The following is a 144179-nucleotide window of genomic DNA, read 5'->3' as shown; positions in this document are numbered from 1 at the left end:
CAACCCAATTAATAAAACCTGAATAGACATTTTTCCAAAGAAGACATGCAGATGGCCAAATAACACATGAAAAGATACTCAACATTTCTAATCATCAGATAAATGCAAATCAAAACCACAATGAGATATCAACTCACACCTGTCAGAATGGCTATCTTCAAAAAGACCACAAATAACAAACTTTGACGAGGATGTGGAGAAAAGAGAACCCTAGTACACTGTTGGTAGGAATGTAAATTGATGTAGCCACTGTGGAAAACAGTATTTAGGTTTCTCAAAAAGCTAAAAATAGAACTACCATATGACCCAGCAATTTTACTCCTGAGTATATATTTGAAAAAAACAAAAACATTAATTCAAAAAGATACTTGCACCCAATGTTCAATGCAGCATTATTTACAATAGCCAAGATAAGGAAGCAACCTAAGTGTCCATCAATAGATGAATCAATACAGGAGATGTGGTATACATATGCAATGGAATACTACTCAGCCATAAATAGTATGAAATTCTGTCATTTGCTACAATGTAGATGGATCTAGAGAGTATTATGCTTTGTGAAATATGTCAGACAAAGACAAATACTCTATGTAATCACTTACATGTGGAATTTAGAAAATAAAACAAATAGATGCAAATAACAAAAAAGAAACAGACTTACAGATATAGAGAACAAACTAGTGGTTACCAGTGGGGAGAGAGAAGGGGAGAGGGCCAAGATATACTTCTCTGTATAAAATAAATAAGCAACAAGGATATATTGTACAGCACTGGAAAATATAGCCTTATTTTGTAATAACTTTAAATGGAGTATAACCTATAAAAATAGTTGGACCTTTAGTCTGTACTCCTGGAACTAATATAATATTGTAAATCAACTATACATCAATAGACAAGCAAACTAACAAAGAAACTAGTAACAGATTTTAGCAATGTAATTGGAACAAAGATTAGCTTTTAAAAATACATCTTCTCCTTATATATTAGCAATAACCAATAAGATTTATAACAGTTAATATGACAGAATTTTCTACCTGGTTTTTTATATTGTCTCCAAATAGAGAATATTTTGGTTCTTCCTTTCTAGCTTTTTAAATCTCTCATTTTTATTTTAAATTTCAGTGCTGGAATATTTCATGATATTGAATTAAATGGGACTAACTCTTGTTTGTTGTAATAAAATTTAAATTGTTAAAAAAAAAAAAAAAAACCCAAAAAAAAAAAAAAAAAAAAAAGCCTGAAATGCTGCTGGCTGGATTTCTGAAGTGTTTGTCTTGGTGGAATTTCTCTCTTCACAACAAGACATGATTTTTAGACCATTCACTTGATAATCAGCCCCTACTTGAGTGGCTCTGAGCTTTTTCTCTCCAAAGAGACAATATTCTTATTGGTGAAGTAGATTTAACAGTGATTCCGCCTAAAGGTTTCTGGAAATCTTTTTTTTTTGGTTGGTGGGGAGTATGGTTTTAGAAACTAACAGTTGAATAAAAGTCTGGTGATAGTTTAAATAGTAACTGTCTATCAGAGTTGTTTCTGCATTTTAGTTGCCCACATAACCTACAGTTTACCAAATTATCATTATTACTATTTATTATTGTTGGTGGAAATAGCAAAAGTTTTAGGCAGAAAACTAGGATTCAAGCTCTTCTTTCATCATTTATTGTTTATTGAGTCAGCTACTTATCTTTTCCTTGTCTTGACTCCATTTTTGAAAGGCATTGAAAACATCTCTTTCTGAACGATGTGAACTGGACCATGTCTTTCTGTTTGGTTTCTATTATTAGTTCATCATTTCCCAAGTTTTTTAATACCCTTTTTAAAACTGATGACTTCTCAAACTATGTCTCCAGCATTGATCTCCCTACAGAGATCCAACTCAGATTTCAAAATCCCTGCTGGAATCTCCATTTGAATGAAGACAAACACCTTGAATATACTTTCTCCAAGATACAACAGATCATCTTATCTGTCAAACTTGATCATTTCACTGTATTCTCAATTGCTATTCAATTAGCAATATTGTGTGTAAAATATTTTCTTAAATGATACTATACTTTTGAAATATTTTCTTTATCTTTCAATTAAGTAACGCTACCCCATGCTTATGGCAAAGCTATTTTTAAACTTTTTCTCATATATATTGTGAAAGTTTTTTCCTGAATATGCTTGGAGAATACTCTCTCAATCTTGATAACTTGCAGTTATGAAAGTCAGCCCTTTCTGTGATTAAATCAATGGGCCAGAAATGCAGGATATATTAATTGTGAACTGGATAATCTGGTTAATCATCCTAGACCAAGATTTCTCTCTAACAGTGTTCTCTGTGAAATGACGTCTGTCCCATATATAACAACAATCTACTTCATAAAATTATTCTCTTCTTTTCTCACTCTATTTGTTCTCCATGCATGATACTATCCACTCCTGCAACTTTATTTACTATGTGATTACCAAAGCCTCCCAAATGATTTCTCCAGCACAGATGACTCTGACCGCTAGACCAGCATGACCACATGCTGACTGGACACTTACACTCAGATATTCCATGGTTATCCAAGTTATCCATTGATTCTTCTACCCCATTTGCCCAGATGCTAAAACCAGAAGCTTTCTTGTCAACCTTGACTTCTTTGAATAATCCACTCCCTACATCAAACCAATCACCAAATTCTAGTCATCTTTTCTTTAACCAGTTCTGAATCAGGATACCTCTCTCCATCTCACTGGTGTTAAGTTAATTTAGGTTCCCATCTTTTCTCACGCAGAGTTTTGCAGTAACCATCTAACTGCTTTCCCTGCCTCTGGTCTGATTCACCTTCAATCCTGCCTCCAGGATTCAAGCAAAACAATTTTTCTAAAATCAAAATCTGATCAAGCTATTTCCCTGCTTGAAGTCCCCAATTTTTCACATGACTTATAAGAAGTTTCATATTGTATCTTCAGATTATCTTCAAAGCCACGTCTTTCAACACCCACCTAACACATTTTACTAGGTCCCAAAATATTTTGTGCTCCCTATCACCAATGGGGCTTTGCAAGGCTGTCTCCTCTACCTAGCACAGCTTTCCTAATCCCCCTCTTCCCATCCTTTATATTTTCTCACTTTCTTTCAATTCAATTTCTCTGACCAGTCTTTTTGACCCCCTCTCCCAAGACGTAATGTTTTCTCCCTCACGTGATCTAAGTACCCTTTACTCAGTCTGCATTTTAGTATGTATCACACTGTAGTATAACAAATTGTGATAACTGTAAACTTGAATTTCTCTTTTATCAAATTGTAGGAGGCTTGAGGAGGAGAGGATTGTATTGACATTTTGCTCATTTTGTAACCTCAGTGCTTAAGACTTTGTTTGGCACACAGTGCCCATTAATAATTTAGTAAATAAAGAAATTAATAAGGGTTACCTAAAACATTTGGAAAGTATAAAATATTATATGTAAATATTTCAAGCAGTGGTAATAAGGAGTACTTTTTAAAAAGAAATGAAATTATTATTTATTAGTTATTGCCACCCTTGCCTAATTTAAAATGAAACCCATGAAAGGACATGTTCTTTTGGAGTTTTCTACACTGAATTTCATGAACTTTTTCTCTTAAGAAATATTTGTAGATGTGAATTCCAACCAAAAATGAAGCATTAGCTCTTTTGTGTTCAAAATAAGAATTAAATATGCAAAGAAGTTCTGTCATAACTCCTAGGTCAGAACACAAAGATTCTGTTTATAAAATTATATTTAGTAATGGAATGATTAAATGAGAGGAGAGGGGTAATTTTTCCCTTTAAAAACTACTATTTTGTTTGTGTTCTCAGTTAAGGCTTAGCATTTTCATTCTCAGCTTTTCCTTTTCATGTGTTTTTATATTCTGTGTTGCTTACATTCCAATTAATTTCTCCCCAACAACATGTCAAATTATCTATTTTATCTTGAGTAGAATATACAAATAAAATATGGCCTTTTTATTCCCTAGTATATGAAGTGTTTGAAAGGCATCTAGAAGCTGTATAAAAGGATATATTCCATATAACCACTTCAGACCATTTTTCAGATTTACCATCAATAAGGAAGTGAATGAATATTCCCTTAAATAAGTGAAGTCATTCAGCATATAAATCTGATTTCTCAAATCCATGTATGAGCCTTAGAAAATAAAGCAGAACAAAAGAAAACAAACCAAACAAACAAAAGGAAAATCACAAAATGCTGTCCCTGTCCAGTCACCAGACAGGGAACCCTATTTATAGATATGATCTGTCCCAGAGAGCATCCACTCAACCTCTTGGTGCCCTACTTTAACATGATAGAAACAAAAAGAAACTAGTAGAAGAAAGGACAAAGTTCATGAAGCAGAATAGTTTTTAAATTTAATTTCTTCATGGAGGGAAGAGTAGTTATTACAACCAAAACATAGAAGCAGAGCACCATGCAAGAGAAACATCTGAGGAACAAGAACTCTTGGAAATTGAAAGCACAGAAGCAGAAATTTATTTAGAAGTTTGGAAGATAAATTTGAGGCGATATCATAAAATCAGAAAATATTTCAGAAAATAGAATGAAAAGGCAATGAGACGAAAAACATGAAGTCTTTAAAAATGGAGAATTGGAGCGGTGTGGACCAGATGGTGGAAAACCCCGAGCTCATCTCCTCCCACATGCACACCAAAATTACAACTATTTACAAAGTAACTATATGTGTGAATGACCCGAAGACTAGCAGAAAAGATTCTCTACAACTAAAGATATAGAGAAAGAACCACAACAAGAAAGGTAGGAGGGGCAGAGATGCAGTATAGTCAAGACCTATACCCCTGGGTAAATGACCCTTAAATAGGAGGATAATCACAATAGCAGAGGTTCTCCCACAGGAACGAGGGGTCCAAGCCACACATTGAGCTCCCCGGCCCAGGGGTCCTGCACCAAGAAGATGAACCTCTGAAAGTCTGGCTTTGAAGGCCACTTGGGCTTGCTTGTCGGAGTGCCAGAGGGCTGTAGGAAACAGAGACTCCAGCTTTAAACAGGTTCCAAGTACCAGAGCACAGAGAGTAATTTGAAAGGAGCCTGGATCAGGCACACTTGCTGATCTTGGAGAGCCTCTGGGAGAGGCAGGAGGCAACTGGGACTCCCCCTGGAGACGTAGACACTTGCAGCAGCCATTTTTGGGAGCTCATTTTGTCATGAGGACACGGGTCCTGACATGGGTCCATTTTGGAGTCTTCCCTCTAGCCTATTAATATTGGGAGGCTTGCAGCCCACCAGAAGGCTAGTACCAGCCCTAGGCCCTGCAACCAGCTACCTTGGGACCCAGCTTCACCCACAAGTTGTCAGGCACAAGCCCTGGGACCCCTGAAACACACAGCCAGCCACTCTAGGACTGGGTCCTATTCACCAGCTGGCCAGCAGCTACTGCATGAGGCACAGCCTGGCAGCCAACCAGACCAGGGGCCAGCCTCACCTACAAGGGCATACACAGTAGTCCATCCTGCCATAACAGAAAGGCCCACACAGCCTACATGGCGAGCAGCCCTAGAGCATAGAGCTCTGGAGACCAGAGTAGAGTGTGCTATTGAGCCACATAGGACGTCTCCTACATAAGGCCACTTCCCCAAGATTGGAAAATGTAACTGACCTACCTAATACATAGAAATAAACACAGAGTATTAGGTAAAATGAGGAGACAGAGGAATATGTTCCAAATGAAGGAACAAGACAAAACCTCAGAAAAAGAACTAAAGGAAGTGGAGATAAGCAATCTACCTGATAAAGAGTTCAAGTTAATGATCATAAAAATTCTCAACAAATTCAGGGGAAGAATGGATGAACACAGTGAGAATTTTGACAAAGAGCTGGAAAATATAAATAAGGACCAAACAGAGCTGAGGAATATAAGAACTGAAATTAAAAATACCCTAGAAGGAATCAACAGTAAATTAGATGATACAGAGGAACAGATTAGTGAACTGGAAGACAGAGTAGTGGAAATCATCCAAGCTGAACAGAAAAAAGAATAAAAAAAAAAAGGACAGTGTTTAAGAGACCTCAGGGACAACATCAAGCATATCAACTTTGCATTATAGAGGTCCCAGAAGGAGAAGAGAAAGAGAAAGGGGCAGAGAACTTATTTGAAGAAATAATAGATGAAAACTTCCCTAACCTGGAAAGGAAAGAGATGTGAAGGGAATTCCCAGCATAAAGGTGAATAATCCCAGGTAGCATAAGTGCATCACACTTTGAGAGCAGCCAGTGCACATAGAATCAGAACAGAAGGATCTAAAAGGGAATCTCTAAGGAAAATAAAAGAAGCTAAAATAATAAATTATCTAATGCATATGGGTATTGTTAGAGATCTATAATTCTTGCAAGAGTTTGGGGAAATAATTGTAATAGAATTTCAGTTAAGATTCAGAGAGAGAAAAACACCACTATGATGTGTGTTCAGGGATAATTACTGGAATTAAGCCATACATGGAATTAAGCCATTACTGGAATTAAGCCATACAGCCAGACAAGCTGGGAATGTGAAGTCTAGGAGGGGCATTAAAGAACTAGAGAATTAAGCTACTAACCAACCCTCCTAAAACCCTGGTACAGGTGGACAAGTTGGAGCTTGTAGGAAAATCTAAGAAGCCAAGTATGTCTAGCTATTGAAGTGGGTCCCCGAGAGGGGAGCTTGTGGACAGGTCTGTGGGAAGTTCTGTGTTGATACTGCATCTGATGGTGGACGTGCAATCAGTAAAGCCTGTAGTCTAGAAGAAGAACTGGACAGGAAGCAGAGGAAAGCAAGCCCAAACCATGTTTATCTGTCATTATTCTGTCCATGAAAGGATCTTTGAAAACCAGTGCTCAGAGCTTCACCTCTACCTCTAAGATCTTGCACGAGGTACTCTTTCAGATGACTCTAATCTGGAACCATGCAGAAAAATGAATTCCAGAAAACAGTTCCCAGAATCATCAAGTTAACAGAGCAATTCAATATAGGTTAAAAAAGCAAATAAGGAAAAACTATCCTAGGCAACTATTAACTCCAGAGGAAGAGACGTTTAGACAAGAAGCAAATATAATCAGAGCATTTCACTTGGCTCATCTCTGAATAATATTTACCCAATCATCATAAAATTATCTGACATATTGATTTAACCACAAATCATAGTTATATTGCATGCACAGGATGGAGGAGGATATTTGTATGGAGAATGAGGTAGAAAGTAAGATTTAAGGCTTCTAAATCCTTATATTCCATAATAAGAATTCTAAGTATAACAAGTAAAACTGAATTTTTAAAAAAAAAATCAAGGTATAGTAGTATTACATGTTATATAGACTTAAGCATATACATAAAAGGAAAAAGCTAAAAGAGTTGAAGTTGTTTTGGGGAGGTGATGGGGGTGGGATACGAGACTAGTTTTCATTTGTTTTCGTAAGGCTTAGAGAACCATTTGACTTTTTAAAGTTTGTACGGGTAATAATGTAATAAAAATGGAACATTTTACAAAAATAATTAGGGAGATAATGCTGTAATTATACATTTAAGCAGAGTTAAATCCATAACAAGATATTTCTATGAAAATTTTAAGATACAATCAGTGAAAAAGGGATCTCTACTCAAATAAGTGAAGAGGATATCACAAGAAAAGTAGGGATTAATAATGTTGTCATAGCTAATAAAACATTTCAGATTCTTTAGGTTAAAACCACCATATTTAGGTGTTATTAAACTTTTAGGAGAAACAAAAATTTCATCCAACCAATCAGTAAAATCCATGTAGAATCCCGTGGTTGGAGCCTTATTTACTTTGTATTGATAAAACAATAGCAGAGGGCCAGGCACCATCATAACTTAATTTAAAATATATTTTTATGGTTCTACTAGAGCTCATTATTGAAAATTAAACTATGAATTACTTAATTGCCTTAGAGCCATAGCTAACACGCAATTAGCTAATACATTGGTTTGTCCTGTTTGCAGTTTTGAGGATGACTTTTAACTAACACTGAATACATTATGTTTTAATTAAACTCAATTAAACACTTGGAGAATGCTTCTCATAGTGAGAATTTCAGATACGCCAAGTCTTGGGACTTCTGTCATTGAAATAACCACAGTTTTAGCCCAAATGTTAAGAAATTTGAGGCCAATATTTTTGAAATAAATCCTTCACCTAATCAAATAATTGTTCCAGGCTGAGTTGAGTTTAATATTTAGTATTCAAGAGAACTGTACTAAAGAATTAGAACATGCCTAAGAAGACAGTATTTCCGTTTAAGGGCACTTTAAAAATTCACTGAGCAGGAAGTTATTACCATAATATTCTGTAGCCTTTCCTAAACCAACTGATCTATAAACAATATGATAATTGAAGAACGGTTTCATATCATGACCTATGAATTTTGAGACAATATGAGCATTTTCAGGATTCTAGTCATTGGGTTAAGCAACATTCCTAGAAAGACATTAGAACATATTTTTTGCTTGAGATTCTTAAAGATTATATGTTATAAGGCTATGGACCCCTAAATTCCTTTAAGTTACATCCTTGTACCTTTTTACTAAGGGTGAAAGAGTAAGCTAATCTGTAGAAAGAGAGAGAAAGAAAGAGAGATGGAGAAGGAGGGGGAGAAGGAGAGGGGGAAGGAAAATACAACACACAGTTGTCCCTCAGTATCTGTGGGGGGTTGGTTCTAGGACCCCACCTCCATGGATACCAAAATCCCCAGATGCTCAAGTCCCTATTATAAAATGATGTAGTATTTGCATATAATCTACACACATCCTCCCATATACTTTAAATCATCTCTAGATTACTTATAATACTTAATACAATGTAAGTGCCATGTAAATAGTTGTAAATACAATGTAAATGCTATAAATATAAATAATACTTGTACGTGACAAATTCAAATTTGGCTTTTGGAACTTCCTGGAATTTTTTCCCCCAATATTTTCAGTCTGTGTTTGGGTGAGTCTGTGCATGTGGAACCTGCAGATCCAGAGGGCTAACTATACATTCAGAGAGAACTAGAGTATGTAAAGCAAATAGAGAAAGAAAGAAGAGCTGTGTGACTCTTGATGGATATCCAGTTTCTTGTTCTAGATTCTTAAGCAGCCAGTCTCTGTTTCCTGCCCTTGAATTCCACAGGTACCCACATATCTGTTCAATATATCCCACACCAGCAACACCCATGCTAGAGTGATCGACCATCTCAGTTTTCCTGGAACTGTCCCAGTTTTAGCACAGAAAGCCCTGTATCCTGGGAAACTCTTTACTCCCAGACAAATTGGGGCTCACAGTCATCCTAATCTGAGTATATTTTCTCTTAAGCTAATGTGATGTGAGTTTTGGGAACTGTCAACCAGGAAAGCCTTGATTAAGGCAGACACTTTAAGCCACATGCAACTGGTGAATGTCTATTGTACCCGAAACCTGGGTTATACATCTTACCTTCTGCTTTGTTCTGCCATTTAGAACTTAGGACATGGTGTAGCTGTGGGCAGGAGAGTTACCATAAGCAGAGATGGGTTAACTGTAGGTAAATAAAGCAGTTCAGATTGAGATGATCCATGTTGAAAGGAATTATTCTCAAAGAGTTAATCATTAGAGTATGTTGCAATTTTCAACCTCTTCTAAGTTACAACATTAGGTCACAGAGTTGTTTTAAGAGTGCAAATTTTATCAAGCAATGAACTGTACCGAAATAATGCTCTCTTTCCTTTCACCCACCTATAATAAAGTAAATGTTTTGCTCTTAATCTGTATATGTGCTTCATCGGGGATGTTGTGCTTTGTAAATTGGTTTTCTGCCCTCAGAATCACTTGACTATCAATATTTGCAGCTACTACAGTTTAATAACTGTATGATCTGCAGGAGAGGCCAATGAATGTGAGAGGTCAAGGCCATAAAGAAGCTGATGAGATGATTCCTTAAGAAATGACAGCAGCATCAGCCTAAGCAGCAGAGACAGACCACCCAGAGAGGCTGCCTCTCAGTGGTGGCTCCCCCAGCCACACCCAGTGTGAGAAAGAAATGCTGACAGCCTAGTTAAGAGGCACAACCCTCACCAATAAAAAGACTGTCATCAGCTTCACAGACGGTCTCAGAAAAGCCTCTTAGCCTGTAAAACACTTATCTTACCCCAGATATCCCTAGCTTTCTATACCTTTATTAGGGTCATAAGTAAATGAAGAACAGTGGGAGCCTGAAGCATATGATCTAATGTGGATATCTTGTGTCCATATAGCTCTTCTGTGAACATTTTATTTGACCTTCTCAAAAAACTATGAGGGAGGCAACGGAGTTACAATGATTCTATTTTGTTGTTAGAAATCAAGAAATCTCTGTTGTCGTGCTTGGCTGATTAATGCCACTGTGCTATTACTATTAGCTAACATTTTTAGAACGATTATGTTAGGCAGTGTGGGTTAAGCACTTTAAGTAGATTATCTCCTTTACCTTCACAGAACCACTTCAGAGTAGATGACACTGTTCCTAATTTAGAGATGAGAGGACTTGGGCCCAGAGGGGTTATAACTACTTGTCCAAGAAGAGTCAGAATCCAAGCCTGGAGTCTAAAATATATGCTCTTCATGTAGTCTTAACCCTATAAGAGAAATCAGTATTTTTGAATGCCTATTGCTTGAATTATTTTGCTTAAAAATTTTGGGGGGAGTGCCAATCTAACTAGTTTTAGACTGTTGTCCTATGAGTTTATGCTAATTATTTGAACACTTATCGAATGGATATTTATTGAGCACTTAATATATGCCAGGCACTATTATGAGTTTTGCGAAAGTATTAGTTTAAAAAGTCACATTTTCTATATTAATGTGGTTATGTTTGTTTTTCTACAATTTTTCTTAATTAGTTATGCAAGGATGCTGTTTTCATTATTACATGTGGTCTCCCATATGGAACAGTAGAAGAGTAGCAGGAATCCTGTGGCTTAAACCGCATTGAGAAGAGGTTTGGAGTTAAGAGGACTCCATTAAACATGCAAAAGGCAACAGGAGAAGGGACTTGTTAGACAGTAAAATGATTGGTGTTTGGGAGGAAAGTATCTCCCACTCCTCACACTTCTCTGTAGAAGAAACCTGCACTGGAGTAACTCGACCTCTCTCTGCCTCCCCACTCACCCTTTCCCACATTTTCTGAGTTTGGTAGAAGGGACTGGAAATACCCAGCTCAATCTCTTCTGCATTCGGTTTGGGGTCTTGTTACCTGCTGAGAGGGTGCCTTTGAGTCTGCTTTTTTTTCAAAATGTGCTCAGCAAGTGGAGCAGGTTTGCTCCTGGGTGGGGAAGTCTGCTGGTGCCCTGCATTGCCAGTGATTGGTGGATAAGCCTGCATATTCAGGAAGGAAGTGTCACAGCCCATTAGGCTTAACGCTGATACCCATTCTCTAGTGAGTTCTTATGATTAAAATGCAGTTATTTCAGTCTCTCATTCCTGCTTCTTTCTCTTAATTTTGTCAGAACTCAGGAAAGTAAAAGATGTCTTCTACTGACTTCTCTACCAACAATTGGTAGAGAAGAATCCATAAACCTGTATCTTCTCTGAATCTATCAACGATATTTCAGAATTGTCTGTCAATTTGCTAGCTTCCTCACTAGAGAGACAAATCTATTAATTTTTAGTACATGATATGGATATAACAAGCCCTTAAAAGGTGCCCAGTAAATGTTTTTTGACCTAAAATAAAAAAAGAATGAATGGGCTTCAGTTTTTCTCATTTGTAATATAAAGGGACTGGATTAATTTCTCAAGCTCCAACTAGGATCACCCTGAGATTCTATAAGTGATACACAGGGTTTAAAAAATGCAGGAAGAACTTCCACTTCAGTCAGAATAAAGTAACAGAAACTGAATTAACAGACCTACCTTTAGCAAACAAACAAAAACTGGTCAATATATATGAAAGAAAGATTTTCAGATATTGGACAATTGGTGGCAACTGTGAGCCCTAAGAAAAGAGAAACAGATACGGTGAGCCCTAAAATTGAATCAACTTATAGGCTGAAGGGTAATGATGTTATATTAGTAAGAGTTCCCTAGAGAAACAAAACCAACAAGATGTGTATGTATATAGTAAGAGATTTATTACAAGGAATTGGCTCATGCAATTATGGGAGGCTGGCAAGTCCAAAATCTGCAGTTTTGTGGCTGGTGGGCTAGAGATCCAGGAGGGCAATGTTCCAGTTTCAGTACAAAGGCTGGTGAGCTGGTGACTCAAGAGAGGTGATGGTGCAGATGAAATGCGAAGGCAGCCTGCTGGAGATTTCCCTCTTTCTTGCGAGGCCAGATTTTTTGTTTTATTCAGGCATTCAGCTGATTAGATGAGACCCACCCACATTACGGAGGGAATCTATTTTATTCAAAGTTCACTGATTAAATGTTAATCTTATCCCCAAACACCCTCCAAGCTTACATATAAAAATCAACCATCACAGATGGGGAACTTAAACAGATCCTGTTCAGCTAAGGAGATAGTAGAATCTGTGGAGACCAAAGCAGCTAAAATCTGTGGGGACAGAATACTGGAGAGGAGAGAGTTACACCGAGAAAGAGAGTTCTTGAAATGTGCTAGTGGGGCTTTTCTAGTCTTTTGCTGAATACTAATCTGAACTTGCATGCAAGTGCTTGATGGAAGGAAAAGTACTACTGGAAAAAAGTAGGCAGAACAATTCCCAAAGTTCACAGAGGGCTGGAAATACATTGCTCTCACCAGCCAGAGTGGAAAGATCTCAAAATATAGGAAACATCAAGTAGAATTCTCAGAAGTATACTGCCTTATGGGGTAAAATGAGTCCTAGACTAAAGGCTGGTTTGGATAACTCTAACAAAAAGCTGGAAAGAGTCTAACACCAAAAACTTAACTTAATGCCAGGGGGAAAGAAAACCACACAACACTTTTTAAGGATATAAAACAATGTCCAGCAACCAAAGCAAATGTCAGGTCTGGTATATATCAAGCATTACCAGGTGTGAAGAGAAATAAGAACATATGACCAATAACAAGGAGAAAAACCAATCAATAGAAACAGACTCAGAGATGATATGTGTATGATAGAATTTGTAGACAAGAACACTTAAACAACCATTGTAAATATATCTCATATGTTCAAGAAGGTAGAGGAAAACACGATCATGATGAGAAGAGAGCTGGTATATATACAAACAGACCCACGTGACTTAGGGCTAAGTGAAGAGTTCTTAAACTTGATACCAAAGGCATGTTTCAGAAAAGGGAAAATTGATAAGTTGGACCTTATCAAAATTTAAAACTTTTGCTCTTAAGAGGATGAAAAATCAGCTACAAACTAGGAGAAAATATTTTCAGACCACATAACTGACAAAGGACTTGTATCTATAATACATAAAGACCTCTCAAAACTTCACAGTAAGGAAACCAAACAATCCAATTAGAAAATGGGCAAAATACATGAAAATGTATTTCACTGAAGAGGATATACAGGTGGTGGATGTTCAACATCATTAGCCATTGGTAAAATGCAAAACTAAATCCACAATAAAATATCACTACATACCTATCAGAATGGCTAAAATTTTAAAAAGTATTGATAGTACCAAATGCTGACAAGGATGTGGAGAAACTGGATGACTAATACATTGTTGGTGGCTACATAAAAAATGGTACAGACACCCTGGAAAATACTTTGGTAACTTCTCTTAAAGCTAAACAGGCACTTACATGCTTCAGCAATGGCAGTCCCAGGCATTTAGCTCAGAGAAATGAGAACTTATGTTTACATATCAATGTGTATGTGAATGTTCAAAGCAGCTTTATTTGTAATAGTTGGACACTGGAAACAACCAAAATGTCCTCCAGTTAATGCATGGCTAAACAAACTGTGCTAGATCCACACCATTGGATATTATTCAGCAATGAAAAGGAACAAACTATTGATATACACAACTACTTGGATGGATCTCCAGGGATTATGCTGATTGGAAAAAAAAAACAAAACAGAGGAATTCCCTGGTGGTCCAGTGGTTGGGACTCTCACTTTCACTGCTGAGGGCCTGGGTTCGATCCCTGGTTGGGGAAATAAGATCCCACAAGCCATGTGGCCAAAATAAACCACACAAATCTCAGAAGTTGCATTTTTTATAATTCCATCTATATGGATACACTTTTTGAAATTACAAAATTATAGACTTGGCGAACAGATCAGTGGTTGCCAGGGATTAGGGAAGGGATAAGAAAGAAAGTCAGTGTGGCTATAAAAGGGTAGCAGAGGTGTCACTGGGATAGAACTTGCCTATGATGGCAGTTACATGAATCTACACATATGATACAACTGCATGGAACTAAATACACAAACACACACAGCTCTGTGTATGTAAAAGTGGTGAAATTTGAATAATATTGGTGGATTGTATTGACGTCAATTTCCCCATTGTGATATTGTATTATAGTTATACAAATTGCTACCACTGGGGAGACTAGGTGAAGGGTACACAGGATCTCTTTGTATTGTTTCTCACAATGGTATGTGAATCTACAAATACCTCAAGAAGAAGTTTAATTAAAAGACCCAAATAAAACTTTCAACAAATAAGTGTTGAGAGACTTCACTACTATAAAGAATGTTAAAGGACATTCCTCAGGAAGTAATATGATACTACATAGACACTTGGATCTAAGCATAAGAATTAGATCCAAATTTTGTGTCCAAAATTGTAAATATATGGGTAAACATAACATTTTGTTCTCATTTTTAATTTTTTATTAAAATAATATTTGAATGTTTAAAGCAAACATAATACCAATATATTGTAGAATTAACAGTATATGTAGAAATAAAAGGTATGCCAGCAATAGTACAAAGGCCAGGAGGTGGAAATAAAAGTACAGTATTGGGAGATTCTTATACTCTGCATGAAGGGGTCGTATTGATAATATTATTTAAAATTAGACTCTGATAAATTAAAGATGTATATTTTCAATCTGATTGCAACCACAAAGACCAATGAAATAATTAAAAAGATATAGCTAATAAACCAATAGAGAAGATAAAATGAAATCCTAAAAAAAATTAAATCCAGAAGAAAGCAAGGAATTAGGTAAAAGGAAACAAAGAGCAGATGAGGCAAAGAGAAAACAAACTAGACTGTGGATTTAAACCCAACATTATTAATAATTAAATAAGATATAAATTATTTAAACACTCCACTTAAAAGTAAATATTGTTAGATTGGATAAAAATAAAGAGCTAATTGTGTGCTGTCTCCAAGAAACACACTTTGAATAGAAAAACACAGAGATTAAACATGAAGGAAAAGAAAAGATATCTCAGGCAAAAACAAAACCAAAAAGATCTTGAATGATTATATCAATGAATGCAAAGAAGATTTCAGAAGAAGGTATATTATGAGAGATGAACAGGGACATTTCACAATCATAGGGGACAGATTTGTCATAAACACACACAAATCTTAAATACATATACTAATAATAATTTCAAAATACATGAAACAAAAACTGATAGAACTGAAAAGAGAAATAGACAAATCCACAATAGTAGTTGGAGATTTTTTTTTGTTTTAGAGGGAAGGATTTTTTTTATTTTTGGCTGTGTTGGGTCTTCGTTTCGTGCGAGGGCTTTCTCTAGTTGCGGCAAGCGGGGGCCACTCTTCATCGCGGTGCGCGGGCCTTTCACTATCGCGGCCTCTCTTGTTGGGCACAGGCTCCAGACATGCAGGCTCAGTAGTTGTGGCTCACGGGCCTAGTTGCTCCGCGGCATGTGGGATCTTCCCAGACCAGGGCTTGAACCCGTGTCCCCTGCATTGGCAGGGAGATTCTCAACCACTGCGCCACCAGGAAAGCCCCGTAGTTGGAGATTTTAACACTCTTCTCTCAGTAATTGATAGAACAAGCGGCCAGAAAATCACAATGTTAGAGAAGACTAGAAAAATAATTTCAAACAATAAAATTGACACAAAAGCTACAGAAGAAAACATTGTTTACAAATACATATGGACCATATTTGAGACCAAAAAACAAATCTTAATAAATTTAAGATGATTGGAATCATACAGACCACAATAGAAGTAAACTACAAATCAGTATTAGGGAGATATATGGAAAATTCCCAACTGAATTTTATTGATACAGCTAATGCCGTGCTTAGGGGGAAATATATACATTAAATGCTTACATTAGAAAAGAAGAAAAGTCTCAAATCAGTGATCTAAGGCTCCAATGTATTGAGCTAGAAAAAGACGAGAAAATTAAACCCAAAATCGACATAAAGGATGAAATAATGAAGATAAGATCAGAAATCAATAAAATTGAAAGCAGGTAAAACAATAAACTCATTGAAACCAATAGCTGGTTATTTGAAAAAGTTAAATAAAATTGATAAACCTGTAGCCAGACTGAAGAAAAAAAAAAAAGGGAGAGAGAGAGAAAGAAGATACCAATTACAAATATCAAGAATGAAAGACCCTAAGGACCTACAGATATTAAAAAGATAATAAGGAAATAATATGAACAGGGTTTCTCAACCTCAACACTATTGACATTTAGGGTCAGATGCTTTGCAACATTCCTGGCCTCTACTCACTAGATGCTAATATCCTTTATTCTCTTCCTGCTCCCTATTTGTGACAACCAAAAATGTCTCCAGACTTTACCAAATATCCCCTGGAGGACAAAATTGTTCCTGGTTGAGAACCACTAAACATTGCTATGGAAAATAGTAGTGTTAGGAGTAGAAGACCATTCTGAATTTCACAGATATCTGAAATTCACAGATATTTCCTTATTGTATGTGTAAAAAGTGATTTTAGCAGTAAGTGATAGGAAACATGACTGACAGGAGCTTAAACAGTTTACTTTTCTCAAATGACAAGATACCCAGAGGTGGATTATTTCAATATCAACAATGTCAGGGCTTGAAGATACCATCTCTGCTATTCTCTGATCTTTTTCTCATAGTCACAGGCATCATATCTGTGTTCAAAGCTGAAAGAAGGGGCTAGGAGCAAGACTGGCCTTATATGTTCCTTTTATCAAGAAAAGCAAAAGCTTTCCCATAAGCTCTCCCATACCAAGTGGACTTTCTCTGACCTCTCCTTGGGCAGACCTGGGTTATACAATCCTCCTTAGACTCAAAGGATGTTGGAAAGTCTAGTGTCTAACAAAGGGGAGCAGGATTCTTATGTTGTAGGCTGAATTGTGTCCCCTCAAATTCGTATGTTGAAACCCTAAACCTCAAGTACCTCAGAATGTGATGTATTTGGAGATATGGCGTTTAAAGTAATTAAGTTAAAATGAGGCCATTAGGGTGGGCCTTAATCCAATCTGACTGGTATCCCTATAAGAAGAGAAAATTTGGACACACAGAGAGACACCAGAGGAGCACCCAGAAGAAAGACCATGTACGGACACAGAGAGAAGATGGCCATCTGCAAGTCAAGGAGAAGAAGAAACCAAACCTGCTGACACCTTGACCTTGGACTTCCAGCCTCCAGAACTGTGGGAACATAAATTTCTGTTGTTTATACCACCCAGACTGTGAGATTTTGTTACAGCAGCCCAAGCAGACTAATACAGCTTGGCCAATGGTTTCTTGACAGAGAGTAGTACTCTGTAGGGGAGCATTTGGAAATGGTGGAGAACATTTCTGATTATTGCGATGACCAGGGAGTACTACTGGCCTTTAGTGTGCAATGTAAAGGGGAGCCCAAATTATTAACCATTGACAGTATAGTCCTGTACAACTAATAAGCTCCCATTCCTCTACTGACAGAAGCTTTCCTTCTGAGAAATGATGCTGAAAATAATCATTATCCACTGACTAAGACTGCACATTTCAGTCCCCAAACAAAATCCAGAGTCCCATTGGTAAGCAAGAAAGAAATGGCTGTTGACTGGAAATCAACAGTGTCTGCCATATATCTCTTGTTGCTGTGTGGTCCTTCCTGATACTAGACAAGAAGGGGTAATTAAAGATTTCAGAGAAATGGAGATAAATTATTAATGTTTCTGTCACTCCAGAGGTACTTGATTACAAATCATTTAAAATATTCCTTTTAAAGTCAATCCATTTTTTGAAGATCAGTTGCTTTACAAAATGAGTGCTAGGTGACATTTGGCTTTCTTTTCAATCACAGAATTTGCCAAGGTCAAATGTAATGATATAGTTTTCAAGCTCATACTTTTCTAACAAAATCAATTTGAGAAATAAAATAGGTAATAAAGAGACAAGTTAATATTAGCCCTTGGAATAAGTGAGAAAAATTAAGTGAAATTCATTGGTTTTGAAAAGTAATAGTAATTAAATGTTCCTGAACTAAGGACTTCACAAATTTTTAGAGAGCCTGCATTCTTTCTTTTCATTTATTCCCAGTGAGTAAGATAAGAATTAAGCATTATTTTATCTATTTCAAAAATTTAAGTAAAATAAAGCTGAGTGAATTGCCAAGATAGTAAGGTCTGTCAATGGTTAAGCTGGACAAAACACAATGGGACACTTGTGAAAGAGCAAAGCATTGATTGGCAAGTGGCTGCTTCCTCCAGAGTTTTGCCTTCACAAGGGTTTTACCTGATTGGACTTATTTCAAAGCAGCATCTTATATAAAGGCATATGTCAAAGTTCTTTCCTGTATAATTCTCTCTTAACTTAGGACTGCTTTTTAAAAATCTCTTGCTACTTTGCTAACGTAATCTGAATCTACAAGCACTATAACTCACCCTCTGATTTAGAAGGATATTGATTTTTTAAAAATTGGTGTGTTCAGATAATCTACATGTAATGCCTTTGTTGATACAGTTGGATTTAAATTCACTATCTTGCTTATTGTTTTCTATGTTTCCTCTGCTCCTTGCTCCAAATTATCTGCCTTCTCTTGGATTAGTTGATTATTTTATATTATTTCATTTATCCTCATAGTGGACTTATTCATATATCTTAAATTTTTTTTTACTAATTGTCCGAAGTCTTACAATATATATCTTTAAAAACCAAATATTATACTGTTTCTTAGTGTAAGAACCTTATAACAGTATGTTTCCAATTCCTCTTTCCCATCTTTTGTGCTATAGTTATGCTACAAACTCATAGTATGTTGCTACTAATTTGCTGTTGACTGTAAAATTATCAATTTTTAGTGTACAGTTTTCAGAGTTTTGAGAAATGCAGTCATGCAACCACCACAATCAAGATACAGAATAGTTCCATTGCCCTACCTGCTCCAAATTTCCCCATGTCTTTTTGTAGTAAATCTCTCCCTCTACCTCCTGCCCTTGGCAACACCAGTCTGATTTCTCTCCCTTAGGTTTTCCCTTTTCCATAATGTCATATAGGTGGACTCTATAGCATTTTGCATCCAGCTTCTTTCACTTAGCATAGTACGTTTGAGATTCATCCACATGTGTGACATGTGTTGGGTGTTCATTCTTTTTTATTGCTAAGTGGTATTCTATGGTATGACTATACCACAGTTTATTCACATGAGGGCTGCAAAACATTAGGGTTGCTTCCAGTTTGGGGTTAGTATGATTAAAGCTGCTACAAAGATTTATATACAGGTATTATGATAGACTTAAATTTTCATTTCACCTAGGAGTGGGATTTTTGGGTTTATGGTAAGTATATGTTTAATTTTATAGGCAGTTTCCAATCTGTTCCCCAAAGTGGCTGTACCATTTTATATTCTCAATGGCAATGTCTAAGAATTTCAGTCACTTTATCTCCCCACCAGCACTTCATATTATTAGTATTTCTTTTTTCTTTTAGCCATTGTATTGGGTGAGTAGTGATATCTTGTGGCTTTAATTTGCATTTTCTTTTTTTTTCCATTTCATTCAGTTTAATACTGTTCATTTGAGGATTTGAGATTTATAAGAATGCATTCTCATTAAAATTCTAAAAGTACAATACATAATTTTATGCAACCTGTTTATTTTACTTCCTCAAGCATTTTATAGCTTCTGGAATAGTTATCTAGTTATTACATTTTACAAAAATGATATCCTTAAATTTTCTTCCCAATTGCATTTTATTTATTTATTTATTTTTATGAAGTATAGTTGATTTACAATGTTGTGTTAGTTTCAGGTGTATAGCACAAGTGATTCAGTTTTACATATATATATATGTACTTTTTCAGATTCTCTTCCCTTATAGGTTATTACAAAATATTAAGTATAGTTCCCTGTGCTATACAGTAGGTCCTTATTGGTTATTTATTTTATATATAGGAGTGTGTATATGTTAATCCCAAACTCCTAATTTATCCCTCCTCCCCTTTCCCTTCTGGTAACCATAAGTTTGTTTTCTAAGTCTGTAAGTCTATTTCTGTTTTGTAAGTTCATTTGTATCTTTTTCTTCTTGTTAAGATTCCACATATAAGTGATATCGTACGATATTTGTCTTTCTCTGTCTGACTTACTTCACTTAGTCTGATAATCTCTAGGTTCATCCATGTTGCTACCAATGGCATTATTTCATTTTTTTTATGGCCGAGTAATATTCCATTGTATATATGTACCACATCTTCTTTATCCAGTCCTCTGTTGATGAACATTTAGGTTGCTTCCATGTCTTGGCTGTTTTAAATAGTGCTTGCAATGAACATTGGGGTGCATGTATCTTTTTGAATTAGAGTTTTCTCCAGATATATGCCCAGGAGTGGGATTGGAGGATCATATGGTAACTCTATTTTTAGATTTTTAAGGATCCTCCATACTGTTCTCCATAGTGGCTGCACCAATTTACATTCCCACCAACAGTGTAGGAGGGTTCCTTTTTCTCCATACCCTCTCCAGCATTCATTTTTTGTAGACCTTTTGATGATGGTCATTCTGATATGAGTGAGGTGATACCTCATTTTAGTTTTGATTTGCCTTTCTCTAATAATTAGCAATGCATTTTCTTAACAACTAATGATAATGAATATTTTTTCATGTGCTTTTCACCACCTTATATTTTATGGTGAAGTGTCTGTTAAAATTTTTTGCCCATATTCTTATTGAATTGTTCATTTTCTTATTGTTGATTTTGAAAGGTTTTTTAAAAAAATATTCTGAATACAAATCCTTTATCAGATATGTATTTTGCACACATATTCTTCCAGTCTGTGACTCATCTTTTCAATATCTTCACAGTGTCTTTCAAAGAGCAATATTCCTTAATGTTGATGAAATCCAATTTATCATTTTATTCCTTTAAAAATTATGCTTTTGATGTTGCAGCTAAGAACTTTTGCCTAACCAAAAGATAAAAAGATATTCCCGTATGTTTTCTTTCCCAAATTCTATAGTTTTACATTTAGGTCTATGATTCATTCCAAGTTAATTTTTTCTGTAAGGTATGTGCTTTAGATTGAGATGGATTTTTTTGCATATAGACATTTAGTTATTCAGCACCATATGTGGAAAAAATTGTTGTGATGGCCAATTTTGTGTGTCAGTTTGACAAGGCCAAGAGACGTCCACATATCTGAATAAAGATTTATTTCTGGGTGTGTCTGTGAGGATGTTTCTGGAAAAGATTAGCATTTGAATCAGTGGACAGAATAAAGTAGATGGCCCTCCCCAAGGTAGGTGGGTATCATCAAATCCTTTGAGGGCCTGAGTAGAACAAAAAGACAAGGAAGGTTGAATTCTTTTTCCCTGCCTAACTGGTTATTCTGGGACACCAGTCTTCTCCTGCCCTCTACTGGGACTATCCACTCTCTGGTTCTCAGGCCTTCAGACTCAGACTGAACAACACTACCGGCTTTCCTCGGTCACCAGTTTTCAGATGATATGTCTGGGCTCTCTTCTGTTTCATTGACCTAAAGATTGATCCTTTCTCCTAGTTAATTATCCAGTAAAATGACAAAAATAAGAAAAATGTGTTTTTAAAATATTTATGTTCATTTTAACCACATTTAGGAATCTTCATATCTTTGTGTGGGCCCAAGTCTAGTGTCATACTCCTTTTAGCTGAAGAATTTCCTTTAACATTTCTTATACCACAGGTTTCCTTGTAATGAATTCTCTCAGTTTTGTTGTCTATGAAAGTACTGCATCTTTATTTCTGAAAGATAGTCACTGAGTATAGAATTCTCCATCAATAGGTGTTTGGTTTTGTTTTTTCCTATCAGTATTTTAAAGATGTTTCTCATTGTCTTCTTGGGTACATTGTTTCTGATGAGAAATCTTCTGTATTCCTTATCTTTATTTTTGTTTTTTTCAGTACACAATGTATCTTTTCCCTCTGGCTATTATGAAGATTTTCTTTTTATCATTGGTTTTCAGCAATTTGATCACAATATGCCTTGCTGTAGTTTTCTTTATGTTTCTTGTGCTTGATATTTATTGAGCTACTTAGATTATATTTCCCATCACATTTAGAAAATTTTCAGCCATTATTTTTTTAAAATATTTTTTCTACCCTCCCTCTCCCCTTCCATGGGGACGCCAGTTACATGTATATTGGGTTAGCTGAAGTTATCTCACAGCTCACTGATACTTTATTTTTTACATTCTTTTTTCTCTATGTGTTTCTTTTAGGATAGTTTCTAAAGCTATGTCTTCAAGTTAAGTAATCTTTTCTTTGGCAATGTTTAATCTGCCATTAATCCTATCCAGTATATTTTTCATCTCAGACATTGTAGTTGTAAACTGTGGAGGTTTGAGGCCTCTCCGGTACTCTGTCCAGCTGACTGTAGCCATCTTGACTTCCTCAGACACCCAGCTCTGTGTCCTCAACTCAGGAGTGGGCTGGACTCTGCTACTGCTCTCTTTCCTTGATCTGAGGCATATAAACTCACTAAAGGCACTAACCCCGGGCAAAAATAGTATTCACTTCATTTGTTTCCCATTTTTCAGGGATCATTGTCCTTCATTAACCAATATCCAGACAATGTTTTGAAAATATTGTTTCATATATTTAGCCCAGTTTGCGTGTTTCTTTTTTTTTCAAGAAGGAGGATAAATATGATTTCTTTTGGCTCATATTCATTACAAGTGGAAGTCCCCTCTGTCACTTTTGTAACTTCAGGTTATACTGCCATTTCCACAATATGCATGTTCTCACCAGCCTCTGGCCTCTGCAGATTTTGGCTATTCCATCTCCGTCATATCCTTCCTTCCTTCCTCATCTGACACATTTTTTGTCATCTTTCACATCCTTTAACTGAAATCTCTTCATTTATTCACTTGACTGGTTTTGAAGGCTTACTAGATGCTATCATTTTATTTGACTCCCAAAATATTCACAATTTGACTTTCTTAAATTTATCCAGTCAACAAATGATGGAGAAAGGGTTTGAATTCTGATCTATATCACTTTGCCCATGTTCTTTTCATTATGCATTATTATTTTCCTTCATAATTTTTGAGCATCTGCAGTGTTTCTAACTTTGAATTAGAGTGCTTTGGAAGTGGTCCTAGTTCTAGAAAACATGACCTTTATCCTCAAGTGTCTTAAAATATGGTTAACTTTAGCACACTTGACATAAATAGATAATCATGTTAAGAGGTTTAGGACAAACAGTTAAATGGAGTGGCAGAGAAGATCCTTAACAGATCATAATAGGCTATGATAGTTGATAAGTATTTCATTGAGGACATCTACATCGGAGAGGAACAAGATTTTGATGGCTAATGGGAAATTGACTAGATCAGCTCTTCCTAATTAGTTTTCTGAGGTTCACGGTATTCCAAAAGTGGATTAGAGATATGCCTAAGACATCAGTTCCCTCACACTCAGGGTGCCTGACCAAGACCAGAAATCATCCATTTATCCCTTAGTGCCTAATAAACACTATCATCTTTTGTAAAGTAAAAGGTTGTGAAGTGCTGGGATAAAGTGAAAATGAGACACAGGAAAAGCAAATGAGAATAATAATCAGAACAGAGGGGAGAGAGGGGACAGCTTGTGATGAGCAATTTTGAAAAAGCTCAGATAAGTCAAGCGTTGTGAGATTGTAGAAAGGCATTTAGACCAGTTACTGTACAAATATAATGCCTATTTGTAATACCATTTGTTCAAAAAGGAAAGAAGAAAAAAAAAGGAAAAGAAAAAATCTAGGATAGTGCAGAGGAAGTCTTTCAAATAAAAATTATAGTCTCTAAATTCTTAAATTCATCATTTTCAGTCAGTGTTCTTCTCTTTTCTCCTTACTTTTCTGTAGAGTGTTATGACATTAGTTCTTTGAGGAAAGGGAGAAAAGTATTTGATTTTTATTTAATCACCTTAAACCTACTTTACTGTGGTAGGGCAACGCTATGAAATATTAATTAAAATACCTGAGAATATGTGTTTGAGAAGAAGTAGCTCTCATCTCTCCCCCCACCCCTGCCCCCGACCCTCAGATTAGATCAAGATCCTTCAGCTTTGTTAAGGGGAAGAAGAGTTGGACAGGAAGAAAGATAATAAGCTTCTTATGCAGATCTCAGCCAGACTTTCATCCTGTTATGCCCCGCCTTCTTCCCATAGTCATCTCTGGGAGTGGAGGGTGGGCAAGCTCCCAAGTTCTCTGCCCCAGTGTGGCATGGGAGGGAGAGAAGTGTGTCTAAGGGAGATAGACATCAGGAATCCTCTCAGAGTCCCTGAGATGCCCCCAAAGATGTGGCATAGCCAAATATTTTACCATGATAAATGGTCAGATGTGGTACTGAGAATTGGAAGACCTGGAGGGTCTCGAGGCAAAGACAAGGGAATACCCTTGGCAGATGGGAATTCAGACAGCTCAGTGGATACAAAAATGGAGGAAGAGCAATAGTGAGGAACTAGATTCAATGATGCACATCTCAGCAGGTGACGCAGGCCTCTGCTGTCCCACCCACACTCCATCAACACAATCTGGAATATCCCATGGAACTTGGGTGCCATCACGGGGAGAAGAAATCATAGGGGGAAGTTTGAATTTGTAACAATAAATCTTATATTACTGGATTTACCTGGAATCGCTCAAGATTGTATTTCCTAACACCAGGTACAATGGGGATTCAAAGTTGATATCCTACTGCTTTGTAAAAAAAATAAAGTTTTGCACACCTAAATACACCCCTTAAAATTTTGTGCCCTCTATAACTCTACTCTGATTAGTTGATTAAACTACTAACGTGAGGAGATTAAGAAGAGAGACCCCTTGGTGGTAATTCTAACTTTTCTATCAGTTCCTTATGGTGTTTTGCCTCAATTTCTCTATTTGTAGAAGCAAATTTGGCATGTCTCCTTCTCATAGACTAACGGTATCTGGGGTAAGGATACCATGTGGTTTCAATTTTTCAGAGTGCTGGTTCAGCTGTATAAGTTTCACCATCAGCCTTAAAGATAGGAGGGAATTTTAAGTATGACTTTTCCTGGACTTGGCAATCATTTTCCTAATTTTTGCTTACTTGGTGCTTTATCATATGGTAATGTATTCCTGTGACCTTGGGAGAGATGTATATTCAAGGTAGAGGCTTGTGTGGAAAAAAAATCTTTGATTTTATTTTTTAGAAAATAACGCGGTGCTCTGCTTCACCTTTGTAATATGAATGCCCTCAATGTGCTGAGTCCTTAGGGTTGAAAGACACTAAACTGATCCACCTGCAATTAAGCTTGGGCACCTGCAATTAAAAGCTATTAATGTCTAACATACCTCAGATGCTTAAATTGACTTGGTTAGGATTGGCTCCTAGCTTAAAGGGAAAAGATTTCCTTGTACAGAATGTTCCCTGCCTCCACTCAAGGAAGGAGGCCAGCCAGGGGAACTGGCTGTTTATTTTTGAGCCCATGTAAAAGGAGCTCATGAGTAGACACCTCCTGCTGTAGACCAAGCCTGGCAAAGAGGTCATCTTTGTTGCAAGTGGCTGAGGAATTGCCTCCCCTGCTGATGATTGGGGATATTTTTAGCTACAAGCTGAAACTTTTCATTCTTGAAATTGTTTTCCTTTCTACCCAAAGAGGCAAACTGCATGAGTCGGGGGAAAAAAACAAAATAGGAGGTATAAGCGCTAATAGGAGCCGTGTGTCCATGTAAAAAGAAACCCGATGAAATTGCTTCCCCTGGTGCTGACAACTTGGTCCTGGCACCAGGGTGGTTCTAATAGCTGTAGGCTAAAAGAATCATTTCCATAGTGCAGCTCATAAGGATAATGTAAATTTCACTTAAGTATACATGATTACAGAAAATTGCACAGAATTGCAACACTTTGTGCTGTACTGTTTATGGAGCAATATAGATTTACCATTTTTTTTTCTAAATTCAGTGCAAGACAAACTATTTGACTTCAGGAAAGGATAAAGGTCTACAGCATTGCATTAATGTGTATTAACATTCTAATACAGGCTTACCACACATTTGCTGAGTGCTAACAATGAGTTGGGAAATGGGGGGATTCTATTGCATTTACCAACTTTGAAGTATTTCATGAAATCTCTGAGTATCCTCACTCTCTGTATGTTCATGGCAGATGGAAACTCTCCTAAGGCACTCATGGTTCAAGAGTTGCGTGAAGATACACCTAGGGCATCTGCTTTGCTGTGAACACCTCCAAGGCCTTGTACACATCTCTGGAGGCACTTCCTTGTCCCATTACATGTCACCATGGTTGGTGTATATGCTGGGCATCTCTACCCTCTTGCATGTTTCTAAAGAACAAGCACCGTGTTTTTCTCATTGAGCTCAAGCTCTGTACCTTATCCTTGGTAGGTCTTCAATAACTATTTGTCAAATTAAATTGAACTGGAGTGAGATGATTCCTTCCATTAAAAACACAGAAACACCTGTGGCATGAACTGTTTAAATCATTATTAAAATCTTATTGTATTCTTACGATGGCAGGGCAATCTGTCAGATGTGGCAGAAGGGAGATGTGCTTATGGAGTGTTTTGGCAGAGAACTAACACCCTAAAACAAAGGGAAAGGAACTAACCTTATCAAGAGGGATTAATGCCCATTCACTCATTCAATCCTCACAGCAACTCTGAAGGAGATATTTTAATTCTCATTTTATAGATGAGAACATTGAAATTCAGAGAGGTTAAATACATTTTCCAAGCCATGTAGCTGGGATTTGACTCTGTCTCAGTCCAAATCCCTATCCTAAGGGTCTACCATCCTTATGCCACATTCCCTGAAAAAGAGGAATATCTTACCTGTGTCCAATGGCAGAACCAAGCTTCCATTTCCGTTCCAAGTTACTTTTCCTAAAATGCCTTTAATTAAGCTATCTTCAGAGAAAGGACTATGAGATTCTGACTTAATCATATTTCAGCCAAAAATCCAAGAAGAATCCCATCAACTTCTCTCCCTCTATGGATGATTGACTCATATTATGAGTGATTTCTGGGAGTCACAGTGGCCTGTTGCTCAGAGCTGGCAGACTCTTCCCCTTCCCTGTGTGTGTGCTCTGGCATACAACCGCTGCTTCTGGGTTATGGTGAATAATAACATTCCTTGGTGGTAATAGTAGCAGACAGGGGTGTCGAAGTTAGGCAGAAAGCTTTCCTGGGGGTTTGATGGGATTGAAAACTCAAGGTGAAGTATCTGAGGAAGGATCATCATGTAGATTATGCACAGGAACCTGCTGTAATAGAGAAAGATGACTCCTTGGCCATGAGTTTTCTTTTGGAAAAAACAAAAGGAGAAATGCCAAGGGAATACTTCTCCATTCCACGCACATCCCATCCCTCACCTATATATAGTAGTTAGTAAATTCATTTTCCAGGTACAAAAACAAAAGGCCTGGGACTTCCCTGGCAGTCCAGTGGTTAAGACTTCACCTTCCAATGCAGGCGGTGCAGGTTTGATCCCTGGTGGGGGATCTAAGATCCCACATGTCTCGCAGCCAAAACAACCAAAACGTAACAGAAGCAATATCGTAACAAATTCAAAAAAGACTTTAAAAATGGTCCACATAAAACAAAACAAAACAACCAAAAGGCCCTGTGTAATTATTCTATAATTACTTGGAAATTTCAATGTCATACGTGAATTTCTATAAATATTTCTAGGACTTCTAACTTGCTTGGTAATTAGACTTGGAGTTCTTAAGAGAATCTGGGGTCTTTGGAAATGCTTTCCAACAGTGTTTGTTATTGATGCCACATGAAACAGAGTGTGACTGAGATGCAGTATGACTTTTTGGCTTTCAGACAGCCTCCCTAGGTATGTATGAGTGTTGCCAACAACCAAGTCTGTCTCTTGTTTTAATTAAAATCACTAATACTACATATTGATTTAAAATGAGTACAAATTCGAGGTATGGAAATAGGATCCATATATTTCCTCTTCACAATCATAACGGACACTTCACTACCTCCTGCATGTGACCCATGCAGGACCAGTGGAGGTGACCAAGTACAGTACAGAGAAGGGGAGTTGTGCCAGTCTGTCAAGGGCATGCAACCCTGTGTTCCTTGATGAATTCATTCTCTCTGAGGCTTTCCATCACATCATATTGAAGTTTTCAAGTGTGAGGTGATCATTTTGGAAAACTTGAGCACAACAATAAGATGAATTTATATTCATATTTTTCCCAGAAAAGTTTCAAGCTTAAAGACCATCTCTTACTCATCTTTGTATGTATTCTTTGCTAACCATTATACAGTTCTTGAAATCCTGTGGTTTCTGCCTTTACTAACTTTTTGCAGGTTGCTCAGTTGAGGCTAGTTGCTCAATAAATAGTTTTGGAATGAACAAAGGGAGGGAAGAAATGAAAAAGTAAAGAAATCCCAGCATTTATAATAGGGAGATTCGTACTCCGAAAGTCAATGGCTTAAGCCTTTCTAATGTGCAAATGAGGGTTGAAAGTTAAAAGCTTTGCAAAATGTATAAAATGACAAAAAAGGGGGGAAGTAATCTCTAAACCCATTTTCTGAGAGTGAAGAATTAAGGAGGGATTCTTGAACTTTTATGGAATACATTTAAAGATAGGTTTCTTGTATCATGTGTATTAGATGTTTCAAAACATTTATTATAAGATCTTGTGTCCGAATTATGTGCTAATCAGAATTTGATATGCAATTACATTGTTATTATAACTTTTCACCTTTTCAAGGTGTTTATTGTATTATTACCAATGAGTTTTAGGCAAATAATTCTCAACTTGATGATTTCCTTAGAGATCAAAACTGTCCCCTGATTTCTCTACAGCAGCAGTTCTCAAACCTTTTGGTTTCAGGACCCTTTTATACTCTTAAAACTTAGTGAGGACCCCATGATGCTTTTGTTTTATGTGGATTATATCAATATTTAGCATATTGAAAACTAAAATGAAGAAAGTTTAAAATATAATAGTTATTTTAATTAAAATAACAGTAAGAAACATTACATATAAGCAAAAATAGCATTTTTAATAAAAATAATGTTTTAAAGCAAACATTAGTGAGATTGGCATTGTTTTATAGCTTGGCAAATCTCTTTAATTTCTGGATTAATAGAAGAGAGCTGGAGCTGAATTCTTATATTTCCTTCCACATTCAATCTGTTGTGATTCATTGTTTAGTTGAATTACACGAAGTTGGGAATGTGTGGAGTATTTTACAAGCTTTTCAAATAATTATGGACGTTCTTTGATACTATACCAATACTTGAGAAGCAGTAGTTTCTTAAAGGTTAGTGCGATGTTAAATCTGAAACCATATCAATGAACTCTTCATACTCTATCATATTAAAATCAATCGGTCAGTCTTGTGCTTTTTTACACATTCATGATTTTATACCATTTATAGTCATTTGCAAAAGATTGGTTTATTGAGTTGTACAGATTTCCCAGAGATTGACACATTTTATTACGTAATGTAAAAAAACCCACATTGCTTAATAACTCACCAATTTCAACAGAAAAGTCAACTATAGGAATGCTGTTAAGCTACCAGTGGTGGAAAAACATTTGTTGGCAACAAAACTATCTGTTGTTTTCCTTATTGTGACAGGCTCATTTGTTTTTCATTTTTGAGAGATTGTCAACCAAATGCCCAAATCTGAATGATCATAGTTTGTCTATAAGTTGGTCTTTCAGGTAAAAATGGTGTTCTATGAAAAAGATCTCCTGGTTCAGTTCATAATTTTAAAAATATTCACAGGAGAGCTTTTTTTTTTGAGACAACTTTCCTATTTCTACATGCAGCAAACATGCCTTTATGAATACACTTTCCATTTCATCAAATATCACGAAGTCTAAGGAGTTGAGGTGTAATAAAATTAAAACTGTTTAGTGCTTCATCAGTAGTATTCTTAAGGGAAACCAGCCTTTTTTTCTGCAAATGTGTGAAGGTGAAATATAATTATTGGTACAGTTTGGTGTCACTGACTTAATTTACACAAGGGCACAAGCAGTTTTATTTATCATTGCCTTCGCAACATGTCATTTTGTTTGCAGATGTCAACCTGATGAAAATGCAAATCATGTCTTAGTATCATCATGAAAATCTGAAATACCCAGATTACACTTCGAGAACAGCTGTTCCATGACAATTAAATTAGGATTAAGTTCTATTCACCAAATATGTTTTCAGTGTGTATTCTGTAGAGACACACACTGGTTCATCAAAGAGGAAGATAAGATGCAGTCTTAGCACTTGAGAAGTGGCTCTGTTGAGCTACACCTTTATTTCAAATCACATTACCTTTAAATCATCATAACTCTCTTAAGAAATGTTTCTTGGCTTAATGGATTTATGCACAGTGAAGAACAATGAGGTGAACACAAATATTTAGTTGATGTGGTTTTTGAGATGCTCACAGTTGAGATGAGCCAGACAGCCCCCATATAGGTAACACAGTATGATATGTTTTGAAAGAGAGGCCCATACAAAACACATAGGCCCTCAGGGGAAAAATCAACAGTCAGATGTGGATTGACTGAATTCTCTGGAAATAATTCTTCCCAAAGGAGAGAAGGGCTGTCTCTGCAAATCAACCATTTGCTATATCCTTATCCCAGAATGTCTTAAGTTATCTCTCCTGACTCTACCAATTGTACTCATTCCTTCCCTCCATCCTCACCTCATGTTTTAGCTGTAATTCATTCTTTGTCTCAGTAATGAAAGGAGCAGTGTATTTTTTTTTTCTTTCTCAGTAACGTGATCTTATACACATATACACACCAGACAAAGGAAGTGGAATTGAGCTTCCAAAACTATATTAAACTCCATTATAGCCTTTCAACACAGTCCTCTTAGAAACTATTTCCTTCTCTGTATTCTTCTAAATACCACAGAATAGCTGTGGGGCAGTGGGACACAGTTATTAACATCAATAACAAAAAAAGGTCATTATTTGATTCTTTCCATTCCAGCATTTAAAAAATTATGATATACTGATTTCACATAACAGAAGATAAACTAAATATTAAAATACTCTTTATTTCAAGTTGTGATGATTTATTTGGCTTTATATAGTTATCATATTTCTGTCTTTTATTAACTTCTTACATTTTGCCATCTTTCTGGTAAAGGTAGGCAATTATTTAGAGACTGCTATGGATCAATTATGATAACAAATATTGATACATGTACAAAAAGACATATATATGTGTATTTCTATATATGCATATAAATGGATGACTAGATGATTTAGGGCAGTTACAATGTGAAACATAGGAAGTTGGTACTGTGTTGAAGATTTTTGTGGATAGAGACTTTAGATTTGCTTTATTCTAAGTAGGAAGATATCAGTATCACAAAGTCACCAATATAACTTGGCAATGTTTCCAGGTCCCCCAAAGAAGTTGGCTATTTAAGAGACTCAAATGTTTTTCACTTCTAAGGGGTCATCTCTGGTTGTTTTGAAATATACATGGGTGGGGAAATTCCCTTGGTTGTTTCTTATCTGCTTTCCATTCTGAATAAAGAGACATCTAAATTCTGTTACTCCAGCCAGCACTTTGTATCTTGAATCAAAAAAAAGATTTTTTTATAATAGAGGCAGACCATGGACAGATGAAATGGTCACTGCACTTATATGAGACAATCTTTCTGCTTCTTCTTTATACATTTATATTCCCCACCCAACTCCCCTTCTCAAGGAACTGGTCAAGACCATTCACAGAAAAACAAAACTTCGCTTGTTGAATTTGGCTTATTTGACTGATTAGAAGGTGCGACAAGTTTATTCTTCAAATGAAAGAGACAGATTTTGTAAGCCAGAACACACAAGGGAAATCCACTTTCCTTGAAAAGTCTGGCATCTTTTAACCTGGCACTTACAGCAGTTCTACAAAAGGTCTATTTTCCATTTCTACACAGTTTCAGAGAAGTTTAAAGCGAGTTCAAAGGCATAGCGGCATAGAATGGATGTGGGCTCATCAAGAAATGAAGAGTACTTGTTCACTACTTAGATGTCCTTAAGGACCTTTCTCAGGAACTTTCTCTGCTTACCTGGTACTCCCTCTGCGTTGAATATTGTACAAAGATACCATATGTTTCAATCCCAGCACAAACCATAGGCCTTTATCTTTGTGTGATAATTTGAGACAACTGGATGATTCCTATTGTCTACCAGTACCAACAGTTTTTCCCCTAGAAAATTATACCACTTTCTGTTTTTCTCTCTGGCAGTGCTGTGGGGTTTTCTCAAACTTTATTTGGTAGATTATTATAATATATTCAAATAGCAGAAGACAGATGCTAAGAATCTACCTTACATTTTTATAGCACTTCAAATATTATTGAAATATTCTCAACGTATTAAATCATAAGAACTTTCTCAAAACATCACTAAAATTTTTATCTGCAAGTACCTGAAAATGGTGATATTTAATAAGGCAACCTCTGTATCTATCCAAAGAACTCTGCATCTTCACCTGAAGAACAAAACATTTCAGTTTTTTATCCTGTTGTACAAAATAAAGTATATAGAGATCTCTTATTCAAAACCATAAAAGATAGTCATACCCAAACATACTTTAGACACCTGCCACTTACATGTTTGAGACTAAAACCAAGGTCAAACTATCAGAAAAGTAAAAACAAAATAAGCTCTGTAGGCATTTGTTCTGAGAAGCTCTGAAAGTTTGTTGGATAACTGAGGCAACCATTCTTATTAACGTCCTTTTGCAGGGGTATGGAAACTCTATTTAGATTAAAATTTCAAATTGTTTGTTTCCTATTAAAACTTCATTCTGTGTAGACATTTGATTTTGCTGGTGCCTCGGTGATACCAATGCAACTAGTTGAAAAGTGAGCATTTCAGGGCTGGGCAACTGGTTTGATGGACATCCCTTAAGTGAATTGACTGACTTGGCTTGTTGTTTGGCCAGCTTCTTTTTCATGTAGACACAGGCTAAGAGAAAAATAGCTCCACTTATTTCCTTTGGCACTTATCAGGCAAATAGGTTCTTGTAGTCAAGTTGTTCTCCAGCAATAGAACAGCTAATAAATCTGACCTGAAGATTCTTCTCAGGATACCAATGATCCCTGAGTGCTTGAATCCTGTTTTTATCCACTCACAGCTTATAATCCACTCACAGTTTATAGTTTATAACTTGGTTTTTCTACCATTCATAAATCCCTACTGTTCTTGGCTGTACAGGGATAGAATTTGGTGCTCTCTGAAACTTTAGAGTCCTAAAAAACAAAATACAATTTCAAGGAATTGAACATTCACTATCCTAATGGTTTGGTCCGTTGTTTTTTTAACTCGCATTCACCGCCCCCCCACCCCACCCTTAACTGTCTAGGCAAGAATTCTCAGTGTCTCTAATTGACTCATTAACCAATCAGATCAATGCAGAAGCCAACTTTTGGCTCTAAATAAGAGTTTTAAGGAGTAACTTTTCTCTTATCTTAATGTTCCCAAAGAAAGAAGTGCAAACTCAGGCTGGACAAAGCTCATGTTATTGGAGTCATAGTCTGTAAAATATTATATTAAAAAAAGATGAGTTCTGAGAAATAAAAGTTGGATTGTAAGGCCTTCTGCTTTCCCTGCAGTCACTGTCCTGGGGAACTCTAACATCACAGTGATAATGTCATAGGATGTTCTACTGACATAATGATTCTACATACCAGCAATTCCCTTTATCCTTACATTAGAAAAGAATTCCATATGTGAGCCTACCAGTTATTTCAATCGAAGGGCCAAGTGGTTTGGATAAAACAAGATCTTAGTTGAACCTTTGCCTTAAACTGAAATTGAACCTGAATCTTGTTTGAGGTTCAAAAAGTTGAGTTAACTTTTTCCCCTTTATTTTAATTTTTGTGCATCTCTGCACTTCCTGATTTTGGTTGGGAGTAGAAACCAAAATATCACAAGAAAAGCTATTCTTGTTGCATTTCCAGCCTTTCAAAGCCAAAAAGCACTAGAAATCTCATGAAGAAAACAGTTCCCACCTAATTTCTAGCCCCAAAATGTTCAGATAAGTTTGAATAAACTTTGGATAATGGTGTATCTATTACTTGGAGAATATCTAAGACAGGCAGTGATAAAAAGCTTTAAGATGATAGAAAGAAGGAAGGAAATAAAATGACAACAAATTGGACATTTCTTCAAATTAAACTAAGGACAGTATCATAATCAAACCAGATCTTTTTTTGCTTCATGGCACAAAAGTCAGAACGTTATAAATTTTGGATGAAAAATTTGAGCTTAGCTTTCTAACTTCTAAAGTGTTGACATTCACAAAATACTCTTCCCATTGAGATTATTACCTTTCAACTATTTAAAACATAATCACCAAAAGCCATTTTAAAATAATTTCATTTGTCAGCACATCAAGGATCTGTGGTAATAAAGCATAATGTATAATTATAATGTTTTTCGAGCTTAATTGTCTAACTGTTCACTGGTTCATTCAAGTCTGTGCAATATCTACTCTTTTATTCAACAAGTATTGATTGAGGACTTGCTATGTGTGAAGGGCCCTATAAATTGCTGGGGAGCTGATGATGAGTAAGATACGTACTTCCCCCAAAAAACTTACACTCTGGTAAGGGAGACAGGCACCTTAACTAGCTGGATCTAACAGAGCTTGCCAAGTGCTGTGATAGGGGTAGACAGGGAGGATTTGGGGAAGTTGGAAGGAGGTCCCTAACCTGGCCTGGGTGCTCATGTAAGGTCTCCTGAAGGAATTGGTCTCAAGGAGGCTGTAGTGAGTAGGATAAAGGACCATTTCTCTGGATCAAAGTCTTTTTCTCATTCTCTTATTTTTCCAGGGATAACTTCTCAGAATCAGGACTTGGTTGGCAGCACAAGAGGCCAAATAGAAATGATAAAACTGTGAAGGCAAAATTGGGACTTGAAACTCTGGGAAGGAGTTTGGGGAGGGCAAGGGTCAAGCTGGGGAAAGGGAGAAGTACAGTGTTAGGAACAATTGGCAGCAGGCAGCAACAACAGGCAGCAGGGGACACTAGGGAGAGGGCAGGGCATGAGCTAAGGAAGATTGACCCAGGGACAGAAGTCCAACTTCCCTTTGGACTCCACAGGAACAAGATTGTTATTATGATTATTGATATTCTTATTTAATATAGTTTGGTGTTATGGAAAGTCATGGGTTTTGGAATCAGACAGACAATTTTAATTCCTGGCTCCACATCTTATAAGTTCTGTGGCTTTGGATAATTTACTTAACTTCACTTAGCCTCTGTGCAATGGAGATGATGATATCCTGTCCTAAGGTTAATGTAAGAATCAAGCGGGAGCTGTTATGGGAGTGGGCCTGCCTGATCTCCAGTATCCAGCAATGCCAGTAAATGATCGTTTCCCTCTCTCTTGCTTCAAGGCCCACCCATTTGGTCTCTTGACAAAATTTCCCTCTGAGCAGCAGAGTGTCCAATTTGCCTACCTCCAGCTGTCTCTCCTTAGGAATAGCATTTTCTCTTCTTTTTCACTGCAGTATTTGCTCTCAGGGATTCATAGTTGGTTCTATTCCCCCAAACACCATTTTAGAAATGAGGACACAGTCTCAGACAGGTTAAGCAATTTGCCCCAGGGTACAGCTGATAAATTATGGTGTTACCTTCAGATCTGAGCCTCTGTGAATCCTAAGTCTGTGTTCTTTCCAGAAAATCTCTCACTGTATCTGTATAACATGTAAGAGGTATACTTACTGGGAAAATGATTTTGTAGTTTCATGTCTGTGCAGTGAGCTAGACTCCAGGGGCACTCATATTGAGAGGTCCTGTTTTGGAAGAGGTCTCCATACATTTCCTTATTTTACCAATGAAGTGAAAACAGGATAAAGAAAATCTTCATAATCTTTACTAACAACCAGGAGGGAATGAGAACTAAGCGATCCCCTACCCTTTTATCCAGGCAAGTGAGTGCTTCATTCTTTGAAGATAAATGCGTATCTGTTTAAAGATATTCTATATAAGTTGATCCAGGTATTAAAAATATGCAAGACAAATAATCCAACGGTCAGTACTCTTGCCAAAAAAAAAAAGAAGGAAAGAAAATAGCTTTACCCTGAATACAGACAGCTCATATGTTGGCCACCAGGGCAGATCTGAAATTCAAGTCTGTCTGAATTCACTGTATGAATTTGGAGTTTTTGCCCTGGATTTCTCAGCTCCTTTTTAGAGAATGGAAGAGTTTATCATCAATATAACAAGGGTTTGCTATTTTCTTCTCACACTGGATGGATACTTTGTCCAAGGAAAAGCATTTTAATTCTCTAGGATTTTGTAGCTGAGAGGTTGCCCCAATGGAGAGACATATTCCTAAACAAATGGTATGACATATATCTTTAGTCTTCTTTATGTATTAATATAGCCCAGATTTTTTAAATGAACTTTCTCCTATGAGAGGAGTCATTCACTCTTACTAAGGAAAACTTTTTCAGCAAAGACACATTCATAGCTGTCTGTTTGCCAGAAACTGCAGTTTCAGGATTCTCCAGGGGAGGATGACCACAAATGCCACTCACAGACCTAAATTAAAGTACTCATCTATAGCTGGTGTTTGAGGTTGAGCCATATACAAATAGAATTAGGGCCAACTTTTACCAAGATGACTCAAGAGAAATGGCCTGTTTCTGTACTAGGCAGGGACTCTCATCTACAGTGGCCTTCCTTGGTTTTGTGGTGTCCCAAGTAGAGTGTTTTGTGGACAGAAGGGAGATAGTAAATGAGTTAGGGAAGGAAATGGCTCTTCATATACAGAAGTCTCAGATCTCCATATTCTTTTTTTTTTTTTTTGGAAACAATTAAGATTTAATCAGAGGATAGGGTATAGACTATTCAGTAGTGTGAGGTCATTTCTAAAGGAAGATCAGATTTCCATATTCTTTTCTCATACCATGGACTGTTTTGACTTAAAACAATGATTTCCTGTATTTTTTGGGAAGATTTGGAGAAAATAATAATAAAAGGTACATGTTATGGGTTGAATTATGTCCCTTCAAAATTCATATTGAAGTTTTAAGCCTCGGTACCTCAGAATGTGACCTTATTTGGAGAAAGGGACTTTATAGGGGCAATTAGGGTAAAGTGATGTCATCATCCAATATGGCTGGTATCCTTATAAAAAGGAGAAATTTGCAAGCAGAAGTATGCACAGAGGGAAGACAAAGTGAAGACACAGAGAAAATGGCCGTCTGCAAACCAAAGAGAAAGGTTTGGAACATTCCTCCTCATAGCCCTCAGAAGGAACCAATTCTGCTGACACCTTAATCTTGGACTTCTAGCCTCCAGAACTGTTAGACAATAAATTTCTCTTGTTTAGGCCACCCATTTTGTGGTACTTTGTTTTGGTAGCCCTAACAAATGAATGCACTACTATCTGCTGCACACTTATGAGTCAAGTACTGTCTTACCTGATTCACATACTTTATCTCATCTAATTCTCACAAAAACTTATTAGGAAAGTTGTTACTAACCCCACTTACAGGTGAAAAAACTGAGGCTCAGAACCCTAAGTAATTTACCCCAGGTCACATACAGGAAGTGGTAGAATCAAGATGCCATTCCAAGATATTTCTGAAATCCCTTGATTTCCACTATGCCATGTACTTCATAAGGGCAAAGGACTGAAACTAGATTACACACATCAAAATAACCTTACATATCAAGTCGTTTGCTTGTTATGGAACTTGGTGTTAAGTTCTGAGGACTTAACCACCTGGTAAGCACAATTCCTTTGAATTGAAAGCCTATGATAGTTCTCCAGGTTTATTTCCTGATTGATATTTGGGCAGCTATAGTAAAATAGTTCTCTAGTTTTAAGTTTTTCTTTTCTTTGCCAGACCTCTTTAAATGCAGTATAATTGCTGATACTTGTTGATTGGTCCTTTTGAATTTCTGATTTGCAATTGTATTGAGGAAAGTGAATACAATGATTAATAGTTGGTTTGAATTTGCCTACTTTCATGTGATTTCAAGTATAAAATTTTCTCTTACTAAAATACAATTAAACTTGTCATTGCAGATCTAATTAACTATACATATGTGGGCATATATACATACATATTTTAACTCAGTTGCACTTATTGTAATTAATGACCTATTTGGCCTTATTCTTGACATTTTGTTTTGTGTCTTCTGTTTTCTATGCTTTCTTATTTTGTATTTTTCCATATTTTGTTGAAATATTTGATTTTTCTTTGTTCCACATTTTTTTCTTCTAGTGGTTTGGAAGTGAAATATCACATTCCAATTATTTTATAGGTACACTCAACATTTAATAAAAATGTTTACTGGGGATATTGAGGAAGCCTAACCCTTCATCCTTTTTCCTCTTTGGATTCTGGAGTCACTGAGAAACAGATATAGAAGCCTGTTAGGAATTAAAACATAGTATTTACCTAGTGCTGGTAAAACTGGATTAGAGAAGGAGCTGAGTCTGAGGCTGAAACAAAGCTTCTACTTCTTTCCACACAAATGGAAAATACCCACCTGTAAGGAGAGCAGGGAGCAAGAGGCTTACCCCAGTGTGCTAACCCCATGCCAGAAGGAAGAAGAGAAATCATGGACAACTTTTCCCAAGCCAAACTCAAAGAGAGAAGAGAGAGCAAGAGAGCAGAGACAGAGCAGGAGTCACAAAAGGCTCAGCTGTGAATGAACAGAACCATCGGTGACCTCCACACAGACTCATCAGTCAAGTAAATCACTTCTGGGACTGTCTTAAGACCTGGAAACTTTTATTTAGAAGTCAAATCAAATGGATTTAAACAGTCACATTAAATGTAATGTGAGACTATATTCACATTAAATAAAATATATATATTTTGTATTTTTCTTCATAATTTTTGAAAGATTTTAGTGATTTGGATTTTGAAAGTATAGCTCTGAATAAATCTTAATTTATGCTCAGCTATGATGTCTTGGCAATCATTATGCAGATTCAGATATTCTGATTAAGTGAAAATATTAATCTATAAATTGTTTCCAAAGGTAATTAATTTTTGAATACCATATTTAGCAATTAATAAATATGTGGTATATTGTTAGGAATATGATTACACACATTAAAATATTAAAATTTCAACTTTTTAGTTTCCCTTTTTGGAGAAAATACTTCTTTTTTACAGTTCCAACATATTCATGGGTTCTAAACACTGGGCCTATAGCTCCTAATGGATAACAGTGTGATACACAGTTCTGTGGGGAGGAGCAGTTGGGGAGGGGAGTGGTTTGAATGACAAAACATTTTCTAATACTTCCTAGAACGTTTCTAGAACAATTTCCTAGAATTTCTCTGAGGGCATAAAAATTTCAATTTTAGGGACTGAGGATGGGATACTTGAAGAGTTAGAGAGCTTTCAGAGACACAGTTATATTTCTATATGTCTTGATTTAGTCAGTATCTATATTCTTCTACATATAAAACAAAAATATTATGTATTGTACTTTTACTCCATCCTGAGAACTCTCATGTTGAAATCACTTATGATTTCCAAATCAAATGCTATATTTTATTTTTGTGCTATACATTACCAATTATTTAGACTTAATGATAAGATTTACTGAAGGATGAATGGATAAATAAAATGTTATATATATATACACATATACACACATACACACACAATGGAATATTATTCAGCTTTAAAAAAGAAGGAAATCCTGCCCTTTGTGACAACATGGATAAACCTGGAGGACACTATACTAAGTGAAATAAGCCAGACACAGAAACACAAATATTGCAAGACCTTACTTATATATGGAATATTTCTTAAAATGTCGAACTCATAGTAACAGAATCTAGGACACTGATTACCATTGTCTGGGGTGTGGGGGGAAAGGGGAGATTAAAAAGAGAGAGAGAAAAAAAGAGAAAGTAGAGTGGTGGCTGCCAGCGGTTGGAGGGCAAGTGTCATGGGGAATTATTGTTTAATGGGTACAAAGCTTTATTTTTGCAAAATGAGAAGAGTTCTGGAGGTGGATGGTGGGGATGGTTGAATAACAATATGAATATACTTTATACCATTGAACTGTACGTTTAAAAATGGTTAAGATAGTGAGGTTCATGTTATATATATTATACCACAATAAAAAATGTTTTATTCTTTATATATATTAATAGATTTAGTTTGCTAATATTTTGATTGGAACTTTTGCATATATGCTATAAGTGAGATTGGTCAGTATTTTTTCCTTTCTTGCAATCCCCTTGTCAAATTTTTGTATTAAGAATTGGCTTCAAATAAAGAATTGATAATAAATGTTTTACATCTGGAAAGAGAAACTTTACTGAATTTCTTGCTTTATAAACTAGATTTATTGTTGGATTTACCTTCTGTTCTGTAATTTTTTTATAGACGGTAGATGATAAATTCTGAGCATACAGACTGGGTCTAAAGCTCTAGATTCAAAATTACGCTTCTTTATGAAGAGCAAACATATGAAGCTATTGTTCTAGGGTCTTTTACATTCAGTGCTGCTAATGAAAAGACTGGCTGTCAATCTTATTTTTCAAGCTTTGGTAGATAATATATATTTTCTTTTTCAAGACTTTTAGGATTTACTTTATATCAATACCTGAAGATATAAATATTGGTTAATTCCTCCTGCTCAATACTTGGTGGACTCTGAATCTGAAGATCTGGGCTTTCTTTTCACGCTGGTGGGTTTTTCTATTGTTTCTTTATCTTTGCCTCAATTCTTTCTGTGCTCTTCTTTTCGAACTACTATGAGGTGGGTATGGATCATCCTCTACGTCTCCTAACTCCTCATCCACATATTTGATGTCCTTGTGCATTGCATTCTCAGAGAATTACTGGGCTGAATCTTTCAGCCTTATATTTTCTCTTTAATTGTATCCATTGTGACACTTAGTCCATCTTTGGAAATTTTTTAACATAATCTTTTCATTTCTGAGATCTCTAGTTCATCATTTTTATAACTTTTTATTATTGCATTGTAAACGTGAGATCTCTTATCCTTCTAAAGATATGTTATTCTTTTAAACTATTTTAAATGGCTTTATTGACATAGAATTTAAATACCATAGAATTAATCCATGTGAAGTATCCAATTCAATGGTTTTTGGTATGTTCAAAGAGTCATGCATCTATCACCACAGTTGTTCTGCTGTTGTGGTGTGGTGTGGTCTATAGGTGTCTGTTAGCTCTAGTAGGTTTATAGTGTTGCTCCAATCTTCCATAACCTTGTTGATCTTCTGCCTAGTTGTTCTATTCATTATGAAAATCGTATTGAAGTCTTTGGCTATTATTGTTGAGTTGTCTATTTCTTTCTTCAATTCTTTCGGTTTTTGCTTCATATATTTTGGGGCTCTGTGTTTGCTGAGTGTATGTTTACAATTATTACATCTTTCTGATGGATTGACCACTTTATCGTTATGAAATATCCTTCGTTGTGTCTAGTAGTCAGAGGTTCCCACAATCCCCTCCTTGGGTTCTATTAATTTGCTAGAATGGCTCACAGAACTCAGGCAAACTTGTTTACTAACTAGATTACCAAGTTATGACAAAGGATATCAAAGGATACAAATCAACAGTCAGATGGAGACCTAGGGGAGGACCCGAAAAAGGACCTTCCATCCTCATATAGACTGGGGCCCAGCACAGTGGCCCATAGAAGCATTCTGGCTCCAGTGTAGAAGCTCTCCAAAGAGGCCAAAAAGCTGTCCTTTGGGGGTTTTACAACAGCTTCATTACATAGTCATGATTAAATAAGTCATTGGCCAACAGAAACTGATTGGCCCTCAAACTCTTCTCCCCTCCTCAGAAATCAGGTGTGGGACTGAAAGTTCCAACCTTTTAGTCACATGACTGGTTCTCCTGGCAACCAGCCCTCACCCAGGGATCCAAAAGTCACCTTCATTAACATAAACCCAACTGTCATGGAAAGGGCTTGTTATGAATAATAAGAACCCATTTTACCTTTATGGCCCTGAAGAAACTGAGGACAAGAGACCAAATATTATAACAAAAGATGCTCCCATTGCTTTTATTGATCAGAAAATTCCAAGGGTTTTGTGAGTTGTGAGCCAGGAACTGTGGATGAAGACCAAATTGTCTAAGAAATATATTTTGGTCATCTGAATGACTATATGTATTTCTTAAAAATCACAGTATCACAGGTATCCATTGCTTCTTATGAGAAGTTAGCTATTAATCCTGCTGGGGTTCCTTTGTATGTGCTCAGTCATTTTTCTTTTGCAGCTTTCAAGACTTTTGTTTTTGTGTTTTAGCATTTTGACAATGATGTATTTGGATATAGATCTCTTTGCATTGACCCTACCTAGAGTTCATTGACCTTCTTGGACATTTAGATTAATGTTTCTCATTAAATGTGGAAAGTTTTCAGACATTCATTCTTCTTTTTTTTTTTTGACATCTTTATTGGAGTATAATTGCTTTACAATGGTGTGTTAGTTTCTGCTTTATAACAAAGTGAATCAGCTATACATATATATATATATATCCACATCTCCTCCCTCTTGCATCTCCCTCACATCCTCCCTATCCCTCCCCTATAGGTGGACACAAAGCACCGAGCTAATCTTCTTGTGCTATGCGGCTGCTTCCCACTAGCTATCTATTTTACATTTGGTAGTGTATATATGTCCATGCTACGCTCTCACTTTGTCCCAGCTTACCCTTCCCACTCCCTGTGTCCTCAAGTCCATTCTCTAGGTCTGCGTCTTTATTCCTGTCTGGCCCCTAGGTTTTTCAGAACCATTCTTTTTTTAGATTCCACATATATGTGTTAGTATACAGTATTTGTTTTCCTCTTTCTGACTTACTTCACTCGTATGACAGACTCTAGGTCCATCCACCTCACTACAAATAACTCAATTTCGTTAATTTTTATGGCTGAGTAATATTCCATTGTATATATGTGCCACATCTTCTTTATCCATTCATCTGTCAATGGTCACTTAGGTTGCTTCTATGTCCTGGCTATTGTAAAAGAGCTGCAATGAACATTGTGGTAAATGACTCTTTTTGAATTATGGTTTTCTCAGGGTATATGTCCAGTAGTGGGGTTGCTGGGTCATATGGTAGTACTATTGTTGGTTTTTTGAGGAACCTCCATACTGTTCTCCATAGTAGCTGTATCAATTTACATTCTCACCAACAGCGCAAGAGGGTTCCCTTTTCTCCACACCCTCTCCAGCATTTATTGTTTGTAGATATTTTGATGATGGCCATTCTGACTGGTGTGAGGTGATTCCTCATTGTAGTTTTGATTTGCATTTCTCTAATGATTAGTGATGTTGAGCATCCTTTCATGTGTTTGTTGGCAATCTGTATATCTTCTTAGGAGAAATGTCTATTTACGCCTTCTGCCCATTTTTGGATTGGGTTGTTTGTTTTTTTCATATTGAGCTGCATGAGCTGCTTGTAGATTTTGGAGATTAATCCTTTGTCAGTTGCTTCATTTGGAAATATTTTCTCCCATTCTGAGTGTTGTCTTTTCGTATAGTTTATGTTTTCCTTTGCTGTGCAAAAGGTTTTAAGTTTCATTAGGTCTCATTTGTTTATTTTTGGTTTTATTTCCATTTCTCTAGGCAGTGGGTCAAAAAGGATGTGGCTGTGATTTATGTCATAGAGTGTTCTGCCTATGTTTTCCTCTAAGAGTTTTATAGTGTCTGGCCTTACATTTAGGCCTTTGATCCATTTTGAGTTTATTTTTGTGTATGGTGTTAAGGAGTGTTTTAGTTTCATTCTTTTCCATGTAGCTGTGCAGTTTTCCCAACACCACCTATTGAAGAGGCTGTCTTTTCTCCATTGTATATTCTTGACTCCTTTATCAAGAATAAGGTGATCGTATGTGTGTGGGTTTATCTCTGGGCTTTCTATCCTGTTCCATTGATCTATATTTCTGTTTTTGTGCAAGTACCATACTATCTTGATTACTGTAGCTTTGTAGTATAGTCTGAAGTCAGGGAGCCTGATTCCTCCAGCTCCATTTTTCGTTCACAAGATTGCTTTGGCTATTTGGGGTCTTTTGTGTTTCCATACAAATTGTGAAACTTTTTGTTCTAGTTCTGTGAAAAGTGCCACTGGTTGTTTGACAGGGATAGCATTGAATCTGTAGATTGCTTTGGGTAGTAGAGTCATTTTCACAATGTTGATTCTTCCAATCCAAGAACATGGTATATCTCTCCATCTGTTGGTATCATCTTTAATTTCTTTCATCAGTGTCTTATAGTTTTCTGCATACAGGTCTTTTGTCTCCCTAGGTAGGTTTATTCCTAGGTATTTTATTCTTTTTGTTGCAATGGTAAATGGGAGTGTTTCCTTAATTTCTCTTTCAGATTTTTCATCATTGGTGTATAGGAATGCAAGAGATTTCTGTGCATTAATTTTGTATCCTGCTACTTTACCAAATTCATTGATTAGTTCTAGTAGTTTTCTGGTACCGTCCTTAGGATTCTCTGTGTATAGTATCATGTCATCTGCAAAGAGTGACAGCTTTACTTCTTCTTTTCCAATTTGGATTTCTTTTATTTCTTTTTCTTCTCTGATTGCTGTGGCTAAAACTTCCAAAACTATGTTGAATAATAGTGTGCGAGTGGGCAACCTTGTCTTGTTCCTGATCTTAGAGGAAATGGTTTCACTTTTTCACCATGGAGAACGATGTTGGCTGTGGTTTGTCATATATGGCCTTTATTATGTTGAGGTAAGTTTCCTCTATGCCTACTTTCCGGAGGGTTTTTATCATAAATGGGTGTTGAATTTTGTCGAAAGCTTTCTCTGCATCTATTGAGATGATCATATGGTTTTTCTCCTTCAATTTGTTAATATGGTGTATCACGTTGATTGATTTGCATACACTGAAGAATCCTTGCATTCCTGGGATAAGCCCCACTTGATCATGGTGTATGATCCTTTTAATGTGCTGTTGGATTCTGTTTGCTAGTATTTTGTGGAGGATTTTTGCATCTATGTTCATCAGTGATATTGGCCTGTAGTTTTCTTTCTTTGTGACATCTTTGTCTGGTTTTGGTATCAGGGTGATGGTGGCCTTGTAGAATGAGTTTGGGAGTGTTCCTCCCTCTGCTATATTTTGGAAAAGTTTGAGAGGGATGGCTGTTAGCTATTCTCTAAATGTTTGATAGAATTCGCCTGTGAAGCTATCTAGTCCTGGGCTTTTGTTTTTTGGAAGGTTTTTAATCACAGTTTCAATTTCAGTGCGTGTGATTGGTCTGTTTATATTTTCTATTTCTTCCTGGTTCAGTCTTGGAAGATTGTGCTTTTCTCAGAATTTGTCCGTTTCTTCCAGGTTGCCCATTTTATTGGCATATAGTTGCTTGCAGTAATCTCTCATGGTCCTTTGTATTTCTGCAGTGTCAGTTGTTACTTCTCTTTTTTCATTTCTAATTCTATTGATTTAAGTCTTCTCCCTTTTTTCTTGATGAGTCTGTCTAATGGTTTATCAATTTTGTTTATCTTCTCAAAGAACTAGCTTTTAGTTTTATTGATCTTTGCTATTGTTTCCTTCATTTCTTTTTCATTTGTTTCTGATCTGATCTTTATGATTGCTTTTCTTCACTAACTTTGGGGTTTTTTTGTTCTTCTTTCTCTAATTGCTTTAGGTGTAAGTTTAGGTTGTTTATTTGAGATGTTTCTTGTTTCTTAAGGCAGGATGGTATTGCTATAAACTTCTGTTCTTAGAACTGCTTTTGCTGCATCCCATAGGTTTTGGGTTGTTGTGATTTCATTGTCATTTCTTTCTAGGTGTTTTTCATTTCCTCTTAGATTTCTTCAATGATCTCTTGGTTATTTAGTAGTGTACAGTTTAACCTCCATGTGTTTGTATTTTTTACAGATTTTTTCCTGTAATCGATATCTAGTCTCATAGTGTTGTGGTCAGAAAAGATACTTGATGTGATTTCAATTTTCTTAAATTTACCAAGGCTTGATTTGTGACCCAAGATATGATCTATCCTGGAGACCGTTCCATGAGCACTAGAGAAGAAAGTGTATTCTGTTGTTTTTGGTTGGAATGTCCTACAAATATCAGTTAAGTCCATCTTGCTTAATGTATCATTTAAAGCTTGTGTTTCCTTATTTATTTTCATTTTGGATGATCTGTCCATTGGTGAAAGTGGGGTGTTAAAGTCCCCTACTATTATTGTGTTACTGTCGATTTCCCCTTTTATGGCTGTTAGTATTTGCCTTATATATTGAGGTGCTCCTATGTTGGGTGCATAAATATTCACAATTGTTACATCTTCTTCTCGGATTGATCCCTTGAGCATTAGGTAGTGTCCTTCTTTGTCTCTTTTAATAGTCTTTATTTTAAAATCTATTTTGTCTGATATGAGAATTGCTACTCCAGCTTTCTTTGGATTTCCATTTGCATGGAATATCTTTTTCCATCCTCTCACTTTCAGTCTGTATGTGTCCCTAGGTCTGAAGTTGGTCCCTTGTAGACAGCATATATACGGTTCTTGTTGTTGTATCCATTCAGCCAGTTTATATCTTCTGGTGGGAGCATTTAATCCATTTACATTTAAGGTAATTATCAATATGTATGTTCCTATTACCATTTTCTTAATTGTTTTGAGTTTGTTCTTGTAGGTCTGTTCCTTCTCTTGTGTTTCCTGCCTAGAGAAGTTCCTTTAGCATTTGTTGTAAAGCTGGTTTGGTGGTGCTGAATTTTCTTAGCTTTTGCTTGTCTGTAAAGATTTTAATTTTTCTGTGGAATCTGAATGAAATCCTTGCTGGGTAGAGTAATCTTGGTTGCAGGTTTCTCCCTTTCATCACTTTAAATATGTCCTGCCACTCCTTTCTGGCTTGCAGATTTTCTGCTGAAAGATCAGCTGTTAACCTTATGGAGATTCCCTTGTGTGTTATTTGTTGTTTTTCCCTTACTGCTTTTAATATTTTTTCTTTGTATTTAATTTTTGCTAGTTTGATTAATATGTGTCTTGGCATGTGTCTCCTTGGATTTATCCTGTATGGGACTCTCTGTGCTTCCTGGACTTGATTAACTATTTCCTTTCCCATATTAGGGAAGTTTTCGACTATAATCTCTTCAAATATTTTCTCAGTCCTTTTCTTTTCCTCTTCTTCTGGGACCCCTATAATTCAAATGTTGGTGCGTTTAATGTTGGCCCAGATGTCTCTGAGACTGTCCTCTGTTCTTTTCATTCTTTTTTCTTTATTCTGCTCTGCAGTAGTTATTTCCACTATTTTATTTGGTTATTTGGTTCATCATTTGGTTGCTCTTTAGTTCTAGGTCCTTGTTAAACTTTTCTTGTATTTTCTCCATTCTGTTTCCAAGATTTTGGATCATCTTTACTATCATTACTCTGATTTCTTTTTCAGGTAGACTGCCTATTTCTTCTTCATTTGTTTGGTCTGGTGGGTTTTTACCTTGCTCCTTCATCTTCTGTGTGTTTCTCTGTCTTCTCATTTTGCTTAACTTACTGTGTTTGGGGGTCTCCTTTTCACAGGTCACAGGTTCGTAGTTCCCGTTGTTTTTGGTGTCTGCCCCCAGTGGCTAAGGTTGGTTCAGTGGGTTGTGTAGGCTTCCTGGTGGGGGGGACTAGTGCCTATGTTCTGGTGGATGAGGCTGGATCTTGTCTTTCTGGTGGGCAGGTCCACGTCTGGTGGTGTGTTTTGGGGTGTCTGTGGCCTTATTATGATTTGTTGTGTATTCAGGTATTCCAGAGATGCAGGGTACCTCAAGCTGATTGTGGAGATTTAATCCGCTGCTCCTGAGGCCGCTGGGAGAAATTCCCCTTTCTCTTCTTTGTTTGCACAGCTCCTGGGGTTCAGCTTTGGATATGGTCCCATCTCTGCATGTAGGTCACCTGAGGGCGTCTGTTCCCCACCCAGACAGGACGGGGTTAAAGTAGCAGGTGATTAGGGGGCTCTGGCTCACTCAGGCCAGTGTGAGGGCGGTGTACGGAATGTGGGGCGAGCCTGCGGTGGCAGATATCAGCATGACGTTGCAACAGCCTGAGGTGCGCCGTGTGTACTCCCGGGGAAGTTGTCCCTGGATCACAGGACCCTGGCAATGGCGGGCTGCACAGGTTCCCAGGAGGGGAGGTGTGGATAGTGACCTGTGCTTGCACACAGGCTTCTTGGTGGCGGCAGCAGCATCCTTAGCATTTCATGCCTGTCTCTGGCGTCAGCGCTGATAGCCGTGGCTCGCGCCCATCTCTGGAGCTTGTTTCGGCGGTGCTCTGAATCCCCTCTTCTCACGCACCCCTAAACAATGTTCTCTTGCCTCTTAGGCAATTCCAGACTTTCCCCCAGACTCCCTCCCAGCTAGCTCTGGCGCACTAGCCCCCTTCAGGCGGTGTTCACGCAACCAACCCCAGTCCTCTCCCTGAGGTCTGACTTCTGAAGCTGGAGCCTCAGCTCCCAGCCCCCATCCGCCCCAGCGGGCGAGCAGACAAACCTCTGAGGCTGGTGAGTGCTGGTCGGCACCGATCCTCTGTGAGGGAACGTCTCCAGTTTGCCCTCTGCACCCCTGTTGCTGCGCTCTCCTCCATGGCTCTGAAGCTTCCCCTGCCCCGCCAACCCCCGTGTCTGCCAGTGAAGGGGCTTCCTAGTGTGTGGAAACTTTTCCTCCTTCACAGTTCCCTCCCAGAGGTGCAGGTCCTGTCCCTATTCTTTTGTCTCTGATTTTTCTTTTTTCTTTTGCCCTGCCCAGGTATGTGGGGATTTTCTTGCCTTTTCAGAAGTCTGAGGTCTTCTGCTAGCGTTCAGTAGGTGTTCTGTAGGAGTTGTTCCACGTGTAGATGTATTTCTGATGTATTTGTTGGGAGGAAGGTGATCTCCACGTCCTCTCTGCCATCTTGAAGGTCTCTCCTGTTTCAGAGTCCCAAGAACACACTGGCTGGTCACTTACTGTAACGTGGTCTAGATTCAAGACTGTGTGTACAAGGGTGTGTTTTTACTCTCAACATTAAGCATGTCATGGGGTTTTCAGTCTATGGCTCTGCGGATAGGGGGTTCACACACTCTCCTCATGGTTCCTGGATTACGCTTCTGAGGAAAGCAAGAGCTGTGAGTTGCCGGGCTTCAGCCATTATTTATTTAAATATTTTACTGTCTTTCTTCCTTTCTCCTCTTCTCCTGGTACTCCCATAGCAAATATGTTGGTCCACTTAAATGTTGTCCCACATTTCTCTGAAATTCTTTTCATGTTTCTTTATTTTGTAATCTCTGTTCTTCAGAGTGCATAATCTTGATTGATCCAACATCAGTTCACTGATCTTTCTTCTACTGGCTCAAATCTACTGTTGAGCTTTTCTAGTGAATTCCTCATTTCAGTTATTATACTTTTCCACTACAGAGTTTTCTTTTGTTCCTTTTTTAAAAATTTCTTTTTGTTTCTTTTATTTCTCTATCTCTTTATTGCTATTCTCTATCCATTGAGACATTGTCATCATATCTTCTTTCACTTCTTTTAGAATGTTTTCCTTTGGTTCTTTGAATATATCTACAATAGCTACTTTTAAGTGTTTGTCTGCTAAGACTCTCTCAAAAATAGTTTCTCTTGCCTGCTTTTTTCCTGTGTATGGATCACACTTTCCTATTTTTGTATATCATTTTTTGGTGGGGTAAAAACTGGACATATTAAGTAATAAATTGAAACAACTGAATAGATACTGATTTCTGTAACCTCTACCCTTCCCTGGCCTTAATCTTGTTTTTTTTTCTTTTTGTCTTTTTGTTTGTTTGTTTGTTTTGTTTTTGGCTTGTTTATTTTTTAATGATTTGGCTGGACTATTTCAGTAAATATTTCCACAGCAGTGTTTAACTTCTTCTGTTGTTCCTCAGAGGGCATAGACTTTGGCATTTGCACATTCACCCTGACCCCTTTCCTCCAAGAGATGACAGCTGTTTTCACTGGGCTTTTACTGTGTCTTTTCTTGATCTTTCTATTAACTTTCTAGATGTCCTGCCACTACTGGCATCATACTCAGCTGTCAGCCTCCACTAATTGCTAAGTGATCACGCTATTGTTTTTTACAACAGCCTGTGGCATAAATTGTTTCTCAATCTGATCCAATCAAATTCAGACCCCTTTGCAGGAATAGTCTTTGAGGGCAGTCTTTGAGGCATGCTCTGACCACAATAGGGCTCTTGTTAGCTGCCTTTTTTCCTGGTTTTCTTGATTAAATTTTTAGCTGTTCTACTATTTTGCTTGTGGCTAGCATGGAGCTACAAGTCTCTTCTTAATTGCTTGCTACCAAAACCTCCATTTCTTTTAACAGTGCCCGTAAGTTTGTACTTCCCTATGCTCTCTCCCAGGTAACATTAATACTCTTAAGGAGAGGTACAGAGTTTTCCATTTTTATGAACTGCCTCTTCCCCTTAGGAAGAAATTTTGCACCACTGCTCTAGAGCTGGAAGTGGGGACAATAGCCTGTTTCTCTCAGTGACACCCTTTCTCCATAAGCAGAAGGATGTGTAAGGTGATAACCTTTGACTTTCCTGGCTCACCTCTCCGGGTATGCAACCTCTGCTCTGCAGGTGAACTGGGGCAAGGGTGATTAGGGGCAAAAGTAATTGCATCTGGGGTAGAGCTTCCACAAATAAGGTTTGGGGGGAAGAAGGGAGCTCCAGCTCTCTCAGTCACACCTGCTTGATATAGAGCTTCTGCACACAGAGCTAGGAGTAATAAGAAATACTGGCACTCTGCTTCTCCTGGAGAAAAGCTGTAGCTCTAGACTGGGAACTGTGGGGATGATTTTGGGTGGCCTCAGCCTGCAACAGCTTGAAGCAGGATTTTGGTTCCTGACCAGAGATTGAAGTCAGGCTGTGGCAATGAAAGCACTGAATCCTAGCCATTAGACCAGGGTCTAGTGACAGGCCCTGGCCCTTCAGCTTTGCAGAAATGAATTCCCACAAAGACAGAAAGTAGTGAAACAAATAAAGTGTTTATTAGGAGGAAAAAGCGTATGTGTGGATAGATACATGAGTGGACTCAGAGAGTCATGCCCTCGTGGTAGTTTGAATCACTTATATGGGGTATTTCTTCTGGGTTTCCTTTGGCCAATCATCTTGTTTTGCCTGGTTCTGAGTCCATACTTGGTTTATCTTAGGGTCCTCCCATGTGTGCGTGCACATCTCTTAGCCGAGATGGATTCCAGCGAAGAGGCCTATGGGTAAGTTGACATCATTCCCTTTTTGACCTCCAAGGAGCCTTTCTGCACATGTATAGTTGGGAAGGTCTCCTTGACCTTGAGAATGAGAAATATGTGGTCTCTATCTTTTCTCTGGGCAGGGCTCACCTCCTCCTCCTCTCTTCATCTTGTGCGTATCTGTCCACAGGGGACAAATGCCAGCTGTTCAGCCTGGGGCCCATCTATCTCCTGCCTCAGGGAGAGGGAGCCCCATGTTCTTAATTGTACCCAACTGGAGTAGAGCTACTGTCATGCCAAGCTGAGGGTGGGGGAAAGGGCATGTTGTGGTTCAAATGCCACAGACTTTCCCTGTTCTTACCAAGAGTTAGTGGAATTCCTTGAATAAATATTTCTCCATTTGCTGTATACCCTTAGGACACTTTAAAAAGACTAAATCATTATTTTTTATAATTTTCATCAGTTCAGTTGTTTTGCTGAAAAGAGTATCCATGAGCTCCTCATGCCTCATAATGCCATTCTGGGCTGTTATTCTCTCTTTTTAAAAAAAATTTTCTTGTATTGTTATTTATACTTCTCTGTTTTTAAGATAAGCATTCCCAAGAGTGTGATGATATACCCATCTGCTTGAATGTACAGAGACAACTGCCCTCATCTAATTGGTTGGTTAGAAAAATATGAAACAAGAAGGTAAATACAAATGTGGGAAGGTAGGTGTTTATTAGGCAATTATATACTTCGAGTAACAAGAGATGGGGTTTACCTTATACAATTAAGAGATCTATTTTCTTCTTTTTCAGAAAGACTAGGAGAGAAATGAAAGGCTAGCCAAATTGGAAGAGGAGAACCAAAAGTCTTGCATACTACAGACAGAACAATTGTTACTTTTGAAATTCAAACTCTCCTTAGAGTTTAGAGCTTAAAGGGCAATTGACTGAAACAAAAACAACTTTGGTTAAAAACAAGTGGTGATTCAGTTTAAATGCTGAGCAAAATTTAACTTCAAGTCTTTTGAGACCAAGCTTAGGCGTGTGGGACAATTTGGATATATTAGAAACCTGATCAAGGTCTCTGGTCTTAACAAAAAGAGATCAATCTAAAGAGTTTAACTCCCTCCATACCACCCAATCCTTGAACAAAAGGCAAGGGGCAGGGGATGGAGAAATAGAGGTTTAGTCAGACCTTTATGGCAAATAAAAAGTAGGTTTTGAAGCTATTTATAAAGGCTCAGATTGAGTTTTGTTTGTCAAGGTTGTGAAAAGTATTTGCCTTTTTATTAAAACCTCATGGGATTAAAATGAATAATGGTATTCAGAATCTGTCAGTGGAAAGTTGGGGTGGATAGAAGGTTCCTTTACTATCCCAAATCACACAATTACAAGTTAACCATTTAGGTATTGTGTCTAGTAAGTAATGACCATTCAACACAAAAGCCTTTGTTAATCTAGACACAGAAATAAGGCTAAGTAGTTGGAAAAATTATGAAATAAATGAGATTGGTCTTTGTATGTTCATCTAATTTTTCTGTATTCACTCATTCAGTGTGTTTCATATTCTCCATTTGCCCCATAAGATCTGCACTCCACCCTGTTCCCCTTTCTCTGTGTCCAGGAGATTGACCTATCTGGAATTCATAGACTGGAATTCTTCCTTGCTCTTTGACTTTGACTTGCATTTGGCCAATGAAAGCCACTGGCAAGACGTCAGAGGGTAAGAGGAGAATCTGGAGTATTTTCCCTGCAACCAACTCTCTTCCTGGCCAGGGGTTGACAGGCATTCCTCTACTGAAGGCACTGTTTCTGCCAGGGACCTCTCTTACAGCCTCAGGAATAGCCACAGCTCTATCTGGAATTCCCTTTCCCTTTCAGGGCTACAAGCCTCTTGCTGTTGTTAGCCTCTTGGTGTTTCTCCTTCTCTTATTCTTTTCCTTAGACCTTCCTTCACCGCTGTAGATAGTCTTTCCATTAAACTCTATTCAACAGCCCTGTGTGACTGTGTCATCTATTTCTTGTCAAGCTTGGATGATATCCCACCTAAATGGTATCTCCTGCTGTAGACCTAATTAGTGAGCCAGTACTGGTCAAACTGTCCTTGAAACCTGACTTCCACCATTCATCATCTATTTTGTGTTTGTTCAGTTTTAGTATAAATGTACAGTGATTTTGGAATAGTTAACTCATGCTCCCATGGGTAACAACTTTACCAACTAAAGTACAGTGCTTAGGTACAGTTCCTTTTGCCTTTAGTCTTGCTGTCTTCATTCAGTTCCAAAGTTATTTAGGTCTTGCTAATTTTAACTAATATTTTAAATTTTTATTTTATTCAAGAAATCTTATTGAGTGCCAGCTATGAGTCAGGCATGAAGTTTATAGTCTAGTGGGAGAGATAAACTAGTATACCTAGCCCTTAACTTCATGACCCATTCATTCCCCAAAATCCTGCCTTTAAGTCCAAAGCTGTTAAATAATAAAAAAAAAAATCTTCATCTATTTTAATGGAAAATTATTTGTTCCATCTTAACCCAAAATGCATAAACAATTTTCACAGCCAGAAACACATATCATTTGGAAAATTTAAACAAGTTATATATGTAAACATATAGAGTGAACAAGTGAAGTTTGTTTATAAAGTATAAAGTTATAAAGATCTATTGTCCTTGCCAAAGTAGGGAGAAGAGACTTGATGGCACATGGTAACTGGTAGGGAGGAGTATAAGGAGCCAATATTTTTGTAAGATGCCTAGAGTCAAGTGATGTTCTATCACACAGGTATTTTATTGAATACTTAGAACTTTTCTCTTTAATCTTTCGGAACCAAATTTTTTTTCACCAAATTCTTCAACTTTTAGATACAAATTTTCTTGCTCTTAAATCACACTTAACCATAATGTTAAAGCACAGAAAATCACCTTAAGGAAAAATAAAGGCAAAAGAGGAGAGGACGTCAAAACACATGGCAGAAGCTCTTGCTCACAACAGACTGAAGAGCCCTAGAAGATGCTACCTCTTCATCTTTTTTTGTTTGTTTGTTTTTTTGAAATTATAACACTTTACTTTGTGCAATGTTTTGGTCCACTCTTAGCTTCTTTTTTTCATCCTTTCCTTCCAATTTTTTTTTTTAGGTGAAATTCACATAGCATAAAATTAATCATTTTAAAGTGAACAATCCAGTAGTATTTTACTACATTCATAATGTTGTACAACCACTACCTTTATCTAGTTCAAAAACATTTTTATCACCCCAGAAGGAAACCCTGTACTCATTAATCAGTTCCTCCCCCTTTTCTCCTCCCTGCCCTCCCACAGCTCTAGCAACCACCATTCTGCTTTCTATCCCTGTGGATTTACCTATTCTGGATATATATGGAATCATATAATATATGACCTTTTATGTCTGGCTTCTTTCACTTAGCATAATGTTTTTGAGGTTCATCCATGTTGTATTGTGTATCAGGTCTTCATTCCTTTTTATGGCTGAATAGTATCCCATTGTATGTATATACCACAATTTGTTTATCCATTGATGGACCTTTGTGCTGTTTCCACCTTTTGGCTGTTGTCCATAGTGATGCTATGAACATGCATGTGCATGTATTTGTTTGAATATATGGTTTCAATTCTTTTGGGTATATCCCTATGAGTGGAATTTCTGGGTGATATGAATATTCTATGTTTAACTTTTGAGGAGCAGCTAAACTGTTTTCCACAATGGCTGAACCATTTTACATTCCTGGCAGCAACGAACAAGCATTCCAATTTCTCTACAACCTCACCAACAGTTTTTATTTTTCATTATAGCCATCCTAATGGGTGTGAAGTGGTATCTCATTATGGTTTTGATTTGCATTTCCCTAATGATGAATAATGTTGACCAGTTTTTCATGTGATTGTTGGCTATTTGTATATCTTCATTGGAGAAATGTCCATTTGAGTACTGTCTTAGTTTATCTGGGCTGCTATAACAAAAATACCATAAACTGGGTGGCTTATAAGCAACAACTATTTATTTCTCATAATTCTGAAGGCTGGGAAGTTCAAGATCAAAGTGCTGGCAGATTTGGTGTCTGGAGAGGATCCACTTCATAGACAGCCATCTTTTTGCTGTAACCTCACTTATGGAAAAATGAGGGATTTCTCTAGTGCTTCTTATACAAGGGCACTAATCTCATTCATGAAGGCAGAGCCCTCCCAAAGGTCCTACCTAATACCACCACCTTGTGAGTTAGGATTTCAACATATGAATTTTGAAGGGACACAAACATTCGAACCACAGGAACCACTTTGCCCATTTTTCAATTGAGTAGTTTGTCTTTTTCTTGTCAAGTTTTAAGGTTCTTAACATATTCTGGACCTTTATCAGCTATATAATTTTCAAATTTTTCCCCCATTCTATAGGTTGTCTTTTTGATTTCTTGATAATGACCTCTGATGCACTTACAGCCAGGTAAGCTTGCCTAGAGAGACTCATCTTGGCTGTGACCTGAAGCATAAATAAACGTTAGCAGGAAAATAAAGAGTTGATGGTTTGGAGGTTGTAATGAGCATTGTTCCAACCAGAGGAAACAGCATATTCAAAGGCATAGAAATAAAAGATCATGGGATAATAGAAGCAATTCTGTTGATCTGGAGAGGATGAGAGTCAATGGACTACGAAGGGTCTTTCAAGTCAGGTTAAAAAGTTTGATCTTTATGCTGAGGACAGTGGGGATTCACCAAAATGTTTTGAACAGAGAATCAACATAATCAGCTTTGACTTACAGAAAGATTACTTTTTGCTAGTGGAGAGGACAGTATAGTTGGGGGAGAGCGGGCATCCAGGAATTCGACTTAGTCATCCTATGGAGAGATGATGGAGGCAGTAGTGCAGGAGAGAAGTCAATGGGTAAAGAATTCTTAAGAGCTAGAATTGATGGCCTGGATGGCTGATTTGATCAGAGGTCTAAGGAAGAAGCCATTAGAAACCATTTGAAACATTTAGAACCCAAGAGTATCATTGATGCTTGCAGCAAGGACAGAGTTTGACTTATTAGATATCAAACACAGGACCTGACTCTCAGTTATTCATTTACCAAGTAGTTACTTAGGGCTTATAATGTCAGATACTGTTCTAGGCACTGTGGATTCAGCAGTTGGCAAAACAGACCAGATCCATGGTTATGGGTTTTTCAGTCTATCAACATAATATAGTGGAAGAAATGAAAGAATATGACTAGACCATAGAAGAGAGTAGTGCAAGAAGAGCTAAAGAAGGAAGTAGGGATCAGACTGTGCAGTGTCTTCTAGGCAATCAAGGATTTTGGACTTTCTCCTAGAAAAGTAGAAGTCATTTGTGGCTAACACTGCTAGTTGACCACTAAAATCTTCTTGCCTTCTTCCTTAAGAATACAGTTGCAGCTGGATGTGGAGCTGTCTGCAAAGAGGCTGTATTTCCAGTATCACTTGAAGCTAGGTATTGCTAAGCTATTGCCAAAGCCAATGCCAAATGATATGTGCTACTTCCTAGTCTGAGCATTAAAATGGGTACAAACACCTCCATGTGTTTTCTCTTCTCATGAGTTGGATAGCAGAATTGCCCATGACCATAATTCTATAGTATGTAGATGAGAAAAGAGCTCTAGAGTTCAGGTTAGCAAACTATGGCCCATGGGCCAAATTTGGCCACCAGTTGTTTTTGTAAATAAAGTTGTATTGGAAGACAGACACACCCACTCAATTACATACAGGATATAGCTGATGTTTGTTGTTATTGTTACAATAGCAGTGTTGAATAGATGTAACAGAGGCCAAAGGCCGTAAGGCCTAAAAATTTGTTGGACGTGCCCTAAAGGAAGAAGAGAAATAAATAGAAACCTCAGCTCTGAATGATTATGTGGAACTAAGCAGCCTGCCCATCTAGACTTTTCTCTTTGAAGCTGTTACATGAAAGAGAAATATAGCTTTTATGTTCTGTAAGCCACTGTATTTTGAAAACTATTTTATATAGAAGGTTAGTCTTTACCCTTTTGAAAATTTTAAGCAGGGAAATGATAAGTTCTCCTGGCTTCTGTGTAGAAGGACTTCAGGAAGGATAAGAGCAGCTAGGGGTTTGTTGCAATCCTGCCAGTGTGAAATGAAAATAAGTTAGATGAGGCTGATGATGGTAGAGATGAAGTGAAGTGGATTTGTTGGACACAAATAAGTAAATTCATCAAACTTTGGTATATAGGTACTTAATGAACGTTCATTGCACAGACCAATGGGAATGTCTCAAGAAACCATACGCTCTGGTCCTGATGGTTGGTCCTGACAACTTTCATTCTCTGCATCAGGCAGTGATTGACTACAGGCTGCCCAAGGGGGTCAAGCATACACTTCCAGGTACCTCCAGCTCCAGATGCAAGGCAAAGTGACTCTGGCAGCCCAGGGGCAGACCCCCCAAAGACAGCCTCTTGTGCAGGGGCAGGACTGTTAGAAGCAAAACTGTGCAGAAGCTGGGGGCGTGGTGTGTAGAAATGGAAAAATAGATCCGGGGAGACCTCAGCTGAGCACTGGAGGTGTCAGCTATACCCAGACAGATAGGATTAAGGGAGACTGCAGAGGAAGTATTATCTGAGGCAGATCTTCAAAGATAAATGGGATTTTGTGAAGTGGATAAGGGAGGAAATGCATAAAGCAAAGAGTTGCACATATGTGGCTATAAGCATGGTGAGGACTAACAAATGTTTATATCTGGTCAGCCTTCTGATAATTATGTAGTAAGGTTGCTACACACAACACCCTGTAATTATTTTGAAGCTAACCTCAGATATCATATCATTTCATCCATAAACATTTTAGTACATAGCTCTAAAAATAAGGACTCTTTAAAAAATATAACTAAAATAACACTATCACATTTGAAAAAATGAACAGTAATTCCTTACTGCCATTAAATATCTAGTCAGAGTTCAAATTTCATCAACTGTATCATAATATATATTTATATAAAATATATTAATTAATATATATCTACTTTTACACATAAGTATGTGTGTTTCCAGTCAGCTTGTTTGACTCAAGATCCAAACACATTGAATTTAGTAGGTATGTCTCTTAAGTCTCTGGTATTCTGTGGGTTCCTTCTCAACATTCACCTTGTTTTCTTGCAGTATGTTTGTTAGAGAAACCAGGTTATTTGCTAGAAAGAGTTGTCTGTATTTTGGATTTCTCTAATTGCATCCCTGTGTTGTCATTAACAAGTTCCTCTGTTCTGTATATTTCCTGCCAATTGCTAGTTACATCTAGAGACTTGATGAGATTTACTTTTCTTTTTGTTTGTTCATTTATTTTACAATAATACTTCCTAGCAGAGAGCTGGATTTTACAGTATCTTGCCAAACTAAATATGCATTTACTTCTTGCTTTAGTAATGTTACTTTTAGGAATTACCCTCAAAACACACCTCCTCAAATATAAAATAACATATGTAGAAAGCACATTTCCAACAGCAAAATATTGGGAACAACCTAAATCACCATAAATAGGAAATTGGTTGACCAAACAATGGTACTTTTACACAATAGTACATGTAGCCATTAAAAAAAAAAAAAAAGAATGAAAATCTCTATGAATGATATGGAACATTTTTCAGGATTTATTAAGTAAAAAATCAAAGAGCAAAACAGTAGATATACTTTGCTACTGTTTGTGTAAGAGAGAGAAATACATACACTTTTATATGTTCATATACTTGTATGCTTATTTTTACAAAAAAGAAACAAAGGGCCAATAAACCATAAGTTAAAGAAAATAATATTACCTTCAGGGTGGAAACAGGGTGAGAGAGTAGGAAAAGGGTTGACTTCTCAGAGTATATATATTTTTTAGAGCATAAAGATTTGACTTTTGAATAGTGTAAATGTTTTTACATATTTAAGCATGCCATATATATACTTTAAAATAAAACTAAATAAAAATATATTATGAGGAATGGCTTCTCATGACTGCATAGAAATTTCCCCAATAGCCATCCTATCAGACTATGGTCAGAACACTTAATCTTACAACTAACATGTCTTTCAGTGATTCCCCAAAAGGGACCATTCGCTTTAACTCACTGTATAAAAAACTTAAGAGTTATCTAATAAAAGGGTAGGTTTAGGTTGCATTTGTGTGTGTGTGTGTGTGTGATTGTAACCATTATTTCATCAATTGATTAGTGTTAGGATATTCTAAATTGATATTTTGACTGACGGTGTTGTCTTGTATTTTATGAGTTGTTTAAAACTGATTTGACATTGTATCAATCCAATAGGTCTTATTTGAAAGAGAACCTTAAAATCACATAGGTGAGGATATGCATACAAAAAATAACTTGATCAAACAAACCTCAAACCTCAAAGTAATGTTTTAGGGGACCTCAAAACAAAGATATTTGTAAATGGAGGCATTTTTTATAATCCATATTAGCAAGATGTTCCCTCGCAGACCTAAAGGAGAAAACATCCTAAAACAAAATGAATGGTGTAGCAAAATTAGTGTTGCTTTTCTCTTCTGGATGGTCAGGTCTGTTTTGTGACTGCCTTAGGAAGGCATTATTCTACAATTTGGGAAGCTGTAAAAAGTATTCTTAGATAATTTGGACAGGCAGCTAAAGGGAGTAATTTCCTCTATACAGGTGAACATGGAAAAAAATGTGAAAAGCTAAATGGTGATACCGTAAAGGGTATTTGTGAGCCCACATCGAAGAGGAGAAAGAACTGCTCCAATGAGGGGAAAATACAGTGTGAGTATCGTTGAGATGCACTGAAATGTGACTGAATGGCTTAGATTCTGGAATAAGTATGCAATAGTCAAATATGACACCTTCAGAGGTGTCAAATGATTTCTCCTTAGCTGGGAGAATCCATACTTTAGTGCCAGAAGTCTGTAGACTTCAGCACATGTCTCATCCACCGTTGGCATCTGTGACCTGCAAGATGAGAGAATTCTGAAGTGATGTTATATAAAAATAAAATATTTGGTTCCTGATTTGAGAAGAGGATTGTGTCTGTTTGCCACTATCCAATATTTAAGGCATCAATGGAGTGGGGGCCTGGGGTATCAGAGGAAGATATCTGGTCTTTCACATCCAGAGGCTTTGGGTGAACTGGGGCCCGGTACTGGCATCACCAGTAGTTTTTATTCTCATGATTTTCTACAGCTTTTAACGTTGCTTATGACTTTTTTCCAAAGCTTCCTTAAATTTGGCTTCCATGAGCTGGCACTGTCTTGGTCCATTTCTCTTCTCCCTCGTTTTTGTTTTTTAAGTGCTTATACTTTTACTCCTAGATTTTATATCTGGTCATATAAATTTTATCACTTTTGTAAATATCTTGTCAGTATTTTGGGGATTTCAGAGAATACAGTCATATCAAATGCAAATGACGATATTTTATTGTCTCCTCTTCAAAACCGTATTTCTCTTTGCTGCCCTATTTCCTTGCCATAGACTTAGAACAGTCTTAATAGCGTTGGAAATTTTAAAATTCCACCATATTTCTGATGTAGTGAGACCCAACGTTCCCTGCAGCGACCCAGCAATTACCCAGAGGTACAGAGAACCGTAGAAGGTCACAAGGAGTCACTGGACCCCAGTAATGCCATGGTCACCTCCCGCAAGTAGCTCAGAGGTAGGGGGAAAGTTGGTGAAATCATCATAGAGACTTACCTCCTATTGTTTGAAATTCCTGAGCGTTATTAAGGACGTTGCCGAGTGAACCAGAAGAAACCGGTCGCCGGTGGGAAGGAGTCTCTCCATGAAACTCCAAGTTGGCTCAGCCTCCTCAACAATGAAATTCTGAGTCACAGGCACATGATAGAGGGCGCCCTCCCTCTGTGTGCCAGGCCTCAGGGAAATTCATAGGCTAAACCTCCCACTTGCTCTCTCAAACCAGCTTCCTCTGCCTTGTCTGAACTCTTTAGTGCAGATTTGACTCTTTCCCATCTCTTTGACCACTTTGAAACTGATGCTTTGCTTACTGAGATGCTGTTTGCAGTTGCTCTTTTGCTCTGTGTCCTGCAGTCTGGACCTGAGAATCAAGACCTTCACTTTCCTAGGAAGGGACTGTAGGTAGATCTTGTGCAGAGACATAATCTCAGAGAGTTTTTGTGTTTTCTTAAATTTGTAATTTTTTTAATTGAATGAAAGCTTCTTTAAATTCTATAGTGCTTCACTGTTTTCATAGATTTCACACATATGATTTCATATAATCCCATAATAACCCTTTTTTTCCACCTACCTCTATACTACCCCTCCGCCTTCCCCCTCCCCACTGATAACCACTAGTTCGTTTTCTGTATCTGTGTCTGCTCCTTTTTTGTTTTATTCACTAGTTTGTTGTATTTTTTAAAGTTCACATATAAGGGAAATCTTACACAATTTGTCTTTCTCTGTATGACTTGTTTTACTTAGTGTAATACCCTCCAGGTCCATCCATGTTGCTGCAAATGGCAAAATTTCATTCTTTTTTATGGCTAATATCCCATTGTATATGTACCATATCTTCTTTTTTTTTTTTTTTTCTACCATCAGTTTTTTTTTTTTTTTTTAAACATCTTTATTGAAGTATAATTGCTTTACAATGGTGTGCTAGCTTCTGCTTTACAACAAAGTGAATCAGTTACACATATACATATGTTGCCATATCTCTTCCCTCTTGCATCTCCCTCCCTCCCACCCTCCCTATCCCACCCCTCTAGGTGGTCACAAAGCACCGAGCTGATCTCCCTGTGCTATGCGGCTGCTTCCCACTAGTTATCTATTTTACATTTGGTAGTGTATATATGTCCATGACACTCTCTCACCCTGTCACATCTCACCCCTCCCCCTCCCCATATCCTCAAGTCCATTCTCTAGTAGGTCTGTGTCTTTATTCCCATCTTGCCACTAGGTTCTTCATGACCTCTTTTTTTTTTTTTTTTTTTTTCCCTTAGATTCCATATATATGTGTTAGCATACTGTATTTGTTTTTCTCTTTCTGACTTACTTCACTCTGTATGACACTCTCTAAGTCCTTCCACCTCACTACAAATAACTCAATTTCGTTTCTTTTTAGGGCTGAGTAATATTCCATTGTATATATGTGCCATATCTTCTTTATCCATTCATCTGTTGATGGACACTTAGGTTGCTTCCATGTCTTGGCTACTGTAAATCATGCTGCTTATGCAGATTGGGGTGCATGTATCTTTTTGAATTAGTGTTTTTTTTTAATTTTTTAATATTTAATTTAGATTTGAATTTATATTAATTAAGGATGTTGGCCCCTAGTTACTTTTTCAAAAAGAGTGTTCTATCATTGTCAATTTTGCTGGCTTTCTAAAGTGGATTGTACTTTTCATCTTTTTCTATGGCTTGGAATAATTGTAAAAGTATTTGAATTATGCAGTAGTATGTTGGTGTTTGCACACAACCAGCTTTAGGAGCTGGCTGGGTGGGGTTGGGTATGCCCCTAGTTTGTAGGGAGTGAATGCCAATTTCTGTGATGTAAATACTTCCACCATGGCTGCATCTCAAGGTGGGAAGAGATCCACTGGTGCTAAGAAGCTCTAGTGCACCACAGGGATTATCAACTCTTAATGATAAGGAGTTGTGGAAAAAGCCCTTTCCTTATTGGGATTTATTTTAGGATATTAGAATATTGTGGCAAAGACTTGCTAGTTGTTCACTACAAACTTTTCCCTTCTCTCCCTGGCACACAGATAATTGTGTAGCCTCCTTTGCCCATTCCCTTAAGTGGGTCTAAGACCAGGTTCTGGTCCAGGAAATGTGGACAGAATTAATGTAAGTCATCCCTAAGACTGGCCAATAACAAGCACTATTCTCTTCTTCCAATCCCTTCCTGCCAAGTACAAAGAGAGGGTCAGCAGAGGACTCCGAACCTCTAGAGACTGGCGAGTCCACATGGTAGAAGGGCATGTGTCCCTGAAACACTGCTTCGGGGAGTCAACCACGCCTGTTCAGACTTGATGTAAATGAGAAATAAGTTTCCATGTATTAACCCACAGGGATTTCTGGACTTCTCTCTTATAGTAGTTAGCTTTTACTGATTAATACAAATATAACAACCATTAATTTATTTCAAGTATCTTTCCAGGAAATTGATCTGTTTATGTTTCTACTTCTTCATGGCTGGATTTTGGTGATTTATGGTTTGCTGGAGAGTCATCCATGTTCTCTAGATTTATAAACTTGTTGCCAAAAAACTAAATATTTGCTTTAAATTCTGTTTTCATCTGATTGTGTTTATGTCTCCTTTCTTGTCCCATTTCAATTATATTATTACACTCTTTTCTTAATTTTTCTCCTAAGGATTTTATCTATTTTCATTTCATTCTTCATCTATTTCATTCTTTTCAAAGAAGCTGCCTTCTTGAAAGGCAGGATCCTTGAAAGGATTTCTTGTGTGATTAATGCTATTTTTGTTTTATTTTTTTATTAATTTCACCTTTTAACTTTACTAAGCTTCTCCTACTGCCTTCTCTCTTTTATATGTTGTTCTCCCTCTAGTATCTCAAAAAGAGTACTAAGTACCATTATTGCTACCTTCTCCTGAGGACATTTAATGCTGTACATTTTCTTCTCAGTAAATTTTTAACTTTATCTCTCATAGGTTTTGTCATGGATTTTCACTTTTTATTGCTTTTAGTTAGTTTGTAATTTCAGTTTTGACTTGTTTGGTCTAGGTTTTATTCAGGAACATATGTCTTAGCCTCCAAAATATAGCTTAAAAAAAGTAATTTTTATATTTATCTCAATTTCATGTTATTTTGTTCAGAGAACGTGACCTGTAAAATCTTTATTAAAAAAAAATTGAGACCTACGACCAGATTGATTTATTCCCAATTTTGGGGATACATATGCCCCCCCCACACACTATTTTGTTTATCGTATTATATATTGCTGCTGGATTTGTCCATGTCTGAAAAAGCTATAGTAAAAAAATCTCACAAGAATAAATTTTTAAATTAAGTTCTTGAATTTCTAATAATTTTATGTTTTTGGTGCATTTGAATTTATTTCTGGCAAATTTTCTTCTTAAAAATAAGTTTTGCCTTTTATCATAATCTCATGTCTCTTTGCCCTCCCTGAAGCGTTAAACTTTGGAGAAACCAGCAGCCAGATCTGCTTTCTTTTTGTTTGCTTTTGCACATCATTGCATTACTTATAATATTTTTCAGTTCTTCTATATCCCTTAGATTTAAGAGTTTTTGTCTTAAACAATATAAAGCTAGCTTTTGTTTCTTTACTGTATCTTGACTATATCTATCTTTCAAAAGGACAATTCAAACCACTGAGATATTTGGTTTATTCCCACTTTATTACTTTAATTTTAGTCTTTATGTCACTTAGATTTTCCTCCTTTTCTTCTTATTTTATTGTTAAGAGTTATCATTCCTTTTCTTCTTATTTTATTGTTGAAAGGTATCATTCATTTCAATTTTCTCATAGTTTTAGAAGTTATATTGTTCTTTTCAATTTTACTAGTAGTTACTTTCTCATTCCTAAAATTCAAAAATACTCTCTAGCATTAAATAAATAACAAGTCATGATAATCTTGATTTGAAAAAAGATGTCAGTGTGCAGATTGAACAGCTCAAAATCAGGGTAATTTTCCTCTACTATTTCTTTTATTATTGCCTCTCCATTTCTGTTCCTTCTATTCTATTTGAACATTTTACTATTTGCATGATTGGCTACTTGGATCTATTCTTATTTATATTTGCTCAGTGACTATCCTGCTTTTAGTTCACTCACTGAAATTTTTAATAGGAAATCAAGACTTTTAATAGGAAATCAAGTTTATTCTGTAGTAAGGATCTCCTTACGTGTGCATATTATTGTTGTTATGAATTATGTTAATATTATCATCTGTCTCATCCACAATTGTGTTTCATCAGAGACTTCCTAGTCTAGGTATTCTATTTGCCATTTCTTCTTTTGGATTTTAGATCCCCTTATATGTGTCATTGCTTATCTTTATCTGCTCATGGTATGCTATATCTGGGGGCTCACACCAAGCCAATGGAGTCTATTAAACAGTGACAAACAGACATGTGGAGAAGCACACAGCTCTCTGTGATCTGGTGAACTGTTGGTGTACCTGCTAGTAAGCCGGCAGCCTGTAGTTGAGTCACCAGCGGAAAGCTCTCTGCCCCAGTACTTCCAGGGCTAAAGGGTTATAGCTCCCAATTTCAGGGACGGGGATAGCTCTGCAGAGGTCTGGGAGATCTAGCAGGTCTTTCTAGGAACACATACTTGGGACTCCATTGGATCTCTCTTGAGTATAGAGGGTTCCGATTCTTATCCCTGTCTTTGGTTCTCAGGCTCCCATCTGGTACAGAAAGGAACAAAGCCCTGTGCCCCAGTAGAGATTATGGTACAGCACATAATCCCACTTTTGGTGCTGCTGTCCCACCAGAGAGGAGGATCAGAATTGGAAGATGAGAGCAGAAACAACAGAATACTTCCTAATATAATTAATCTTTTATCTTTTAATAGTGGAGCTTAGCTCATGTACACTAATTGTTTCCTTTATTTTCTTTTGTTACATCAACAATTATTTCTTTTCTTTAAAGAAGAAGTGTTATTTTATTTTATTTTATTTTATTTTATTTTTAAAAAATTTCTCCCCTGGGACACATACAACATCTCTTTGACGAGTTTAGGCATTTATAAAAGGCAAGAAGAAACACTGACATCTTCTTTCTCTGTGACCTGCCCTAGAAAAATCCCCAAAGCAATGAATTAATAAGGAATTAGTAAGCTATATGAGATAGAGGAAGAAGAAAATATCATGAGGACAAACATGCTATTTTTAACATGACATCCTACTGTAGATGAGAAGTGTTATCTTAAACTATGTCTATAGTTGCATTTGAGTTTAATGGATATATATTTAATCCTACATTTTTTCTAATTATCAAGGCATCCAATTTTGTTTAGAAAGAATTTGTCTGATAATTAGAGGATATGGTCTCTGGAATCCGATTCCTTGTGCTTGTGTTTGGTGTTCATTACTTACTAGCTGCGTGACTTGATTAGTTTCCACATTTATAAAATGGGGACATAAACCTCACTGGGGTGGTCCATGAATGAAATAATACATGCAAGGAACCTAGAACAGTGCTAGAATGGTATCCAACACATAAGAATTTGGGAAATATCATTATTATTATTCTTATTAACAATAGTTACAGCCATTATGTATTCTTAAATCAATGATTTGGTTTCCATGATTATCGCCAACCTTTTATATAATTTTCTTTTACATTGAGTGTTCCTTTATAATATTGATGGGGAACATATCTTAGATTTACAAAACACTTTTGGTCATAAATCTAGTCCAGTAGAGATCTAACACCAAGTGCCCATAGAAACAAAACAAAACACTCTGCTTTGCAATCTATCTGCTTATTTTTAATGGTATAATTTATCAAGACAGTGGATGATAATAGCAATAAGAATATGTATAAGGCATTATGCTATGCTACTGTTTGTTGGTGACAGGAAAAAGAAAGGCTAACATTCTTCAACAAGGTAATTGTAACCAATTACTGGAACTCCTCAGTAATGTCTAGGTTTCATAGATAGAGACTCTAATGGCTCTAAAATACCTTTATTCATGAAATTTCTGTGGAAAGATAACTTCAACCCAGATTTTCTATTTAAAATACAGTTTTTATAATGTTTTTCAATAACACTAGGTTTCTTATGAGCACAGTTATCACCATATCTGTGGTATTTCTGTTCTTGATTTTGATTCATTTCCTGATCAACTGGGATGAATAATTAAATAATTTTCTCAGAAAAAGGTCTATACTTTTGTGTCTGAATAGGAAAATAGCTAACACCTTCTACATTTATTATAATTTAGTCACAGAAAAATTAGTTATAAACTTTTTTGTCTTTCCGGAAGCTTGGAAGATTAGTTTTTCTTTTCCTATACATTAAAAAAAAAAAAGAGTGCATTTCTAAAATTTATCTGTATGTGGGATCCACCTCCTTCTCTTCTCCCTAACATTGCCCATTATTTTACATGAAACTCAGGAATCCTTTTAACCTGTATACTCAAATATTTGCCTTATTAAGGACATTTTTTCTTATTTACTATATTTTTCAGTTTTTTTTTCTATTGTTTTGTTCCTGTCTCTTCTGGAATACCTATAATTCTTAAGGGGAATCTCCCTTTTCTGTCTTTCATATATAACAACTCTCTTATCATTTTTATCTTAGAGCTGCAATAGCCTCTATAAATTCATTTTCTCTGAATGTTTTTATCTCTTTGCTGCCCTGACTAAAACCAGGCTGTCCCCTGGAGTCAAGTTCTCCCATGTGTCCTCTGAAGTAAACATTTTTTTTTTCTCTTACACCCCACATACATCAACACCAGAAGATGAGGCGATGGTCTCCTTGCTTGCCATTACTTTCAGACAATCCATCTCCCTTTCCACTAAAACAAAAACAAAGCTAAACAAAATCTCCTCTTTGAATCTTGGGCCATCTGGCTACATTAATTCTCTGCTCTACTTTTTTGCTGTATCTATCAACCCTCTATCACTCCCCTGCACTGACCGAAGGGATTAATTCTAGATTCAGACTTTCTAGGAACCTATGTGATGAGTCTTCTTTCTCTTGTTTTCTTTCATGATTTTCTCTTAGTCTTTGGCTTTTAACAGTTGGACTCTGATGTATCTAGGAGGGGATCTCTTTGCATTTTTCTACTTTGAGTTCATTGTGCTTTTTAATGCTTAAATTAATGTTTTGCATTGCATTTGAGATGTTTTCAGTCATTATTTCTTGAAATAATTTTTCTGCCTCTTTCTCTCTCATCTCTCTTTCTGGGACGTTTAGTACATGTATGTTGGTATGCTTTAGTCCTTCAAAATTTCCCCATTGCACTTATAATAATGTCCTTTATATTTTATGATGGTCTATGAAGGCCCTGTAGGATTTGGCTCCTGTCTTCATTTTCAACTTTATTTCATGGCAATCTCTCTCTTTCTCTCACACCATGTTCCAGTTACAAGACCTTACAATTGCTTCTAGAGCAAAATGTATGAAAGAGGGGAAATGTGCCTAATAGCCTTTGCAGTTGCTTTTATCTGCACCTTAAGTGATATTTTCTTATTCTTTACATGGATCTTTTGTCTTAGCCCTATCATAAAGGTCATTCTCAGAGAGGCCTTTCTTAACAATCTTATAGCTTCTCCCCGTCCAGATATCATCTACTACAACATTCAATTTATTTCCCTCTTGGTAGATTAAAAATCTGCAAATTTTGTCTATTATTTGTTTACTTGTAATTGTCTAATCTCTCATTAAAATGTAAGCACCATGAGGTTGGAATCAAATCTATCTTATTTATTCTTATATCTCCAGTGTCTATTACAGTGTCTGACATATAGTAAATGCTCAAGAAATAAATGTTGTATGAAAAAAATTAATCTGTTTGATTATTAACTCTGAATTCTGGGAGATTCTCAAACGTATGTTCTAGCTTACTGATTCAATGAAGATTTTAATTTGCTCTTGAAATTGGGATTTCCTTATATTCTGTTAAAAAAAAATATAAACCCTCAGGCCAGTGCTTCTGTATGTGCTGGTATTTCAATCTATTTGTTTTTATAGATCCTGATCCAATTTCTTCAATGTGTATTTTTAGGTCACAAAGAAGATGACTTGTATTTTCTTTTTCTCTTACAAAGTTATTATTAGAAATATGGTTTTCTAGGTCATTGTTCTCAACCAATGGTCATCTCCCCCATCCCCCTGGGGCATTTGGCAATGTCCAGAGACATTTTTGGTTGTCACAGCTGGGGAAGGGTGCTGCTGGCACTTAGTGGGTAGGGGCCAGGGATGCTGCTCAACATCCTGTGAAGCACAGGGCAGATCCCCGAAACAAAGAATTATCAAGTCTAAAATATCAATAGTGCCTAGATTGAGAAATTCTGTTCTAGGTAATACAGGGGAGGAAGGAATATGTCAAATAACATTACTGAAACACAGTGAGCAAAATCCAGAAAACAAGAGATTCAACATGAGACACAAATAGATTGAAAGAAAAAAAAGAAAAATAGGAAATGAAAAAGGGAGAGGGAGAAAGAGAGAAAGAGAGATCACACTTATAGATTAAAAAAAACTTAAGAGATATGTCAACCAGTTTCGATGCATAGGTCTTATTTGGATCTTGAGTTGAAGAAACAAATTGCAGACAAACATTTAGGAGACAATTAGGGAAACTGGAACATTGAATATTTGATAATACTAAAGAATTGTTTTCATAATTTAGGTTTACTAGTGACATTTAATTATGTTTTACAAAAGAGCTCTTATATTTTAGACATATGCAGAACTATTTATGAATAAAATGATATGATATCTAAGATTTTCATCAAAATAATCCAGTGGGGTTGGGGAAAATCGGCAAAGTGCATAGACAAAACAAGTATTAGTCATGGATTAATAATTGTTAAATCTGATTTATTAATACTATATTAGATTTCTATTGTTGTATAACAATATTACTACTTAGTGGCTTAAAACAATGTGTAATTATTATCTCACATTTTCTATGTGTCAGGAGTCCAGGTTAGATGAATCTCCTGCTTTGTGCCTCACAAGGTGCAAACAAAATGTCCACCAAGGCTGTGCTCTCATCTGAGATTCAGCTAAGGCAAAGTCTGCTTCCAAGCTTACTTAGGTTGTTGACAGAATTCTGTTCCTTGTGGATTAAGGGATTTGGTTTCTTGTTGGCCGTTGGCCAGAGGTCACGCTCAACTCCTAGTTGCCACTTACTATTCCTATCATGTCAGGTTCCCCAAGATGGCCTCTTACGTCCACAAAGCCCACAAGAGAAAGCTAGAGTTCAAATGAAAGGAGGCTATTGGATCCACCAAATTCTACTGGCAGGAAGGAGGCTAATAAAACTTTGCAGCTGTAATCCTGTTCTACCTTTCAAGGAAAATGAAGACTGTCTCAGAGGAAAGAAATGAGAGCCCAGAGGAAGGAGTCACAAGAGCCACAAAGGAATTATTCCTAGGCTTTGAAATTTAATCAAGAAACTCAACAATTAGCCTGACTAGATTTCTGAATTGCTATGGATCAGTAACTTCTTCGTATCTTCTACTTCATCCTATAAAAGGGAATGCCTATAGCTGCTATTCTATTCCTGTCCAACCTTTAAATATTGAGGATGTAGGGGACAGATAACTTGTCTGTTTAGTTTTATAGATCCGCAAATCAAGAAGAGTTATACCCAAGAAGTCTCATCCATACCTGGACCTGATTAAATGGTGAGGTTCTGGATTTTGAGTAGCTATTGTAATGAGATGATATTTCAGGGCTCCTTGGGAGAAAGTGACTCTATTTTGCAGATAGCAAGGACAGGATAACTGGGGACCAGAGGGCAGTCTGTGGTAGACAGACTCTTAAGGTGACTCTCCATATCCCCACTCCCTCACATTCATGTCTTTGTGTGATTCTTCCCTTGAATGTGGACAGGAACTGTAACTTGCTTCTAACCAATAAAATAAGGCAAAGGTGAGGGATGTATGTGACTACATGTGCATGATTATGTGATTACATTATAGCAGATAGTAGCTCTCATCTTGCTGGGGCCTGTCTCTACCTTGCTCGCTTTGTGAAGCAAACAGCCATGTTGGAGAATCTGACACGGCTGGAGCAGCAGGTAACCATGAAGAGCTAAGTGTGGACTCTGGCCAAGAGACAGCAAGAAGCTGAACCTTCAGTCCTACAGCCACAAGGAACTGAATCTTGCCAATAACATGGGTGAGCTTAGAAATGGACCTTTCCCCAGCTAAGCCTCAGATAAGAGCACAGCACTTGACTGATAGCTTGATTGCAATCTTGTGAGGCACTGAAAAGAGGGCCCACCTAAAACATGCCTGGACTCCTGACCCATAGAAACTTTGAGATAATAAGTATGTATTGGTTCAAGCCACTGAGTTTGTGATAATATTGTTATACAGCAACAAATAACTAATACACTGGTTTTTATTTTTATGTATTTTGAAATATTAACATTATAAATAATTATGTATAATTATATATAATATATAATATTGAAAGTATAATTATAATAAATTATTTTAAAACTCTTTTTTTACTTTTAAGGATCCTTTTTATTGACTTTATGTTGTTGTCTTTTCATAGGCTTTATTTATTTTCTTAATTTTGTTTGGCAACTCTTTTTTTTTTTTTTTTTTTTTTTTTAAACATCTTTATTGAAGTATAATTGCTTTACAATGGTGTGTTAGCTTCTGCTTTATAACAAAGTGAATCAGTTATACATATACATATGTTCCCATATCTCATCCCTCTTGCATCTCCCTCCCTCCCACCCTCCCTATCCCACCCCTCTAGGTGGTCACAAAGCACCGAGCTGATCTCCCTGTGCTATGCGGCTGCTTCCCACTAGCTATCTATTTCACATTTGGTAGTGTATATATGTCCATGACACTCTCTCACCCTGTCACATCTCACCCCTCCCCCTCCCCATATCCTCAAGTCCATTCTCTAGTAGGTCTGTGTCTTTATTCCCATCTTGCCACTAGGTTCTTCATGACCTTTTTTTTTAAATTTTTTTTTCCCTTAGATTCCATATATATGTGTTAGCATACTGTATTTCTTTTTCTCTTTCTGACTTACTTCACTCTGTATGACAGACTCTAACTCCATCCACCTCATTACAAATACCTCCATTTCATTTCTTTTTATGGCTGAGTAATATTCCATTGTATATATGTGCCACATCTTCTTTATCCATTCATCCGATGATGGACACCTAGGTTGCTTCCATGTCCTGGCTATTGTAAACAGAGCTGCAATGAATATTTTGGTACATGACTCTTTCTGAATTATGGTTTTCTCAGGGTATATGCCCAGTAGTGGGATTGCTGGGTCGTATGGTAGTTCTATTTTTAGTTTTTTAAGGAACCTCCATACTGTTCTCCATAGTGGCTGTATCAATTTACATTCCCACCAACAGTGCAAGAGTGTTCCCTTTTCTCCACACCCTCTCCAGCATTTATTGTTTCTAGATTTTTTGATGATGGCCATTCTGACCGGTGTGAGATGATACCTCATTGTAGTTTTGATTTGCATTTCTCTAATGATTAATGATGTTGAGCATTCTTTCATGTGTCTGTTGGCAATCTGTATATCTTCTTTGGAGAAATGTCTATTTAGGTCTTCTGCCCATTTTTGGATTGGGTTGTTCGTTTTTTTGTTATTGAGCTGCATGAGCTGCTTGTAAATCTTGGAGATTAATCCTTTGTCAGTTGCTTCATTTGCAAATATTTTCTCCCATTCTGAGGGTTGTCTTTTGGTCTTGTTTATGGTTTCCTTTGCTGTGCAAAAGCTTTTAAGTTTCATTAGGTCCCATTTGTTTATTTGTGTTTTTATTTCCATTTCTCTAGGACCTGGGTCAAAAAGGATCTTGCTGTGATTTATGTCATAGAGTGTTCTGCCTATGTTTTCCTCTAAGAGTTTGATAGTGTCTGGCCTTACACTTAGGTCTTTAATCCATTTTGAGTTTATTTTTGTGTATGGTGTCAGGGAGTGTTCTAATTTCATACTTTTACATGTACCTGTCCAATTTTCCCAGCACCACTTATTGAAGAGGCTGTCTTTTCTCCACTGTATATGCTTGCCTCCTTTATCAAAGATAAGGTGACCATATGTGCGTGGGCTTATCTCTGGGCTTTCTATCCTGTTCCATTGATCTATATTTCTGTTTTTGTGCCAGTACCAAACTGTCTTGATTACTGTAGCTTTGTAATATAGTCTGAAGTCAGGGAGCCTGATTCCTCCGGCTCCATTTTTCATTCTCAAGATTGCTTTGGCTATTCGGGGTCTTTTGTGTTTCCATACAAATTGTGAAATTTTTTGTTCTAGTTCTGTGAAAAATGCCAGTGGTAGTTTGATAGGGATTGCATTGAATCTGTAGATTGCTTTGGGTAGCAGAGTCATTTTCACAATGTTGATTCTTCCAATCCAAGAACATGGTATATCTCTCCATCTATTTGTATCATCTTTAATTTCTTTCATCAGTGTCCTATAATTTTCTGCATACAGGTCTTTTGTCTCCTTAGGTAGGTTTATTCCTAGATATTTTATTCTTTTTGTTGCAATGGTAAACGGGAGTGTTTTCTTAATTTCACTTTCAGATTTTTCGTCATTACTATACAGGAATGCAAGAGATTTCTGTGCATTAATTTTGTATCCTGCTACTTTACCAAATTCATTGATTAGCTCTAGTAGTTTTCTGGTAGCATCTTTTGGATTCTCTATGTATAGTATCATGTCATCTGCAAACAGTGACAGCTTTACTTCTTCTTTTCCGATTTGGATTCCTTTAATTTCTTTTTCTTCTCTGATTGCTGTGGCTAACACTTCCAAAACTATGTTGAATAATAGTGGTGAGAGTGGGCAACCTTGTCTTGTTCCTGATCTTAGTGGAAATGGTTTCAGTTTTTCACCATTGAGGACAATGTTGGCTGTGGGTTTGTCATATACGGCCTTTATTATGTTGAGGAAAGTTCCCTCTATGCCTACTTTCTGCAGGACTTTTATCATAAATGGGTGTTGAATTTTGTCGAAAGCTTTCTCTGCATCTATTGAGATGATCATATGGTTTTTCTCCTTCAATTTGTTAATATGATGTATCACGTTGATTGATTTGCGTATATTGAAGAATCCTTGCATTCCTGGAATAAACCCCACTTGATCATGGTGTATAATCCTTTTAATGTGCTGTTGGATTCTGTTTGCTAGTATTTTGTTGAGGATTTTTGCATCTATGTTCATCAGTGATATTGGCCTGTAGTTTTCTTTCTTTGTGACATCTTTGCCTGGTTTTGGTATCAGGGTGATGGTGGCCTCGTAGAATGAGTTGGGGAGTGTTCCTCCCTCTGCAATATTTTGGAAGAGTTTGAGAAGGATAGGTGTTAGCTCTTCTCTAAATGTTTGATAGAATTCGCCTGTGAAGCCATCTGGTCCTGGGCTTTTGTGTGTTGGAAGATTTTTAATCACAGTTTCAATTTCAGTGCTTGTGATTGGTCTGTTCATATTTTCTATTTCTTCCTGGTTCAGTCTTGGCAGGTTGTGCATTTCTAAGAATCTGTCCATTTCTTCCAGGTTGTCCATTTTATTGGCATAGAGTTGCTTGTAGTAATCTCTCATGATCGTTTGTATTTCTGCAGTGTCAGTGGTTACTTCTCCTTTTTCATTTCTAATTCTATTAATTTGAGTCTTCTCCCTTTTTCTTTTGATGAGTCTGGCTAATGGTTTATCAATTTTGTTTATCTTCTCAAAGAACCAGCTTTTAGTTTCATTGATTTTTGCTATTGTTTCCTTCATTTCTTTTTCATTTATTTCTGATCTGATCTTTATGATTTCTTTCCTTCTGCTAGCTTTGGGGTTTTTTTGTTCTTCTTTCTCTAATTGCTTTAGGTGCAAGGTTAGGTTGTTTATTCGAGATGTTTCCTGTTTCTTGATGTAGGCTTGTATTGCTATAAACTTCCCTCTTAGCACTGCTTTTGCTGCATCCCATAGGTTTTGGATCGTCGTGTCTCCATTGTCATTTGTTTCTAGGTATTTTTTGATTTCCCCTTTGATTTCTTCAGTGATCACTTCGTTATTAAGTAGTGTATTGTGTAGCCTCCATGTGTTTGTATTTTTTACAGATCTTTTCCTGTAATTGATATCTAGTCTCATAGCGTTGTGGTCGGAAAAGATAATTGACATGATTTCAATTTTCTTAAATTTACCGAGGCTTGATTTGTGACCCAAGATATGATCTATCCTGGAGAATGTTCCATGAGCACTTGAGAAAAATGTGTATTCTGTTGTTTTTGGGTGGAATGTCCTATAAATATCAATTAAGTCCATCTTGTTTAACGTATCATTTAAGGCTTGTGTTTCCTTATTTATTTTCATTTTGGATGATCTGTCCATTGGTGAAAGTGGGGTGTTAAAGTTCCCTACTATGATTGTGTTGCTGTCGATTTCCCCTTTTATGGCTGTTAGCATTTGCCTTATGTATTGTGGTGCTCCTATGTTGGGTGCATAAATATTTACAATTGTTATACCTTCCTCTTGGATCGATCCCTTGATCATTATATAGTGTCCGTCTTTGTCTCTTGTAATAGTCTTTATTTTAAAGTCTATTTTGTCTGATATGAGAATTGCTACTCCAGCTTTCTTTTGATTTCCATTTGCATGGAATATCTTTTTCCATCCCCTCACTTTCAGTCTGTATGTGTCCCTAGGTCTGAAGTGGGTCTCTTGTAGACAGCATATATATGGGTCTTGTTTTTGTATCCATTCAGCCAGTCTGTGTCTTTTGGTGGGAGCATTTAATCCATTTACATTTAAGGTAATTATCGATATGTATGTTCCTATTCCCATTTTCTTAAATGTTTTGGGTTTGTTATTGTAGGTGTTTTCCTTCTCTTGTGTTTCTTGCCTAGAGAAGTTCCTTTAGCATTTGTTGTAAAGCTGGTTTGGTGGTGCTGAACTCTCTCAGCTTTTGCTTGTCTGTAAAGGTTTTAATTTCTCCATCAAATCTGAATGAGATCCTTGCTGGGTAGAGTAATCTTGGTTGTAGGTTTTTCTCCTTCATCACTTTAAGTATATCCTGCCACTCCCTTCTGGCTTGCAGAGTTTCTGCTGAAAGATCAGCTGTTAACCTTATGGGGATGCCCTTGTGTGTTATTTGTTGTTTTTCCCTTGCTGCTTTTAATATGTTTTCTTTATATTTAATTTTTGATAGTTTGATTAATATGTGTCTTGGTGTGTTTCTCCTTGGATTTATCCTGTATGGGACTCTCTGTGCTTCCAGGACTTGATTAACTATTTCCTTTCCCATATTAGGGAAGTTTTCAACTATAATCTCTTCAAATATTTTCTCAGTCCCTTTCTTTTTCTCTTCTTCTTCTGGGACCCCTATAATTCGAATGTTGGTGCGTTTAATGTTGTCCCAGAGGTCTCTGAGACTGTCCTCAGTTCTTTTCATTCTTTTTTCTTTATTCTGCTCTGCAGTAGTTATTTCCACCATTTTATCTTCCAGGTCACTTATCCGTTCTTCTGCCTCAGTTATTCTGCTATTGATCCCATCTAGAGTATTTTTAATTTCATTTATTGTGCTTTTCATCGTTGCTTGGTTCCTCTTTAGTTCTTCTACGTCCTTGTTCAATGTTTCTTGCATTTTGTCTATTCTATTTCCAAGATTTTGGATCATCCTTACTATCATTATTCTGAATTCTTTTTCAGGTAGACTACCTATTTCCTCTTCATTTGTTAGGTCTGGTGTGTTTTGACCCTGCTCCTTCATCTGCTGTGTGTTTTTCTGTCTTCTCATTTTGCTTATCTTGCTGTGTTTGGGGTCTCCTTTTCACAGGCTGCAGGTTCGTAGTTCCCGTTGTTTTTGGTATCTGTCCCCAGTGGCTAAGGTTGGTTCAGTGGGTTGTGTAGGTTTCCTGGTGGAGGGAACTAGTGCCTGTGTTCTGGTGGATGAGGCTGGATCTTGTCTTTCTGGTGGGCACGTCCACGTCTGGTGGTGTGTTTTGGGGTGTCTGTGGCCTTATTATGATTTTAGGCAGTCTCTCTGTTAATGGATGGGGCTGTGTTCCTGTCTTGCTAGTTGTTTGGCATAGGGTGTCCAGCACTGTAGCTTGCTGGTCGTTGAGTGAAGCTGGGTCTTGATGTTGAGATGGAGATCTGTGAGAGATTTTCGCCGTTTGGTATTACGTGGAGCTGGGAGGTCTCTTGTGGACCAGTGTCCTGAAGTTGGCTCTCCCACCTCAGAGACACAGCCCTGATGCCTGGCTGGAGCACCAAGAGCCTTTCATCCACACGGCTCAGAATAAAAGGGAGAAAAAATGTAAAGAAAGAAAGAAAAAGGATAAAAGAAATTAAAATAAAGCAATTATAATAAAAAAATAAGAAAAAAATTATTAAGAATAAATTTATTAAGAAAAATTTTTTTTAATTTTTAAAAATAGATTTATTAATTTTTTATACTAAAAATAAGAAAAAATTTATTAAGAAAAAAAATTTTTTTAATTTTTTTAAAATAAAAAATATGAAAAAACTTATTAAAAAAATTTTTTTTTTAATTTTTTAAAAATAGAAAATAAGGAAAAAATTATTAAGAAAACATTTATTAGGGGAAAAAAATTTTTTTAAGTAAAAAAAAAAAAAAAAAAAAAAAAAATGGACGGACCTAACCCTAGGACTAACGGTGAGAGCAAAGCTATACAGACAAAATCTCACCCAGAAGCATACACATATACACTCACAAAAAAAGGAAAAGGGGAAAAATTAATATATCCTGCTCCCAAAGTCCACCTCCTAAATTTGGGATAATTCGTTGTCTATTCAGGTATTCAACAGATGCAGGCACATCAAGTTGTTTGTGGAGCTTTAATCCGCTGCTTCTGAGGCTGCTGGGAGAGATTTCCCTTTCTCTTCTTTGTTCGTACAGCTCCCGGGGTTCAGCTTTCGATTTGGACCCGCCTCTACATGTAGGTCGCCTGAGGGCGTCTGTTCCCCGCCCAGACAGAACGGGGTTAAAGGAGCAGCTGATTCGGGGGCTCTGGCTCAGTCAGGCCGGGGGGAGGGAGCGGTACGGAGGAGGCGGGGCGAGCCTGCGGCGGCAGAAGCCGGCGTGACGTTGCAGCAGCCCGAGGCGCGCCGTGCGCTCCCCCGGGGAAGCTGTCCCCAGATTACGGGAGCCTGGCCGTGGCGGGCCGCACAGGCTCCCGGGAGGGGCGGTGTGGAGAATGACCTGTGCTCGCCCACAGGCTTTTTGGTGGCGGCAGCAGCAGCCTCAGCGTCCCATGCCCGTCCCTGGGGTCCGCGCTGATAGCCGCGGCTCGCGCCCGTCTCTGGAGTTCGTTTAAGCGGCGCTCTGAATCCCCTCTCCTTGCACGCCGCGAAACAAAGAGGCAAGAAAAAGTCTCTTGCCCCTTCGGCAGCTGCAGACTTTTTCTCGTGCACCCTCCCGGCTAGCTGTGGTGCGCTAGCCCCTTCAGGCTGTGTTCACGCAGCCAACCCCAGTCCTCTCCCTGGGATCCGACCGAAGCCCGCGCCTCAGCTCCCAGCCCCCGCCCGCCCCAGCGGGTGAGCAGACAAGCCTCTCGGGCTGGTGAGTGCTGCTCGGCGCCGAGCCTCTGTGCGGGAATCTCTCCGCTTTTCCCTCTGCGTCCCTGTTGCTGTGGGATCCGTGCTGATAGCCGCGGCTCGCGCCCGTCTCTGGAGCTCGTTTAGGCGGCGCTCTGAATCCCCTCTCCTTGCGTGCCGCGAAACAAAGAGGCAAGAAAAAGTCTCTTGCCTCTTCGGCAGCTGCAGTCTTTTTCCCGGACTCCCTCCCGGCTAGCACCGAAGCCCGAGCCCCAGCTCCCAGCCCCCGCCCGCCCCAGCGGCTGAGCAGACAAGCCTCTTGGGCTGGTGAGTGCTGGTCGGCACCGCTCCTCTGTGCGGGAATCTCTCCGCTTTGCCCTCCGCACCACTGTGGCTGCGCTCTCCTCCGTGGCTCTGAAGCTTCCCCCCTCTGCTACCCGCAGTCTCTGCCCACGAAGGGGCTTCCTAGTGTGTGGAAACCTTTCCTCCTTCACAGCTCCCTCCCACTGGTGCAGGTCTCGTCCCTATTCTTTTGTCTCTGTTATTTCTTTTTTCTTTTGCCCTACCCAAGTACGTGGGGATTTTCTTGCCTTTTGGGAGGTCTGACGTCTTCTGCCAGCGTTCAGTGGGTGTTCTGTAGGAGCTGTTCCACGTGTAGATGTATTTCTAATGTATCTGTGGGAAGGAAGGTGATCTCCGCGTCTTACTCTTCTGCCATCTTGCCCCTCCTCTTGGCAACTCTTTATATTAAGAAGTCCCTCCAGGCCTGGGATTTGCTGTCAGAGTAGACAAATGTTCTAAACCAGTTCTCTGCTTCCATCAATGTCTGTTCTAATGAGGAATTAGAACTCCATTCATTCCCACACCAGCCCACCTCCTGACATTAAGGATGGTTTTTACCACCTGCTCAGTGTGATGCTCAGTAGGCATTCACATGTTGGAATGTGCAGCTCTTAAGTAGGTAGGCATTTTCTCTTGCTCAGATTGTCTGGTCCTGTGACTAAGCTAGAGATTCAGATGCAGTTTACAGAGCTCCTTTAAACAATATAGAACATGAAATACTTCACCCCCAGCACCTGCTATGCCCAGTGTGCTTCCTCTTTACACCCTTTCTTATAATACTTCTTGTTAGGTGACTCAATTATCCTGATACCAATCAGGGTTCTTGGCCTTCCCCAATCAATAGAAATTGGTAAGAGTCCAGTCAAGAAATTCAGGCCAGACTTTATTGGGGCCCCTGGGGCCACAGAAGGGAGTAAAAATGAGTAAGAGGTTCCCTTGCTTGCTCCCCTATACGGGGGATGAGCTGGTTCCTTATATGGGGTGAGGGTAGGGGAGTGTCCTGGGGTCGGGTGGAAAGGGTGGCTTAGGTGGTTTGCCCACCCCTTTGGTGGTGTTGAGTGCAGAGGGCATGCACAATACCCTGCTTTTTCTCCTGGCACCCTGTTTTTGCTCCCAGCTCCTCAGAAGTGGCAGTTGGAAGGGTTTTTTTGGTCATTTTGTATCTTGTTGTCCATAATTTGCCCCCAACTGTGCATGCACACAGTTATTTGTAGTCCCTTACAGTTTCTTTGTATTCTGTTCCTCGAGGAGACGTCTGTCCAGGTACAAGCACTACAGCAAAGGTCCCAGGTCCCAGCCTGTCTCAATCCCAGGATATAAACTTTCTGTAACTGTGCACTCCATTCAACCTCTTGCCATGATGTCCAGGAATGTTAGTCTCTAAATGGAGACAACAAGAAAAAGTTGCTGATTTGGGAGAAGGGCTGAACGGGATGGGAGAGCAGAGAATGACAATGATTTTGCCTGACACACAGTTCCTAAGCATTTGTTGCATGGGCTGTTGTCTCTCTGAGTTGTACACACTCTCACCCTCTAGGTTGGGGCAGTTTTGTTACCTTCTTTGGGGCCCTTTGTTCAGTTCTGATTCAGAGGGTGGAGTATATGTTGTGTAATCTAAGAATATGTATTTCATTCCATTCTCATGGGTGATCCATTCAGTGGAAATTCTGCCGCACTTTGGGCTAAGGTCTTTTCTTATTTTTTATTTACAACACTGTCATCATTTTGTCTTTTTGTTTAAACTCATGAATATTTTAATTTAATGAGAAATTTAGAAAAGTTGTATTAGACATAGCATCTACTACAATCTTAACTTGTAAATCTTAACCTTTTTTAGTTTGTTTGTTTTAATAAACAGCTATGGAATTGGGAAAGGACACTGACCTTTTAAACACATTTTGTACTGAATCTAGGTTTGCGGCTATCACTATTTTTCTACCTTCTTATTTTAAACAAAGGTATGAAGGAAATAGAATTCCCTGAATATTGTGTACCTCATATATGACAGAAATGGCACAAGACATTTTTACATACAATGTTGCATTTAATCTCATTTAAAACCCTGTGAGTAGGTGTTTTTCCATTTAAATGAGGAAACCAAGTTTTAGAAAACATAAACCCTTTTTCATAGATGCATATGTTGAAAATGGAATTCATATCAAAGTCTTTTGACCTCAAGTGGTATAGCCAGGAAATTCAAAACCCAGTTATTTGGACAACCTTGAGTTATTTTATCTGCTTTCACGTTGATCAGATATGGGTACCATCTTGTCCTTTATGTAGTGTGGCTTATGAGTATCCTGGGTCTTTTAACTGGGATTATACAAATGGAATGGGCTGGATAAGATGGAACCTGGATACCTTCTATAGTGCCTCCTTCATTTGGACACAGTGAGGCTGTTGGCCAAGTTATCTTTCTCAGTGCTGATATATTTTGCCCAATCCAGATTTTGGAACATAGTTGGCTTGGTTGTTGGAGATGTCCTTCCAACATTCCTGCGTCTAGAAGGGCTCTGCTTCCTCCCTTTGTAGCATGTCCAGTTCCTGCTTTCACATGGATCCTCATTCCCACTCAAACACAGTTGCTTTACCTTCTGAGCCTCAAATCATGAGTCCTTCTACATTCTGTTGTTCTTCTCTTTCACCAAGTTCTCTCTTAAGGTTTAATACCACTTTTCTTCTATTAGGGTTCTTTAAGTCCCAGTCACTTTCCTGTCTTGGTAACCACTTTTCAGTGGTTACCTCTACCTCCTTTTCCAGCCATATTTTAACAAACATTTAAATCAAACCACATCTTAGCTATATGGCTTTTTTGGGCCATTTTTAGGAAGAAAATTGTTTCTTAAAATACCAAAGTCTATTAATCTAAAGCTTCCCATAATGTCTATATCGAATGACCTAGGTATTTGTACTACTTTTGTGTCAGCATAATTCTCAAGAGGAAAGCATCTCTTATATCAGCTTTTTTAAACAAATTTTTGGTTTTATTTTAATGAGGATTTCAGCCAGCTTTCCTTCTACTCTTGTCCAAGTGAATGTTATGTCTATAGAATGGTATGGTAGAGACCCTCATTTCTTATTTGTTCTGTAGTAAAGTCCTCTTCTTTTCTGTGGGTAAAGCTGCAACATAGATCTCCAAGATTCACATTGTATAATTAGAACATGGTAGATCAAAAGTATATAAGTCACCCAATTTTGGGGTCAGTCCTGCCTTGGCCCAGGATAAGGGTCAATACTTAATATCAAAGACCAAAATCTCCTAATGGTTTACAAAACTGGCTGAGAAGCACAGCAGAGGGTATCAGACTATTCAACCCATTAATGCATGGGTTGGTGAACTTCTCTGTAAAGGGTCAGGTAGTAAATATTTTAGGCTTATGGACCATATGATTTCTATTGCAACCACTCAGTTTTGCCATTATCATATGAAAGCAGACATAGACTATATGTAAATAAGTAGACTTTTAACTGTGTTCTGATGAAAGGTTTTTTTAATACAAAATCATATTTGGCCTGTGAGCCATGGTTTGCCAAACCCTGTACTAATGCTTGGACAACTGGAACATAGAAGCTGTCCTGAAGTGAACTTTCAAAAGAACTAAAGAAAGCAATCAAAGTCAAAGATGTATATGCCTTTCACTAAAGCCCAAGGCTCAAAAGCATGCATCCTGGCTCCATCAAATGCCTGTTAGCATATTTGGTTGTAATTGCTTTTAATTTTGTTCTGTTTTGTCTGCAAATTCCATTCCCTGTCTTCTTTTTCTCAAAATTCATTGTTCATTGCACCAGATTTGGGGGCATGATGGGAGGCACCAGTAATAACACCCTTTTTGCCTATCCAAGTTCTGAACCAACTGAGAAATAAAACAAGGAAGTTGACACGTGGAGACTGACATTTTACTTTTATAATTATGAAAAGCCAGATTGGAGGCTGTGGCTTGTAACTGCAGGTAAGTGAGTTTCCTAGTATGGAGTTCCAGACTCAGACATTCTTATCAGCCTAGAATTCCTGTTCCCTGCAGGTAGCTTGCATTCAAGAAAATGGAAAAGGGAAGGGCTCTGCTTACTTTTTCTGTTCACATTTACCATCCAGGTAAGTAATTCCACCTGGCCTGGGCAGGTGTAAGAGAGGGAGCCAAGAAAGCCTAGAAATGCTGTGCTAATTTCCTCCAAAGTGGGAAGAAGTATTCCCCACTTATAACGTCAATTCAAGCCATGAGTTCAAAAAGACTCTTTTGGGATAAACAACAAGGTCCTACTGTAAAGCACAGGGAATTATATTCAATATCCTGGGATAAACCATAATGGATAAGAATATTAAAAAGAATGTGTCTATGTATATAACTGAGTCACTTTGCCGTACAGCAGAAATTAACACAACATTGTAAATCAACTATACTTTAATAAAAAAATTTTTTTAAAAGAAAAAAAGGACTTCTATGTTGAGATGAATAAGTCAACTGATGATACAATAACAGATGGAGAAAGCCAGCAGGATTTTTAGGCTGAATGACATCCAGAGAACTATTTTAAGTTGTCATGTTTTAAATAGTGGTCCTGTTCTGTTGTTCCCCAAAGTATGTGGGAAAGTCAAGAACATTCTCAAAATAATTTGTTTGATGAAGTTCCAGGTTTCTTATCATTATAATTATTTCTTCTGCAATAACCCAAAAGCCTTGAGGGCAACTCTTATTGGTCTGCATCAACCCTTTCTCTTTCCCTCTACCAGCACCTAACACAGTGATGGTCATTTAGAAGTCCTTAATAAATATTGTTTAAATACATGAATAAATACAACCTCCTGAGGTCTTTAGTTCCTACCCTCATCATCTTGTTTGAAGAGTTAGTAATAAGTTTCCTATTCACAGTATCTGCCAGTCTCTTTAAAGACTCTGCTCTTCAGCACATAGAAATTCAGATTCATCTTACTATCCTGAATTTCTGATTGTTCTTGAGAGAAAAAGATGGAAAAGTAACACCCGTACCCAATGCATAGAATATAGCAGGAGTTGATGATATACCTGAAGTCTGATGATAATTTTTGTATTAAAGAGGCATCTACTAATTTGTTGCTACTTCATATTTGGAAATTGATGTTGTCTCTGAGGCCTTCAATGAGGTCAGGAAAATATAGAGGCTCCTTTAAAAAGGGAAAATGAAATAAAAAAATGTTTCATATTTTCCTTGGTCTGTTGCTTAAGAAGGTTACTGTAAGAAATGTAAATAGACCACAGGAAGCTTTAGAAACTCAGCTCCTTGATTGGAAAAATAGAAATTCTGTTTTTTATGGAAATAAAGTAATTCTATGAAAATACAAAATGCAGTTGGTTATCATTTAGAAAGGGTTAGTCTTTTGGATTATGGTTTCTTTGATATAGTACAACTTTGGCACAGGGCTTTCCAAGTATATTTCTGAAAGCAAAATAAATGGAAAACTGTTTTCTCTCTTCATTAATGTCTTGCTCTGTTCTATTTGTGGAATGCCAAGAGGAGGAGCACACAGTTTCTCTGGATCCCTTTCAGAGAGAGAAGAATGAATGGGGTAAGGGAGTTGACCCTGAAAGAAAAGAATCACTCAATTTGAAGAAATAATGCTTCCCCAGACTTAGAGCACACGTAGATCCTCCAATTGTGAGAAATAATGCTTTTCCTAGATCTTCAAGTCCCATTCCCCTTGAGTGAAAAGAATCCAAAGAACGTGGAGAGTGGAGAAGATTTTTGTTTGTTTATTTGTTTACTAACTATAAAGTCCTCATGACCCTACCAGGCTTATAAATTTTTCTTTTTGGATGATTCTTTTCGTTTCCTTCCCAAAGACACATTTCTTTTCCTCTCTTCTCCATTTGCCTTGAACTTTTATATGTTCTCTTGGTGAAATTCAACTTAACTCCTTTTCTTTCTTTGAATAAACTTTAGTGTGAACATTGTAATATCTTGAAGAAGGTATTTTTTAATAGGTACTCGTTTTTTAATCAATATTTTTTGATCAATGACTACATGCCAGGGCCTGGGGAAACAGTGGAGAATAAGTCAAACATCCCCTCTGTCCATATGGGGCTTAACTGGCTTTCTGGAGCCTCTAAAGCAGAGGTCAGCAAACTACAGCTCACAGGGCAAATCTAGCCCATTGCCTGATTCTGGAAATAAAGTTTTATTGGGACAGAGTCATGTTCATTCCATTACATATTGTCTATGGCTGCTACCATAGCAGAGCTGAGTAGTTGCAACTCAACCATTAGGTTGGCAAAGCCTAAAATATTTACCCCTTGGTCCTTTACCAAAAATGTTTGTCAACTGCTGCTCAGGAAGGAAAGCTATTTCCTATAATACTAGGGCTAAAGAAAGAGACAGCCAGTGAAGGATTTCTGTGGAAGGACATGTCAAAGCTTACTAGTCGACTCCCAATATTCATTTTGTACTTCTTTCTTTGAAGAATAGATCTAATTTTCAGTTGTGCAGGTATCACCTGGAATATAGACTGCTTTTCCTAGTCTCTTTTGCAGATGGAGATGGCATTGTAATTAAGTTCTGGCCAATGGGATGTAAGCAAAAGTGTTATGCGAACTTTCTGGAAGTGTCCATAAAAGACAGAATGGATTCTTCTTCAGCCCTTTCTTCTTCCTGCCAGTTGCCGTGCAGCCATCTGGGACCATGGAGCCTAGGAATAGTGAAATGGCAAGAGAAAGGACTGATTATGGAGCCAATCATGCTAATTTTGGACTACGTTCCTCTGAATTTCATTAATGTGAAGGAGAAATAAACTTGTATTTTGGTTAAGCCACTGCTATCTTGGCTTTTCTGTCAAGTGTAACTAAACTCTAGAAGAATTTTTATCTAATATCCATTTTTTACTCCCCCTCTGTGGTATAAACCTTTGATAATTGTTTTTAACTTTTTATTGAAGTGTAGTAACATATAGAGAAGTATATATGTCATGAGTATACAGTTCAGTGAATTTTTACAAACTGAACACAGAAGCATAACTAGCAGCCAAATAATAAAGAGAATAATACCAGTACTGCAACCAAAATGCCGCCCCCCCCAACTTCCCTTCCAATAGCTATGCCCACTCAGGAATAACCACTCTCCTGACTTCTAATTGCACTGATTACTTTTTCCTGTCTTTGTTTATTATACAAATGGGTTCACACAATAAGTGCTCTTTTATGTCTGGCTTCTTTTGCTCAACATTACGTTTGTGAATTTTATCCACATGGTAGAATGTAAGTGTGGTAATTCATTCTCACTGCTATATAGTATTTCATTGTGAATACACCACAACTTGTGTATCCATTCTACATTGGATGGACATTTGAGTAGCTTCTCATTTCTGACTACTACAAACAGTTCTACTATAAACATTTTAGGACACGTGTTTTGGTGAACACATATACAGGTCTTTTGGTGAAGACATATCCCCACTTTTCTAAAGTTTGCTTTATACCACTTTGCTTTTATGAAAGACCTCCACTGGCACCTGTTTTTGCCAACTGAAGGAAATCCAAAGAGGATTTTTGCTTTTACAAAAAAAAGCAGAAAGAGAAAACTATATATTTAATATATATATATTATATTTATATTATATATATATTATATAATATTATATTTATAATATTTAATATAATATATTTAATAATAATTAATTATATATATTAATTAAATATATAATATTTAATATATTAATAATATATTAATTAAATATAATTAATTATTTAATAATTAATAATTAAATAATAATTATAATTTTTAATATTTAATATTTATATATTTATAATATTTATATTATATATATAATTATATATATAATTTATAAATTTATAATATTTAATATAATAATATATAATTATAATATTTAATATTTAATATTTATATATTTATAATATTTATATTATATATATATAATTATATATATATAATTTATAAATTTATAATATTTAATATAATATATTTAATAATAATTAATTATATATTAATTAAATATATAATATTTAATATATTAATAATATATTAATAAAATATAATTAATTATTTAATAATTAATAATTTAATAATAATTAATAATTTAATAATATATTTAATATACTATAATATTTATTTTATAATATTTATATATTATATAATATTTAATATCCTGTAATAACCTATAATGGAAAAGAATCTGAAAAAGAATATATGTGTGTGTGTGTGTATGTATAACTGAATCACTTTGTTGTACACTGGAAACTAAAAAAACATTGCAAATCAACTATACTTCAATAAAAAAGTGAAAATAGTGTTCAGCATTTGTTTTGCAGTGAAATGTTATAGAGGCAACATGCACCCTGAGCAGTGAGAATAGCACTTTCCCTGGGAAACACACTTAACATTTCAGCATTGTGTTTGAACTGTGTCTGTGAGTATCTGTGGTTTATTTTGATTTATTTTGTGCATCCATTAGCAAGATGTGTCCTAAGGTAATTGCTTCTTCTCTTTATGCCATCTCAGTTTATGAAAGTTTCCATAGGAATGCTCTACTTTCGTATAGTGGGGGGAACCTGTACCCATTTCTATTTGTTATATATCTAGGAATGGAATTGCTGGATCAAAAGGTATGCATAGGTTCAACTATGATAAATACCGTCAACAGTTTTCCAAAGTGACTGAACCATGTTACATTTCCACCAACCATGTGTGAAAGTTTTTATTGCTCTAAGTGCTTGCTAACACTTGAGATTTTTCTTATTTTTCATTTCAGCAATTTTCAGTGTGTATGTAGTAGTACTGCATTGAGTTTTTTTTTTTTTTCTTTTAAACATCTTTATTGGAGTATAATTGCTTTACAATGGTGTGTTAGTTTCTGCTTTATAACAAAGTGAATCAGTTATACATATACATATGTTCCCATATCTCTTCCATCTTGCATCTCCCTCCCTCCCGCCCTCCCTATCCCACACTTCTAGGTGGTCACAAAGCACCGAGCTGATCTCCCCGTGCTATGCGGCTGCTTCCTGCTAGCTATCTATTTTACATTTAGTAGTGTATATATGTCCATGCCACTCTCTCACCCTGTCACATCTTACCCCTCCCCCTCCCCATATCCTCAAGTCCATTCTCTAGTAGGTCTGTGTCTTTATTCCCATCTTGCCACTAGGTTCTTCATGATCTTTTTTTTTTTTTTCCTTAGATTCCATATATATGTGTTAGCATACTGTATTTGTTTTTCTCTTTCTGACTTACTTCACTCTGTATGACAGACTCTAACTCCATCCACCTCACTACAAATACCTCCATTTCATTTCTTGTTATGGCTGAGTAATATTCCATTGTATATATGTGCCACATCTTCTTTATCCATTCATCCGATGATGGACACTTAGGTTGCTTCCATGTCCTGGTTATTGTAAATAGAGCTGCAATGAACATTTTGGTACATGACTCTTTTTGAATTATGGTTTTCTCAGGGTATATGCCCAGTAGTGGGATTGCTGGGTCGTATGGTAGTTCTATTTGTAGTTTTTTAAGGAACCTCCATACTATTCTCCACAGTGGCTGTATCAATTTACATTCCCACCAACAGTGCAAGAGTGTTCCCTTTTCTCCACACCCTCTCCAGCATTTGTTGTTTCTAGATTTTTTGATGATGGCCATTCTGACCGGTGTGAGATGATATCTCATTGTAGTTTTGATTTGCATTTCTCTAATGATTAATGATGTTGAGCATTCTTTCATGTGTCTGTTGGCCATCTGTATATCTTCTTTGGAGAAATGTCCATTTAGGTCTTCTGCCCATTTTTGGATTGGGTTGTTCGTTTTTTTGTTATTGAGCTGCATGAGCTGCCTGTAAATCTTGGAGATTAATCCTTTGTCAGTTGCTTCATTTGCAAATATTTTCTCCCATTGTGAGGGTTGTCTTTTGGTCTTGTTTATGGTTTCCTTTGCTGTGCAAAAGCTTTTAAGTTTCATTAGGTCCCATTTGTTTATTTGTGTTTTTATTTCCATTTCTCTAGGACCTGGGTCAAAAAGGATCTTGCTGTGATTTATGTCATAGAGTGTTCTGCCTATGTTTTCCTCTAAGAGTTTGATAGTGTCTGGCCTTACACTTAGGTCTTTAATCCATTTTGAGTTTATTTTTGTGTATGGTGTCAGGGAGTGTTCTAATTTCATACTTTTACATGTACCTGTCCAATTTTCCCAGCACCACTTATTGAAGAGGCTGTCTTTTCTCCACTGTATATGCTTGCCTCCTTTATCAAAGATAAGGTGACCATATGTGTATGGGTTTATCTCTGGGCTTTCTATCCTGTTCCATTGATCTATGTTTCTGCAGTAAGTTTTTATTTTCATCTTTCTTGTGACTTATAGTATCAGTTATCTATTGCCTCAATAATGCTGCATAATAAGCAACCACAAAATGTCAGTGGCGTTCCACAATAAGCATGTGCCGATCCCAAGAATGGAGTCAACTAGGGGCTGGTTTGGCAGCTCTGCTGTTCTTGGCTGGCATTGTTCACATTCCTGGTGATGTCAGTCGACTGATTGGCTGAAGCTGGCGTGATTGGGGTTACTGATCTCTACTCATCTCTCATTCTCCAGCAAGCTAGCCCCAGTATCCTCATGGAAAAGGAACAGGTGCAAAAGCAAACAAGTCCAGTTGTGCAAGTGCTTTTCTGACCTTTGTTTGCATGACATTTGCTAATATCCCACTGGTCAAAGTGAATCACACAGCCTAGTTTAGATTCAGTGTCAGTCAGTACTACAAAGTAACACGCTAGACGGCATGGAGACAGGGATGGAAGAAGTGATACATTTTTGTGATCTATCACACCGATGAAGTTAAGTACCCTTCAGATGGTTACTGGCCATTTAGGTATCTTCTTTTATGATGTAGCTGCTTAAGTCATTCCCATTTTTCTCTTAGGTTGCCAGTCTTCTTCTCATTGATTTATGGATCTTTATATTTATAGATATGAGTCTTTTATTGGATGTATATTGTGAGTAGCTTCTTCCCCTCTATGAGCTGTCTATTTCTCCCTCAATGATGTCTTCTGAAAAAAATAGAACTTCTTAATTTTAATTTGGTCAATTTATCGATTTTTTTATGTTTAATGCTTTTTGTGTTTATTTTAAAAGTCTTGCCTACTCCAAAGTCATAAAGATGTTTACTTATGTTTTTCTCTAATATCTTTTTTATTTTATCTCTCATATGTAAATCATAACTTGTTTGGAATTTATATTTGTGAATAGATCGAGATAGGAGTAAAAACATTTTATTCCTTTATGGTTATCTAATTAACCAGGTAGAACTTATTGAAGAGTTCACCCTTTTCTTAGCTGTGTTGCAGTCTCATCTTGGTCATAAGTCAGATGCCCATGTATGTGTCAGTCTGTTTCTGCAATCTCTTTGATATAATTTTGAAATACCACAGCCTAGTTTGGACCGTGCTTTGGGAGTTAATATCCAGTCCTGTTTCTGTGCCTAGAGAGATGTGGTAAACATCAAGTTGGATGAGCCTGTCGACTCTCACGTGAAGTGATTTTTTAGTGAAGTATTTAGGTTTGAACAGTGCAAAAGTTTGTTTCATACACTTATTGACTGACTAAGGATAAGAATAAACATGTCATGAGGAAACTTTTTTTTCTGGCTCAATACATTGAGCAAACTATTTCTGAAGTGTTTGTAGCTCACAATTTTTCTTTCAGTCTAATCCACAAAGCTTCAGGTATGACATCTATTCCTAGGGTAACAGCTTATGTCTATTATGGCTTTGATGGTTTTCACACTAGGATTTTGGTAGGCACCAGTGTGTAGAAGATTTGCTTCCTTTCCCTCTGCCCAAGGAGAATTACATAATAGAATGATTATTATTTTGTATGAAAACAAGAACTTTCTTATTTGTAGAATAGTAAGAAACATGGGCTCTAAATTTCTTGATGGAGAATCAGGGATAGAGAATGACACTCCAAATTTTCCAGACCATTTGAAATTGCAGCCTAATGGGCCAGAAAGGGAAATTTTCATCATGATATGCCTGAATTAATCTGACTCTCATTCAGGCCAAAATGCAAAATGTTTTGTTACTCTATATTGTCTGCCAAGAGTGAGTGTATATCAGAGATGGTACAGTATAAGTCTATATAAATACCAATTTTTAAAATTTGTCATCTGGTTAGGTTTTGGAGGCTATTTTATTAGAGAAAGAAATGGTTGAAAATGCAGGTGCCTGATTTACAGTTGTAAATGAGTAAATAAATTTTCAGTAAGAAGAGCTGGGATAGTCTTAAAGATCCCAGTCTAATTCACCTGGAATATATTTTCCTTGCTGTAATTTCTCAGGTTTTCTCTTTGTATATAAATATAAGGATGATATGTTTTAAAATATTTTAATAGACCCAGAAAGATAGATTTAATTTACTTCTAGTGCAGTGAGGAACTGTGAAAACTGAAAAGGAGGCGGAATTCAAAGCTGAGTACAACTTAGAAAATGACATTTTCTTCATATAATTTCCTCTTTGTGCCTCAATACAAGGAAAGAGAGGGGAAAGCTATTTATCTGGTGGCTTAGTGTTTGTCCCTTTTATCCATAGACGAAGAGACACTCCTTTATCGTCATAATTATTTAGTCACTACACTCAGTGGCTGTCGTTCAGTGGTCATTGTCAATCAGCAAATAAATGAATTCTGCCTTGGATCATTTCTCAAAAATTTTATACATTTATGTTGCATCTGTCTCACTTGGTTATCAGCGTTCAGGAGATAAAAACTGTATCTTCATCACTTTTGAATTCTCTTCTATGTTCAGCATGCTACTGAGCAGAGAGCAGATACTCAGAATCTATTTTAAAAGATAGAATTTCAATAATCAAGATTAAAAAATCCTAGTGTTCTTCCCACTTTCCAAGCTATATTTGTATTCAATATCTAGAGAAGAGAGGTATAATATAATGAAAAATTATGAAGACTTAGATTAGGACTATAGGAAGCAGCATTAGAGGCTGGATAGTCATTAGAGGAGACAAAATAATTAGTAAAACAATAAGAAGGGAAACTAGAAACTATAGTTTAGGATCAAAGGAAGAAAAGAGTTTTAGAAAGAAAAGAGTAGTCAATGATGTCAATGTCACAGAGAGGTCAAGTTGAGGGAAGCTCAAAACAAATCTTGAAATTTGGTAAATAGAAGGTCACTTGTGACTTCATGGAAAGCCGTTTCAATAGAATGGCCAACAGTAGTGAGGTCAGCAGTGGTGAGCTGAGGAGTGAATAAGAGCGGCATGGGGAAACATGAGTGAGGACGTTCTCTCAGGAAGTTTTAAGCGTTTTGAAGAACAATTAGTGTTGCAGGATTTCAGAGAAGGAAAAGAGCAAGGCAACTTCATGGAGAAGGTGTCATGAGGGGAAGGGAAATTCATGACTCATTTGGGAAAAGAACAAAAATAATGGTTTGAGCTTAAAATGGCACACAGAGGGGTGGCCATCAGGAAAGTGAAAGAGGAGAAAGATACTAGAAAATCATCATGATAGAAGCCATGTGACATGATAAATGGTTGAGTACAGAAGGTTGGGGGGGGTGATTTGGAAATTTCAAGCTTGAGTTATTAACAATACAGTGGTTCCATGAACAGAAACAAGGCACTTTGAAGAATAAGTAGATTTTGCAGGAGCCAGAGAATGAGTTTACTCGAAAAGCTACTGAACATGAGGTGCAAATGGAACCTCTTGGTGTGACACTGAAGATGGTAGTTGGAATTGTAGGCTACAGGAGCGATTTTACACCATCTGGTCATTGCATCCCCATGCTTGATTTCCCAGAGTTTGACATGTACAACCTCTTTAATTCATAATGTAACATCATTCTTATTGCTACTGTTTATCGACTGAGTCCGAAGCACATTTTCTAGTCTACATCACTAATAGTCTTTATTGATAGTTCATTTGACAATATTTACTACACAAAAGGACCTCTTCTCTTGTGGCATGATGCATGAAAAGCACTTGATATGGTGCTTAGTCACAACAAATACTTGATTAAATGTCACGTCCCCTGACTGCAAGACCCTCATTAGCCCCTTCCTCCCATGAAATCCTACTTACTCTTTGTATCAGTTTTCTATTGCTGTTGTAACAAACTACCACAAATTTAGGGGCTTAACACAATAAAATTTATTTTCTTATAGTTCTGGAGGTCAGAAGTCCAAGACAGGTCTTGCTGGGCTAAAATTAAGGTGTCAGCTAAAATCAGAGCTGCATTCTTTTCTGAAGGGGAGAATCTGTTTCCTTACCTTTTCCAGCTGCCAGAGGCTTCCCACATTCCTTGTCCTGTAGTCCCCTTCCATCATTAAATTCAGCAATATGAGTCTTTCTTATATCACATCACTCTGACACTGACTCTTCTTCTGCTTCCTGCTTCCACCTTTAAGGATCCTTGTGATTCCATTGGGTTTACTCAGATAATCGAGGATAATCTCCCCATTTCAGGTCAGCTGATTAGCAATCTTAATTGCATCTTCACTCTTAATTCTCCTTGTCCAGATAACACATTCTATTCACAGATTCTGGGGATTAGGGTGTAGGTATCTTTGAGAGGCATTATTCTACCTACCACACCCTTAAAGGTCACATGTATCACTTCTTCTGTAAAGCATAGGTTGACTCCCCAAAATAAAGTGAATCATGTTTTTTTCAGTATTTCTTCCACACATAGTGGTTACCTCTTATTACAGCTTTTAGTAAATTGTGCTGTGATTATTTGTGTAATAGTCTGACATCTTCACTCCAGGGAAGCAAGGGCTTAGTGTCTGGCAAAGAGCAAGCTCTGAATGAAAAACTGGTGAATTAACAAATGTGGAGGAGGCAGGTGGAATCTTGGTAAGGTTCTATTAGCAGGACAAAGGGTTTATGATAGGGATGTGGATTTCAGGGCCATTTGTGATAGGATAGGGGTAGATGAATGAAAGTCAGAGAAATCCACACATTTAGAGACAAGGCTGAGCAGTCGTTCTCAGTAAAATGGGTGCAATCAACTAACAACAGGCAATGACTAGAAGCTGTGTCATTTTATCTCCCACTATATTGCAATTTCTGGATAACTTGTTTATGAACTCTTACGTCATTAGGAAGGGAGGCTAAAATGAAAGGAAGGCTGTATGTAGTAACATTTCATAAAGAGATGCCATAATGACACAAAATCTGAAAAACCAATTAGTGTTCTCTTTTTTTTTAGGTATAAAAAACTAACACAAACAAATAATAATAACAATAAGAAAAGAACCGTCCTTGTTTATCCACCACTCTCCTGCGAGAGTGGTGCTTTGATTTAAATGATCAGGGTAGTTCTATTTCTTTCTTAGTCTGAGCTATCCCTTGGGTGGAGAAGGTCAACGTTGTGTTGTATGAGTGTGACGCATATTTCCTTCAGGCAACAATCAACTTCCTTTTTCCGATTCTGTGCTCCCCACACACCCGCTGATAAATAGTCTAGCCTCCCTAGAGGAACCACTCACCAGGAAGGGCGTGCCTGGTTCACATCTAACCAGTCCTGTTCCCAGGCCTGGTGGTGGTTGGCCGCTGCAAATTAATAAACTGTGCCTTAGTTTATAACTGTCTTTGTGTGTGTTATTAGAATGAATCAATTTTCCAGGGTCTAGTCAGGAGTCTAATAACTATAATGGATCTAAAAACATGTGGAAGACCGGCCCTTGATCACAGCCAGCCCAGGAGGATGTAAACTTCTCCGAAGCCTGTCTGAGCACTCTGGCTGTGAGTGCTACTGTGATGGTTCATTTTGACTCATCCACCTCCGCAGCCTACGTGATGGTGTGCTTCTGTGCAGTGGGGAATAGGGTAGTCATTGGAGTTTCTTAAATAATTAGGGGAATAAGATGGTGAAAAAGGAGCTTTAGAGAGATTAATCTGACATTGCTGTGCACAATCGATTAAAGGGTAACGAAAGACGAAAGGTAGTTGGTGAGGAGGCCGTAAAAATGCTGCCTGGGTAGGCGAGGGTCTGCAGCAGGAAATGGGCGACGGGGGAGTTTTGTCAAGACATCATGAAGGAAGAAACTGACCACTACCATGGATACGAGTCTGAAGAGGAAGCAGCAACCCAAGATGAGTCTTTGATTTTGATTATGGACACCAGAGTGAGGCTAATCTGAGAGAACCTGTACTTAAGAGATATTTAACAAAACTTTTGGTGGTCCCTGAATTAAAGGTGTGAAATAATTTCAATATAACTTTCTTTTTTGAAAAAAAAAAAGTCAGGTGATTTTTTTTCAAAAAATTTGTTAGTATCGACTTATATAAAAGATTAGCACCCAGACATATTTTTGAACTACAAGAACAGTTTCATTGTTTCAAAACCTTAGCTCTCATTGCTTTTCTGTTAGTTAGTAATGACTGATAAATTAGTTCAGGAAGTAAGTATAAAGCTAAAAATATTCTCTGAAATATAACGCTTAATTAGCAGAAAATGATAAAGGCACTTTAAAAATTCAATTGCCTACCAGGAAAGACCAACTTTATGTGATGGGTAAGTACCAAGTCTCTTCCTAAATTATTCTAACTGCCTAGAATCATGCAAGAAATATTTTGCAAAGTTACCTGGAATTCTAACCAATACCTAGGAAGCATGACTTGTGGGTGAAATCTGAGCAGGTTTTTAGAGCCCTTGATGGTACCAAGCTACACAGCATCTTCAGGAGACTTGCATTTCATTTACACTCAAGGTCATATTAAATTTTGCGTAAACACTCTTTGGCTGGGTTCCATATCCAATACTCCTTTCAAAAGTCATATCAAAGCAAAGGTAAAGCTAAGATAAATAAATAAAATTCATAAAGAACAAAAGCCTCACTGTCTGGTCTGGTAAATTTACCTGACTCTGTTCTCTCTCTGTTTCACACACATACACACTTTTTAAAAAATCCTTAATTGAAAAATTAAGCCTCCAGGAGCCAAAACATACACTGCAAAGCTAAAGACGGTTGGGCATTGGCATCTCCAAGAGCCTGGCACTTGTGACTGCTGTAGCTAGTTTTCACACTGTGAAACCACTTTTGATTTACTGCTGTCATAAAACAGAAATAGGTGTGACGTTAGGATGATGTGCGATTTGTTCTTAACTCAAAGGACTCTGGTGGCCTCTTAAATTTATTATAACAGCTCATATTAGGAAAATGGAACTAACTTGACAGGACTTATTCCTTCAGGTCCCACAGAAATTGTGGGGATTTCCCTCCTGTGTGTGGGGTTTGAGGAAATGGTGAGAATGGAGAGATGGGAAGAGGGGGAGAATGTGGCCATTTGATATCCTTGCATTAAAATAATCAACTTAGAGTTGGAGGTGTTGAGTATTAAGCTTAGGTTTCTCCATGGACAATTAAAAGCATTTCTAAAAAAATCATTTAGGTTCCCATTTTACTTGCTCGTTTTTACATTTTTCACTCCAGTGTGAGGGTCCCAGTGGGGCAGGTTTCCTGCCAATGCTTAACAACATCCATGCTGGCTCATGGCAGCTTGATGGGGCATCAGGAAAAGAATAGCTCAAGTGGGCCTCCCAAGACCTCAGCATGAGTGAGTAATTGTAAAGCCTCCCCACCACGTGTGTTAATACTTGGAAATATAGAACTGAATGTCAACGGTTTACCTCTCCCAAAAGCACTCAGATCTGAGCATGGAGGCTAAGGAGAACACCACACCAGCCTGGACTCGAGAAAGGAATGTATATGTTATCTGTTTTAAATCACGTATCAAAAATTAGTTTTTCTTGAGCTCTCTTCTTTGGGGAGAAAAAAATATAGAAGAGCTTTTGGTATCAACTGCTTTGCCTTGGCACTGAGTAGCAGCTATGAACAGTGAGATGGGGTACCCATACCAGAATGGCAAGCGCATCCATTATTACTCAAAAACAAAGCATTTGGTGATAAAAGATTGGGCAGGAGTTCTCATTCTACTGTTCTAATCCTCAGAAATCCTCAAAACTTCTCTAAATTCCAGGTTTCTCACTGACAAAGGGGAATATAATCTTTGTCTGCCTAACAGATTTACCATAAGGAAGAGTGAAGCTTGTCTTTGTTAGAGGTAGGGGGGTGTGTGTGTGTGTGTGTGTGTGTGTGTTAGGGGTGGAGAGGAGGTTTTGCCTTGTGTAGAGTAGAGTGGATTTAGTGAAGTTGGAAAGGGACACCATGCTCCCATGCCCATTGCAGTGCCAAGTAAACACCCATGGTAAAATCTAACCCTTGCTGGAGTATTAACTATCATCGGAGGAGGCAGAAGCATTAAATCCCTTGGCAAGACTGCTATGAATAAGCAATTGCTTATGGTCTTACCCCACAGATTCCTCTGCTAAAGTTAAACTGTAGGAAAGAGATATCTGTAGTGCTTCTACTTTTCTCCCAAAGTCCTTCCATCGTTTAGTGTGCCAAGAGAAAGGATACTGCTCTTGGGAAGCCATTATAATGATCCTGGGTAGCCTGACCTCCTTCTATACACTTTGGAGGTGATGTTCTGTGATGGCTGCACAAAGCCCCCTGCAACCTTGATCACTGACCCTCAAGATAAAGTGGCTTACCTAGGCTTAGTTTCATGGAAATTGCACTGTATCAGGAGTCAGTATAACCCACTTCTAGTCCTGACTTTCACTAACTCTGAGCAAATCACTTAACCTCTCTGAGCCTGTTTCCTAGTTTACAAGATGTCATGGGTCAGGGCCAGGGGAGCTGGATGAGGGAGTGGACTAAGTGTTTAAGTTTCTTTTCAGTTCAGACATTCCTGATAGTGATGTCCTAAGGCAAGGTCATCAGATGGAACAGCTAGAACATGCTTAGTCTAGTAGGCGGGGAATAACAGAAATAGCTACCAATCATTTAACTCTTTCTATGTGTAAGGACCTTTTCTAAGCAATTTACATATATTACCTCATTTCCTCCTCACAACAATCCTATGAAATAGGTGTCACTGTTATACATAATTGATGGATGAGGAAATCAATGTATAGAGAAAGACTGATTTTCCCAAATAACACTTCTGGGAAGTAGTAGATGCAACATTTGAGCCTATGTTGTTTGTCTTCATGTTTTTTAGCTTCAAATTATAGTGGCTTTTTGCAACATTATTTTTAGAAGAATTTGAAAGCCTCAATAGGAAAGAATTCCGTGATTGATTGTTGATGTTTGCCAAGGGCTTGGAAGTGTGGAGAATGGGCACACATGCTGAGTGCCCGCTGATCCTGGTTATAGCATGCATCTTCAAGCATTCCTGAATTATCAAGCCTGGAGGAATATTTACATTTTAATGCAATGCCTAGATACTTTTATTCAGACCTTTAGCAGGATAGGACATACTGGGGGCAGATGCAACCATGTCTGTCATTGAAAAGACAGAGGCATGTAGCATAAGCCTCTCCCCACCAGAGATCAGTAACTTCAACACTTATTCTCCTACCCCTCATCTCCTTGTTTGCTGTCTCCAGAATTTCATAAGTCTTTGGAAGAAATCCAAAGCAATTCCTCTACAGAAAAAAAAGATGGGACCTTCTGCTTGAATGCAAACAAACAGTGGGATTCAGGTTGGATGTCTCAGATGGTAGGCAGGAACGTGCAGGTGTGAAATGTCTCCTAGGCAGTCCAGCCTTGATGCTTTGCATTTCCACATGACCTGGATTTACATATGGAGAAAGAACATATCTTATTTACTGTCCTCAGATGGTTTGGATATTTTCTTCAATGGGTAGAAAGATATACTTCTCATATTGCTGATAGAACTCAATTCATGTTAGAGATTTAGCCTAAGTTTAGTCTTGAATCAGCTGTCCTTTTGGAGAAAATGTAAATGTACGTATAGAGGAGAGAAATGAGTATATTTTAAACACTTTTAAACAGACAAAATTATTAACTAGCAGGAGCTGGAATTTGATTAGTTATATAGAAGGTCAGTTTTATCAGGAAATACCTTTAAGGCTAAAAAAAGGACTAGCATGAACTGAATACAGGGGAACTCTATTTTGGTGGCCATCCATCTTTTTCTTCAATTTGTTTCTTTTTTTCCAGGGTACCTAGTCCAGACCTCTCATAGCACTAACTATATTGTGCAGTTTATGTACACGTCTGCTCTCTTATACCCAGAGTCTCTCAAGGGCAAGGAATGTCTCTATTTCATCTTGAGGTTCTCCAGAGTCCAGCACAATGCCTTGCATGTAAAAAGTATCTTTGTCAACAACTACTGTAAAAATGCTCTGTAACCAGCCACACTAAGACTCATCATCACACAAAACTTAGCATTTATACTCTAGAGCATGGTGCTGAGGTTAACTGTGGGTCAGAAGATGTAGGTTATGCTCAGCTGGGAGATTCTAATCAAGCTTGGCTCCTGGCTGTAGGCTATGCTCCAGTCTGTCCCTAGAACCCAGGTTGAAGGGACAGCAGCTAATCAGAATAAAGTATTTCCCATGGCAGAGGCAGTAGCACAAGAGGATAAACTTAACTGCACACCCACACTTCAAATATTTCATTATGTCATATCCATTAGTATTTAATTGGCCAAAGCAAGTCACATGATCAAGCTCGACCTTCATTGAGTGGCAGAATATACTCCACATCTAGTGGAAGAAACTTCAAAGCCACATGGCAAAAGACGTGGATGCAGGATAGATTGAAAAACTAGAAATACGAATGCAGTCTACCATCATAGGTACTCAGTGGAAGCTTAGAGAATTAATGAGTTCGTGTTCCTACCTTGTTTTTTCATACTTTTTTGAGTTCCTAACTAATGACTACATCAAATGCTCTAGCGGTTTTCTCAGAATAGTATTAGTGGTTGGTAAATATTAAATAATTGGATGCCTAGAAATTATTCCCATGGGATCTGAACTAGAGGGATTCACTAAGGTATAGCTGGTGCTCTGCAAATACTCTTTCTGGCAGTGTAGAGTATTTCTTTTCATGATCCAGGCTTGAGCCAAAAGAAAACAAAAAAGAATCAAAAATGGAAGAAAAATTATAGAAATGCCCTCTAGCGTTTGAGCTCATACACGTGGGGTCTATTGTTTTTAGTTCTTTTATTTGAAGACTGGTTTGAACCAGTCAGTTTAACTCACCTATCCCCAACCCACGCAGAACTAATAGAACTTTTTTTGTAAGACAGTGGAAGCCTATAGCATGTGCAGCTAGAACTCTAACAGCAAAGCCCCCCCGCCAGGAAGTTGCTGCCCTGCTGGGACCCTAACCTTCCTTCCAGAACCACTGAATGACTTCTGCCACGTCTCTATGAGGTCGACACACCTGCTTTGAATATCAATTTGCCTGTGCCTCTGGATTTCCAGGTGGTGATTTTTATTGCTTTCCAAAGCATGAAATTTGAACTTAGCTTTTCGCTGATGTCAGATTAGCAAAAGCACCTGAACAGTGAGCTTTTTAAATAAAGCGGCTATTTCTGGTGGTTACCTCATATTTTAAGAGCCCATTAGAACTATATGGAGAGTTTGCTAAAAGGCAAGAAGAAAAGTGTTGAACATTTAAAGTTTCAACTGGTCATCTCTCTACTAAAATATTAGGTGTGGGCTGGCTTACATACTTTTTTAATGTTACAAACCACACATCTGAAGTTAGAATAATAAGCTGCAGTGGCTAGAGATGGAGTCTCCTTGTTTATTTTCAAAGACACTTAGGAGCTTTTATGTTGGGGGAGGGGTATGGAGAAAAACAGTCCTGGATGGCACAGAACTCTGCTGGTGGCTTCAGTGTGAGGTCATTTTACACTGTAAGTCACAGAGCACAATCTGATCCTTATAAACTCATAACCTATTTTACCAAACCAAGTAGTAACAAACAAAACACCCCACCAGTTGTGACTTTACATGGTACCTTATTTTACAATACCAAGGCTGAAATGTAAAGCAAATAAAATAAAACTCTGTATCACTTGCCATGCAAATTGGTTGCCTGAGGTATAATTATCTGATTAGCCCTTGCAAACCCTTGCTTGTATGTGCAAATGTGAATCAGAGGCCTCTCACTAGACAATAGGTAATTGCTTTGTGCCAACGCTGTCTCTACTGCATGGAGCCCAATGCTGAGGCAACTTGGCAGATCTGTTGTGGTTATTCTATGTATGAAGCAAATGGAACTTGCGGAAATAAGTGGAGCAGCTCTAAGCATACAAATACCCTCTACTGTCCACTTTTATTCTCCTAAGAAAGCATGCATTTGCTTTATTTATTTGCTGTATTTCTGATCTGTCACAAAATCTTTCCTGCAGAAAATCCCAAGCATTTCTGGCATTTCCTTAAAGCTTTATTTTCAATCAGCAGACTTCTAAGAGTTTTAGTTCTACCTCTGTGAAGCAATAATACTGATTTTTTAAAAATGTTTTAATAATGTCTTGTCAATTGGATAGGAATGTAAACCATTGTGGTCATGTGATGCCCTAGCGTTTGTTGAGCACAACAGTTTCATTTTGCAGATAAGAAAACTAAAATTGAGAGACACAAGGGCCTGTTCAGGTAGCAGAACACCCAGACTAAATTCCAGATCAGCTGCCTCCTGTCAAATGCCCTGTTCACCCTCCCAGGCTGCCTCCTCAGTAAAACGATAGTATAATTTGTATTGGATTTTATTGGTCTGCAAACTGAAACTGAGAAGCATACAATGAATACAACTGGCAATTAAGATTATGAAAGTGGTCTCCCCCATTCTTCACTTAAACTATTCTCTTCAAAGAATTTCTTCTTGTCCTTTCCTTAAGGGTAGGAAGTTAAGGATGTAAGAACATCTTTGCTGCATTCCACAGCTGTACTATCCAATGTGGTAGCCACTAGCTACATGTGGCTATTTAAATTTAAATAAAGTAAAATAGATAACTAATAAGGACCTACTGTACAGCACAGGGAACTCTACTCAATACTCTGTAATGAGCTATATGGGAAAATAATCTAAAAAAGAGTGGATATACGTATATGTATAACTGAATCACTTTGCTGTACAGCAGAAACTAATGCAACATTGTAAATCAACTATACTCTAATAAAAATTAAAAAAAAAAAGAATTGGTACCCTATTCAGTACCAGGAAGAAAATACATTTAAATAAAGTAAAAATTAAAAAATCAGTTCCTCAGTCGCACTAGACACATTTCAAATGTCCAATAGCCACATGTGGCTGGTGGCAACTATACTGAACAGCACAAGATATAGAACATATCCACTGTCCCAGAAAGTTCCATTGGATGGTTCTGCTCTATTGTCAGGAAATAAATTTTTCTGCTTTCCGTTCTCTGAATTAGGCCATCGTTGAGAACATTTTTCAGAGTTATTGGTGGAAAAACATTCCTCGCTGGGAAAGTCCTGTGTCTTAGTATATTCAGTCTGCTGTAACCAAATACTGTAGCTAGGTGGCTTATAAAATACAGAAATTCATTTCTCACAGTTCTGGAGACTGGGATGTCCAAGACACAGGCAGATTCTGTGTCTAGTAAGAGACTTCTTTCTAGTTCACAAAAGGTCCTCTTCTCACTGTGTCCTCACAAGGCAGAAGGGGTGATGGAATTCTCCGGGGTCTCTTTTGTAAGGGCACTAATCTCATTCATAAGTGCTCCACCCTCATGAACTAATCACCTCCCAAAGGTCCCAGTCCTAATATCATCACATTGGAGGTTAGGATTTCAACATGTGAATTTTGGGGGACACAAACATTCAGTCTATAGCATCCTGACTTCTGTCTCTGTGTCACAACCTTAACACCACCTGCCTGTGAGGCTGATTCTTGTGTGCAGGAGTTTGGGTTTTCAGGTTATCATGTTCATATCAATATTTCTTTCTCAAACAAACAAACAAAGACATTTCCATTCAGTTGGATTTCTAGAGGAGAAATTAGGTGCTATATTTTATTGGAAATATCTATGAAATGAAAATTCATCACTTTCATTTTTACCTTCTAGCAAAAACAATCAGTGCATTTAAACATAAAGAGCTGTCAATTTGAGTTTATAAGTGTGGGACCATGAGAAAGTAAATTTTTATGTCACTTTACTGATGAACTAAATGCTATTGAAGTACCAAGTCCAGTGAGAGTGTGTTGTCATCAATATTGCATATCACAAATATCAAATGTCACTGGATATATTGGTATTTCTAGGTAAACAAGTTTTTAAAAGTATTTGGGCTTCTAGCACTGCCTCATTGTTGTAATGACTTATCCCTTTGACAGTGTGAAATGTGTTTGATCTTTCAGATTTTAGAAGAAAAAATAATTGTGCAGTGATCTACTAGAGTGAAAGTCTTTGTAAGGTAAGGGAAATTAAAATAGTGACAAAAGTAACATGAGCACTGCCAGAACACTAGAGTATTAGAAAAACATAAAAATAATTAAATATAGTGATTTGGGGGAGGGAATGATGAAAAATGTCCTATCTGGAGCAGTATGCATAGTGATTAAGAAGGCAGACTCCAAAGCCAATCCCACTGACTAGATAGACTTCAAAACCCAGTTCTACAATTTTCTAACATTGTGTGACTCTGAGGAATTTAATTAACTTCCCTGAGACAAGTCTAGAAAAGCCCTTATAAGGAGGACGCCACTGCAGTTGGGCTGCATTTGTAAAATAATCCCCAAATTAGCTTTATATTCATCAGAGCCTCCTAACATTTCTGACCCCTAGTTTTTAACTCTTGCTTCATTTTTCTCTTTCTCTCTACTCTGTCCATCAGCTTATCATCTACAAGGCAGCTCCTCATTCTCGTGGGTCTGGATCATCTTTGCTATATGTACAGTGCAGAATTGCCCTGTTGAATCCGAAAACTCCAGCATTTTTCCTGGACAGCAGCTAAGTGCTTGCCCTCTTGAACAACGTGGTCCTTCACGATCTGTGTCTGGCAGGATCTCTGAGTGGATGTGCTCGTACACTAGACCTGTTTCTCACAGCCTCCTCCATGCACTCCTATAGGGTAGTCCTGACCTGCAGAGATCAGCCCTGACCACCTGTCTCTTCCTCTTTCTTCCAAGGCCCTGAGGACTGGCAGAGACTTCACCTAATTAACCTGTCACCCTTTGCCGAGCCCAAACAAGGGTGCGATCAGCGTTAACTGAAGCAACAATGCTCAAGATTGTCTGATCTGTTACTCCTTAAAGAGTTCTTTATATGTATAGTGATTTGTGCTGGGCACTCTGGAGAGTGGAAGTCATTTAAAACATGGCCTTTCAAAAAAGGAACTTACAATTTATTTTGGGAGGTCAATCATACAATTGAAAAGTGTGTTGCAATAGTAAAGATAGGTTTCTGGATTCTGTAGCTCTTGGGGGAAGGTTCCAAAAACTAGTCTACGTGAAATTTCCAGTCTTGCTAGGAGTGAATATTTCCTTCCTGCAGCGTTAAAACTTCTTATGTGTTTACGGCTATGAAAGATTCAGGTCCAGCCCAGGAGAAGGTCTGGTTCCCAGGAGATAAGCTGAGTTTATGATTCTAAGGAAGGGAGTGAATGTAGCTATTCTTCCTGGCACCAGAGGAAGAACGGTGAGAAACAAAAACACTCTCTTATTAATGTCAGCGGGGCTATATATATTGCCAAGGGCAAGTGTTCTTAAATTGGTGATGTCAATGATCATTTATTAAAATTTATGGTCTTTCCTTGCTGGTAATTTGTGGGTGGCTAGTGTGATTATATTCATTGGTAAAGAAGGTCACTGAATTATTTCAGATTTCTGACTCCTGAGACTGACCTTAGGAACTGATCCCACTGGGTTGGGAGATGTAGCTAGGAGCTACGCAAGGTGAGTGAAATGTAAAGGACCCCTGACTTAGGCAAGACAGCCTATTGGTGTGACAGACAGTGAGTCTAAAAGGAGGAAATTAACCAAGCATCACAGTGGTCGGGCAAAGTTTATCAAAGAATTGGGGCCCTGGCATTGTGCTTTACAATGAAAGGAATTTAACATAAAATGAAGGGAAAACAGAAGAAAATTGGAGAAGGAAGAACAGGTTGCATAAACCTCCACATTACAAGGTCTAGGTTTCCTCACTATCTTACCACGGTCCACTTCCACCCAGAGTTCCCAGCTCCTGTGCCCTTGCAGACGCTGCCTGGGAACTCTCTTCCCCACTCCCTCCCTCGCCCCTTCCTTCCACAGGAGACTCCTGGTCACACAGAAAGAATGGGAGGGAGGTGGGGGAAAGGATGATGTCATCCTATGTGTGAAAGTTTGTACGATTGCTGTAGTATTTTCTGGACTGTCTCCCACAGCAGTTTCCTTCATGGCAAGACAGTGTCACCAAGTACAAATCTCACATATGGACTGTCCTGGGGTCAGATGGCGTGAGGAAGTTCAATCAGCTGAGGCCAAGCCGTTGAAATTGAACAAGGCCAGAATTAGGGTGAAAAGAAGGAAGTGCTCCCCTTGGGTACGTAATTTAATGGGAAGCCAAAAGAGTCAATAATCAAGATAAATACTATTTTAGTATTTAATACATTTAATACAATATTTTAAAAACAAAATATTATTATTTAAATAAAGACAGGGTGGTGCTGCCTGCTTGTTTTATGATTCCGTTGTTGTGCAGTGAGAGAGGGTCGTTTTCAATCAGCCCTGGGGTCCTGGACCCTGAGGCCTTTTCCTTCTTCACCAGGAGGGTTGACAAGGACAGGACTTGTGAACAGATTGCACAAGGCAGAGCTCTATATGCAGTTGTGTTTGATGGTAGAGCTTTTATTAACTTTTCCCATTTGGCTACACCTATGGAAGGGTGTTTTGACAAGTGCAAGTAAGGGCGCACATTTTTCTTTTTGCCTTAGGTTTCAGTACGACTGGGGATGGCGCTGATATTGAACAATCCATTCAATTTTAAAGAGGGCGGTGAGTAGGGCAACTTCCTACAGAAGAGCCTGAGGGTAGGGCAGCTAACAGCAGGCGTCCGTAGTGCATTGCTCACGTGTTAAAGGCAGGGAGACAATAACCTATGCGGATCACTATGACAAGTGACAGAAGTAAACCTTGTGATTCAGATGTGAATTGAAGTTGAAATATGGAATGGCAGACCAGGGCTCCTAGCCCTCCCCTCTACACTTGAAAATTCCTTTTCCATTGCTAACTTATCAAAGGGGTACATTGTTTCACTGAGGATGATCCAGGACTAGGGAAGATAGTGAATCAATGTTAGGAGATACAAAAACATAAAACAATTTCAGAGAGAGCAAATGAATAATAGGAAAAAGTCTGGAAGAGGAAACCAGGACCAGATTTTGAAAGATTTAAAATGCTGATATAAGGAGTTTTAATTTTAATTGTAACTTAGGACTTCTGATTTAACACAGGCACCTGGGTAGCCAGTCCAATGTAGTAGAAAGAGCACAGGATTATGAATCAGATGTACCAGGTTTGAATCCCAGACATTTATTGACTGTGAAACCTTTGGCAAATTATGTGTCTCCTCCAAGTTTCAATATCAACTCTATGAAGAGAATGCCTAAGGCACTGATTATTATACAAATAAAATAAGTACAACACATGGCTTACAAAAATCACTCCATAAGTATTGACTATTATTAATAAGTTCAATCATATCAGATTTAGTGATTGAATGGCAAGGAGCAGCTAGAAATCTAATTTGATTTAATTCCAGCAAGACTGAGACAGTGATGTTACCATGGATACCAACTGATATCAAGTGTATTAGTGTCCTATGCTGCATAACAAACTTAGCAGCTTAAAACAATGCCTAAACATGTATTATCTCACAGCTTCTATGGGTCGGGCATGGCTTAACTGGGTTCTCTGCCTAGGGTCTCACAAAGTGGCAACCAAGGTGTCAGTTGGGCTGCATTTTCTCTGCAGGCTCGACTGGGAAAGAATCTACTTCTAAGCTCATTCAGGCTGTTGGCAGAATTCATTTGCTTATGGCTGTATAACTGAGGACCCCTGTGTTTTGCTGGCTGTCAGTTGGAAGTGGTCTCGGGTCCTGGAGGCCACTGCAGACCTTTGCCATGTGGGTTTCTTCCACACAGCAGCTTATTTAATCAAGTCAGCAAGGGAACCCTCTTGTTCCATCTGCTAAATTAGAATCATAACATAACATCATCACAGGAGTAACATTCCATCAGCTTTGTCATGTTCTATAGGTTAGAAGCAAGTCACAGGTCCTTCCTGCCCACATCAAGGGGAGGGCATGACATAAGGCACAGACACCAGCAGGTGGGCACTCACTAGGGGTCTCCTTAAGGTCTGTCTGCCATACTGAGTGAATAGGAAAATCTGAAGGAAAAACGAGTTTTGAGCTTCAGATGAAGAGTTTGGTCTTAGATATGTTCCAGGTTGTTGCCAGAACAGCAAGCAATACCATCCAGTAAAGAGGTGGAAATAGAAAATCAGAATTCAAAAGAAAAGTCAGGGATAGACTATGGATCAGGTGGTTATCCAATATAAACAGTCACTGAAACTGCAGGGACAGATTCAATTTCTGAGGAAGATGGGATACAGAAAGAAGGATAGTAGAAGGAGGATTAAACCTCAGCCTAGATCTCTGGTGTGTGGGAGGAGAGGTATAAGGCAAACAGCAGAGTGAACCGCCACTTTGAAAAAAAAGAATAATAATAACTAACAAATAATAATAATAGAGTATTAATAAAAACTATTATTTAAAGAGCAAATCCTCCTAATGTGTCAGGACTACTTAAAGGACATTACATGTACTGGCTCATATAATCTTCACAAAGCCCTGTTAAATAGTACCAATACTATTCCCGTTTTCCAGAAGTGAAAGCTGAGGCACAGAGCGTTTAAGTAGCTTGTGGGATGTGACACAGCTAGACTGATACTAGAAACTGGCATTTGGCTGCTAAAGAGGAAAACAGGCAGGGCAACTTCAGAGAAGCCCAGTCCTCACACAGGAGAAGTGACTCACCTTGTCAGGATGACTGAGATCCAGAGATTGAGTGGCCGTGGTTAGGAGCCGTTGTCAGCAGAGCAGGAGGCGCAGCAGGCAAAGGCAGGGCTAGGAGAGGATGGGGATCCGAGAGTAGAGGTTTTAACCATTGTGGGCTTAACCCTCCCCTCAGAAAAAGGACAAAGAACCCCAGCAACTTCTCAGCTTCATTAGATTCTTGATGCCAATACCACATAACAGCATTTAGTTGTTTGCATGACTGTATTGCACATGCTCCTAAGTATTTTATGACATATCTCCAATCTTTGTCTCATTTGTACAGTGGGCACAGTACAATGAAGTCGTTAAGAAGTTAGACTGCCTTTCAAATTATGGCTCGGTTCCTTAACTAGCAACTAGTTAAGCACTTCCTTGTTGTTCAGTTTCCTCATCCAATAGTGTAGATCATAGTAACACATGCTGTGGTTGTGAGCTCTAATTTAGCTAATACATAAAATGTGCCTAAAAGGCCTGTAAATGCCAACTCTTACTTTTCCCACATCTTCCCAATTTGCTGGTAAGCAACCCATGAAGAGAAGCATGTCTTCTATTATTTGTTAATACCCTCCCCTCACACCTCGAGTAACCAGCATAATAGAAGGTGTTTGATGGTTCCTGGAAAAATTGTGGATAAAGTAAAAGAAATATCACCAGGAGGAATGTAAGCGAATCACAGGTGGTGGAAGAGGCGAAAAATCAAAATGAAAGTTAAAAGAAGAAACACAATGTGTTTTTTAGAGGGGGAAAAAGGGCATTGGATAAGAAAGTATCATGCCAATGTGACATTTGAATTAGGACTCAGAAACTGGGACCCATGAGCATGACTTGGCCTTTCCAGCTCCAGCTCATGCTGTGTGCACAGTCTTCCCATCATCAGGGCATTGATGGAGTGAATGCATGAAAAAGCCACAGAGGTTTTTTTTTGTAAACCCTAAAGCTAAAAACATATATTACTATTACTGAATTATTGAGGTGATCAGTGAGTTTCAATATGAGTTACCATCAAGCTTTAATGACTTTCCTGTGGATTACCTAAGTTTAGATCTGAAGTTTTGTCACCCATCACCCTGCTTGAGGTCCCTTGTCCATGTCTCAGGTGGCCGTGCAGCTGGAACCAATTTCCCACTTCACCTCTACTTTTTAGGTTTGGGTCCAGGATGGGTGAAGAAGACAGCCATTTGTAGATGAGGTAGTTATGGGAGGACCTGACCTAGGAAGTTATGCTGAGATGGGCAGGCATTACCTGGACAGTTCAGAAGTCAGATCTGGTTTGGAGTGAGCCTTCTGGAACCTAGATTTAGGGTAGGTCCTTAGCTTAGCATCACTAGCTGAAGAAGAAACCTGGGTCTTAAAAAAGAGAGAGTTTATCTCCAACTTTTTCACAGGATCAGGACTGATCCGAGGTTTATCCCCAAGTATTAGCTACTGATTGGATGTCACTAAATTCTTGATTTAATGAGAGTCCCCCCTCCCCTTTCTTAAATGTAATTGCCCAGTTACACAAGAATAGATCATGGCTGGGGCCGTCAAATGATGCTCAAGGCAAGTGGGCAGTCCCGAGAGACAGATCTTGTCCCCTTGGGAGTGGTATATTGACTGGGTGATCTGAGCAGAGGATTAATATGAGGAAGGCTGGGGTGCCTGCTCCTTGAGCCGGGGACAAGTCACTTATAGTAAGGGCTCTGTCTCAGGTCCCCAACATGGAGAATGGGGTAGATGCCACAGGGAAGGAGAATGGAGTAGAAGTGCCCATTGCTGCTTGTTCATTTTTCTTGTTACTCTAATAGGCTATTTTGCTCAGCTTTTTTTTTTAAGAGGGAGAAATTACTTTTCTAATTAAAAGTTATCCTTTGGGTAACAGTTAATTGGGAAAGTTAATATTTGTCTCCCCTCCTCTTCTCTACTTCTTCCTCCTAGTCTTTCTGACCCCCCTAAGCACTACTACAACCACCAACACACATCTAGAATTAACCCTTTGTAAAGAGAACCTCTTCAGGAAGAACATTTCCACCTTGAGAGGAATGAAAACATTTCTAGAATCCTAAGCTGGGGCAAGAGTTATTGCCTAGTATCTAATAGTACATATTCTTTGGAGGGCAGGGAATGCACATGATTTTATGTACAATATATTCAAATATGAGCAATAATAAGAGAAGCTTTAGAACTGAATTCTGCCACATAAATATTTTGACTTTTAAAATAAAAATTAATTTTTGTAATTTAATAACATAACATGTAAATAACTTATAATTTATGTAAATCATTTGCCAACTGTTTCAGCTTAGATGTATTTTCAGGCACATGAAATGACCTCTGAGGTTTCATTAACTTAGCTGCTCTTCACAGTCGAGTGAAAGGCTCCAACCAGATTTCAATGGAAGAAGGTACTGCTCTGGATAATATATCAATGAAGGTGATTGTGTTTTCTTCAATATTGAAAGTGAATCTAGCTTGGCTAATAAATTATAAATCATTAACATAACAATTCATGCTAAAAGATATAGTCCCTGTTGTCATTCAATTTGCAGACCCAGTGACAGCACATGCCATCCATGGTTAATTTTATGTATCAACTTGATTGGGCCATGAGATACCCAAATATTTGGGCAAATATTATTCTGAGTGTTTCTATGAGGGTGTTTTTGGATAAGATTAACATTTAAGTCCATAGACTGAGTAAAGCAGATTGCCCTCCATAATGTAAGTGGGCCTCATCCAATCAGTTGTAGACCTGAATTGAAAACAATAGCTGCCCTTTCCCCAAATAAGAGGGAATTCCTCCTGCCTGCTGGCCTTGTGACTTGAACTGGAACATCAGCTGCAGACTTTGGACTTGCCAGCCTCCATAATCACAAAAGCCAATTCCTTATACAAATATCTTTCTATGTATAACCTATTGGTTTTGTTTCTCTTCTGGTTCTCAGAGAGAACCCTAACTAATACAACACACCATGGTTGACATTTTGCTATTTCTTGGGGCATTATATCTAGTGTGTAAGTGGTGGTGCTCAGGATTTTAGATAGAGATCACAGTATATATACAGATTTGTCTTCATTGGTTTTTTTTTTTTTTCACTTAACATTAGATCATTTTTTTCCCTATATCATGGTGTTATCAGAAAACAATTTAAAATATGTGTGATATTTCATAATATGGATATGCCATCCCTCTATTGTTGGACTTCAGGTTATTTTTGCTAACATACATAAAACTCCAGTGAACATCTCTGAATGCAAAATTTGCCCCTTATTTCTGATTATTTTCTTGTGGTAGGTCCTCAGGAAAGGAATTATTAGGTCTGGTCCAGGCTCTAGCCAGCAATGCCTGGAAGTACTTGGGTCACCTGAGCAATATATCAGGCTCTAGTAACTGAATAGCACTTCTAATAGGGAGGATGATTCATTAAGATGCAGGGAAGTAGCTTAAACAAAGATACTTACCTGATCCTCTCTGCCAGGTATTCGTATTTATAAGACCTTTGCAGGGGTTTTAATGGTTGACCATGCCTGAGAACTCTCTGAAAGCTTCATACATGTTTTTGAAGTCTAGACAATATGTGTACTTGTCTTATCTTTTCTCCTCAATTACAGCCAGCTACAATTGAATTCATCAGTGACTCAGCTCTAAAATGGATTCATTCTATCCTTCATGTCAAGCTTGCTTCTCTGACACTCCTGAACTCCAATATGTTCATTCTTCTCAATCCTCACTTTTCTATAACCATGTTCTTGGCACTATTTTGAAGCTCTTCCAACTTATCTTATTGGTGTTCATTCAATGTCAAGTCAGTGACATCATCCCACTGTCTGAACTCCTATGGATCCAGATTGGATATCCCTTGCCATTCTGTTCAGAGGTTGATTCTCTCTTGAAGAAAGGCTGAGTCAAGACTCCCTTCTTTCAAAACTAAGTGCCTTTCTTCTCCTTTCCTGTGCCATAATTTCCACTTCTGTGGTCATTGAACAATGTAAGACCACTCCAGTCCTTGTCTTGAACAATGTCTACTTAAGAACCTGGATCTTTCTCTTTATCATTCTTATTAAAATAACTAATGGTCACTATCTTTCTAGAGTCTGAATGAAGATTGTGTTTTTTGTTAATCAACAGGAGTTATCTATTATAGTTAGAATTATTCTTTTCTCTCTCTTAGGGGCATTTGCATTTCAAAGAGATGTTACTAGGGAAACAGGTCTTAAATCTAAAGAAAAACATCTTTACAGATGATATTTCACAAACTATGTGGTGGTCTGGTAGGGATTTGGGGGAGATTTTTGATAAGAGTTACCCATGAAATGTCATCAAAAAATGAAAGTGTTATTCAGTAACAAATGAGAGGGTCTTGAATTACAATCTTAATAATTCACATTTTTCTAAGCAACTTTCAACATTGAAATGCTATGCTTTCATGTAATATGTAATTTAAAATTCAACAACCTACCACACCAATGCAAGATACTAATAATGGGAAACTGAGGGCAGGGGGAGAGGGAGTATCTCTCTCTGTACTTCCTGCTCAATATTTTTGTAAAGCTAAAACTGCCCTAAAAATAAAGTTTATTAATTAAAAAAAAGTTCAACAACACTGTGAGATAGAAATTTTCATCTGAATTTTACAGAATCCCAAATGTAGAGCAGTGTTAAGTGCAAACCCAGATCGGTTGACTCAAGACTCTGGTCAGGATCCCCACTTGTACTGCTTCATTTCCTCCCCCGTGGAAGGAGAACCTCAAGCTTGCCTGTTTACACTTTTGCTTCACATTCATTTTCAAGGATTGGACAAATGTGTCCCTCCATTAGGGAAAAAAATGAACCAACTAACCAGCCAACAAACAAAACCAGCAAAGAGCGGGCATGTGAACCTGCAGAGGAATTGTACAAACTGCTAAAACCCAAATCTCCTTATGTTTAGTTTATCCCTTCAAGGGTAAGAACATGACAATGTTTTAGAGTCTCTCATCACTCTGAGTTAGTTCTAAACTACTGAAATCTAGTGACTCCACCTGGTATAGAGATTCCCTTATGCCAAGAGTAAAGAAAACCATTTTTCTCAGAACCCAAGGGTGTAATCAATGAAGAAGACGCCAGCATCTCTGTTGAAAGACCCACCATTTTTGTTTGTGATGGCAGAGAAGGCACAGAAAGCTTCTCAGAGCCTGTGATACTTTTAGCAGGCATCTGGCATTTGAGGCAAGACCATTTACCCATAAAACTGCCTTCTCTTTCAGCTTGGTAACCATGGACTCTAGCCAGAAGTGATTTTGGCTCATACTTGTCCTTTCTGAATTCCTCTAAAGAGTGAGGGAGGGAAAGGAGAGAATTTTTTTCCTTTTTGGTAAATTAAATTAAAATAAACAAAAACATCTACTTATATAGTTAAAAATCCTTGGAAAAGTACAAAGCTCTGATTGTATGGATAGAAAGCTAGATATTTGATAAATGTAAAAACACCCACATGCACACACAAAAACACTTTTTTTACTTTTTAAAATGGATTGAGACCTCATAGTTCTGAAGCCAGGGCACACAGACTTTCGCTTACCTTCTCTGGTCTGGCAACTTCATTCTGCTGGCAATAAGTTTGGCTTGTACAGTGAGATTTTGAAGAGAGGTCTGAGTTTGATTAACTGTGCCTTTATGAATAACATCCTCAGAGAATTCCAGGCTATGTTCAGACTCTCAACTATAGCAGCCATGGAGCATTGGTGTATGGCTAAGCTGTTCCTTGCAATCTTCCTTGAAGATTCTGACAGATCATAGCTCTTCCAACCTATGGCAGCCATCACCTTTTTTGTAGGGTGATATTCCTAACATTTTCATTTTATTCACATTTATTGGGAAGCATTAAATCCATTTTGGTATGATTTGTCAGTTTATTGGGAAGCATTAAATCCATTTTGGTATGCAGTTTGCTCCCTGCTGGAAGTGGCTAATCAGACATAGACTTGGGATGTTCTCAAAGGATGAAGACGTACTTAACTGGAGAGTTAAGACAAGCAGAAGAGAAGGGGGAAAAAATCCCTAAAATTATTTATAGCTGTTGTAATTTCCTACAGCTGTAAATAGTCTACAGCTATAAAATTTAGTCTTAGAGTCTCCCCTTGGTGAGAGTTGTTGTCTGTGGACTCTTCAGATCATGGAGAATCAGCAGTGGTGGTAAAATGCCAGGGCCACACCCACGGCAAGTACAGCTACTGCGTGGAGGAACTTTCCCGGTTGTTCTGTCAATTGGTAAATGCCATTAAGTGGAAAATCAAACGGCAACTAATGCTTTTTCCTCCTTAACAGAGACCACCAAAAGTGGGAAAAAAGGCCATTAATCTTTCCTGTGTTAATTGAGAACACTGGATGCCATTATGAAACCATTTCCTTTGGAGTCACGCTACTCATTTGAATCCCTGCTCAAGTTTCTTGAAACTGTAATGGTAGTAGGCGTTATCAAGTCACAGGGTACCATATTACAGCATGATTGCTTTCCATTCTACATGGTTCATAAAGCAAAATAAATTTTGAATAACCAATGGTGAGGGTTTTAATTGGTATATATTTTCAAGAGAAGAAAATGTTCCAATCATAATATACTGCATTGGTAATTCAGTAAGTTTTCTCTTCACTGTGCTATTAAAGATGCAAGATATTCATATTATGTTGTAATTTTCTACCTCTTTTCTGCAGAAAAGGCAAAAATTTCAGTACTATCATATATCACATGTGTGTGTGTTTTAGAAAGTGAAAAGACTTTTGTCTTATTAATTTTTTAAAAAAATCAGCAATATCTCTAAGAGAATCATTTCTAGGAGAACAGTCATCTTTATGGAGTTCACTATAGTGTGGAAATCCAGAGTAACTAAGAAATCATCAAGCAAACCAGTTTATTTGTAATTCCTACTCAATCTTCTTTCCTTTTAGGAATTTCTCTCTTCCTACCCTTCTACACTAACTTCTGCACCAGTACAATATCTCCAATCAGCTTTTTGTACAATTCCGCTTGCTCTGAACCTTTGCCCTCCATCCCCTCATCAAACTATATTATTTATTCCTTCAGAAACATTGACTAAAAAACAAACAAACAAACAAACAGGACTTCATTCAGCACGAAACATTTCACCAGCAATGATGGATAAAGACCTTAGACTACTATATGAAACATATTTTCAACTCAGAATTTCATATTTAGCCAAACTATCAATCAAATGGAAGGCCATTATGAAAGTCTTTTTTAGAAAGGCAAGGCAAGGACCCCAAATGTTTATCTTCCACAGACCTTTTCTTTGAAAGTTATTTGGGCATGTATACCTATTCAAACAATTCTGTACCTAATTCCCAATTTGGAGTGAGGCACGGTTTCTCACACCACCAAGCAATTCTCGGACACAAGCTGGGTGTCCTACAATTCAACTCAATTCTGACACTATCTACCTGGAGGTTGCATCAGATCCCACAGGTTAAAGGCTCAGTCCTACAAGGCTGCACACATGCACCGTCCGCGCCCTACACAGACACCTATACATACACATTTCGGTTGCCTATGAAAAACACAGGTTGTTACCTGTACTTCTGAACAATGGGCTGTAAATCAGAGGGTTGGGTTTGAGAGAGGAAGGAAGGGGGCAGGGCACAACCATTAAAAGAATGACACAGTCATTGAGAAATCAGGATATGACAAAAACTGATTAGAACCTACTCGGCCCAAGGTGGTGGAAGATTTGACTTCTAGTAGACCTTGAGCCTTGGTACATGCTCATTGTAATATGTTAGCACATGCTAAATGACACACCCACCAATGCCATGACAGTTCCAAGGCTGACCATAAAAGGCCAAAAAGTGGGCAGTGGCCCAATTCCTGGAAATCCCCCTTCCCCAAAATAGTTGGAGTATTCTTCCCACTCATTAACATAGGAAATTACCCAGCCCATAAAAACTAACAACCCCACACCCCAAGGCCGCTCTCACTGGACTGCATTCTGCCTATGGAATGTGTACTTCTCTCTTGAATTCTTTCCTGTGTGAAGCCAAGGACCCTCATTTGGCAGCCTACCCCAGGAACTCGCCTGAGACCTGGGACATAACCATTCTCTCACTGCCCCTTTCTCCCACAACAGGTTAATTTGCTAGAGTATCTCACAGGACTCACTAGATTTCTGGTTTATTACAAAGGATAAGAATCAATAGCCAAATGAAGAGATATACAGGGCAAAGTCTTGAACAAAGGGACTTCTGTACTCATGGAGTTTGGGTTCCAGCACATGGAAGGCTCCTGCTTTCCCAATCTGAGAGTTCTATAACTCTCTCCTTTAGGATTTTTGTGGAGGCTCCATTACATTGGCTATTGGTGATTGATTCAACCTCTAGCCCCTCTCTCCTCCTTGGAAATTACCAGGTGGGAATGAAAGTTCCAAGTATCTATTCAAGGTTTGTTCCTCTGGCAACCATCCCCCATCCTTAGGTGCTTTCCAAAAGTCACCTCATTAACATAAACCCAGTTGTGATGAAAAGGGAATTGTTATGAATAACAAGACACCCATCTCACCTTCATGGTTCTGACGTGATCTCAGAAACTGAGGATAGAGACCAAATATTATAACAAAAGATGCTCCCATCGCTCCTATCCTCAGGAAATTCCAAGGGTTTTGAGAGCTCTGTGCCAGAAACAGGGATGAACCATGAACGAAGACTACATATATTTATTTGTTATGTGTGTGTGTATGTATATATCTTATTATAAATTACAATATCACACCTATAAAACAAGGGAGTAAATCAAGAAAAACAAACTGTGGGTTCCAGGAACCATTGGATTAAAAGCAAGAAAGGAGTGGCATCTTACACCAGATTCATTGATTTGTAGTAGCTCTAGAAAATTCAGATTGGAACAAAAGTATAGAACTCTAGCTATAGGTGGGAAAAATCTGAGGATATTCTCTTAGAGACAAAAACCAGATTGTAAAAACAAAGACAACTCATTCCAATTTGATTGCAGGATCATGTTTATTTCAGTGGCATAGGATTATGATATTGGATTACTATGTGTGTGTGTGTGTGTGTGTGTGTGTGTGTGTGTGTGTGTGTGTGTGTGTGTATATATATTTATGTTAGGTAGCTAGTCAGACATGAGCAGGTCCTACCCCATTCTGGAGGGGGTCACCTTTCCCTCCCCCACCTGGACCCTGGTAATCAGAGTACACCCAGAGATCCTCCTTCTTCTAGTCAAGGACCACCGATAAGTTTAAAGCCTTATCAGGACTAAGCAGGATAAAACTGTTACCAAGTCCAAGCTCGCTCTGCTCGCTGCAGACAGGCCAATGAATCGGAGACAAGGTGTTGAGGCAAAGAATACGACTTTATTTGGAAAGCCAGCAGACTGAGAAGATGGCAGACTAGTGTCTCTGAAAAACCATCTTATCTGGGTCTGGATGCCAGTTTCTTTTATAGAATCAGAGAGGGAGAGGCTTTGAAGGAAGTAAAGTAAAAGGGCCATCAGTCTCCTGGAATGAGCAGCCTCGGTGAGGGGATGTGTTAGTTTCTTCTCTTTTGCAGCCATCCACAGGTGAGAAGGGTCAGATTGTCTCCCAGTGAGCTGAACAGCAGAGGGGCAGGGTTCCCCGAGGCAGGCCATATGTATGATTAGAATAACAAAAGCAACGAAAAGTAAAGGTTAAAGTCAAAGAAGCAGATCCCATGTGGAGTCCAATTTAGCTCTTCCCTGTTACAAAACCACCAACGCAGGTTGGTACAGGCACACCAAGACCTAAAAAGTGACTTGACATAACCAGGGCCCATTAGGTCTTAATTATAATAAATCAGCCTTGCGGTTTTTGCCCCACACCATGGGTTTCAACTGGGTGCTTATGGGTAAGCGCCTGCACACTAAGGAAAAGGTTATATAACCTAAAACTGTCAATCAACTTGTCAGTCGAATGACATAGAACACGGGGAGGGATGGCCACCACTCCAAAAAACCCAACCCTGCCCTCACTGCGGGGCTGTTTCTGGTTTCCACACAGCCCGCTCTCATTCCTTCTTGAGAGTGTAATTTTGCTTTGCTTAATAAAACTGTTGCTACTAAAAACTGCTTTATGTCTCTCAACTGAATTCTTTCCCTCCAGAGGGCAAAAATGGAGGAATTGCTGTTTCACCAGTAACATATATAAGGCATGTAACAAAGAAATGTAAATAGAGCACACTATGCTCTCAGAGTTGAATAATTTTTATGTGGGCACAATGTAAAGACTGTTCATTGATTTTCTATTTCTAGAATCAACTTATAAGCAAAGTGCAGAAGACAGATATAATTATAGAATGAAATAGAAATATTTTTATTTTAGAAGAAGGGAGGAGATATGGAAGCAAGTACTGGAGTACTAATGTCTTTACTTCACAAAATGGGATCTTGAGGCACACTTTGTGCTGGATAAAAGCAGTGAACACTTAAGCATGCTGCTTGAAGTTGCAAAGTAACCAGCAGAGGGTCTGAGGGCAGTGGCGTTCTCAGTCTGGATTAGGTAGTGTGTCAATCAGGATTCTTAATTGGCAGCAACAGAAACCACCTCTGTCTGACTCAAGAAGAAAAGGAAAGCCTCTATTAGAGGACTGGAGAAACTGAGGCTTAGTGACCAGGAGCAATTTTTAAAAATCACACAGCAGAAGTGATCTAGTGGCAGAATTCCTTTGTTAGCTGAGCAAGGCATGACAGTTTGTACTTTAAACACAGTTGGCATGGGAGGCTGGGTGTCCTGATTAGCACTGCTGCCACTGCTACCCAGGAACTTAATCTTACCACAAATGTGCCTCTGGGGGCTTCATCCTACTATCTGAGAGGAACAGAAGATCTGTGCTTTCAGAAGGCTAATGTTTTCTGCTGGAGTACTGGAAGCCTTGTGCCTGGCAGGGATGGGTGGGGCAGGTGAAGTCATCCCTGTGTTGATTGGGTGATGGGTCTTGGGGGTGGAAGGGGCTGCCAGTGCCATGCTTCTGCTTTTCCAGTTTGGACCCCAGAGCTGTGACATTAGCTCACTAACCTATCGCTAGGGAACACCTCTCTCTTCCGTCACTCACCACAGGCTGAGCCATAGCCTGGGAGGGGAAGGTGCAAACTCTCTTTAATCAGGGCCAGAGTTATGTAACCTCTTTTATCACCACAAGGGTGTGTCTCCTGAAGCTGGCAAGGAAGGCAATAAACAGCTTTCAAGTGTTTCATTTAAAACCTCAAATAAATACTTTTTTTTTTTTTTTTTTTTTTACTTCATTTGCTTTGTGAGACTTTTGAGCTTTATTAATTTTTTTTCTAACTTGGGAGCATAATATTTTAACCCATCAGCACTGGAAGTCAAGAAAGACACAGGATCTTAAGTAAGTCATGTAACATTTCTGGAACTCAGGTTTCCTTACTGGTAAAATAGATTAGTTCTCCTCTCAAGTTATTTTCATTGAACATTCTATGATTCTGTGATTGAATTCAGTAAGTCCATTTTATATTCCTGTGTATGGTCTGCATCTTTTTTTCTGTCTTCATGAGAGACATTATCAACAGCTTCAAGGGATAAAAGTAAAAATTTTATATTTACAATTCTAACCGCCCCCCCCCATCCCACCCCATGAAAGAATCTCTTGATTACATACACATATGAGTCAGGGAGAAGGATGTAGAGAAAACTGGTTGTGGTTTTAGTGGCTTAAAAATAAGTCTCCACATTATTCACAACAGCCCCAAAGTTAAACAATCTAAATGTCCATTAACTGATGAATGAATAAATTAAATGTGGTATATCCGCACAATGTAATGTTATTTGGCAATAAAGAGAAATGAAGTACTGATATATGCTACAACATGGGTGAATCTTCAAAACATTCTGAATGAAAGAAGCCAGACACAGAAGACCACATACTGTACGATTCCATTTACATGAAATATCCAGAATAGGCAAATCCATAAAGACAGGAATTAGATTAGTGTTTGCCAATGTAAAAATTAATAAACAGAAACTTCATTAAAATAGAGTCAGGAGGGCAGAAGGGAAAGCTCTTACACCCTATGGTGATAACAGAGCCCAACAGGAGGAAGCAAGACTTCCTCTACTTGCCTGGCAAGAGCTCAGCCAGTGAGAGACTGTCACAGCTCAGCCAATGAAAAGCCACTATACTTTGAACTCTCCATTCCTCCAATTGACTCTTAGCTTACTAGAACACTCCCAACTTACTTTTCCCCTATTTAAAAGAGTTCTTCTCTCCTTGCTGTTCAGGGACCTGCAGGTGACTCGCCATTGTTGCAGATCTTGTACTGCAATTCTTTGCTGATCCTGAATACACCCATTTGGGCTGGAGAAATAACTGGCAGTCTATCGGTTTTAGGTCGACATTTTGGGGATCAGTATGGGAATCCAGAGAAACCCCGACAACTCTGAGGCTGGTGAGCAAACAGGTGCCGTACCCACATTGGCCCGTTGTTGCTCACTGCTTTTCTCCCAAACCCTGGAGTTTGAGGGTGAGTCTTTCTCTTGGATCCAAGCTTCCTTCCTCTTTGCATTTTGAAACTCTCCAGGTTTTATTTGGGATCACCTTTAAAGCTTCGTCCTTTCCGGTTAAGGCCTTGTTCTGTCTTCAAGTACTTATTTGGTACTTTGGCTTGACTCTTCAAACTCAGGCTGTTTCAACTGGAACTCTGTTAGCTTTCAGCTTGATTGCTTTTGGTAGAAGGGCTGTTCCATTGAAGACTTCATCCTGCTCCTTAGGGGCTAGACTGTTCCCTTAGAACTTTCTGGTGTTAAGCCTGGCAAATAGCCTGTTTTGGCTATTTGAGTTGTACAAAAATTTTTCTTTTACTCCAGAGAAAAACCTCTGGGAAATGGAATCTGAGTTATCTAAATATTTGAGGGCGCCCCCCCCCCTCCCTAAAGGGATCCCAGTTGATTTTATGTTTAAAAGTCATGGTCCTTCCTCAAGTGCATTTCTAACTAAATGGACCAATCTAATCAAAGGCAATTTAGAACATCAATTATTTAACTCTGTTTATTAATATCATGGAGAACTTCTGAAATTCCCAAACTTACTTTTCATAAAACTGAATTGGACAACCACAGCTCTAAAATTTCCAAAACTGAATTGAACGCCTATTCTGATTAGTATTCTCAGGCTTCCAAATGTTATCAGGAGCCTAAAGTTGCCTCTTAGCAAAATAAAATTTTAAGATTGACACAAACAAATGATTAAAGAAAGATAAAATAGCATCCAAAGCCTCATCTTCCTCTCTCCCAGCACCTCTGTCTCAGATTCTACCTCCAGTACCATCTTCCTCCTTTCCTTCTAATACCACCTACACCTCCCCATAGCCTCAGTTCCCCCACAATGGTTCTCTCACTGAACTTCCATTTTCCCCTCAAACTCTGTCTACTCCCTTTTCTTCTGAAGTTGTCAGAATCTGTCCCTTTAAAATTAGTCCTTCTGAGGACCCAGAGGCTAAACCCTTAATTTTTATATTTCCTGGACTAAATCTGAACTGCAAGCCATACTCAAAGATTTCCCCCAAAGTAACTGAAAATCCTCACAGATTTGATGAGCAATTTAATATAGGCATTTAAACTTATCAGCTAGGTTTCTCTGACTTACATCATCTAGTTCATATGTTTGTTGGCAAAGGCCAGACCCCAGTGTTAGATGAAAACCACTGATTGGGAAAATCCTAAAATGTCTCTAGAATTACAACTGGGAGACCAGTCTGCTAACTTATATGATCAGGCTCAAGTGATCTCTTGGTGACTTCATTGGCCAATTAAGTCCTAGGGCTTTTCCAAGGTCTGTTGATTGGAACAGAAATCAGGCTTGCACATAAAAATCAGATGAACATGTTCATGACTACTGCAATCAACTTTATTTTTTTTAATTTTTTTGCAATCAACTTTAGATTATTATTATTCTTTAAATTCTGGTCTTCCTGTAGAAGTTGATCCCATCCATGTATCTTTTAACTCTGTTTATTAATGGGCTGGGACCTTTCCCTTCTAGTAAAAAGAACCAAGGTGGAATGGGAAACTATGTCCACTCCAGTTTTAGTTAATCTGGCAAATCAGCTCTCTCACACTCTAGATGAGTCATCTAAAAGGAAGAATGCTAAAATTTTTAACCTTCAACTTCAGCAAATTAAGGCCCCTAAATGATACCAAAACCCTCCTAGTTTCTGCTATTATTGCAAAGAGCCAGGACATTGGAAAAGAGATTGTTACAAATTTAAGCACCTCAGGTTTTTAATGAGAGTCCTTATTTCTCACAAATCCTGAAGGCTGATCTGGATGATCTAAAGTTCCCTAGAGGTTCTACTTTGTTGCAATATGTAGGTGATTAGCTTCTTTTCTCTTCTTCTCAAGCCTCCTCACAGGAACACAGCATTCACTTGCTAAAGCTTTTAGCCTTAAAGGGACTTACGGTTGCTGAGGGAAAATTGCAGTTTACCCAAACCCAGGTTCAATATGTAGGGCATCTGATATCAGAAAACGGGCTACAGCTAGATCCAGATAGACTTCTCCGTGTCCTAAATTTCCCTAAACCCAAAACTAAGTGCCAACTGCAAGGTTTTCTTGGGCTAGCTCGTTATTGCCAAAATTGGATTCCAAATTTTTCTCTTACGGCCAAACCTCTGGTTGTTTTACTCAACAATAACAACTCCCACACAATTTTATGGGAAGAACAGAGCAACATAGCCTTTAAGGCCTTAAAGGAGAGTTTGATAAACCCACATGCCCTAGGGCATCCCAATTATCCTTTTTTCCTTTTTGTGTAGGAAAAGGAAGGGAATGCCTTTGGGGTACTCACCCCCAAACACAGGCGCCACCATTGACCCATAGGGTATTATAGACAGTAACTGAACCCTGTGGCACAGGGATACCCCCTTTGCCTTAGGGCCTTTATGATCACTACCCTTTTGGTTAAGACCACTAAGAAAACCATTGTGGTGTCCCCTTTAACTATTTTTGTACCTTATGCAGTAGAAGCTCTCCTGAATTCTCATCACACTCACCATTTCTCAGCCAGCCACCTCACCTCCTATGAAGTCCTTTAGTTAACTGCTCCTCACATACCTCTTTTGCGCTGTAATAACCTTAACCCTGCTACTCTTCTCCCCTCCATCACTAATGGAGTCCTTCAGGACTATTTAAAACCGACAGATCATCTCCTGACTCCTCGTGATAATCTGCAGTAAATTCCTTTGGGTAATGCTGACTTCTCATGGTTCACTGATGGTTCTTATTTAAAAGATGACAATGTCAAATATAGTGCTGGTATGCTACTACAACTCCTTTTGATGTTGTTGAGGCAGCATATTTACCTATAACAACTTCAGCTCAACAGGCTGAATTATATGCTCTTACATGGGATTATACTTTATCCAAGGACAAAACTGCCAATATTTACGCTGTAGTAGATTATGCTTTCAGAGTAGCTCATGATTTTGGAATGCTGTAGAAGCAATGTGCTTCCTTACTTCCAGTGGAAATAAAATTTAAAATGATCACGAAAAAGTGCCTACCTTACTTGTCCCACTTGTCTAAAATACAGCCGTGGAAGACTGTTTGTACTACTCTTAGACATTTTAAACTGCCTAATGAACCATTTGAGGTCTGGCAATTGGATTTCATACAACTTCTTTTGCCTCATAAATACAAATATGTTTTAGTCATGGTCTACGTGTTTTCACACTGGACTGAGGCCTTCCCGAGCAGACAGGCTACTGACTCTTATGTGTCTAACGTCCTTTTGGAAACTATTATCCCTACCTGAGTAATTCCTTCATACTTCATAGTGATTAAGGAACCCATTTTACTGGTCAGATACTTCAACAAGTCTGTGCTGTTTGGCTGGTTTTACAGCACTTTCACTGTGCTTACCACCATCAGTCCTCTGACTGAGTTGAATGAGCTAATGGTATTATTAAGACTCAATTGGAAAAAAAATTGTAGAGTCTTTCCAAAAAGCATTGTCAAAAACATTGCCATTTTTCCTTCTAAATCTCAGATCCTTTTGAAAATCTCAGATTTTGAAACTCATAAACTCTCACCCTTTGATATAGTCACAGGATGCCCAATGATCTTGCCTTTTTGACCCAGACAGGATAAAAGGAGGGATACTCCAATATTAGAAGGCTGAAATTGCTTCTATTAGAAATAACGATGCTTTGGTAGAGCAATCTTTTCATGGTGAGCTCTTGGGAGATGAAGACCTTATTGTCACACCTTGTAATCTGAAGATATTTTTTATTGGAAAAGACACTTCAAGAAGAACTGTTTTCAATATCTCTGGAGAGGCCCCTATCAGGTACTGCTAACCAATACTTGTGCTGTCAAACTCCAAGGAAATAGACTCTTGGATTCACATGACATACCTAAAGAAAGCACCAAACTCTGACTGGACCTCCTGGAATCTGAGCAGATGACAATCGATAAGACAGCTTTCCCAAGATATCTCGACCAAGCTTGTTGGACATCTGTCTGCCAACCTTTGATGATGACATAACTCTTCAGATGATCTCCAGTGTCTATGATCTGGATAACATAAGGGTTTTAGACAAAAAGTGCCTGAGAGTTTTCCCCCCTACTCCTCCTTGCTACTCCAGTGTGACTTCAATAGTTTTCCATCTGTGCACTTCCCCTCTGGTGTGGAACACTACCCTCAGGAAAGGTCCTTCCTGACATTGAAGGACAAAAAGCTGCTGGAACTGAAAAATCAGACTTGATCAGTGATGCTTTCAGAGAAAGATCTTGATCAAAAGAGGGAAATGTAAAAATTAATGAACAGAAACCCCAATTAAAATAGAGTCAGGAAGCCAGAAGGGGGAGCTCTCATGCCTTATGATGATAGCAGAGCCCAATAGGAAGAGGAGAGACTTCCTCTTCTTGTCTGGAATGAGCTCAGCCAGTGAGAACTTGTCACAACTCAGTCAATGTAAAGCCACTGTAGTTTGAACTCTCAATTCCTCCAATGGACACTTTGTTTACTATAGCCGTCTCAAAGTTCTTTTTCCTTCTTTAAAAGAGTTCTTTTCCCCTTGCTCTGTGTGTGTGTGTGGTGGGGGAGGAGGACTTGCAGGTGGCTTGCCTTGGTTACAGACCCCAAATTGCAATTCTTGGCTGATCTTGAGTAAACCCATTTTTGCTGGAGAAATAACCAGCAGTCTATTTGTTTTAGGTCAACACCTAGGACTAGGGGTAGAGAAGGTTGGGGGATAATGCAGACTGACTGCTAATGTTCTCATTAGAGTGACAAATATATTCTAAGATTGATTATGGTTGTATAAAACTGTGAGTTACTAAAAACCAGTGAGTTATAGAATTTAAGTGGGTGAATTTTTGGCATGCAAATTTTATCTCAATAAAGATGTTATATAAAAAACAAAAACAACCCCCCACACACACACATCTCTAGTCCCTCAGTAAAGGGTTGTCTGCTGGGAGGAAGGGGTTAGAATTTGAGGGTCTGTGTGATGGGACCTTAGGAATTTCCTCCAAAAGTTTGCTTGCATCTCATTAAGTGGCAGCACAAGTGAATTCAAGGAAATTTGATCAAGAGCTGTAATCCTTAGGGTTCAAGTTTATATAGAGTGACATTCTCACTGAGAAGTCACTGCAGAAGGAGGCTCTACTTTGACCTCACACAAGAGGCAATGGAGTAAAGCTGTCCTCTGGGCACAGCCTCTGGGGCTGGCTTTACTGGCATGACGGGACTTCTCCCTGTGAGCTGTGGCCTCTCTCACAGAGGTGCCTCTGCCACTATGTTTCTGAGTAGTCACGTGTGCCTTGGACACACCTAACCATATTTCCAAATCTTCTCACTTAGCTCAGTAGCAATGAGTCTCCTGTCTTTGAAGAAAGTCTGCGACTAGGACAAGGTCTCCCCAACACTGTTACTCTTATTTGGTCCCCATTCCACCTTCCGACGTGACTCATCAGTGTTGGTTTCTGCAGGGCAGCCAGTGCCTCTGGGCTTTGAAGGGTCAGCACACTGGACAGTCATAAACTATCAGGGCTTCCTGAATGCATAGAGACTTGAAAGAAGTTAGAATGGGATTTTGCACATTGCTGCTCTCGGTGGAATGAGGGACATTGAGCACTGCACCCTGAGGACCACTTGGGGCATTCTGTTTGCTCTACATAGTAAGTAGAAGTCTTTAGTTAGGCATTCTTTCATTCAGTCATTTATTCAGTTAACCTTAGTTGAACACTTACACAATCTGCTACATTCAAGGGGGCCAGAAGGGAAAAATGCTTTGCACATTGGAGCTGCCCTGGGGCTGCTCAGGGTCTGCTGGGAAGTTAGGCACAAACCTAAACAGCTATAACAGAAAGTGGAATCTGGTGCATTTTGCTTTGGGGATGAGATGCCTACTTAGATAAGGTAATTCTTAAAGCTGTTACTTAATGATAAAATTAATCCATACATACAAAGAGCTTTTATAGAATATCAGTGACAGGATGTGAGGCCCTAAACGATAGTATTTTATTAAATATTTTCACAGAGGATTCTAATGTACAGCCAGAGTTGAGAACCACCGCTCTCAACAATTTATTAAAAAGTAGAGAAATAATATAGCTATAGTCACTACATATCCTGTAAGCAAATTTGGGCTATATAGCGTAACAGAATTATTTTCTGACTTGTGAATTTAGTTATACAGAAAACATTTTTGTCAATTGTTTTAAATCGGTAGTTCTCAATCTCTTTGGTCTCAGGACCCATTACACTTTTAAATATTATTGAGGATCCAAAGAGTTTTTGTTTTTGTGTGTTATTTCCATGGATATTTACTGTATTACTGTTTTATAAATTAAAACTGAGACATTTTAAATATATTTTGTATTAATTTATTTTAAAATAACATTAACAAACCCATTACATGCTAACACCAAGAGCATAGTTTTATAAACAATAACTATATTTTCAAAAACAAAACTGTTTCATGAGAGGAGAGGCACTCTTTCATTTTGTAAGTCTTTTAAATGTCTGGGTTAATAGGAGACAGCTGGATTCTCATCTCTGCTTGGCATTCAATCTGTTGTGATATCTCACATGATCTAGGCTCTGAAAAACTTCACTGGACCCTCAGGAAAGAATGCGAACAAGGCAAATGACGTTTTAGCATTATTATGAAAATAGTTTCAATGTCAGGGACTCCACTGAAAGATTCTCAGGGATCCCCACATTATATGAATTCTCATAACAATTCTGTCACTGAAGAAAAATGAAGAAACTGAGGCTTGGGCAGGTAAGGAACCTGCCCAGGATCACATGGTGGTGACAGCAACATTGGGATTTGCTCGCAGGTGGCTGGCTGTGAAGTGGGAGCTCTGCCACCACACGTCACCTCTCAACAGTTCATACAATACTTAATGGTCACTGATTTCTTCACTCATCTATTGCTGATGTTGATAGGATATTGTTCCTCTTAGACTTCTTTGAAGAACTTAACAAACTCAAGAGTAGCTTTTCTTCATTTTTTTCAAATATCTCAAAGCAACTTTCTAATTCTTTTGGATTAATAAGCGGTATTTAAAAAGTTATCAAATGACTCTTCTCATCCCCACAAATTTTAAATCATTAGAGATGATTATAATACTTGCAGTAAGAACTGATTTATTCATTTTTCTTTAGTTTTAAATACAGTCTGTTCTATTCTAACCCAATATTTAACATCCTAATAAATTTTGTTTTCAAAAAAAACCCCCAGCAAACATTGTTTCAATGAAGTGCAAAGGGGATAGAACCTAGAGAGTTTCAGATTCGCAATTAAATTTTTTTAAGCAGGAATTTTAATGAAGTTTTCTTCAAACCACAAGTATATACCTACAAAAGCTACAATTACTGAGCAAAATAAGGCTCTCATTACATCTTCCCTTCCTACAAGAGCAATGTCTTTTCCTTTTAACCATCAGCACTAATCAGTGTTTCTTTATCACTTATAATTCTCCTTTGTTATGGTAAATAAAGCCCCAAATCACAAACAAAACTACTATATTGGATAACAGATTTTATTGTGGATGTTATTGTTTTTATGTTTATTTTTGTTTTTGTTTTTGCCTTTTTTTCCTAGATGTCAGTTGCAAGTCCTAGATCCCTATGACCTTCCGAATAATAGAATGCCCCACATAATGTAATTTGTGCTCACTATTAGGTCTAATTATAACTATTCATGTTGTAAGTACTCAGACAGTAGAAGAAATAAATGTCTGTTTTAATGTTCTCATACACACAAAAAAAATTAAAAAACATGGAAGCACTCTGATACATAAACACTTTTTCTTTGATCATCTTTTTAGCAAGTAGTTGTTAAGATAAAGCTTTGAACACAAACTCATTTCCAAGATAACTGCAGAAAAAAAATTGAAAAGCTCACTAAAAATATTTCCCTTTCTTTCTAAGGGTATCCCATTTAATCTTTGTTTATTTCCTTATGAATCTTAGAATAAATGATAGAGACAATTAAGTTTATTCTTCCAAAGATTTAAATTGGATAAAGTAGACAGTTTACACAGCAATAGTCTACATGTTATATAACAGGTTCAAATAGCTGTGCATACATTATTAACCATATTTATCCTAAATTCTTTTACTCTGAGTCACAAAATTTTAGAAGTTTTTTCTTTTTTCTAAATTTTGGTATGAGAATTATAATACTATTTTGCATAGACTTTCCATTTTGATACTATATTACACTTTGAAAATAGCCCCAGTGGAAGAGATTGGTAACATTGTAAGAACTGGGAGGAAAATTCTGAAATATAATCTTCAAAACCTCTTAAAAATATATATATATGTATAGCTGATTCACTTTGTTACGAAGCAGAAACTAACACACCATTGTAAAGCAATTATACTCCAATAAAGATGTTTTAAAAAAAAATGAGGTGTTTTAACTGCAAAAAAAAAAATAATAACAATAAGGATTTGATCATTATTAGTTCCCTCTCAAATGTGGTCCAGTTTCTCAGAAATTATATGTTTATGGACAAAGTTTCCTGTATTTTGTTTGAATACAATTTTAAAAAATGATTTATATATCTCTCTTGGTATAATTATATTTAAGTACTTTTCTCATCTAGTAAAATAACAAATACAATTAGATTAACACAATTTTAGAAGTATATACTATCTAGTTTTCACTAATGTACGATCACAATTAATCATTTTTTAAGAAAGTGCCTCAGAACCTTTATTTTTGCTTTTTTGAACTCATCATTTTTAGTGGGTATGCTAATGATTTTATCAACAAGTCTGCTATTTCTCAGAATGCCAGAAAGCAAAATCTTTCACCTGACAGGGCAACACATTAATTCCGGGACTTTTATAGAAATATCTTACCAAAAGAAGAAAAAATGGCTCTTTTATATTTGTGGCAAATGAATCTGATAAAATAGTAAAACATAGAGTTTTTCACAATCCTTGTTGCCAAACTGTTGGAGCTTCTATAACATCATGCACAATTGTTTCATTTTTTTGTTTGAGTAAAATAAAATTCTCAGCCAAAGTGGAAATTTGCTGGTGGGGCAATCTGTAGATTTGACATGGTAACCAAGCTAATGGCAAGATATTCAGCTCTGGTTTTCTTTGCCACCACTTCTATTTTAATCTATTTATCTTCATTGAATCAGTCAAAAGAGCTGAAACTGAACAAATATTTGTTGGATATCACATGTACCAGTAAAGTCTAGATAGATTTCAACTATAAGAAGTTTACTTACTAATTTGGATGCCAGTGTTACCTGGGTGATATTACACTTCTTTTTCAAAGGTTTCTTTTTCATAGCCTCATTTAAAGAATATGAAAAAGAATGTATGTGTATATATATATATATATATATATATATACACACATATGTATGTAACCAAATCACTTTGCTGTACACCAGAAACTAATACAACATTGTAAATCAACTATACTTAAATTTAAAAAGTAATAAAATTAGAGTAGACTTAAATTGCCCTTAGCACTTGCTTTGTCGCTAAAATAAAAGTTTACCACTAATTTCAAACGTACATCAAACAATTGCAAACCACAGGCAAAAATTTACCTTGAAGGTTAATGCCTAGAAACACACTTTCATCATTTTTGTCATCCCATTAGGTTTGCCTTCTTACAATTGCATAGTCATTCATTTTTTTAAGACAAACAATCTTGTGTATTATATAAATTAAAATAAACTTAATTTTATTTTTAAAATAAAGTCTGTATATATTTAAGAGGTACAATATGATGATTTGATGTACATATACATAGTGAAAGGATTACTACAATCAAGCTATTTCACATATTATCTGCTCACATAGTTACCATATATTTTGGTGATGAGGGTACCTGAGATATACTGTCTTAGTAAATCTCCAGTATTCAATACAATATTTTCAACTATAGTCATCATTCTGTACATTAGATCTCTAGACTTATCCATTCTCTATAACTGCAGCTTTGTACACTTTGACCAACATATCTCCATTTCCCCCACCTCCGCATGCTTGGTAACCACCATTCTACTCTCTGCTTCTAATTCAACTTTTTTAGATTCCACGTATAAGTGAGATTGTGCCTTTTTTTTTTTTCCCCCTGGATCTGGCTTATTTCAGTTAGCATAATGTCCTCCAGTTTCATGCATGTTGTGGCAAATTACAGGATCTCTTTCTTTTATTAAAGCTGAATAATTTTCCATTGTGTTTCTCTATCCATTCATCCATTGATGGACACTTAGATTGTTTCCATATATTGGCTATTGTGAGTAATGCTGCAATGAATATGGGAGCACAGTTATCTCTTTGAAATACTCATAGAGATTCATTTCCTTTGGGTATATACCAGGGGAAGGATTGTTGAATCATATGGAAGGTCTTTTTTTAGTTTTTTAAGGAACCTCCATACTATTTTCCATAATGGCTGTACTAATTTATATTCCCATGAACAGTGTACAAGGGTTCCATTTTCTCCACAACCTCACCAACACTTATCATTTATTTTAATATTTTTAAATAATAGCCATCCTAAAAGGTGTGAGGTGCTACCTGATTGTGATTTTGAGTTGCCTAATCCTGATGATTAGTGATGTTGAACACATTTTCATATGTTTGTTGTCCATCTATATGTATTCTTTGGAAAAATGTCTAATCAGGTCCTTTGCCCATTTTTTAATTGGGTTATTTGTTTTATTGCTGTTGAGTTGTATGTGTTCCTTATATATTTTGGATATTAATCTCTTATCAAATATATGGTTTGCAAATATTTACTACCATTCTGTTGTTTGTCTTTTCACTTTGTTGATTGTTTCCTTTGCTGTGTAGATTTTTTTCTAGTTTTATGTTGTCCCACTTGTTTATTTTTGCTTTTTTTGCCTGAGCTTTGGTGTCATTCCAAAGTTATTGCTAAAACTAATGTCAAGGAGATTTTCCCCTATGTTTTCTCCTGGGAGTTTTATGGCTTCAAGTCTTATACTTAAGTCTTTAATCTATTTTGAGTCAATTTTTGTGTATGGTATAAGAGTCCAATTTCATTGTTTTATATGTGGATCTCTATTTTTCCCACCACTATTTGTTGAAGAGACTATCCTCTCCCCATTGTGTATTCTTGGAACAATTGCCAAAAATTATTTGACCATATATGCTTGGATATATTTCTGGGCTCTTTTTTTGTTCCACTGGTCTAAATATCTGTTTTTATGTCAGTACCATACTGTTTTGATTACTATAAGTTTGTAATGTAATTTGAAGTCAGGAAGTATGGAGCCTCCAACTCTGGTCTTCTTTCTCAAGATTGCTTTAGCTATTCAGAGTATTTTGTAGCTCCATACAGATTTTAGAATTGTTTTTTCTATTTCTGTGAAGAATACCATTGGAACTTTTATAAGGGTTGCACTGAATCTGTATATTGCTTTGAGAAGTATGTGTATTTTAACAATAGTATCAAAAGGATTATACACCAGGATCAAGTGGGATTTATCCCTGGGATGCAAGGTTGGTTTAACATTTGTAAATCAATTAATGTAATACATCACTTTAACAGAATGAAAGATAAAAACCACATGATTCTTGAAATAGACACAGAAAAAGCAGCTGACAAAGTCAAACATCCATTCATGATAAAAATTCTCAACAAAATAAGTATAAAAGGAACTTATTTTCCTTAACACAATAAAGGCCGTTTATGAGAATCCCACATCTAACATCATGATCAATGGGGAAAATTGAAAGCTCTTCCTTTCATACAAGGATTTAATACAAGGCAAAGACACCTACTCTTGCCACTTTTATTCAACATAGTACTGGAAGTACTAACAAGAGCAATAAGATAAGAAAAGGAAATAAAAGGCAATAAAATCAGAAAGGAAGAAATAAAATTATCTCTGTTTGCATGATCCTATATGCATAGGCATTTATTTTACATTGTATTTGAGACCCATTGATTTGGAGGGGAAAAAAGCACCACTAAAACATACACACAAAATATATTCATCATATTTTGATAATATATCTTTGTTTTTGTGAGTAATAATGCTATTTCTGGATTTTGGCTTTTTAGGCATACGTTATGTTGGGATAAAGGTGACCCAAATATTACACTTCTGTATTCTCCTTGAGTTCTGAATCAGTTGAGAAGTGAAACAAAAAATAATAAATCAGGTGGAAATCATAATATCACATTTATTATATATAAAGCTGTTCTTGGATAATTAGGCTTTTATCTATGGGCAAGTGGACCTTTAATACTCAATTCCAAAATTAGGCAGAATTAGTCACCCAGACACAAGCAGTAGTGGAAAAATCAAGCTCCCTCCTCCCTGCGTGGAGTACTGAACCCAATTCAAGCTTTCTGCAAGGCAGCTATTACCCAAGAGAAAAAGGATATGAAAGGTCTAGGACAGCAGTCTCAAAGTGTGCTTCCAGGATGAGCAACATTTGCATCATCTGGGAACTTGCTAGAAATGCAAATTATCAGGACCCTTACAAGACATTCTGAATCAGAAATCCTGGGGAGAGGATGCAGAAAATCTATTTAACAAGTCGTCCAGGTGATTCTGAGGCAAACTAAAGATGGAAAACCAACAGTTTATTCCCAGTTTCTTCTTCCAAACAAGTTTTATTGAATCAAAAGGCTTATTATATTAGTGGGACTACTTTCATATGAAAGAAAACATTAGGAGTGGGGAAGGAGTGTTTTGTCCCTAAAATTTATTTTGAATTATAATACTTATTGACTTGATTGACACAGTTTAGTTTTACTTTAGAGCAATATTATTAGAAATTCCATATCATTTGAATAGTTTATGGGTACCCAGGAACAGAATAATTGACACTGAGATTGTTTTAGAAAAATGTATGTATACCTACCATAAAAGTGAATGATAATTTCAGTCTTCATAATTGTGATCTAAACAGGAATCCATGTTTACAATTTTTTGCCTTTCTTTTGATGAATGGCATATGAGGCTTCTCTAGTAAATATTCAGGGACTGGTGCACATTTGCCAAAGCCCCAGAATTCATACAAGTCATCCAGTTGCCCCATCACCTTTAACTAATCTTACCTTTATTTGTTTATTGTTAGACTTTGTGGCACATGGGCATAATGTGCGGAACATGGTGACACAAACAACCTAGATTAAACAATCTCCTTTAATTAGTGACTATATTCCCTTAGGTAAATTATTAAACCTCTCAGGCTTATTACAACAAACAAACAAACACTCGGCTTTTTAAAAAATCTCATAGAAAATGTGAATTTTGTAATGTGACTTTTTTGTTTTCAATATTAGGAAATTCAGTGAAAATTTGGGGGCCAGGTTGCAATATTTATATGTTATCTTAAAACATGTAATTCTTTGTATTAACTTCCTGCTTTTATTTTACTTTTGCCTTGATTTCTTTTTTATTTTATCTTATTATATTGTAGCCAATATTTTTAAAAAATTTTTTTCACATCTTTATTGGAGTATAATTGTTTTACAACGTTATGTTAGTTTCTGCTGTACAACAAATTGAATCAGCTATACATATACATATATCCCCATATCTCCTGCCTCTTGCGTCTCACTCCCACCCACCCTAACCCACCCTTCTAAGTCGTCACAAAGCATTGAGTTGATCTCCCTGGGCTATGCAGCAGCTTCCCACTAGCCATCCATTTTACATTTGGTAGTGTATATATGTAAGTGCTACTCTCTCACTTCATCCTAGCTTCCCCCCCACCAATGTCTTCAAGTCCATTCTCTACATCTGCATCTTTATTTCTGCCCTGCCATAGGTTCATCAGTACTGCTTTTTTAGATTCATATATATGCGTTAGCATATGGTATTTGTTTTTCTCTTTCTGACTTACTTCACTCTGTATGACAGACTCTAGGTCCATCGACTTCACTACAAATAACTGAATTTCATTCCTTTTCATGGCTGAGTAATATTCCATTGTATATATGTGCCACATCTTCCTTATCTATTCATCTGTTGATGGACATTTAGGTTGTTTTCATGTCCTGGGTATTGTAAATAGTGCTGCAATGAACATTGTCATACATGACTCTTTTTGAATTATGGTTTTCTCAGGGTATATGCCCAGTAGTGGGATTGCTGAGTCATGTGGTAGTTCTATTTCTAGTTTTTTAAGGAACTTCCATACTGTTATACACAGTGGCTGTGGCAATTTTCATTCCCACCAACAGTGCAGGAGGGTTCCCTTTTCTCCAGACCCCTTCTGGCATTTATTGTTTCTAGATTTTTTGATGAAGGCCATTCTGACTGGTGTGAGATGATACCTCATTGTAGTTTTGATTTGCATTTCTCTAATGATTAGTGATGTTGAGCATCTTTTCATGTATTTGTTGGCCATCTGTATATCTTCTTTGGAGAAATGTCTACTTAGGTCTTCCACCCATTTTTGGATTGGGTTGTTTGCTTTTTTGAAACTGAGCTGCAGGAGCTGCTTGTATATTTTGGAGATTAATCCTTTGTCTGTTGCTTCATTTGCAAATATTTTCTCCCTCTCCGAGGGTTGTCTTTTCATCTTGATTATGGTTTCCTTTGCTGTGCAAAAGCTTTTAAGTTTAATTAGGTCCCATTTGTTTATTTTTGTTTTTATTTTCATTACTCTAGGAGGTGGGTGAAAAAGGATTTATGTCATAGAGTGTTCTGCCTATGTTTTCCTCTAAGAGTTTTATAGTGTCTGGCCTTACATCTAGGTCTTTGATCCATTTTGAGTTTATTTTTGTGTATGGTGTTAGAGAGTGTTCTAATTTCATTCTTTTACATGTAGCTGTCCAGTTTTCCCAGCACCACTTATTGAAGAGGCTGTCTTTTCTCTATTGTATATCCTTGCTTCCTTTGTCAAAGATAAGGTGACCATATGTGTGTGGGTTTATCTCTGGGATTTCTATCCTGTTCCATTGATCTTATTTCTGTTTTTGTGCCAGTACCATACTGTCTTCATTACTGTAGCTTTGTAGTATAGTCAGAAGTCAGGGAGCCTGATTCCTCCAGCTCTGTTTGTCTTTCTTAAGATTGCTTTGGCTATTTGGGGTCTTTTGTGTTTCCATACAGATTGTGAAATTTTTTGTTCTAGTTCTGTGAAAACTGCCATTGGTAATTTGATAGGGATTGCATTGAACCTGTAGATTGCTTTGGGTAGTATAGTCATTTTCACAATATTGATTCTCCCAATCCAGGAGCATGGTATATCTCTCCATCTGTTTATGTCATCTTTGATTTCTTTCATCAGTGTTTTATAGTTTTCTGAGTACAGGTCTTTTGCCTCCTTAGATAGGTTTATTCCTAGGTATTTTATTCTTTTTGTTGTGATGGTAAATGGGATTGTTTCCTTAATTTTTCTTTCTATTCTTTTGTTGTTAGTGTATAGGAAAGCAAGAGATTTCTGTGCATTAATTTTGTATCCTGCAACCTTACCAAATTCATTGATTAGTTCTAGTAGTTTTCTGGTGGTGTCTTTAGGATTTTCTATGTATAGTATAATGTCATTGGCAAACAGCAACAGTTTTACTTCTTTTCCAATTTGGATTCCTTTTATTTCTTTTTCTTCTCTGATTGCTGTGGCTAGGACTACCAATACTATGTTGAATAATAGTGGCAAGAGTGGACATCCTTGTCTTGTTCCTGATCTTAGAGGAAATGCTTTCAGTTTTTCACCATTAAGAATGAAGTTTGCTGTAGGTTTGTTGTATATGGCTTTTATTATGTTGAGGAAAATTCCCTCTATGCCCGCTTCCTGGACAGTTTTTTCATAAACGGGTGTTGAATTTTGTCAAAAACTTTATTTGCATCTATTGTGATGATCATATGGTTTTTATTCGTCAATTTGTTAACATGGTGTATCACACTGATTGTTTTGCGTATATTGAAGAATCCTTGCATCCCTGGGATAAATCCCACCTGATCATGGTGTATGATCCTTTCAATGTGTTTTTGGATTCTGTTTGCTAGTATTTTGTTGAGGATTTTTGTATCTATGTTCATCAGTGATATTGGTCTGTAATTTTCCTTTTTTGTGAATTCTTTGTCTGGTTTTTGGTATCAGAGTGATGGTGGCCTTGTAGAATGAGTTTGGGAGTGTTCCTCCCTCTGCAATTTTTTAGAAGAGTTTGAAAAGGATAGGTGTTAACTCTTCTCTAAATGTCTGATAGAATTCGCCTGTGGAACCATCTGGTCCTGGATTTTTGTTTGTTGGAAGATTTTTAATTACAGTTTCAATTTCATTACCTGTGATTGGTCTGTTTATATTTTCTACTTCTTCCTGGTTCAATCTTGGAAAGTTGTACCTTTCCAAGAATTTGTCCATTTCTTCCAGGTTGTCCATTTTATTGGCATATCATGCTTGTAATAATCTCTTTTGATCCTTTGTATTTCTGCAGTGTCAGTTGTAATCTCTTCTTTTTCATTTCTAATTTTATTGATTTGAGTCCTCTCCCTTTTTTTCTTGATGAGTCTGGCTAATGGTTTATCAATTTTGTTTATCTTATCAAAGAACCAGCTTTTAGTTTTTTTGATCTTTCCTATTGTTTTCTTCATTTCTATTTCATTTATTTCTGCTCTGTTCTTTATGATATCTTTCCTTCTGCTAACTTTGGGTTTTCTTTGTTCTTCTTTTTCTAGTTGCTTTAGGTGTAAGGTGAGATTGTTTATTTGAAATTTTTCTTGTTTCTTGAGGTGAGCTCGAATTGCTATAAACTTTCCTCTTAGAACTGGCTTTGCTGCATCCCATAGGTTTTGGATCATTGTGTTTTCATTGTCATTTGTTTCTAGGTATTTTTTAATTTCTTCTTTGATCTCTTGGTTATTTAGCAGTGCACTGTTTAGCCTCCATGTATTTGTGTTTATTACCATATTTTTTCCTCTAATTGATTTTTAATCTCATAACATTGTGGTCAGAAAAGATGCCTAATACGATATCAATTTTCTTAAATTTTCCAAGGCTTGATGTGTGACCCAAGATGTGATCTATTCTGGAGAACTTTCCATGTGCACTTGAGAAGAAAGTGTACTCTTCTGCTTTCAGGTGGAATGTCCTGTAAATATCAGTTAAGTCTATCTGGTCTATTGGGTCATTTAAAGTTTGTGTTGCTTTATTTATTTTCTGTCTGGATGTCTGTCTATTGGTGTAGGTGGGGTGTTAAAGTCCCCCACTATTATTGTGTTACTGTCGATTTCTCCTTTTATGGTTGTTAGCATTTGCCTTATGTATTGAGGTGTTCCTATGTTGGGTGCATAAATGTTTATAATTGTTATGTTTTCTTCTTGGATTGATCCCTTGATCATTATGTAGTGTCCTTCCTTGTCTCTTGTAATAGTCTTTATTTTAAAGTCTATTTTGTCTGATATAAGTATTGCTTCTCCAGCTTTCTTTTGATTTCCATTTTCATGGAATATCTTTTTCCATCCCCTCACTTTCAATCTGTATGTGTCCCTAGGTCTGAAGTGGGTTTCTTTTAGACAGCATATATAAGGGTCTTGTTTTTGTTTCCATTCAGTCAGCCTGTGTCTTTTGGTTGGAGCACTTCATCCATTCACATTCAAGGTGATTATTGAGATGTATGTTCCTATTACCATTTTCTTAATTGATTTGTGTTTGTTTTTGTGGGTCTTTTCCTTCTCTTGTGTTTTCCACTTAGAGAAGTTCCTTTAGCATTTGTTGTAAAGCTGGTTTGGTGGTGCTGAAATCTCATAGCTTTTGCTTGTCTATAAAGCTTTTGATTTCTCCATCGAATCTGAATGAGATCTTTGCTGGGTAGAGTAATCTCGATTGTAGGTTTTTCCCTTTCATCACCTTAAATGTATCCTGTCAGTCCCTTCTGGCCTGTAGAGTTTCTGCTGAGAAATCAGCTGATAACCTTATGGGGATTCCCTTGTATGTTATTTTTTGCTTTTCTCTTGCTGCTTTTAATTTTTTTTTCTTTTAACTTAATTTTTGTTAGTTTGATTAATATGTGTCTTGGTGTGTTTCTTCTAGGGTTTATCCTGTATGGGACTCTCTTTGCTTCCTGGACTTGAGTGGCTATTTCCTTTTCCATGTTGGGGAAGTTTTCAACTGTAATCTCTTCAAATATTTTCTCAGACCCTTTGTCTTTCTCCTCTTTTTCTGGGACCCCTATTATTCGAATGTTGGTGCATTTAATGTTGTCCCAGAGGTGTCTGAGACTGTCCTCAATTCTTTTCATTCTTTTTTCTTTATTCTGCTCCAGGGCAGTTATTTCCACCATTTTATCTTCTGGCTCACTTATCCGTTCTTCTGCCTCAGTTATTCTGTCATCAATTCCTTCTAGAGTTTTTAAAATTTCAGTTATTGTGTTGTTTGTCACTGTTTGTTGCTCTTTAGTTCTTCTAGGTCCTTGTTAAATGTTTCTTGTACTTTCTCCATTCTATTTCTGAGATTTTGGATCATCTTTACTATCATTACTCTGAATTCTTTTTCAGGTATGTTGCCTATTTCATCTTCATTTATTTGGTCTTATAGGTTTTAACCTTGCTTCTTCATCTGTAACATATTTTTTTGTTGTTTCATTTTTTTTTTTTTTTTGATGGGTTTGGCTGTATTCCTGTCTTACTGGTTGTTTGCTCTGAAGCATCTAGCACTGAAGTTTGCAGGCAGTTGGGTAGAGGCAGGTCTTGGTGCCGAGATGAGGACCTCCAGGAGGCCTCACTCCGATTAATATTCCCTGGGGTCTGAGGTTCTCTGTTAGTCCAGCAGTTTGGACTCCACACTCCCACCACAGGAGCTCAGGCCCAACCCCCGGCCTGGGAACCAAGATCCTGCAAGCTGCATGGTGCAGCAAAAGAAAAGAAAAAAAGGAGCAGTACAATAACAAAGAATAAAAAAGAAATAAAACTGGAGAGATAAAAAATACATTAGGAAAAATAATAATATAATTGAAACAACTGCAACTAGGTAAAACAAAACCACAGCAGAAAAACAGAAAGAAGAAAAAACAAAAAAAGGAATAAGCCAAAGGAGCAGAACACTAACAAAGTATAAAGAATAAAATAAAATTAGAAAAATAAAAGCTTTATTAGAAAAAAATATAAATATAAATGAATCAACAACAACAAGGTAAAACAGAGCCCCAACCTAAAAGATGAAAAAAAAAATAGAAAAAGAAAAAGGCTGGAAAAGGCCTTGGCTATTGGGGGGCAGAGCCTAGGTGGGGGTGGGGTGGAGCTTAGGCAGGGGTGGGGTTTAGGGTGGGGCAGGGCCTAGGCTTAGGACCTTCCCAGAAAGGGAGAGACAGCATGTCCAGAGGAAGGCCTCTGGAGTGTGGAGTTCCGGAGTTTGGAGGTAAGGCCCTGGGTAAGGATGTGTGTGTGGGGTTTAGGCCCAGCGGGGATGGAGGGGGTCTCAGAGGGGGTATCTGAGTGTAGTGGTAGGGCCCTAGGGGGGTGATGTATGGTAGGGCTTGGGCTCTGCGCAGCAGGAGGGCAGCTCCGAGGACAAAAGATTAAGCCCAGGAGCCCAACAGGCTCCCTGGTGCCTAAGTGGTCAGGGAGAGCTCTGGCCATGCCCCCTTCTGTTCCTCTGCCACCCCCACCCCAGGGTCTCCTCCATCACTGCTGGACCCCTAACCGTGGGAGGGTCCTGCTGGGTGTAGGAAATCCTCCCCTCCCCCAGCTGCCCCTCAGGGGTGTGGGTCCCCTAGGTCCGGCCTTTACTTTTGCTCCCCCTTCCCTCCCTCCCACTCCCTCAGGACCCACGTGGTTGGAGGGGGCCTTGGTGGGCAGAGGATCAGGCCTGGGATCTCAGCAGGCTCCGGGGGCCCAAGTGGGCAGAGGAAATGCTGGCCATGCTCCCTTTTGATCCTCTGCCCTCCCAATGTTCCCTTCCTTTTCCCCTCTGGGCGTGGGATCCCTTCCCTTCCCCCAGCCACCCCTCAGGGGCACCAGTCCCATCCTGCCTCCACTTCTTCTCCCTCACTCCCCTCCATGTCCTACCCTGTAGGGGGTTCCTCCCTTCCCCTTAGGTGTCTGTGGTCCCCCACCGGTGCCTGGTAGGCACCCTAGGTGTCTATTGTGTGTTTATTGTATGCCCTGTTCTGTGCTAAGCGCTTGACACTCATGTACTTGCAAAAGCTCTCTGAGGTGGGTAATTGTTTTATTGTAAATCATTTTATAAGCATCCTCAAATCCTTTTGGTTATGGCAAGGGTTAAACAGACAAATATACAAATTAATCTCTCAGACTCATCTATCTTATTCATAAATTGAGAATAGTCACAGTATACAGTATAAATAGTGACACAAGATATTCCTTAACTCTTTATTGATCTGGTTTGCACAATGAACAGAGCCTAACTGCGTTCATGAGGGAATCCTCATATAACTGAATGTTACACCTTTTATTTAACCTTTTTGATGAGAATCATGCAGCCCTTCAACTTTTAGAGTTACTAAGGAGAAGGATTTCTTGAGACAAAATGTAAAAGAAAAGATAGGCATTAATTCAGATGAATTAGGGATGTCTTAATAAAATCTTAAAGTAATTCCAGGAAATAAAGGTACCCAGATTTTTAAAAGGCATTCGCAAAGTGAATGTTACTTGGTAAAAAGGAAAACATTACAAAGGTGATGCCTTTGGGACTCAGTCCAAGAGAGCAAAGGCACCCACAAAACCTGGCCAGATTTGATGTAAACTAGAATTTAGAAAGGCTAAAAGATGTCTACCAATTCCAAAGAGGATCTTTCTATTTAAAGCGAGAGGATCAATACCACCAGCCACATTCAAACAGTCCCAGGGCTTGTCAGTCAGTTTGATACAGCAACGGCCATTTCACCTTTCCTGGGTCCCTGAGGCTCAGTCTATATCATTCCTTCATTTAGTGACCCACTCTCTAAAAGCAGGAAGAGGAGGTTTAAGGCTTTGAGGATAGGATGATACCTTTCCTCTTCACAGCCCCTGTCCTTTCTCCTCCAGCTGCAGCCCACCACTGGCTCCAGTTTCCATGGGTCTGCCAAAATTCTATCTGGGGAATGGATATATGAATAGTCAGTTCTTAAAAAAAAGAAAAAATAAATATAAATACCCTACATGTGTGTATACTCAATTAATGCCAAGGAGATAATAATTTTACCTACCAGATTGGTCAATATTGAAAAGAATGATAATCCTCCATGTCCGTGTGAGTGTGACCAAAAAGGTAAAAACTTTGCTGATTGGAGAGGAAATTGATACAATTATCTAGAAGGCAGGTTGAAACTAGATGATAAACGTCTTGTAAAAATGCAAACTTTTTGTCCTAGAAATCCCATTTCTAAGAATTTATGCTCTGAGATAATTGAAGAAGGCAAAATGCTTGACCATAGCAAGTAGTAGAGACTTAGCAAACAATTATATCTAAAGGTTTGAATGCTGTAAGGACCAAATTAAATGTCAGTTTTCCACAACTTGTTTATAATAGCCAAAACTTAGAAGCAATCTAAATGTCTAAAACTATGTGAATATGTTAGCCAAATTAGAGTACAACCACCCAACAGAACACTACTTATGTATAAAGTGGGAATACTATGCCCTACAGTTGTAAGCCTACATGAGAACATGGCCTTAAATGACCTGGAAGATGGTAGGTGCCAATTAGTGTTATTTTTTCTTCTTTTAAATATACACTTTCCTAGAGAGAGATGTATTATTAGGACTCTTCCCATTGCAAGCCTCAGAAACACCACTCACTTTACTTAAGTGGCTTAAGTAAAAAAAAAATTCATTGACTCTCATGATTGGGAAGTGCAAAGGGCTGAACTTCAAGTGTGGATGGATCTATACCTTTAAAAAACAACATTTGCAGCAACATGGATGGACCTAGAGATTACCATATTATGTGAAGTAAGTCAGAGAAAGACAGACATCACATGATATCACTTATATGTGGAATCTAAAAAATGCTACAAATGACCTTATTTACAGAACATAAATAGAATCACAGACATAGAAAACAAACTTATGATTACCAAAGGGGTTAACAGGGTGAGGGGCAAGGTGGAGGAGAGATAAATTAGGAGTCTGGGATTAACATATTCACACTACTACATATAAAATAGGTAAACAACAAGGACCTACTGTATAGCACAGGGAACTATACTCAGTAACTTGTAATAACATATAATGGAGGAGAATCTGAAAAAGAATACTAACTGAATCACTTTGCTGTACACTTGAAACTAACACAACATTGTAAATTAACTATACATCAATTTTTAAAAACGTTAAAAAAAAAAAAAAAAAGAACACAGGTCTCTCTCTCTCTCTCTCTCTCTCTCTCTCCCAGCTCTGTTTCCTCCTTCCATTTGGCTTTATTCTCAGGCAGGGCTTCCCATACTGTGGCAAGACAGCCAGGTGTAAATCCTGCCCGTTTTGCAATCCTCTGTGAAGTTAAATGACTCTCCCTCTGTGGTTCTACAAAAATCCGAAGTATGGCTCTTCACTGGCCCAGCATTTGGTCACGTACGCACTCTGAACCAATCACTGTGACTCAAGTCGGCCAGCCTTGGGTCAAGAAATCAAACCTGGAGCCAGGGGTTCTAGCACGTACAACCATGCCCTGACAGTGGGGGATTTCCCTAAAGTGAAATCAGAATGTTGTATTCAGGAGAAGGGAGGCTGTATGCTGGACAAAGTGATCAGATGTTCACTGTAGCAGATATCAAATCACCTCTTTCTGACAGAACCTGATGCACTGTCTTGAACACATGTACACAGAAGGTTCTCAATAAGCAGGTGTTATACTCATGTTTAAAAATTGCCAGGAGGCCACAGGAGTGTCCTTTATTTTTTTTCCCCCGTAGGTGGGTGTCATTAGTACAGGTGTGCAAACCCAAATGTTAACAGCAAACCCCATCTTGGCTCCCTTGTTTATCCCTACAGCACTATTGTAATTTGTTGCCATGAGAATACGGGTGTTCTTTAAAGCCTATTATCATCACCACCTGCTGGTTGCACAATATGTAATAATAAAGATCATCGTAATGGAAGTCACGGAGTGCAGTAAATGCTTACAGCAGCCTCTCCAAATAGACATAAACAGTTAAAGATGAAAACGTATTTTTACATGGACACATTTAAACCAAATCACAGTCATCTTTTAATAAGGACAGGGCAAACACTTGCATCAATCCAACTAATTGTAGGCTGACTTAAGTACATACATGTTCAATATAAAGGAAAATAATATTCCTGTATAGAGAATGCTCAAGGCAATACTTTTTTTTTTCTTTCTTTTTGGAACATAACTTCCTTCTGTGGTGTATTTTCCTAGTAGTATAATGAGCCAATTTTAGGGGAGATGAAAGCAGGGAGAATGACAGGATTGGCTCTGAGGACTTCATTCTTGCAGATTTCCATCATTTCTACCATGGCATTCCTTTTGTTAACCTCAAAAGATCATGCATGATCCAGTTTGAGGGTGGATATTTTTGCTCCATTGCACAGCCTACATATGAGCCATTTGTGTCATGAAGTTCTCGTCCCATCCTCCCACTCAGTATGATTTAATGTCTTCTTTAAGCACTAACCTTAGCAACCCTTACTGTGAGCAGGAGGAAGGAATGCCCCTTTCTGGCATTTGTTGAAATTAAAGTCTGTGAGGCCTTAGACACTGAGTTCCGCCTTTTGGAAACAAAAAGCAAATAAACACACACACAAAGCCCAAACAAAAACCCTAGGAATGTTCTTTGTGCTAAAAGAAAGTCTCTCTGAGCCCCCTTTCCCCTTGTCCCCAACAATTCAATCAAATTTTCTTCTATAGCAGCTGGTTGTGGCCTTGTGCCTAAGTTCTGTCTAGGAAAATAGAAAAGAAATAGGCATTTGCAACATCTGGGCTGTGTCCTTGAATGAAGCCCGCCTTTCTGTTCCATTCTCCCCCTTCCCTCTGTCATAATGAAGATTTGGTAGTGAGCTGTTGGACCAGGCAGAGAAGA

Source organism: Eubalaena glacialis, chromosome 11 (genome assembly GCF_028564815.1).
Source record: "Eubalaena glacialis isolate mEubGla1 chromosome 11, mEubGla1.1.hap2.+ XY, whole genome shotgun sequence".
NCBI lineage: Eukaryota > Metazoa > Chordata > Mammalia > Artiodactyla > Balaenidae > Eubalaena > Eubalaena glacialis.
The sequence above is the reverse complement of the archived record's forward strand: the minus strand, read 5'-3'. Positions refer to the sequence as shown.